The sequence below is a fragment of the Mustela nivalis genome, assembly GCF_964662115.1.
Source record: "Mustela nivalis genome assembly, chromosome: 3".
Classification (NCBI taxonomy): domain Eukaryota; kingdom Metazoa; phylum Chordata; class Mammalia; order Carnivora; family Mustelidae; genus Mustela; species Mustela nivalis.
Genome location: NC_139022.1, coordinates 40,452,028 through 40,596,206, shown reverse-complemented (window position 1 = coordinate 40,596,206; position 144,179 = coordinate 40,452,028). Strand labels below are relative to the sequence as shown.

The 144,179-nt window shown below is 38.8% G+C and overlaps 1 protein-coding gene and 1 long non-coding RNA gene across 2 annotated transcripts; both read right to left on the bottom strand.

The window, feature by feature from the left end:
* Positions 1 to 81,771: 81,771 nt before the first annotated feature.
* LOC309860915 (uncharacterized protein) lies at positions 81,772 to 104,113 on the bottom strand (the record flags this gene model as incomplete). The annotated part of the gene is made up of 6 exons (XM_082723355.1): positions 81,772 to 82,107; positions 83,260 to 84,279; positions 85,508 to 85,657; positions 90,601 to 90,723; positions 92,294 to 92,434; positions 104,014 to 104,113. 5 exons carry the CDS (start codon positions 104,111 to 104,113, stop codon positions 84,080 to 84,082), a joined length of 714 nt encoding a protein of 237 aa, XP_082579481.1. The 3' UTR covers positions 81,772 to 82,107; positions 83,260 to 84,079.
* Positions 104,114 to 105,957: 1,844 nt separating this feature from the next.
* Positions 105,958 to 130,725, bottom strand: LOC309860993. The gene is made up of 3 exons (XR_014309717.1): positions 130,575 to 130,725; positions 118,923 to 119,003; positions 105,958 to 106,055 (listed from the first exon to the last, which is right to left on the bottom strand). It is a non-coding gene; the product is annotated as an uncharacterized lncRNA (long non-coding RNA).
* Positions 130,726 to 144,179: the final 13,454 nt, after the last annotated feature.

Genomic DNA, 144,179 nt, shown 5'->3' with positions numbered 1-144,179 from the left:
GTATGGGGGTTTGGTCCCTGACCTGGCGTGGGTTGTTCCTGCAAGGAATCCCATCTGCCATAGGTCGTGAGACTATTGATGGGGCCCCTCGTAGGACTCGTCATCACGGGTGGCCAGTCTCTGGTATTGAACATGGACGTTCATGAGTTGAATGGCCTCCACTCTTTTTTGGACGAATTGGGCAATCTTATTGATAATACAGGGGCCAAAGGTCAGCAGGAGAAGTAGGGTTAGGATGGGCCCCAGGAGGGGGAGGAGAAAGGGAAGTAAGCCATTAAAGCTTGTCCAGAAGGGGGAGGTCATCAGGGCGTGGCGGCGCTTCTTTAGGTCCTCCTGTAGCTTCTTGATTTTGTCTCGTACAATACCCGACCGGTTGGCAAAGAAACAACATTCCTCCTGTAAAAACAAACATATGCCTCCCTTTTTGGCTGTTAATAGATCTGAGCCTCACCGGTTTTGGAGGACTACCGCAGCCAGCGAGTCCATCTATGTTTGGAGGTCAAGGATGGTCTCCGAGACTGCACCCAAGTCATTAATCATCTGTCGGGATAATGTGTTATAGTAGTGGAGAGAGGTACCTATCCCGGCAGAGCCGGTTGCAACTCCCGCAGGTATCCCTAATCCCAGCATGATGGGGATGGCCTGGATGGCTCTTTTGGATCGCCCTCCGAGATGATCGAAGGCAGGAATCGGAAGGCTCTGATTGTTGGGAATAATGTTGAGATCTGGCAGCCAGCGAGTCCATCTATGTTTGGAGGTCAAGGATGGTCTCCAAGACTGCCAATAAGGGGAGGCTCCTCAGAGGGCGGTAGGCCCTCTGGGTCAGAGTTAGCAATCTCCTTCGCCTCTGGGAGGTACTTAAGGTCCCTGGCAGGCACCCATATGGGCTTCTTTTCAGAGGGTGGGAACACACATCCAAATCCTCTGCCTGCTGTGAGGAGGGGGTTGGGCCCTCTCCATTGGCCTGTCAGGGGGTTTTTCCATCTAACCAGGACAGCGGGATGTGGGGCTGCAGTGGCCCAGTGTCTCTGGAATGCGGATAGGCCGTCTGATTTGGAAAAATTTAATATATTTAGGGTAAATAATGCCTACTTAAGCTGGTCGTGTGGGGGAAGTGATTCCCCCTTTTGTTTTTGTAAATGGTCCTTAAGGGTGCGGTTTTGTCTTTCTATGATTGCTTGGCCCCTGGGATTATAGGGGATTCCCGTGGAGTGGGAGATATTCCAGGTAGTAAGGAAATCCTTGAGGGCCTGACTAGTGAAGCAGGGGCCATTATCAGTCTTGATCTGTTCTGGGAGTCCTAGTGTGGCAAAACATTGTAGGAAGTGGCTAATGGCATGTTTAGTCTTTTCACTGGCGTGGGCCGTTGCCCAACACGCATGGGAGTGGGTGTCAGCAGACATGAAAACATACTTAAGTTTACCAAAGGAGGGGTAATGAGTTACGTCTGTTTGCCAGAGGTGATTAGGGCGTAGCCCTCTGGGGTTGCACCCGGGTCCCTGGAGTGGGGGGACCTGCAAAAAAGGCTGGCAGGATTTGCAGGTTCGAATGATCTTTTTAAGATCTTTGACGGGGACCAGGGGGAAACGGTGGTGGAGTCCCCTCCAATTGGCGTGGGTGAGTCTATGAAAATGAGTGGCCTCCTCAACGGAGTAACATTGGGGGGTAGATGCAAGTTGGTCTGCCAGGGAGTTTCCCTGTGAAAGGAATCCTGGAAGTCCCTGGTGTCCTCTAAGGTGTTGGACGTATATTGGGTTGGTTCTCTGTTTTAGAAGGGTACGGGTCTGGATCATGAGTGGGGTAATAGGGTTAGAATCAAGTCTAATGTGGGCATCAATCAGATTGGGCAGGAGATTGACCACATAAAGGCTGTCTGAAAACAGGTTGAGGGGACCTTCAACTCTGGAGAGAGCTAGGACCACGGCATATAGCTCTTTGAATTGTGCTGATCCCTGTACCTCATGGGTGAGGGATTCTTGAGGTGTAAGGCTTCCCTTGTCGCTAGGATGAGGCGGGAAAATTACTGCTGAGGCTCCTATCTTGCCTCCATCTGTGAAGGCCGTGTGATAGGAAGGGTCTGCCCGGGGGACAAACAATGTGGGGAACTTCCATGGTAATTTACCGAAGGAGTTCATCCATTTATAGGGCCCATAATGACAGTCTATGTCGCCAGTGAACCCTTCTAAAGCTATGGCTACCCTTGCATTATTGCGCTGGAGCCAGGCAAAGTCCTGAATTCTATAGGGAGTAATAATAGCACTTGGGTCCTGTCCAAAAAGACGAAGTGAGTTGGTCCTCCCCTTTGTGATGCAGTCAGCGAGTTGGTCCGTTGTTGCATACCCGTGGGGTGCCCCCCACCGAGAGGTGGATCCATTGGATGGGTTCCCCCTGTTGGGCAAGCAACGCAGTCATCAGGGATTCCCCTGGGAAGATGTACAAAACCAGAGGCACAGAGGGGGTGAACCGCTTTAAGGTGGACTTGTCAATGGCCTGTTGAACCTCAGTAAGCGCTTGGAGGTGATCAGCGTTCAGAATGATGGCGGACGAGAGGGAGGAGCCCTTGAGCAGGTCAAATAGGGGGGTGAGTCTCTCGGTAGAGATTGAGATCCATGGCCTCATCCAGTTTATTTTGCCCAGGAGTTTTTGTAATTGAGGCAGGGTATATGAGGACTGGATCTGTAATTGAGGTCTAATGGGGGATACTGTGTCCAGGGAGAGCAGGGACCCAAGGATTTTAAAAGGGGGGACCCTTTGAATCTTTTCAGGGGCAAACTTAAAACCATGGCGGGCCAAGATGGAGAGACATTTAGAAGTGAGGAGATCAAGTTGAGATGGGTCAGGGGCCCCCAGGATAATATCATCCATGTAGATATAGAAAAGGATGTCTGGGTCCCTAAGAAATGATGCAAAGACTCGAGCCAATATATTTTGGCAGATTGAGGGGCTAAGAGATGGGCGGATATGCCCAAGGTCAAGCTGTTGTACCAGAAGGTGGAGTTGCTGCAATTTGTGAGAAGGGAGAGGCCACTGCTCTACCCGAATGGGAGGACCCTCTTTCCAATTAATTTTGGGGACCTGAGGCAGGGCAGTGGCCTTTAGGATTGGGGGGACTGGTGTCTTTGCCTTATACTCTCCAGGTAGGGGTCATCTCGGTAGTTGGAGTGGGCACTCCTTCCCTCCCGGAATTGTTGCTGGTATTCCTCCTCATCAAAAAAGGCCTTATAATCAGTAGTAATGAAGGCCTCTGTGGCTCCTAGAATGTCTTGACCAAGGAGGTTGGCGGTGAGCCCAGAGGCTACCAAGGGACGAATTTGTCCTCTGTTGCCGTCTGGATCGACCCAGCACATTAAGTTGGCAGTCTCATGGGAGCCAGCTTGGCCTCCAACCCCCACTAAGGGGGGGCCAGGAACAAGTTTCCATGAAGGGGGGACCTCCTCCTGTCAGAGGACGGTACATTCAGCTCCGGTGTCAATGAGGCACTTAAAAGATTTGTCTCCGATTGTGAGGCGCATCTTGGGGCGGAGGCCCGGGACCAGCGGGACGGTCCAATGCGCTCGAACAGGTGCCTTCCTCTTATTTAACGGGGCTGGGGATTGCCCCGACTGGAGTTTAAAGGCTTGCACTGGATATCGAATCTGGATTTGCAGTCCTTTGCCCAGTGGAACCCCTTTTTACATTTAGGGCATGGGGTCCGTGGCAGGACAGAAGATTGAGTCTGGACGGGCTTACGGCCCTGTGGGCAGTTTCTCTTGAAATGCCCCTCTTGTCCACACCAAAGCATAAACGAGGTGAGTCCGTGGGGCGGGACTGCAGGGATGTTTGCTGAATGGCGCAAACGAGGGTCTCAAGGCTCTCCTGCTGGTGCTCCTTGAGGGCAGCGGCCATAGCTCTCGCTTGATGCGATGTAGAGCCAATGTCTTTGGTTGCAATAACCCAGCAGTCCATGGACCTTTCTCTTAAGCCCGCACAGGCCATTCTATGGTCACGGGTCATACCTTCCCACACTGCCATTTTTAGAAAATGGTCCCTAAGGTCCCCCGGGGGGGAGTTTCTTTTTGATGGATTTTTCCACCCGGTCGATAAACGAGGGAAGGTCCTCATTAGCCTTTTGATGTAGCCCCGCGATGGGCGACTCAGAAGGCCCTTCTTCGAGTTTATTCCAGGCGGCGAGACCCGCGGCTCGCACCTGATCTTGGTACGGGGGAGGAATGGCAGCCTGCTGAATACCAGAGGCATATTGGCCATCATTCCAGTAAGCATTCCCATGGTGATCGGGATGGCAGGATTGGCACGGGCATTCCTTTCTGCAATTTGTTGACATTCCTCCTTGTATAGGGCAGTCCACTTTATATACAGGGCGCCCGGAAGTACGGCCCTGGCCAGCGAGCGCCAGTCTGCCGCCGTACAGGGAGAATATGCAAGTCCGCGGAGGATGGTTTCAGTCCAGGGGGCATTAGGCCCATCCTCCAGAACTGCCTTCTTAAGTTCCTTGAGGTCCCCGGGTTCCCATGGGTACCAGGGGGCAGGTCGATTGCCCCCGAGGTTCACATTAACAGGGTAAAGAGAGCAACCCGGGGGTTCGGGGGTGTGGTGTTCCGAAGGAGGAGGGCAGTATGGAGGCGGAGGGGTAGGCGCTGACGGTTGGATAAAGGGGTTAGTAGGGGGGGCACGCAGGGGGGCCCTCAGCCAGAGATCCGGGTTTGAGGTCCGGGGGCCAAGGAGCCACGTCAAAGGGGTCTAGCGAGGGGTAGAACCTCTTTGGTTCAACAGGGGGGTCGTTTTTAGAAGAAGACTGCCCCATAACTTATGGGGGTACACTCACCCGAAGACCGATTGGCCCGTCAGCGGAAGAGACTCCTCACACGGGGCACCAGTTGTGGGGCGCGTCGCCGGGCCGGCCAGAGACCCCCACTAGGGGCTGAGCGGGATGGCGAGTGTCGCAAACCCGGAACGCGCAGAGGAACGACACCAGGCTCGGGAGGTCTGTCGAAGCAGGATCTCGCTTTATTGAGCAGGGCAGCGACTTATATGGGGTGAGGGAAGGGAAGTGAGGTCAGCAAAGTGGGGGCCAATGGGGATGTGCCCTGTCGGCGGGAGTTGGGAGAGACACGCCCTGCAGGGGGTGGAGGCTCACGGGAAACGGAACTGATGGGAAACCGAAACCGCCACTTTGGCGCCTTTGTGGTCGGCCATGTGGGTTCCCGATCCGGAAGAGAAGGCCACCCGGCGCCATCTTAGCCTCTTGGGGCCCAATATATACAATGGAGTATTGTGCCTCCATCAGAAAGGATGAATACCCAACTTTTTATCAACATGGACGGGACTGGAGGAGATTCTGCTGAGTGAAATAAGTCAAGCAGAGAGAGTCAATCATCATATGGTTTCACTTACTTGTGGAACATAAGGAATAACATGGAGGACACTGGGAAATGGAGAGGAGAAGTGAGATGGGGAAAATTGGAGGGGGAGACAAACCAGGAGAGACTGTGGACTCTGAGAAACAAACTGAGTGTTTCACAGAAGAGGCGGGTGAAGGGATGTGTTAGCCTGGTGGTGGGTATTAAGGAAAGCATGTATTACATGGAGCATAGGTTTGGTCCATAAACAATGAATTCTGGAACACTGAAAAATTAAAATAAAATAAAATGAAAAAAATAATCGTAGAATAATAGCAATAAGTAACATTTTATTACTGCCAAAAAGAGAGAGAGAGAGAAAGAGAAGAGAAGAAAAGAAAAGAAAAGAAAATAGAAAAATTGCAGTTTAAAGGGCAGAATCCAATGGCTTTAAAGTTTTAAAAAATCAGTAGGCAATAGTGATATTAAGAACAGGTATTAGTTGTATAGTGTTTAATTTCTGCTAAGACCTCTTCAGAAGGCTTTAGAAACATTAGCTCATTATAATATCAATAAATATTCTATGCAGTTGGTACTACTGTTTCCTCTATTTTAGAGGTAAAGAAGCTGAAGCACAGAGGAGAAATATACTTTGCCCAGTGTGAAACAATTATTGAATGTGTGAGATTATATGAGTCCAGGATCTGTAGTTTTAGCCAGAGAGAAGACATACAACACTGTCGTTCAACCGCACATACGAATATTACACCAACGTCATGAGATCCTATTTAGGTATCCAGCATTATTCATTCCTTCAGCTTAAAGTTTTAATGTCTTTATTCAAATAAAAATATATACATTACCATAATGAACACATTATTGTAAATTAATCTGTGTAAGAACTATTATAACCATTCTGAATTAATGCAGTATTGATATTTTATTAATGGATAGATAGAGTGGAAAAATATATAAAACAGCACTAAGAACAAGAGGAACTCTGGCACGATCCATGAACACTGAAGTTCTAGTAATTCAGGTGGAAGATCAGAAAAAAAAAAGGACAAACTAGAAATTGTACTCATTTGCATTATTCATGTAGGCATAGCAGATTATATTTTTTTAGCTGGCCATCCTCAGCTCTGCAAATGTGAATCACATATTCAGGAACAAGGCATTGGGAACAAAATTAAAATAATATGATTGTTCATATATTCAGGTTTATGACACTGTCAGAACCCTAAAAGGTAATCCGACAATGCATCTGAACAAATAACTCATACGAGAATATACTAACATATATTCTCCTTCATATAAATGCAAACATTAATATGCATTATATGAAATATTCAACCTCCTACTAATCATAGAAGTGCAAATTAAAACAATGTACTACAACTTAATACATACTTGTAAAAACTTAAAACTAACGAGAGTAAATGCTTGGCCTTCCAGCATTAATTATGTTAGAATGAACATACATGCTTTTTTTTACTATCCCTACTAGGATCTCTCTAAACTTCCTGAAAACAACAACAACAACAACAACAAATATAAAACCAGAAAAATCGAAAACAGAGAGAGACCACTAGTGAAAAACAATATTCAAAGCCTATTTTGACAAGGTACATAGCTCTTGGAGGACTGTTATGGTCTTAGTTTGCAGGAGAAATTGGTGATTCAAGATTTTATAGAGGATTTTGACATGGAGGAGAGGTGGAGGAATGGTGGCTTTGAACACTGAATAGTGTTCAGAGATTTGGAAGAGGGTGAGTCAGAGAAGGATGGTCAGAACATCTCAGCACAGAGATGACCCTTCTTCTCCTGTCTAGAATATCAGCACATCTACCTTTAAAGAGTAAAATTCACTGGTATTCATTTGCTCTAGATTGTCCCATGAGTGAACTGATTTAATCCTCAAAGCAAAATGAGGTAGGTACTAATTTTATCTCTGGATGAGGGAACATGAGGAGGCAAACAAACTCTCCCCCAAATCCCAGATAATGAGAGACCGAACAGGAATTTGAACCCATGTAGCCACAACAATGGTCTCTGCTCTATGCCTCCAGGCTACAATTGCTGCCTTTCTTTCAAGGCAGAAGAAAACTGAAATTTACCTTCTGGAGAAACTTGTAAAAATGAGATTCCAGGGTGCCTGGGTGGCTCAGTAGATTGAGCCTCTGCCATCGGCTCAGGTCATGATCTCGGGATCCTGGGATTGAGCCCAGCATCGGGTTTTCTGCTCAGCAGGGATTCTGCTTCCCCCCTCTGCCTCTCTGCCTACTTGTGATCTCTCTCTCTCTCTCTGACCAATAAATAAATAAAATCTTTAAAAATATATAAAAATGAGATTCTGCACACAGTGTGTACAAGTGTCTGGGGAAGGGATGGTAGGAAGCAGAGGATGACATTTAACTTACTACAAATGGAAGAGCCCACCAGCCCCCTTGCTGGGGAGAAGTTGGAGACTTGGACAAGAGGGAAGGGAAGGACTTCATGAGACATGAGTTGGGAATTACACACATCTTAGGAGCTGTGGGGTAGGAGAAACCCAGAAGCCAATTTGAAGGTTTGGATGACTGAGGCTCCTCATGCCTTTGGAGCAGTGGCAGGACCCATATATATACTGAGCTTCTGCTTTAAGACAGAGGTTGATACCTGACATCACACCCAAAAGATGTTTGAATTGCAATTAAATAGATGCAGAGACACTCGGTTGTTGAAACTTTCTACAAAATGGGAAAAATGATGATGATAAAAATAAAACCTTACTGAATATGTTAGCTGGGACCACAGAACAATAATGTACCTAGAAAGTATAAAAATACTACAAGAAAAGATATTTCAAATCTGAATAGAATAAGACAATTGGGGGATAACGATGTTCCCCTATGGCGAACCGCCAAATCCAAAAGACAGAAAACAGCAACAACCAGGGCACCTGGGTGGCTCAGTCTTTTAAGCTCCGACTCTTGATTTCAGCTCAGGTCATGATGTCAGGGTCCTGAGCTCAAGCCCCACATCAGTTCCCACACTGACATGGAGCCTGGTTAAGATTCTCTCTCTGCTATCCCTTGCCCAGTCCCTTTCTAAAAAAAAAAAAAAATCAAGAGCAACAGCAACAACAATAAATATAAACAAAGACACCCAGTAATTCTGATTTTACACCACAGGACATTTTCAAAAATGACAGGTGATGTTTGTTTTGCTTCTAGAAAGAGTTGCCTTGTCCAGTGAGCAGCTTCGGTCATCTACCAGGGATAAATCTGTAATGCCAATAAAATCATTTGACCTCTTTCAGGATAATGTAATATGAGAATATTATTCCCTCCAAAATACTATCACAGTAAGACAATTTATGAACAGTGGCTGACAGGGGTGCCTGGGTGGCTCAGTGGGTTAAGCTTCTGCCTTCAGCTCAGGTCATGATCTCGGGGTCCAGGGATCAAGCCCTGCATCAGGCTCTCTGCTCAGCAAGGATCCTGCTTCCTACTCTCTCTCTCTGCCTGCCTCTCTGCCTACTTGTTATCTCTCTCTCTGTCAAACAAATAAATAAAACCTTTAAAAAAAAGTGGCTGACAGAAAATCTGGAATATAGTGAGCGCAGTGTGAACACTCCTCCCATCCCCTTTACTACATATTCTTGATACCAAATGCAGGTGCTCCAACATTTGTGATGTTTTTCGTGATCTCTCAGAAGTCCAAATCCTCTCTCTTTTTTCTAATAACTTAAACTTCGATTGGAATCAATTACACACGAGAAGACTTAGGATCATTTAAGGTGAATTTAAAGCAAATTTTGTACAAACTTCAATCACAGTTGAAACCCATTATGGAATTATATTCTGAGACTGGAGAAAAAAATTACATGGTATAGAAAAAATATATATATATACACATATATACAATATATGCATATATACTATAAATAATTATCAATGTGGCATAGGAATATCAATTTAAGGAAAAATTGATAATCTGTGGTAAAAAAAAAAAAAGCTGTTTTATTGGAGCATGTGAGCCAATGTGCTTATATGGACTCTTAATTTCTCACAGCATTCGAAATATTAGGAAACTAACTTCTCAGATCTAATATTTTGAGGGTAGAAAGTTTAATAAGAGAGGCTCTCTATGTAATCAGATTCACCTGTTCCTGTAGTTTTGGTCAGTACTTGCACTGTTCAGCTTGACTTTGTGACTTCTTTGAAGCATCAGAGTTCACTTTCTCAAGATTAAACACAGAATCTTGTTTTGTTTATGTGTTTCTGTAAGTTTTAATACACTAAAGAAATCTCACCTTTATTCATAGTACTTAGGAGAAATGAGGACTTCCTCAAAAGGTACAATTAAAAACTCAATTATTCTTGATTGATTCTCTCTGTTCCTTGGTACCCCAGCTTCTGCATTAAGAAGGTAGTAATCCAAATGCTTTTATTGAAAGGCCATTAGACAGTTTCTACTCCCATATGGGATAGACACTGTGTGACCGGATGAAGCCAACATTTTATGACTTATAAAATAAGGGGATTCTACTATACCACTCACCAAACTTGCAGCTTTAGAATGGGATTTTAGATTATCAGCTACTATCTAAATACGATGTTGCCATGGCATCTCTTCCATTCCGTTGGTGTGACTATATATTGCTACAACACTTTAGAAATCGATTTGGCATTGCCTCATAAAGTTGAAGACACACATGCACTATGACTCAGCAATCTGATGTCTAGAAAAACTCCTCTAAATGGGAATCTGGAGACTCCTACCAGAATGCTCAGATCAGTGACATGTTACAACCCGAAGCTAAAAGCAACCCAGTTCTCCCTAAGGAGTGTAACAGATCAAGAGTTTTCATAAAGGACTGAAAGCTAATGAGTCACACTTGGATACATCAACATGACCCAACTGCAAAACATAATATGTAAAGAAGTGGGCACCTGGGTGGCTCAGTCGTTAAGCGTCTGCCTTCGGCTCAGGTCATGATCCCAGGGTCCTGGGATCAAGCCCCACATCGGGCTCCCTGCTAGGTAGGAAGTCTGCTTCTCCCTCTCCCACTTACCCTGCTTGTGTTCCCTCTATCGCTGTTTCTCTATCAAATAAATAAATAAAATCTTAAAAAAAAAATGGGGGGGGGGAGAGACAAGTCAGGTAACAGCCTGATCCTATGTCAATAAAGACAGAAAAATGAGTATTATTTGGGCGCATACATATGTGATAAACCATAACCAAAACCAAAGAATATACTAACATAATTTTTTAAAAAATGTAATTCTGGGTGGAGAGAAGGGGATGTGAATGATGATGAATACGCACTTCTAACTTTTAATTCTTAAGCTGGCTAGCAAGTACAGAGGCCACCATTATATTATTCATTAAATCATACCTAAATGTCATATACACACTCTTGTATATAATTATGAATGCATTATTTTTTAAAGCTTAAGAAATATCTCTAAGATGGCTAAATCATTGCTGTTGTTTATGCTGAAGGTAGAAAACACGCGACTAAGAGGCACCTGGGTGGCGCAGTGGGTTAAGTATCTGCCTTCAGCTCAGGTCATGATCTCAGGGACCTGGGATCGAGTCCCATGCATGTTGGGCCCCCTGCTCAGTAGGGAGTCTGATTCTCCCTTTCCCTCCGTCCCTCCCCACTACTCATTCTCTCTCTCTCTCTCTAATAAATAAGTTAATCTTAAAAAAAAGAAAAGAAAACATATGACTGGTATTTGCAGAATCATCTTTATCCCGTAAATAATGAGGACAGTCACCTCCTATGTTCATTCTGTCCAGGTGGCCATAGATCCACAATCCTTTACCGTGACTTAATTTTTGCCTTTGGCCCTGGTGGCCATCAGACGGACAATCCATCTCCTCACCACTGGTTTCAAGGGCTTTTAAGTCCACATTCCTAATCATCACCCTTGTTTGTTTACCTAAAGTGCTTACCTGCCGGTGACAGCAAAGTAATTCTCATTTCAGCAGTTCAACCACCGAGAGGCCCAGCCACTGGCCTGCTCTGCTACCCAGCCGGCCTCTCTCTGCCGGTGGCCACGTGAGCAGGTCAGTCAGGCTCTCAGTTTCCCTTCTTAATCCATACCCGGTGTCACTGAAAAATCCCTGTTCTAACTCTCAAACAATGTTCATCTGGAAGATAATTTTGAAAGTCGTACTGCAGGGCAGCGAGAGGCTAGAAATGGTGACAAAGGCCTTCATTCTGAGTGACATTTGAACATCCCCTTTGCTCCATATCTCGCTGCTCTGGTGAGGTGCCCCAGGCAATTAGTGATAGCCCGAGAACAGATCATGGGAGGAAGCTTGTAACAAGAAATCTGAGCTAACAATTCATTATGAGTTCGAGAAAAGCCCTGCAAGCTAAGAAACCTTTTTTCCCTCCACAGATACCATGTCAGACTTAATACTGTGTCAGAACTGTTGTCCTTAAGGACTGAACAAATCTTGCTCTCACACAAAGGAGGTTACCATTAGCAACACTGTTATGAAGGGTAGTTAAAAGAAATATTAAGACACAAGCACAAAAAGATCAGGAGTAGGTAGAAAGTGTGAGTTAGCTCTTATATTCAAACCGTAATAAAAATCTTAAAATATATGAATTACATTTTTACACCAATAGGGATTTTGCTTTTCAGGAAGGCAAAGTTTTGATGCTTTCTATGATTGGGGAAAATACAAATATTACAACGAATCTAGAGCAGGGTCATTCAAAAAGGCTTATGTGAGCAGTGATCAGGCAACACGGAGTCTCTTGCTTCAATGAGATATGAGGCCAGACAGATGGGTCAGAATGAGGCGGCAGAAATTCACAAGGGTCACAGAAACAATGAATTCCAGGAAATAGCAGAAAAAATGAGGAAATCTACCATTAGATAGGTCTCTAATTTCCTTTTACTTTAATTTGTGAAGACTGGTTTCAGCCAGACAAATACTCTCCTTGAGAAAGATGATTAAAGGAGAATCCATGTGGAATATTTTCTGCCTGTTCTGCCATTTATCAACGTTCACAGTGTTTTAAGAGACAAAAAGGGCAAATGGGATTCCATTCAGGCTAATGCAGTAGAGGGGACACTCATTAATGAAGAAGGTTTGAAAGAAAAGGAAGGGAGCCTGGGTTTCACAGAGGCAGGTCAACAAGACAGTCCTCCAGGAGTCTGACGGAGTCGTGAGAAAGGAGGGGAAGGGGCTTAGCAGGGAAAAGGCAGGGTTGGAGGAGATTTCAGAATTGTAGCTGCTTCCCGGGACCACAGGGCTCAGATCAAGTTCAGCAATGCCCATGGTGACAACAAAATAATGTTGAAGATTGCTGAATCCTCATTCTGAAGGGAGAGCTACAACCTAGCAAGCCCATGGTTTGTTCTGCACCGTAAATATGTAAAACGTGCTCCGTGCTTCTGCTCCTCTTCACCGGGTCACATCCTGTCTTGATGCCTGTGACCGGACCTCTCTCAGGGGCCCGAGTCACACGAGTGCTGCTCCTGAAGTTTGCCTCCCAGAAGCCAAAAACGCACTGGCAGAGCCAACCCAGCCCTCGACTGACACGTGCTGTGGATCAGAATACGTGTGCTGCTGGGAGTCATTAAGGTGCACAGGCGGGTTAGAACCATAAAAGCAAGCCAAGGGAAGACAGCGCTTCAGCTCTCATCCTAGCAGCTTGTGCCTAGTGGCCTGAATATTGCCTGGATCCCACAGGGGATCCAGGGGTCTACACGCGCAGGGTCCCCAGAGCATGACCCGCCTAAATAAGCCCTTCTGGCAGCTCTCTTCAGGCAGGGTTTTCCCTAAGCAATCGAGCCGCATGTCTTTTGCAGAATATTCTTCAAATTGATATGCTTACTGTTTTATTGATCCATCTTGGAAACAGAACAGAGAGGTTAAGGGCTGAAATGGCTTAGCTGACTTCTCTCAACATAACTGTATCTTGAAGAAGGCCATTCACTTTTTTTTTTTTTTAACTATGTGAAAGCAACTGTATTATCTTTTTAAGATTTTATTCACTTATTTGACAGAGAGGGAGTATAAGTGGGGGGAGGAGGGGCAGAGGGAGAGGGAGATGCAGATTCCCCACTGAGCAGGGAGCCTGATGTGGGGATGGATCTCAGGACACTGAGATGATGACTGAACCCAAGGCACACACCTAACTGACCCAGGTGCCCCAAGAAGGCCTTCACTAATTAGAAAAGAGTGAATATGTGGGCAAGCAGGTGTTCAAACAAAGGAAAATTTACTGTGAGTGGACATTCAGATTATTCATTTGAGTCAAATACATCCAATCTGTGCAGGTTAAATCCATTTGCCAAGAAAATTGTTAAAAAATAAAATAAAAAAGTAAAACATAGTGCTGATTTAAAAGTGAGCATTATAGTAAAAGAAAGAGTAACAGTAATATTCTTCTGGTCTCGTTTTAAGAAATATCGACAATCACAATCATCAAGCAAAAATCCTTCATTTCAGGTTAGGCTGTAATTACGCCACTGTATTTTTCAGTGCATGCAAGTTTAAAAGAAGAAAGTCTTTTTATCCTCAAATTCCTTAGTCTCTGAGACCCAAGGTAACCAAGGTACACATCTCATGTGTTCACGACATGCGTTCCCCTTTGTGGATGTCTTCAGTCTCACATCAGAAAGAATTCTTATTTTCTTCCTGATTGTTCTACATGGGTTACCTTTCCTGTTATTAGCACAGTTTAGCTTCCAACTGATCGATTCATTCTTCTGACACACTCACAGAGATTCTATCAATCTAGAAAGCTTAGTCCTAAAAAGAACAAGTCAATGACTCGAATCACACTGAAACTTCCACCATCCATGATCAAGTTCTTCATGATTTCCTGGATATATTTTTTTTTTTCTCCCCAGAGAGGTGTCAGGTAGATGGCGGCCAAAAGTCGGCAAAGCACAAAGGACTTTGAGTTACCCATTCAAATATGACCTAATTATTCTTGACATTGTCAGAAAATTTCTTTCATGATGCTCTTAAACAGTGCAGCTTATGTTAAAATACATGTAAGGCAAATAAATCACTTTCCACTATGTATTATTATATAAATCTTATCATGACTGTGAAAATATTTGACAAAATGCCATTGAGCAGTGCTTCGCATTTTAAATTTTCTTAGTGTGCTCCTGAATAAGGCTGCAGGTCCAATGCCCTTTCTCAATGCCAGATCTTTAAATTTTGTGATTTAATTTTAAATCCCTGTCTTTAGATTATTTTTTATACAGTATGATAATTCCAACTGACAAATTCCTCTGAAGCACAGAAATGCAGAAGAAAGTTAAAAATCACAAAATGTAATCCTTTGCAATAATTTATAACATTGTAACTTTTTATTTTGAAATGATTCTCAACTTACAGAAAATTGTAAACACGTTACCAAAAAAAAAAAAAAAAAATCCCATGGATCCCTTACCCTGATGCCTGAAAGGGCAACATTTTATCACATTACCACACTTGTTTTGTTTTGTTTTGTTTTATATTTACTTATTTCCTTTTAGAGAGAGAAAAAGACAGAGACCACAATGGGGAGGGACAGAGGGGGAGAGAGAGAGGGAAGCAGACTCCCTGCTTAGTGTGGAGCTCAAGGCTGGGGTGGGGGATCCCATGACTCCTTGATCATGACCTGAGCCAAACCAACAAGAGTCAGACACTTGAACTTTGTTACCCTTGGGGCCCTCCACATTTGCTTTCTCATTTTCTTTCCCATCTATTTCCTTCTTTCCCTCTTTCTTTCCTTCTTCTTTCCTTCCCTCCTTCCTTTCTTCCTCTCTCTGTCCCTCATAATCATTCCTGAAATTAATTAGCAATTTTCGTTAATCTTTTCAAAGGAACTAAAGCTTTGGCACTATTATGGCTCTGTAATGTTTCTTTGATTTCTTTTTCATCGATTATCTTTCCTCTGCCTTTGGCTTTATTGGATTCTTCATTTTCTAATTTCCTTTTTTTTTTTTTAAGATTTTATTTATTTATTTGACAGAGATCACAGGTAGGCAGAGAGGCAGGCAGAGAGAGAGGGGGAAGCAGGCTCCCTGCTGAGCAGAGAGCCCAATGCGGGGTTGGATCCCAGGACCCTGGGATCATGACCTGAGCTGAAGGCAGAGGCTTTAACCCACTGAGCCACCCAGGTACCCCCATTTTCTAATCTCTTAACCTGTCTGCTTAGCTAACAAGATTTCACCCTCTATTTTATGTTATTATGAGCAATTAAGGTCATAAATTTCTATTTTTTGACAATTCCAGAAAATTTTTGATATTACATCTTTAATGTTTATTTAGTTTCACTTAATTATTTCCATTATTCTTATTTGATTCATAGGTCATAGAATCATGTGGTTTTGGTTTTCCAAGGCCCTTCCCTATTGTACTGTGACTTAACTACATTTCGTTTGAAGATGGTACCAAAAGTGATACTTAATCTGTGAAATTTACTGTTACTCTAGTACTTGTATTTAATTGATTTTGTGGATGATTGCTCAATTTTTAAAATATATATTATCTAGTTGTTGGGTGCAGTAATCAAAAATATCAATCGTGTAGTTCAAACTGGCAATACAAATACCAAATATTCATATCTGCTTTATATATTTAGTATTAAGAGGCATTGTGAAATACAATTATGATGGTGAATGATAGAATTCAATTCCCTTAAAATGTTATCAATTTCTTCTTTGTCTATTTTGAAATTACTAGGTAAAAGTTATGACTTTGTTATATTTCTTGAAAATTGATTTTTTAAAAGTATATTACCTCGGGACACAGGAGTGGCTCAGCCAGTTGTGTCTACCTTTGGCTCAGGTCATGATCTCAGGGTCCTAGGATCAAACCCACATCAGACTCTCTGTTCAGTGGGAAGCCTTCTTTTCCCATTCACCTGCTCTCCATGCTTCCCCCCCCCCCCCAAATAAATAAAATCTTTTTTAAAAAAGGTATATTGCCTTTATCACTGAGAATCATGTACAAACGTAACTAATACTGTACCCAGCATTTGCCATCATGCTATAATACGTCGGGATTCTTTGCCTTTAGTCTTCAGACCAGATATGACATACCCCTAGCATAGGAGACAACATTTTAATAGATATATGTTCACTTAGTATATTTTCATTGTATTTTCATAATTGAGATGTGCCTAAATTTATCCGTCTGTCTAATTTTAGTATAACTTTAAAAATGACCTAATAAAATTATTTAAAATGTCTCTTCCCTTTTGCTTTGCTCTAAAATAGTCTGGGTAATAGAGAACAATATACCATTTCTTTGAAATTTAAACTTTGGGGGTGCCTGGGTGGCTCAGTGGGTTAAGCCTCTGCCTTCGGCTCAGGTCATGATCCCAGGGTCCTGGGATCGAGCCCCGCACTGGGCTCTCTGCTCAGCAGGAAGCCTGCTTCCCCCTCTCTCTCTGCCTGCCTCTCTACCTACTTGTGATCTCTGTTTGTCAAATAAATAAATAATAAAAAAAAGAAATTTAAACTTTGACTATAGAGAGAGTCTTGGTGTTGTCTGATACAAAAAGCCTTGGATGTCTACATGTAGATTTATCACCACCCATACCTTCTACCTTCCCAATTCTAGAAGGGTTTATTAAAAAAAAAAAAATGAGATGATCCATGTCACTATTCCTTGTGTGTTTATGTGTTTTCTGAAATCAATAATTTTTTCCAGTTACTTACACAATTTAAGTTCTTAGGTTGCAATTATTGTGTCTGATTTCAACTTTCTCCTGCATCATTTTCTTTGAAAACACATTTTTTTGGTAGAATCAATAATTATTTGCATTAACTCAATGCATTTTGAGGAACTGACTACAATTTTTTCCCCATGATTTCTGTTTGCATCTCTTTGTCATCTTGTTACAATACAAGGTCAAATGACTATTTGAGAAAAATGCATGGAGGATGAACTGCCTGTCTTTATATATCTGAAAATATATAAGTTCTGCCATTTAACTCAAGAATGGTTTAGAAACTCCTTTCTCTGTTCTCGGAAGCTCACTGCCATAGTGAAAGCATGAGTCCTGTGGCCAAGCTAAATGGTCGGATCCCAGCTCTAATCGTCTCTGGTGGTGGGGTCTTGTATTACTCAAATGACATCTCTGGGCCTCACTTTTTTTGTCTCCAACATGGCAATATCCGTTGAACCTAATTCGTATTAGTTGGGAGGAGTATGGATATCCCTTTGAGCTCATGTACAATGAGTCATCATTTAGCTTACTGAACTCCTCATTTCATCTCTTATATATCTTATATATATATTATATTATATATATTATTATATATTATATATTATATATAATTATAATTATATATATTATATACTATATATATTTCATCTCTTATATATCTTATATATATATCTCTTATATATTGTGAACTTGGGCAATTATCCAGATTTTGCTTGCTTCTGGGAATACTCAGTGAAAAGAGACCCAGAATTAAGAAGTGATAATCCAAATGCATGGAAACTAAAGGCACGAGCTTCAGAATTATATAGTAATAGTATAACTGAGGTTTAGTTGATTGTCCAGTGATGATAAAATATCAAGTTCCAAGTAGTTATTTTGAGTCATATTCTTGCTATTGTAAAGTATCATGTAATATTTTTTGATACAGTATGATATAAGGATTTCACTGAGTCCTGACAATGTTTTCTACCACCATTTTTCTAGATTCCCTATATATAATATTTAACTGAGAAAGATGGATAACCAATATTACATGGTCAATGAAAGAGATCTCTCCTTTTTAAAAAACAAGACAAAATACAAAATACAAAACAAAACAAAAACGCTTCCCACAGATTGCATGGATTATCAACATACTCATTAGTTACTCTGTGTATCAGTGCTTCCCCTGACCAGCTTACAGTTAGTTTAAGACCCCAGTTTAAGGAAATGCCCTGAACACCAGCATTCATTCAAGGTCTGCTGCTTTTGCCATTAAACTTCAACAAACGCAAATAAGGTGGCATTACCTATTTAAAAGACTTATTTTCCTAGCTGGATAAAGTGCAGTTAGAAAATATATAAACTAGTTTATTTCAACAACTTTTAATAGCGTGACATTGTGAAAGGGAATGAGTTAGAGCCTAGAAGTAGAGGGTGGAAAAAAAAAAAAAAAAAACCCAGAGGCTTCTAGAAAGACTGGTGCTAGGTAAATTAAATCACTAATAAAATTACTCTGTTGATTCAATTTGCCTCTCACATTATGTACAGATGGCTTTCCAATTTTATTAATGAGAAGAATATTTAGATTGTACCTAACAATGTGTCCCAAATGATTTGCCATTTGATATACGTTAGGAAATACAGCGAAACTGATGAACAAGACAACGTGATAGAAAAGAATATGTTAACTGTGCTGGTATTCATTTCCTTTCTGCCGTGCGTGGGAAGGAAAAAGAAAAAACAGAAAGGGTCTGTTTGTTTAGCCCTTAAGTGCATTTATTTCCATACAAAGGGGATATCCTAAGTGAGGACTCCATACTTCAAGATTACATTCTTCTATGCATTTAGAAGTTGGCACACACAGAATCACTGCATTATATAGCTTATGCCTTTATTATAATCAGTTGCATTCAGTTTAAAATTCCTAAACCAATGTGGAAAAATGTGACTCGAAGGGGAAGTGATTCACGTCTCACTCTTTCTGGGGGCCATAAATCAGTACAGTTGGAAGACCGATTTTCTCATCTGGGTTTTGCAAAACCTTGCAAAGAAATATAATATGTAATATGTCAAGAATTTAAGTGGCTATTTCCTCATTTCTTAAATATACTGAGACAGAAGAATTTCAATTAATCTTATTTCTCCTTGGCCACTAACCCCCATGATAGGCTGAATATTTGCTGTATATGTTATGCCCTAAGCATACCTAGTTTTAGAGCTGCTCTGCCACAGTTAAAACAGTGCTATGATTTGTCTGTGGAGGAACTGGGTCTACCACTTAATAATTATCTTTTCTCCATTAAATCAGGTCCAATACCTTGCTCAAAGATGCCTGAATTTTTATCAATTTTGTTGATTTCTTTAGTTTGAGCTTTTGTCCTAGGGTGACATGTTAGGATATGAAAAGCTACACCATATTCAGGATGTAAATACAGTCACATTCCTCATTTGTCTAAAGTAAGATAAAAGGAACTCAAGCACTCCCTAGGCCAGATTAGCAGGGAGTCCAGCATATTAGTCCTCCCCCTGCTGCCACTACATCCCACTGATGATCAAAGCGTCTCCACACCTTTAGGAACTGGACTCCAAAGCCCACATCCATTACTCTCCCTCCCAAGAGGAGCTCATTCCTATCCTTCATCATCCTGCTATCACTACTGTTTCTCCTGCTATGGTACAGTACCGCTGTTGAACACTGCATCCACTGGCACCTGTAGCAACCTCCCAAGACTAGATTCGCCAGACATATGGGCAGCAAACATGTGCAACCTGGGCTATCTGTATTGGTTTCTAGTTTCAAGCCACTTCCCACCTTCATCTTAAATCCAAAAGGCTCTTTCTAAAAACAAACAAGCAAGCAACAACAACAAAAAAACCAAAAAGCTCTTCCTTCTTTTGCTGGAAAACCGGTCTTGACTATCCCCTACTAGTGCTTTGCCTTTGAAACACAATTGGTCCCCTTACCCCTTTTTCTCCAGGAACGCTTTCTGCTCCTGGGTGATAATGATTCTCATAAAGGTTGCTAAATAGACTTTGCATTTTCATCCCTCCCAGTAGAAGATAAACAACCCCTCTAGACACAAACATAAGCATAAACTTCAATAGGACATGCAACTACAGAGAACAGGAGCAGTGGAAAAATTTGACACATTAAAATAAACCTATTTGAGCAAATGAATTAATGTATCATTTTCCTTCAAGACTGAAAATCATGCATGTGGAGACCTTATTACTTATATGAGTACTATGGTGGAAAACTTCACTCTTTCTAACAAAACACCAATGACCAGTCAGTTCACCGAATTAAAACAAAAACAAAAATGAATACAAAAAGATGATAGGAATATTTAACTGCAGGGTAGTTAACATAAGTGTTATATTACTTTCAGGTATACAGTGACCTAGTCAGAGAAAGACAAATACTGTAAGATTTCACTATTATTCTTATTATGAAAAATAACTATGGCCACAACCCACAGACTTTTCTATACTATTTGTGTATTCCCTTATTATCCAGTGGATTCCTATTCCTGTAGTCAAATACTTACCTCAACCTTGATTATGCAGTTTAAGTTATTACTGTAATTCTAATTGAATTTTAATTTACATAAACCTCTGAAATGTGATTGGGAAAAGTAAAACGTTGTTCACATCAAAGAAAATAAAATGCTTTGAAAGACCTTATAAGAGTCTTAGAAAATAAAACTAAAGTATTTGCTGAACTGTCAACGTCATCATATAAATTTTACAAAACTTTACATGAGTTTCATAAAAATATAAAATGAACATAAACCACTGTGTTATTTAGCACATTAATGAGGCACACAAAAGAATAAAGTTGTTTTCAAGAGCACTAAAAATAAGTTTTGTATTACAAAGATAAGACAAAATTGCTAGGTTAGTCATAAAACTAAGTCAATATCTTAAAGGACATCAAAACCATAACCTGTAGTCTAAAATTTCCCTGGTACATGGTCAGACTGTATGAATGCTATAGATGACACTTGCGTTAATAAAACACAATTTTTAAAATTTGTCCACTGATTCATGTTTTGGCTCCTGAGATCTATCTTATACCTTTACTATACAAAAAGTTTTCAATGCCTTATGAGAGGCAAAATACCAGCATGATGCCACCTCCTTTTGGTACACAACCATCTTATACACAGGTGTGTTATATAAGTTCATATTCAACATTGGAAATTAAAGCTAAAAGAAACGTTAACCATCACTTAGATCCGCTCTTCCCTTGAGAGAGGAAGACACTGACATCCTAAAAAATAAAATGTGAAACCACAAGCACCAGAGGTAAAGAATGCAGATTTCTTTTCTCTCTTCTAAGTGCTTTCATTTACCTGTTCCTGTCTTGTGCAAGACATTTAAATGAAACGTGGTTGATATCCAGATGAAATAGATGGAAATAGCCCTCAAATCCCTACAGGAATTCAGAGGACACTTCCAGCTTGCAGTTAACTAAAATTTCTAAGTCTTGTTTTTCACATTTATCAGATTTATTCCAACTCCTGAATTTTATTTTTAAAATCTGAATGTGAGACTTCATACTTACTCATCTTAAATTATACCTTTTAGTTGTTAATCATCATTTTTGCTTCACGAAGTATGTTTAAATTAGATTTCTGTCTCCCATCATAATTTATCACTCGTTTTCTAAAACTAGATCAGCATGTTTTGTGTTTTAATCAAGCCCAGGTCAAAGATTTAACCTTCAAGGACACCACTAAAATACTTTTACAGGAGGTTTCAATGATACAGGAATGAGATAAATTACACATTCAAATAGAAGGCTAACAAAACAAAGCATAGTCGAGGACATATATTAAAAGCAAGCAGACTTGGGATGCCTGAGTAGTGTAGTTGGTTAAGGATCTAACTCTTGGTTTTGGCTCAGGTCGTGATCTCCGGATCCTGAAATAGAGCCCCACGTCCCACACCATGTTCAGCAAGGAGTCTGCTTGAGAATCTTTCTCCATCTCCCTCTACCCCTCCTGATCATGCTCTCTCTCGCTCTCTAAAATAAATAAATCATCATCAATTAATTAATTAATTAATTATGAAGGAAGCTTCACTAATAAATTCTGTATTATATCTATCTGGAAACATTCCAGAATAAGAAAGACTTGACACAGATAAAAATCAAAACACACACTGGACAAAATTACTACAACAGAAAACTGATGAAGTTTATGAGACTGGCACACTACTGATTGTGCTAACGAGGCATTTTAAGGAATCAAAGAATGATATTTAGTATTGTCTGTGGAGCTGTTTGGAAAATTACAACATTTAAACTAAGAGCCATAAGAATATTACAAATATATATGTAAGTATACAGACCTTATTTCTAGTTTATATTCCACAGAGTTATCTCAAACCTTGAATTTCCTATTCAACTGTCAGTGGTCACTGGCCTAAGTTAAGGAAAAGAGAGTGAAGTATAAACAATATTCAAATAAACCTTTAAAAAAATTTTGACATATGTCCTTTCATTTCATTTTAAAAATATAAGCCCCTCTCCTCCCTGTTCTAAGGTAGAAAATATAATTTCAAATTTCTATCAATTTACATTATTGTTATATTCGACAATTCCTTATGTCTTTCCTTTCTCCCCCTTCTCTCAACCTCCAACTTTACTTGTGTTGTCTTGTTTTATCTAATAAAATATTACAGTAACAGAATATTTCAGTGCATTAGACATTTTACTGAAGAAATCAATTCGTATCAGTAGATGTCGTATTTGTCTTTTATTTAGTAGTAATGACTTCGTTATTTAAGTGGCCCTTTTGAAGAGCCAGAAATGGGCCCCTTTAAAATCTTTGTGAATTCCTTGGTGTTTTGTGTCTGGATTCTCTCCTAAAGATACAAGGCACTGAAATAGTAAAGTATATTGAAGTAGCTTACAAAAGAAATCACGGTAAACCCAAAATCAAACGTCACCTTCTTGGGTTTAAAGTCCAGTGCTGAGCCTTCCATAGTACAATAGATATTAAGGAGAGCCAAGAAATGAACTGCTCTCTATGAAAATGGAGTTTGTAGATAAGCAACTGTCTACTTCCCAGGGGAAAGGCACTATATATGCCAGACAAGTCCTGCATTCGTTTTGTTGCCTATGCATCTCCTGGGAGCTAACACACAAACTACCACATTTCAAATACGTTTTCTCTGACCCAGACCTTTCTTGTTTACAGAATTTTTTTTTTTTCAGTCTGTCAACCTAAGAGCAAACCAACTAGAATCTGAGATAGCCAAGGCTAATTTGTATTTTTTCCTTTGGTAAGAATTGAATGCTCAATTTCTCTTTCCCCTCCACATCACCTTTAAAAAGGCAAGCATTTCAGGGCACAGTCTCCACCTTAATAGCAGTTTGTTGCAAATAGTGTTCAAATATATGGGTATGTTCCATAATCTTTTCATTTCTCACCTTGATTATTCCAATATCCCCAATCTGCAAACTGATAGCGCAATCCATTCCATAAAATAGAATACAACACTTGGGGGACGTCTGTGGCTCAGTTGGTTACAGCATCCTAGGATCAAGCCCTGCATCAGGCTCCCTGCTCAGTGGGGGGGTCTACTTCTCTTTCTCCCTCTGCCCCTCCTCTCAGCTTGTTTTCTCGCATGCAGTCTATCTCTCTCTCTCTAATAAATGAATAAAATATCGAAAAAAAAATGCAACGCTTATCATACCATGGTCCTGTCAAATGCTTCCCTTGGTCTCCTCTATGCAATTTAAGCTAGGTCTCTTGCACTGTAAGCAGACTTGTCTAATCTTTTCCCATTCTTCACCTCACAATTTACTCTATGGTAATGGCATGCAAACACACACACACACACACACACACCACATTCTTAGACACTCATGGCTTGTTTGCTTATCTTTGAGAGGGTTTTCTATACAGGGAGCTTACCTCCATGTCTATCTTTGATTTACAATTTATATTTAACCATATATTCAAAAAATCACTCCTGTTGTCTAGGTAAGTTAATAAAAATGGAGTGATTTGAAAGGTGAAAGCTACTCATATTGTCACAACCTCATGAGAACATAATAAAATACACACTAGTGTGCAGAGTATTCAGTGAGAAGTGCCCTTGTGGTCAACAGCTGTGGAATGAAGGGGGAGGCAGAAGGAGTGGACAGAGAGGACCCGAGCTTCAGTTAAGGCTCAAGGACGACTCTGAAATACAGAGAACTCTGGAGCTAGAATGGGCTTTCAGACGTGACCCAGTGAAGCTGAGATGGCCAAGCCGTTGTCCTACAGCATCAGTAACTGTGTGTGGCTTCCAGTGGACAGATAAGAAACTGGGGGAGGTAGCTTTCCGCAGCTGAGACCATATCTCAAGAAGTAACAGCCAAAAGCTGTCCCAGGATCCTTACAACAAAGAAGTTCTTCACTGAGCACTACCTTCTTGCATCACAATGTCAACTACACTGTGGTGACTAAGGAAGGAAGGAAGGAAGGTGAATTTGAACAGAATATGGGATAAATTTGACCTGAAAATAAATATATATTCAAATAAATATATATATTCAAATCATATATACATCAGTAGTTGTGCTACATGTAAAGGGAATAATATGCCAATTAAAATTCAAAAATCAATGGATTGGATTTAAGAATGCAACTACAGATCTCTTGAGAGAGACTCACTTAAATGTGAATAGAAATTGTAATGTTAGGGGGCGCCTGGGTGGCTCAGTGGTTTAAGCCGCTGCCTTTGGCTCAGGTCATGATCTCAGGGTCCTGGGATCGGGTCCCACGTCAGGCTCTCTGCTCGGCAGAGAGCCTGCTTCCCTCTCTCTCTCTCTGCCTGCCTCTCCAACTACTTGTGATTTCTCTCTGTCAAATAAATAAATAAAATCTTTAAAAAAAAAAAAAAAGAAATTGTAATGTTAGTAGTTGGGAAAATAAATACCAAAAAGTGTTAGAGAAAATACCACAGTTAGATTTTAAGGAAAAATATTTTTATGATTTAAAAAATACCAGGTCCTCAGGAAGATATAAAAATTATTAATTTCCAGTCACCAAACAGCAGCATCAAAATACATAGAGGTAAAATTGGCATAACAGAAGAGAGAAATAAACAAATCCATATTTATAGAAGCAGATTTTCATATACTTGTCATAGTAACCAATAGGCTATTCAGGTAAAATATCACATCATCTTTTTTTTTTTTTTAATTTATTTCTACTCCCCCTGTGGGGCTTGAATTCATGACTTCAAGATCAAAAGCTACATACTCTACCAACTCAGCCAGCCAGACACACTATAGGTAAAATACCAATTCATAAAGATGTATCTGATACATATGTAGAACACTCACCATATAACAGCAAAATACACATTGTAGGCCATGAAGTAAGTTTTAACATACTTCAAAGAATTGAAAATACACAGAACTATCTTTGATCATACTATATTTCAGCTAAGAATGTTTAAGAAATAACTAGAAAATATTCCTATATTTGTAAATCAAGCAATATACTTCTAAATATATTTGAATAATCATTAAAAGTGGAAATTCATTTGTTTGTTCAATTTTATTAAAATACAATATTCAAAATATGTGGGAGATATTAAAAGCAATATTTATGGGAAAATTTATAGTACTAAATATATGTTTTAGAAAAGAAGAGTATCAGTAGTTCATATCGGTGGACAGAGTTCAAGGAGGTAAAAAACAAAACTATTCTCAGTGATGGTTAAAACATAGAAAGAATAAAGATAAAAGTAAAAATTTGTGGGTGCCTGTGTGGCTCAGTGGGTTAAAGCCTCTGCCTTCAGCTCAGGTCATGATTCCAGGGTCCTGGGATTGAGCCCCACATCAGGCTCTCTGCTCAGCGGGGAGCCTGTTTCCTTCTCTCTCTCTCTCTGCCTCTCTGCCTACTTGTGATCTCTCTCTCTCTGTAAATAAATAAATATTTTAAAAATCTTTAAAAAAAAGTGAAAATTTGTAATATAGAAAAACCCCCACAAAACCAATGTTACTTCTTGGAAAAGCTACTAAAATTGGTAATTCCCTACCAAGAATGATCAAAATAAAAAGTCAAAAGGTAAAGACAAACACTATGAGGAATGAAAAAGGAACATCAGGACAGATCTTTCCAATACAGAAGAGATAGACTACATTATGAACAACTGTAGGCCAATAAATTTGAAAATGTAGCTTCAAGAGTTGAATGCCTTGAGTAACACAAGTTATGAAAAATTACACAAAATTTGAAATCAAAACATTTCTCTGTCTAATAAATAAACAGAATCTCTGATTAATTGCTCTCCAACAGGTTTAACCCCAAAACTGGATGACTTCCTCTGTGTATTTTTCTCTCATACTTCAGAAACACAATGCCAGTATTATACACAATCTTTTAATCTTAGAGAGATACAGAGATGGGAAGTTTTTCATTTTTATTTTACTAAGTTACTGTAACCATGATACTGAAGCATGACAAGTGCATTAATGGGATAATTTTATATCAATATGTCATAGAGATACAAAATCTTAAATTAAGTATTATCAAAACAAATCTAACACAGCATACCATGACCAAGTTTGTTTCAAGTATGTAAGTTTAGTATTTCCAAAATCAATGTAATTTACCATATTAAGAAACTAAATAGTAAAAATAATGTAATCATACCAATAAATAATTTTAAAAAACCTCTAAAAGAATTTAATATATATAATGAAAAAATGAAACAAAAAAATAGCACATGAGGAATAGGAGTGAAATTCCTTACACTCATGAAGTTATCTTGACAAAAAAAACAAACAACCTTAAAACTATATGATATAACTTAATTAATGAGAAAATATTGTAAGCTTTTTCCTGGCTTGAGAATGAGAAAAAAGTGTCTTACGTTCAAAACTGCACTGGATCTATCCAGGGCTATAAGATTAATAAGTCAAAATTATGCTTAACAAAAATAAAAGGGAAAAAATCTAATATGCACAGCTGGACAAATGTATATATTAAAATACAGAAAAGAGTACTGCAGAGAAACTGTTAGAATCCACAATTTTGGAGCTGCTGAGTCCATAATCAATATATAAACATCAATTTTATTTCTAGGTATCAGTCACATGAAGTTGTAAAATGTTATTTTGAAAAATTTTTTCATTTGTTATCATTAGAAACCATCAAAAATTAAGCATAAGCTCTGGGAACAAACTGACGGTTTTAGAGGGGAGAGGAGGGAGGGGATGGGTGAGCCTGGTGATGGGTAGTGAGGAGGGCATGGATTGCATGGAGCACTGGGTGTTACACACAGACAATGACTCATGGAACACTACATCCAAAACTGATGATGTACTGTATAGTAATTAAAAACACAACAAAAGAAAAAAAACTAGGCATAAATTTTATAAAATCTACCTACTATTACTACAGAAAAACTGTAAAACTTTCTTAGAAAAACTTAAAAAGACCTAAAGAAACAAAGAGAGAGACCATTTCCACGTAGTGGAAGATTTTCAAGAAGACAGTTCTCTCCAAATTAGGCTGCCAATCCACTGTAGTGACACTACAAATTCCAGCAGAAGTTGTTTTTTTTTTGGGGGGGGGGGAATGGGGAAGTTTATTATCTGATTCTAAAATGTAGAATAAAATTAAAAGGCCAGGAATAGCCCAGATAATAGTGAAAACAAAGAATAAATATATACTTTCACTATCATATACAAGGGTTATTATAAAACTACAGTAGTTAAGGTGGTATGATACTGATGCCAAAAAATGCAAACAAAACACAAAAGAAGAGACACTGTGGTTCAAGCCTCATCAAAATGGAGAAACTCTGGGAAATACCTCAGACACTCAATCAAGAGAAAAAGAAATATAATGCCCTAGAAGCAAGAGACCGTCTTTAGCAAGACCACAAAACAGAAATAGACTCATTCAAAACAGTCTTGGAAATCAGATGTACCAATGGCAAGTCAATTATCTACCAGAAAATTTTTTTTAACCAACTTTAGGTAAAGGTCACATGATCTACAGCCTCTCTAACATATTCCCAGAAATGACAGGTACTCAATAAATAATATAAATAGTAGGACTTGTAATAATAGTAATAGTAATACTAATAATAATATCATCTAGACATGGAAGGAAGAAAAAAGTGACTAACAATCAAGAGGTTAAGATAATAAATATAAACAGATTCATCCAGAACACACACTTTAAAGGTAGCCCTCAAAGTCTTCAAAATAACCATGTAGTTTAAGAAATTAAATAAAAGAATATGCAGACACCTGTTGGGAAAACTGCAATCCACCTCAAATCTTTCGCCGATTTGGACACAGAAATGAAACCGATACATTCGTTGAGGAAAACAATTTTACAGCGGAAAAAGAAATCGAAAAAGTCCTGCATCTACTACAGATGTTGAATTCATAATTTAAAACCTTCCCAGAAAGAAAGCTTCAGGCACAAATAGTCTGGTGCAGGCTGGACTAATGAATTCTTCCAAACATTCATGGGTGAAAAAAACATTACCATTCTTAAGCAAATACAAGAGAAGTCAGACACAGAAAAGTGCACACGATACTATTTATTTACAAGGAGTTCAGGAACAAACAGCTGTTCCGTGGTGGTGTAACTGAGTTATCGGCAGGTATACGTGTGCTAAAAATGCAGGCGATCTTCATATGCCATAAAGCACATGCAAAACCTGCGCAAGGGCTGCAGACTAAGGGATTGGAGAGTGGCCCGATGTAACGTGTAGGGCAGACGTCCTTTTTAGGACTCGCTGTCACTGGAGACCAGAGATTCTCAGACAGCGGCACAAATCCACAGGAACATGCAGCCTTCCCGGGCAGTGCTGGGCAGCCCAGACACAGGAGGTGTAAGACTAATGGTTGGACCGATGCACAGCTGGGAAGGTAAAGGTGGGGGCTCTGGAAGCCGAATGGCTAAGAAGGAGGGTTATGAAAGCAGTGGGACGAGGCTGGAGAGGCAAAAAAGGAAAGTCTTTAGGAAGGAGCTAATGAGAGATGGGGACGACAGAGCTCTCAAAGGACCAAGTCCATGCACAGGAATGAGGGCCTATGCTGTTTTGATGTGTGCATCCCACCTTCCGCCCCACCAGGGCCCCAACTGGCACCCCAATGTCAATCCCGCTAAATGACTAGCTTGTCCAGCGTGGCAGGCCTCTCGGTCTCTGTTGTGTCCCCACGGCTCTCTCTTCATTTCAAACAGCAATCCCCTTCTCCAGCTAGACTGGTTTTCCCTCCCATTCATTTGAGTCTTCCCATGCTGAGAATAGGTGGGACAGAGCAGAGCTCTCTGTGGACCGGTGGTGGCTGGACCAGTAGAGTATGAATGAATACCAGCGTGCCGGCTGGTTTTCTTGGCTCCTTTTTCCTCTCCATCTCCATCTCCTCCTCCTCTGCCTCCTTCGCCCTTCCTTCTTTTTTCTTTTCTTTCTCCTCGTTTGAAGTGTGGGTAGTTTTTATTTCAGGTAACACACTAAATGGTTCAACTAAATTTCTCATTTAGTGTCTATTTATGAAATAAAAACATGGGGCTCTGAGCAAAAGTGGAATAAACAGATTCCCAAAGCAATTGGGCTCTTGAAAACACGTCTCCATTTTTTAATTTTTTAAAATTTTTTTTATAAACATATAACATATTATTAGCCCCAGGGATACAGGTCTGTGAATTGCCAGGTTTACACACTTCGCAGCACATACCCTCCCCAATGTCCATAACCCAACCCCCTCCTCCCAACCCCCCTCCCCCAGCAATCCTCAGTTTGTTTTGTGAGATTAAGAGTCACTTATGGTTTGTCTCCCTCCCGATCCCATCTTGCTTCATTTATTCTTTTCCTACCCCCCAAACCCCTCACATTATATCTCCACTTCCTCATATCAGGGAGATCATATGATAGTTGTCTTTTTCTGATTGACTTATCTCGCTAAGCATAATACCCTCTAGTTCCATCCACGTCATCACAAATGTCAAGACGTTGTTTCTTTTGATGGCTGCATAGTATTCCATTGTGTATATATACCATCTCTTCTTTATCCATTCATCTGTTGATGGACATCTAGGTTCTTTCCATAGTTTGGCTATTGTTAACATTGCTGCTATAAACATTCGGGTGTACGTGACCCTTCAGATCACTATGTTTGTATCTTTAGGGTAAATACCCAGTAGTGCAATTGCTGGGTCGTACGGTAGCTCTATTTTCAACTTTTTGAGGAAGCTCCATGCTGTTTTCCAGAGTGGTTGCACCAGCTTGCATAGCCAACAACAGTGTAGGAGGTTTCCCCTTTCTCCACATCCTCGCCAGCATCGGTCATTTCCTGACTTGTTAATTTTAGCCATTCTGACATGTCTCCATTTTAATTAGAGCTCACGTAGAAGGTGAACTGGTATAGCATGGGATGTTGTAGTCACTGCTCTCATTCAAAAAGGAAGTTCCTAATTGCATGAGTTTATATTCTGAACATCAGCAAAAAAACAAAGCATTCTCATCTATGACTATATAACCTGAAAGGGCATATGACGCACGTGTACATTCATGTGTCTGTGCCCATTTTTCAGTCTGCTCACCCCTTGGAACAGCTTTTCCCACCCTATATGCTAAACTAAAGCCCTATTGATAAGGTCAAGTTTAGCCTAAATATCTAAAAAGTCATAAATTTCCCTGACCTTCCCCTGACACCCATATTTAAATGCTAATCACCTTTGTTCATTTTAAATTGTACAGATGTGCTTAAATAACTAGCAACAACAGTATCTAATATGGAACTGAGGAGGACAGTAGCCGAACAGTAATTTTTGTCATTTTAGACTATAATTAAAGTCAAATTTTATAAATGAACTGTAATTCACAGTATGAATGACTGTGATTAATCTGTATAATAATATCAATAATGAGTACTTTACAATACCCTAGGTACGATATGTGTGGTTTTCATAAGAACCATTCAATTTACATTTTATTTATATCTCCATTCAGAAATGATAAAACTGACTTTGAGAGACAATGAATCATTGGCCACGGTTCTGCAGCTGTCAAATGACAGTTCTGGGGTCTGAACCTGCCGTAAATGATAGCAAAGCCCACATTCTTTTCACCATTCCTTACTGCTACTCTAGACGTCAAACGTGTCTTTGTCATACATCTGCACATACGTGTTTCTGATACTGAAATTTCAGTTAGCACCTGTGGTAGGTTGATGTAATGACCCACCAAAGATGCCCATGTCCTCATCACAGCATCCCGTTCATTTAAAAGAGGGAAAAGGGAGTTTTCCACTGTGATTATGATAAGGATCTTGAGATGGGACAATTATCCTAGATTATTACAGGAAGATGTTATAAATGGGATGGTAAAAGTAGCTAATAGCGAGGGACACCTAGGTGGCTCAATCGTGAATTATCTGCCTTAGGCTCAGGTCATGATCCCAGGGTCCTGAGAGCCCCACATCAGACTCTCTCTCACACTCTCCCTGCTTCTTCTCTTGTGTTCCCTCTCTTGCTGTGTCTTTCTCTGCCAAATACATAAATAAAATATTTTTTAAAAAATAAAAGTAGCCATGGGACCCCTGGGTGGCTCAGTTGGTTAAGCAGCTGCCTTCGGCTCAGGTCATGATCCCGGCGTCCTGGGATCGAGTCCCACATCAGGCTCCTTGCTCAGCAGGGAGCCTGCTTCTCCCTCTGCCTCTGTCTGCCATTCTGTCTGCCTGTGCTCGCTCTCTCCCTCTCTCTCTCTGAAAATAAATAAAATATTTAAAAAAAAATAAAATAAAAATAAAAGTAGCCAGAATGCCTGGGTGGCTCAGTGGGTTAAGCCGCTGCCTTTGGCTTAGGTCATGATCGCAGGGTCCTGGGATCTAGTCCCACATCGGGCTTCTTGCTTGGTGGGGATCCTGCCTCTCTCTCTGCCTCTCTGTCTACCTCTGCCTTCCTCTCTGCCTACTTTTGTGCTTTCTCTCTCTCTTTCTGACAAATAAAATCTTCTAATAAATAAATAAATAAATAAATAAATAAAAGTAGCTAATAGCTAAAAAGTGCAGGTGACCTCTAAAAGCTGAAAAGTGGGAAAGACCAAAGAACTGATGCCCCCTAGAGCATTATAAGGAACTCAGATGATATCTTGGTTTTAGCCCTAGGAAGCCTCTTTCAGACTCCTGACTTCTAGAACAGTAAATAATAATATGTGTTGCTTTAAGCCACTGCATTTGTAGTAAACTACTATGATTATAGTAGTTTTATGTGTTTATAGTAGTTTATAGTTTATAGGAGTTACAGTAATAACAGAAATCTACTACACATCCTTTGGAGCAAAGAAGTCCTGGAAGGACTTTTGTTTTTGTAAAAAATACGTAAAGTAATTCTGCTCCCCTCAGCATCCTTATTTGCACACAAAGTTTTCTTTCTCTGCTCCCAGAGCTAGGCTTTGTGTGACTTAAAGTTCTCAGCCCTTCAGAGCTATAGTTGGCAATCACATAATGAGACGTGAGAAAGAAAGCACACTTTCTTTCAAACTGTGCTTATCTCATTAAAGATGCTTCTAGTAGTCAATAAAATTTTCAGAACATAATTTTAGGGAAGCATAGCATAGCAAAGAATATAAAAGACAGTAGTTCCAATGCCATATCTATAAAATGCTACATAGAAATTATTGTCTGAGATGTTGTCAAAGAAATACTTAATTTTAAATTAAAGATGACAATGTGTCTTCTTAGTACATGTATTTTCTGCTTTCTTCAAAGATGATTTAATTTCACGTTACTTGGGTTAAATAATCATAAAACTAAAGGTCAGTTACATTGCTTTCACTTTTTAAAGTAAAGTGTTTTCATTATTTTATTTTTATAGAAAGTTGAACCAATTTAAGAATTGAATTAGCCCAAGGGGCTTTATTTTCAATTGCTCACTTATAAAAATATCAGTAAATGAAAAATTTCGGTAAAATTTTAACCTAATAGCATTGTTACAGATTTCATAAAAGAGTCAGAAATTTATTGAGTCTGCTTCACTATTTCTCATGTTTTGGATGCCTGTAATTAAGTTGATTTTTTTGCAATTTGGGCAGAATTTGAAATTATAATTGTAGCAGAATAAAAACTTGATTTCTTTTTTCAAAAAATTCTCTTCTGCAACTACATAAATGAGCTGCTTAGATTTGATAATTTATACTGTATTAGGGTTAGTGGCATCTTTAAGTAGTTACTCAGTCTTGGAAACTTCCATGTCTGAAAACTCAGGGTTGCTAAATAATTTTAGTGTGAGTGTAAATATATATCCGGAACACACACGGAGCTACTAAGAGGAGCTGGAGAATGTCAACAGATTTCCTCAGAAAACCAGATGACCACAAGTAAACACCCCCTCTGAAGCCTTCAGGTGAGCTCACCACCTGTGTCAGTTTTCCAGGGGAAGAATCAAAACTCAAGGATGAAAGTTGGTCAAGGTCTCAAAGTTAACACATGGAAGAGTCAAGATTCAAATCCAGATCTGTCTGATTTCAAAGTCTGGGTCTGGACCCTTTTATTATTCTAGATAGTGTCTACATGAGACAGAACTTCCAAAATCCTGGGATCTAAGTAAGGAAGACTGTAAGTTCAGATGACTATAAATTCAAAAGATGCAGTTTGACTGAAAACTTCAGCACATACCATGACTGGTGGTTTTTCCGAGATACACTGCCCCTGAGATTATCTTGAACAACTGACATCATGTTATTCCCTCAGACACAAAATTGGTTCATATGTATCTAGCTTTCCTTCCTGGAAGGATTCCCTCTTAATCACAGGGTCTGTTTCTAGAGATTCTACCCAATGCACGTGTGCCAAGGGCCCAAAGTTTACAAACACTTGTTGAGTGAATGCCAGTGACAGCTTAACAAGCATAGAGTATGGCTTGTCCAGTGTTATAATCTGATGTACAGTGTACACATTAACCTGTCGGTAGATTAAGGAATTGGGGTGTGATTTATCACAGACTCTGTTTTGTTATCACCAAACCAAGCATATAAATTTATCGTGGTGTTAGCCCTCTTGTGGTTGTTGGAAAGTTGTCCCCACAGGTGGATTTTCTTTCCCAGGCTCAGCAAAACTGTACCCAGGTAAGGGTGGCCCAAGGAGCTTGAGGGACAGAGAGATACTCAGTCTGGCAGGAGTCCAGAGAATTTTGGGAAGTGAAGCAAAAGTGAAGGAGTGGTGAATTGGGTTCAATACTGCTGAAAGGCGGGGAACAGGGAGGATCCTGGAGATCATAAAACACTAGCGAGAGCAGTTTCCAAAACTGCTGACTAGAACAAGATCACTAAATTTAAGGGCAATTAAGAGAGAATCAATGAGGAGATGAAAATAGCAAATACAAAATATATTTTGGATAATCCTGATGTAAAGAAACAAAGAGGTTGGGGCACCTGGGTGGCTCAGTGGGTTAAAGCCTCTGCCTTTGTCTCAAATCATGGTCCCAGGGTCCTGGGATCGAGCCCTGCTTTGGGCTCTCTGCTCAGCAGGGACCCTGCCTCCTCTCTCTCTGCCTCTCTGCCTACTTGTGACCTCTGTCGGTTAAATAAAAATAAATAAAATCTTAAAAAAAAAAAAAAAGAAACAAAGGTTAGCGGAACAGGGATGAGAGTTTACATTGAGGGTTTTTTGTTTGTTTGTTTGTTTTTAATTGGAAAAGCCTCAAGTGAATTTAAAAGTAATGGGAAAACTTAGTATTTAGGAAGCAGAAAATTGATCATTTAAGGGCTTCAAGAAGGTGGGGGATAATAAAACTATTAGGTATAGATGAGAAAAAGAACAGAGATTTTTATAGGAAATATTAATATGTATACTGGGTTTTTTTGTTTGTTTGTTTGGTACCATGACAGTGATAGAACTATTAATAAATGCTTTCTCTTTTCTCTGTGAAATAGGTAAATAAGTCAGAAATAAAGAGTTGGTGGGCGTTGTGGTGAATTGAACACTCAAAGACAATCTGAAATTTGGAGGTGGAAACAGTTGATATATATGCATGGAAGCACAACTGACCAGTAGCTAGAGGTTACTAGACCTTGTGGGGTCCAAAGTTGATGAGCATGAACTAATTATGGATCCAGTCTGATCTTTTCCTGTGGTTTTTCCACCACCCATGCTCAATGCTTAGCTTCAGGCATACACAAAGCAGGATTCTGGTCAAAAGATAATGATCCACCTACGGGGTTCAAGGGGAAAAGAATGATGCATGGGAAGACATTAGAATCTACAGAGATGTGTGCTGCTGAGATGTTATCTGTGAGGGAGAAAAACAGTCCCGGGTGACCTCAAGATATTTCTTACTGGGCTAAGGGACAAAGAGTAAAGGTGGAAGTAGCTGTTACATTAGAGGAAAGATAATGAGGTCTCCATTGCAGACGCTGATTTTAATCTCCTTATGAGAAGGTAGGATGGCAATACTTAGAATGTTTGGTGAAAGCAATCTGAAGGATGGAAGGATCTTCTCATCTGATGACACCTTTTGTCAAACCTTCTCTTGGATGAAGTCTTTGACTGAAAACATAGGTAACAGGTGAGATTTTCCAGGAATCTGAGTGATAAAATAAGGCTACCAAGGAAAAAATCTGACTGCAATCTGTTCTGCCAGATAAATTGAGATAAAAGATATGAGAGCTTCAGAGTCTCAAGTAAATTTGTCTTAAAATGGCATTTAGTTGCTGGAAAAGAAACCAAAATATAAATATCTTTTTCTTCAGCCAAAAAATGTATTTATGGAAAATATTTAAACAGAACTTTGAAAGATGCCTTATAAACACATTACAATAGGATAATAACATACAGAGACATTTTCTAAATGTGCAAAGCTGGAAAACTACACATTTGGAAGTACTGTGGATGACACAGGGACTTCTCGTGGACATTGAAAGCACCCTTTTAAAAATAAATAAATAAATAAATAAATAAATAAATAAAGCTACCCTTATCTACTGTAGATCAAAATCAAAGTCCTATTAAGATTCTAATTCTTGGAGCGCCTGGGTGGCTCAGTGGGTTGAGGCCTCTGTCTTTAGCTCAGGTCATGATCTCAGGGTCCTGGGATCGAGCCCCGCATCGGGCTCTCTGCTCAGCAGGGAGCCTGCTTCCCCCTCTCTCTCTGCCTGCCTCTCTGCCTACTTGTGATCTCTGCCTGTCAAATAAATAAATAAAATCTTTTAAAAAAATCTAATTCTTCTAATGAATTAAGTGCTTTGTTTTCTCTGATTTAAATTGGTGACATAAAATTCCTTTATGATGAAAGGTATCTCTAACAAAGAGCTAATTAGCTTGTTTATTATCTGGTATGTTTCTAGTAAAGTATGATTTTTGTGAATAAGTTATTATAGAATGCTACATGGACATTCAGGATTCCTACACTTAAAAGTTGTTTTTTGGGATGCGTGGGTGGCTCAGTTGGTTAAGCAGCTGCCTTCGGCTCAGGTCATGATCCCAGAGTCCTGGGATCGAGTCCCACATCGGGCTCCTTGCTCCGCAGGGAGCCTGCTTCTCCCTGACTCTGCCTTCCACTCTGTCTGCCTGTGCTCGCTCTCGCTCTCTGACAAATAAATAAATTAAAAAAAAAAAAGTTGTTTTTTAACAATTTAGGGTTCAAATGACTTTCATTTCTAAAAGACTGATCTCTTTGAAATCACACTAGTGGGGGCGCCTGGGTGGCTCAGTGGGTTAAAGCCTCTACCTTCGGCTCAGGTCATGGTCCCAGGGTCCTAGGATCGAGCCCCACATCAGGCTGTCTGCTCAGCAGGGAACCTGCTTCCTCCTCCTCCTCTCTCTCTCTCTCTCTCTCTCTCTGCCTACCTGCGATCTCTATCTGTCAAACAAATAAATTAAAAAATCTTAAAAAAAAAAAAAAAAGATATCACACTAGTGGTAACAGTCAATACTTCTCCAGACCAGGCCGAATGCTCCTGCCTTCTCAGTTGTGACACTTAATATTCAGTGATAACAATATACATCTATCATATTTTGCCAAATTTTACTTCTATTCATAATAATGGGGGGTGAACTTTTAACTTGTTTATTTCCCAGTTCATATTTTATTTGTTTATTTAAGGATTTTATTTACTTGACAGACATTCACACAGAGGCAGAGAGGCAGGCAGGGGGTGGGGGGGAGCAGGCTCCCCACTGAGCAGAGAGCCCCCAATGGGGCTCGATCCCAGGACCCCGGAATCACGACCCGAGTCAAAGGCAGAGGCTTTATCCCACTGAGCCACCCAGGTGTCCCTCCCAGTTCATATCTTAATATTAAAACTTAAAATTCAAGAACTGAACCACTAAAATATACTACATTCTCTTTTCAAACTCAATGCACGTAGTACTTTTGCTGAAGTTCTCTTCTTAAATATTCTCACTTCAGGGCTAGGTGAGAATTATTAGATGGAGATTTGGAGTGAATTTTGAAGAAAAACTTTTCATTACAAGAGAAGACACACACACACACACACACACACACACACACACACACACTCAAACAAATCCAAAATACCTTATTGTGTGTTTTATTTTATCAAGATTACTAATAACTTCTTTTGGAGTTATTTGGAGATAATGGAAATTTGGAAATTTGGAGATAATGGTTAATCTGTACTTCCTAACAACACAGAACTAGAATGTGCCATTTACTATCTTGTAATACACAGAAAAAGAAAAAAAGAAAAGAAAAAAAATTTAACATCTACATGTTTAAATTTCAAAAACCCTATCTCTATGTGCCAAAAAGCCATTTCCTCAAACCTGTTACAACTTTCAACAGTTTCAGAGTACGTATCACTGGTCTGTTTACTCAATCCAAAAGATTTAATCCTGATAAAGAATCACAGAAATACCTGAAAATTTTGGTTGGTCTACCAACTAACCCTTAAGGAAGAAAACTTAGTCTTGCACCCTCAAGCTTCTATCTAGGCATTACAGCAATACTTGGAGCAAAAGGGGGGAGGGAAGCACTTCCTCAGCAGCTCCAGGGAGGCAGTCTTCTGCTCCCAACACTCTCTGCTGGGGCCCGAAGTCAGGTGTGGCCCAAGGAAGATGGGGGTATTCCACAAATATGCTGCTATCTCTGGAAGAGTATTTGTACTCTTAATTTTCTTTCAGGTCTGTTTACCCTGTGCCCTGAATCAGCCTAAATACACTAATCCTCAGTGTAGGAACTGGAGGAAGGGGCAGTCCCTTCACTGTCTGAATATGGCCCCGAGAAATCCTTACCCCTCACGTGAAAAGGGTGGTACACTACTGCTGCCCCAGGCCCCAAATAAATGACTCAAGCCTGGGACAGGTCTTGGCTATTTTTTTTTTTTTTCTTACCTTTAGACACCTTTTCCAAAAACAAAATATTTTTTGTTTTCTTCTTTGACCTTGTTAGGGTTGATTCCAAGTTAAAACATGTTAAACCCCTAGGGCCTGCCTGGGCCTACTTAGCCATAGTGACTCCATGTTGCCTAGGTAGACATTTTGTTGTTTAATAAATGCCTCAACAGTTATTGATATCAGTTCCAGGTAACCATTACTAAAACACACAGGTAGGAGACATCCAATCAGCCAAAGCCACATATGTAGATGTCTGTGATTGTGCCCTATAAAAACTAGCCTGTAAGACCAAGGGGCGTCGCTCTCTTCGGAGGCGGCCCTGGCCAGTCAGTCTGACTTCTAATGCTTGGCATAGAATAAAGCTTTACATAACTTTCACTTTGTCTCAGCCTCATTTCCCTGGCTGGTCAGTCTAACTTCTAATGCTTGGCATAGAATAAAGCTTTGCGTAATTTTGTCTCAGTCTCGTTCCTTTGATAACGGACCCAACAACCTAAGTTTCATCTTTGAATATTAATAGTATATTTGCTGGAAGTTGGGCCTGAGGGTACAAGTTAATGAAACACTGTTTTGACTTTCTTGGGATTCAAGTCACCAAAGTCACAAGAGACCTTAAAGACAAATACGGGAGGTTACGTAGCTGGGAACAGGACTTTGCTCTTTTAATATTGAGAAGGCTGGATTTTTCTAAGTAACTGAAGACCCAAGAAAGCCAACATAAAACACAGTACTTTATTTTGCTACTGGTATCCAGGCACAGTACTTAAAAGTTATAGAAAAACATTTGTTGGCAATTTCATATGAAGAGGAGATCAACAACCTAAGAAAAATTTGTCCTTTTAACATAAACTAAACCAAATTCTCAGTGTATGCCAGTGTATTTTCGATGTTAACTTGGCTTTTTTTATAAAAAACTTAATTAAATCCATGAGAGCCATTCAATCTCTGCTTGACCTCATTAATTCCTGGTTGAAAATTCAGAAGCAAGCAATTGTGAACCATTTCTTTTATATCAGCATCCTGTGTGTGGGCAAATGTATAAATACATTTTGTAACCTCGAGAAGTCTATTATTCCGCATACTAAATTTTCCAATGTGGCACAACATGGGTGTACTAATAAACCCTAATAGTTTTAATTCCTCCGTGGCATGGCCTCCTAGGTCTCACTGTGGGAATCTAGGGTCTCTCACACCCTGGTTTCCCACCCAGGAAGGTAAGGACAAAGTAATGAGAAGAACTCAGAACGCAAAATCAGAGAGAAGCTTACCAGAGATCCAGGAGAGGCACCCAAGACGCAGCCAACCAACAGGACTACCTGGTGTATCTGCCTGCCTGGAGAAGCCAGCTCCAAAATCCTCACCAGCTGTCTCCAGGTCCTCTCTGCTTGAGAAAACCATCAAATGACAAAACCAAAACAACGTAACGAGTTTGAGGTCCTTTATTCAAGGGAAAACAACCCAGGGATGGGGGGTAGGGGGTGGGGATGGGGGAAAAGTCCAGTGTCTCACCAGCAATGACACACTCTTCTTGAAAGATTTTGGATAAGAGCAAATTCTATAGGAGGTTTAGATGAGATAATGCAGAAACAGAACACTGGCTAGGGTGTTGGGATTTCCCCATAAGGCTAGCGAGGTACTGCTTCCTAGAGGAAAGTAAACTAGTCATTGGTGCACTAGTGGATGGTGATCAGTGTGCTTTAGTATTAACAGGTGTTTCCCTGTAAGTGCAGACATTTATGTTGAGCTTTGGAATGTAGACTGGGCCATTGCAGTGGCCTGCCACCTGGGGGCATGATCCACAAATTAGCTTTTTCTGGCCCCATGGGGTAGGATCTTTGATGATTTCCAGGGCTCCTTTAATCTCTAGCACCTTCTTATTTACCTTAAGAAAAGAAGGGCCAGGGCCATCTGTACCCCAATGTTTATAGCAGCAATGACCACGGTCACCAAACTGTGGAAAGAACCAAGATGCCCTTCAACGGACGAATGGATAAGGAAGATGTGGTCCATATACACTATGGGGTATTATGCCTCTATCAGAAAGGATGAATACCCAACTTTTGTAGCAACATGGACGGGCCTGGAAGAGATTATGCTGAGTGAAATAAGTCAAGCAGAGAGAGTCAATTATCATATGGTTTCACTTATTTGTGGAGCATAACAAATAGCATAGAGGACATGGGGAGTTAGAGAGGAGAAGGGAGTTGGGGGAAATTGGAAGGGGAGGTGAACCATGAGAGACTATGGACTCTGAAAAACAATCTGAGGGTTTTGAAGTGGCGGTGGGGGGTGGGAGGTTGGGGGGACCAGGTGGTGGGTATTAGAGAGGGCACGGATTGCATGGAGCACTGGGTGTAGTGCAAAAATAATGAATACTGTTATGCAGAAAATAAATTTTTAAAAAAAGTGTTGCAGGGGTTAGAGTATATATAACTTGTAACAGATACGTGACTTTCATAACAAAGAGAAATTTATAGAAAGCTATTGCATTCACCTTTGGGGCAAAGTAGTGTGTTGAAACCACAACAGGAAAGAGGCTCAGAATTTTCAGGAAGTGTTTCCTCCAAAACACACACCAGATGTCAAATTTTTACTGAACCAGAGTAATTATATACTTCGAGATAGTCATACATCAAGGGCACAAGTTGAAACTAGCCTTTCAAGGATTTAGAATCACATTTATTAATGTAATTGAAATTGTGCTTCTGAGCTTTCCTATATTTTGAGTACCTGCCCATGTGAGGGAATGGGTGGACACATTGTTAAACATTTCTGCATTTGGGTGAGAGTGTCAGATCTTGCTTGCCTTTCTGACAAGGCTCATACTGTGCAAAGCAATTCCAATATCAAGGCTGATCATCTGTCCAGAGACAGCCAGCCATTAAACTCCCAGACCAAATCCAAAGACACAATGTTAAATATTTCTGCATTTGTTAAGAGCACCAAAAGATACTGCTTGCTTTTCTGGGACAAGCCTCATACCATGCAGAGCAATTCCAATATCAAGGGTGATCATCTGTCCAGAGACAGCCATTAAACTCACAGACCAGATCTGAAAAACATTTGTAACTATTTAGCCACTCCTGAATAGCTTTCACAGCTAGCTAAATCATCTTCTCCAACTGGTAATTGTTTCAATGTCCCAAGACATTAAAAGCTATTAAAGTCTAATGACCCAAGTCTTGTTTTTCCTAGAAGGTGGAAACTTTTTTTGATGTTCTAGCTTTTTTTTTTTTTTTCCAATAGTGTTTAACTGGCTATCAGTTTAGAAAAATACAGTATTACATCTATGCATAAAGTGCAAATCAAGTACTTCAGTGAAATTGTAGGTCTGGAAAAGGTGTATTTTGGGTTCAGTACTGACTGCAACTGTTATACATACAAATAGCCATTTTTGTGTTCAAATGAAAGAGGGAAGGGTATCACTAAGAGATATGAAAATCCTCATGGAGCAGTCCTATTTTTGTGGTTTATTTTATTAATATTTGCAGTTTATACTATACCACAGATTTTTTGGCCTTTACCTGGTAAAACCTTTTGTCATAATCAAGAAAAAGTAGTATCCATTGGATATTATTTTATGATTTTCAGGTAATTATCTCTCTTATAAGAGTCCAAATATAGTACAGACTTGTTTATTTGCAATTTTTTCCCTCTATGAGACACTTCATTGCTCAGTCTGTCAAAAGATACTACAAATGGGGGACCTTTGGGTGGCTCAGTCAGTTAATCAACTGCCTTCTGCTTAGGTCATGATCCCAGACTTCCAGGATAGAGTCCCATATTGGGCTCCCTGCTCAGTGAGGAGCCTGCTTTTCCCTCTGACCCTCCCCCCATCATGCTTTCTCACTCACTCTCTATCTCAAATAAGTAAAATCTTTTTTAAAAAAAGACTTTACAAATGGTACTGAGCTAATCAAAATTTAAAAGAAAACGTGACAGAAGAATGCATGAATGAGAAAAGCATAATTCCTGGTAATTACACTGGAAATCCACTTGAATGATCTTGTTGCCATGGTTAATTTTAGATATTTTAACCTTTCTTGTATTGTTAAATCAAATGTTATCCCAAAGAAAGAGAAGAGCCCCTAGAGAAATAGAAATAAAATCAACCTATTATTAACCGAAACAGTGAAAATGACAAAGCGGAAAAGTCCAAGTTCAAAGTACATTCTACATGTCTTCATTTGTTCTGGAGAAAATAATCAGTAAAAAAATATATATGGATATTTATTCATTTTTATGAGTCAATCATTTAAATTTTCATTAATAAAATTATCAAGTTAAGACTAATTATATCCATTTTTTTTTTAGCACCAGTAGAAAACAAACACCAAATCTAATGTTTAACTTGAATTATAAAGTATATTAATGAAAAATACAGGTATACCTAAATGTGTAGGGCATTTTCTAAATCTTACAGGACTGCTTCATTTAAATGCTTATTCCACTGTCTCAGCTTTGTATAGTATTTTGTCTTATTCATTTTTTTTGATGTTTTGAGAAAAGGAACACAAAGAATATTATTTTTAACTACATTCATTAATTTTTTCAGTCATTTATCATCATTTGTTCACCAAATATCTTACTTTTTTACTATGTGGCAGTTATCACATTAAGTTGATAAACTGAAAGAAAATGCTGTTGTTTAAAATTAATGACACATTTATCAAAGTAATAAAGTGAAATAATTTTAATATAATACAAATACTTCAATAATTCTAAACTAAATTCTCAGTGATCAAAAAATACTAGTTCATCTGAAAGAAAAAAACACAAACATGGAGGTAATGCAATTTTACACTGGCATTTGAGGAACCAGGATTGAGACTTTGTGTGCAAGTTTGCATTTTTTAAAAATAACTGGTTCAAGTTGTCATAATTAGAAACAACTATTGTTAAAAGGGGAAACTCCAATTTTTAAAAGGGTGTCTTGAAGAGTTAGATTTCATTCCAATACCACATTCTTTATAGCAACATGAAAATTTCTAACATGTGGTACAATTCCCAAACTTGTTTAGGTTAATGTTGAAAATTAATCCTAGCAACTGCCATTTTCAGTGTATGAAAATCTCTCAGCAGGATCTGACAAAACGATATAAAATGGAGGCATTCTGAAGAGGGATGTTTCCTGAGTCACAATGTAGGGTAACCTGATCGAGCAGATAGCCACAGAGTTCATGAGTCTTCATATTCTGGTCCAACAGAAACAAATCACAAACATTTCAGTGAAAATCCCCACTACATCTTCATTGGACCGTGGTTCTACTGGAATTTCTGAGCTATATGGACATAAATTAAAACTGAGGGAATAATTGGTTTGAAATGGTGTGGATATCCCCATATAGTTAAGCATTTAGTTATCGTTCTTTCCTTAAGCTTATGTTCTCTCCATATACACATGTCCAATGGAATATCCTCCAATAATCAAAAATGTAATTGCTCAATTTTCCCATTACCATTAGACAGTAAAGTAGCAACATACTCTTATAAATACCATAGAAGAAAATCTCTATTTGCTGTTGCTACTAATGAGAAAACATAGTTGGTGGCTCATTGTTTTGTATGTATAAATACATACACACCAATATAAATATATATTTATAAATATATTTTATTAAAAATATAAATATAATAGAAATAGAAATATTTATAAATATACATATATTAATATATTTATACATATATATATAAATGTAAATGTATATGTGTGTGTATTTGTGCGTGCGTGCATGTGTGTGAATCCAGAAATGCATCTACAGAGCAGGAAAAGAAGAAATGTATTTCAAAAGTGGAATTCATGACCACTTCTCAGATGTGTAACTTACCCCTACAATCTTTCTGGACCTCCATAATTAGAGTAACTTAAAAGGTATTTTTTTTTTGTAGGTTTTATTTTCTTTTTAGTGTCTCAACTCTAGCTACAGCCCTGACCAATGTATTTCTATAAACAAAAACTGGATATACTAATGTGTACTTCTTGGGCTGGCCAATGCTGGAGTGTTAAAATTTATTGTTTTTTTGTTTTTTTTTTTTTTTTCTCCAACAGACCAAAGAGAGTAAATTTTTAAGAGAATTTTTCTAACTGAATTTGAAAGTTAGATGAGATCTAATAAAAATCAGTGTCTATGTCTATTTATGAAATTTTCCTCATGTTAACTGAATAAAAGTAAAGAAAACGTGCAAAAAAATAAAAATAAAAAATAAAAAAAAAACACTGTCCTCTAAACTGAAACAGGGAACACCTCCAGCCTCAGAGCAGAAATACACAAGTCAAAATCTACTTTGATGGGGGTGATGGACATTAAGGAACGCATGTAATGAAATGAGCAGTGGGTGTTAGAAGCAACTAATGAATCATTGAACACTACATCAAAAATTAATGATATACTATATACTGGATAATTGAATTCAAATTTAAAAAGAGATAAAAAAAATTAAAAAAAAATGAAATTGACTTTGGAATGAATTGAAGAGAACAGCAAAAATGATACAGAACCCCTTTACCCAAAGGCATGGGAAAATTTGTGAGAAGAAAATCTCAAAATGGAAACCAGAATTGGGGATTTGGGTGTGTTGTACAGAAGGCATAGAAAGATATTGTTTTCAGTCTATTTCATCAGGGCATGTCAATACAGGACAAAAGGAAAGACTGCCAGGCTACCCACCACCAGTTCTGCCCATCTACCTGGGCCCTAAATATGAAAGATGAGATTGAAAGGCAAGGGTGGAAAGTAAGCAACTGTGTAAACACCTTATATTATCAAAATCATGGTGCTAAACAGTAAGAAAAGCTTTGGATCGAGAGCATATGACCCACATTTTAATTCAATTCTCAATGTCATGTCACCCCAAAGTGAGACAAGGCACACCCACCACTGTCCCTTTGTGGATTGGATAAATTGGAGATATTTGACTAATTTTGGTAGAGGAACTCAAAGAACAATTTCAGACTGCCAGTAACCATATGCATAGGTTCGTTCCTCCCGTCCTAGGTATCTGAATGACATTCTTCAGTAAGGTGTTAGGCACATTCAAACAGGACCTAAGTACACAGGCAGAATGCAGAACATTCAATGTGCATGATTTTCAGACACACAGTTGTCAAGATATTTGTTATTTCTGATAAAATTGAATAACAAAGTAAACGGGAACCATGGAATCATATTCCAAAAAAAGAAGAAAAGGGAGAAGGAAAAGGGGAAGAAAAAAAAGAAGCAAAAAATTGTGCAAAGGCTAAATCGTAAACATGAAGAGGAGTTCATCTAGCAAGTAGAAGAGAATTTTAGACAACCTGTATTATTCCACCACTGCCATCCCCACATTTCATTTAAAGAAAGTGTGAAAACTATAATATTAGAGAATGGGAAAACTGAATGTAAAAGAGACAGATAATGAAGAAAACTTTAAACGAGAAAGAACAGTACCACTGTAGTCATTAAACATAAATGGCAGAATATAATCAATACTGAGAATATATTAAAAAAAAAAAGAAAAAATACTGGGAATATAAAAAGCAGTGAAACAAAGGGCAGACTTAAGAAAATGTGGCTAAAAAGAAAAAAAGAAAAAGAAAAAAGAAAATGTGGACAGTGGATAGTCCAACATTGAGACATTTCACTGTGGAAGGAGTTCATGTGGGTTCCTATGCTTATCTGTGTGTGTGTGTGTGTGTGTGTGATGACTATGTAATTAGTTCAGGAAGTGTGCTTAAATGGATTAAAACTTTTTTTTTAAGATTTTATTTATTTATTTAACAGACAGAGATCACAAGTAGGCAGAGAGGCGGGGGGGGGGGGGGTAGCTGGCTCCCTGCTGAGCAGAGAGTCTGATGCAGGGCTTGATCCCAGGACCCTGGGATCATGAACTGAGCCAAAGGCAGAGGCTTAACCCACTGAGCCACCCAGGTGCCCCAAAACTTTTTTTTTAACTATAAGATTTCAATATTATAGCACATAATTTTTAATATTTCTGATATGTATGAAGTTCAGGTATATAATGAACTTACTAATATCTCCATGAAAACTGCAAATGGAATGTAGCTTAGGCAATGTCTTACATACAAAATGCATGGATCAAAGAGATGGTAATGACTGACAGAACATAGATGGAGAAAACAAAACCAAACATAAAAGCCAGCAGACCTAAATATAGAGTCAGTGTCTTTGTAAGAGATGCCAGAGAACAAACTTTTCCTCTCCTCCCTCCCTCCCTCTCTCTCTTTCCCATTTTCCTTCTTCCTGTTCCCCGCTCCCTTGTCCCTTCCCCCACTCTCTTCCTCCCTCCCTGCCCCTCCTTCCTTCTCTCTCTCTCTCTCTCTGTGCCCATCCACTGGGAAAGACCATGAGAGGACTTGGGGAGAAGGTAGCCATCTACAAGCCAGGAACACAGCTTGCCTCAGAAATGGAATTTGCAGACACCTCGATCATGGTCTTCCTGTTTCCAGACTGTGAAAAAATAATTTCTGTTGTTTAAGTGGCTCAGCCTGTGGGATTTTGTTATGGCAGCCCAAGCTGACTAATTCACTAGTACATCATCAATTTTACAACTGCTCATTGCTTTTTACTACTTTAAACATAGCTTTTTATTTCCAAAATGTTATTTCATTGCAATATGCATTCCAACTTTCCAGCAGTATCTTTTCTAATAACTTGGAGACACATATTCCTTGATAAGCATTTTGTTTTTGTTTGTTTTTTGCTTCTTTGTTTGGTTTGGTTGGTTGTTTTTAGAGAGAGCTAGGGGAAGAGAATCCCAGGCAAGCTCCATGCCCAGCATGGAGCCTAATGTAGGGTTCAATCTCACAACCCTGAGATTGTGACATGAGCTGAAATGAAGAGTTGGATGCTTAACTGACAGGGCCACCCAGATGCCCCCAATTAGGTTTTTAATAATAGTAAGTAGTCATTGTCCTTTTTCAGAAAATCACTGGGATTTTAACTACTCTTCAAAGAGACCCAAAATGCCTCTAGTCACTCCCCAGACATTCCATGTAGTATTTTTCTGTGGAGCCATATATATATATATACACACATTAGATGGTCACATAATATATATTTATATAAATGTAAATACATATTTAAATACTTTAAAACAATATATGTGGCAATATTTATATACAAGCATATATCTATATATATTTAGGAAGAAATAAATGTTTCTTTCCCAGAATTTAAACTCATACCCTATATACACACCAGTACAGATTTATAGAGACAAACAAAATAACAACACCTCAATCTTAACAGTTCCTTGGAAGAATGAATCAGATCTTCAGGCTATTCTCTTGCCATAAAGAATAAGCTGAAGAATCCTAAATTCAAATTTGCAGGTTTGTGTTTTGTGTAGTATTCAAGATATTAGTATGGTACTCATTTACATAGGAGATGTCAATACTAAAAACAAAAAAATTGCAAATAACAAATATTTCAAAACAGGTTTTCAATAAAGCAGTATAAAAATGATAAATCATAGTGAATATGCTAAAAGAAGACCCTATAAGAAACTGCATTAGTATACATGAGGGGTGGCAAATGGCTACACAGAAGAGACAGACAGGGGTGCCTGGGGGGCTCAGTTGGTTAAGCCACTGCCTTTGGCTCAGGTCATGATCCTAGAGTCCTGGAACGGAGTCTTGCATCGGGCGCCCAGCGCCATGGGGAGTCTGCTTCTTCCTCTGACCTTCTTCCCTCTCATGCTCTCTCTCACTCTCTCAAATAAATAAATCTTAAAAAGAAGAAGGAAGAGGAGGAGGAGGAGGAGAAGGAAGAGGAGGAAGAGGAGGAGGAGGAGCGGGGTGGGAGACAGGCAGAATTACAGAGCAGAAAGGAACTTGGAGCTGTACAGGATTAAAAGCTTCAATCTCCAGGTGTATTAATCATTCCTCATTTGTCCCCTCCCACCCCTTTCTAATCATCTTTATCATGTGCTGGGCCTGAGGACAAGCACCAGATATTTTTGCAACTTCTAGCTTGGTTATGTCTGAACATTGGGCTCCTGGTCACATAGCAAATGGTGGGAGGGGAGAACCGTTGGGGTGCTTACTCCCCAGCTCACTTCCTGCCAAGAGCAGGGGTTCTTCTGCCAAAGGCCACTAATCCCGCCCAGCCACCTGACAACTCTCCTCTCCAGCCCCTTCAAGTCTGTGGAGAGAAACACCTCACTACTGCGAGCCCCGGAATTATTCACCCCTCCCTGTTCGTTTCCATTAACATTTTTTAAATCCCTTATTAAACTCATGCCAATTACTCCTTTTTCATGTACTATGTTCCCTCAACATGAACTAAGATGAAAGATGAAATATCCAAGTCATAAAGAGATAAAAGGGTAAGGGCTAATTTATCTCAGTCACATTATCACTTGCCTGTGGTCTTAGAGAAGCAAGGAGCTTTATGGTAACTATTATAAATGCTGCCCTCAAAGTACTGGATTAAAAGTAAAATTCACAGTTCCTAGTGTATGATAAAATGAAGAGTGCTCCTATTCACTCCAGATGATTAAAAACACTAAGCAAGAAGAAAGAAAAAAAAGAACAAAGAAAACACAAGAAGTATGTCCATTACTAAGTCTATTCTTCAGACAAGAGTCTAGAAGGCTCAGATATTGCTTTTTGTTGTGTACCCCATTTAGGTGCCAAAGGTTTAAGGGACCTGCCCACCATGACACAGGTTAGTGGTAGAGTCTAAGTCCGAACTAAGCCCTTGCCCCAGTTGTGCTGTGCAACGGGATCCGACCACAGGTAAACACTGAAGTCACACTCACTGTTTCTGAGAAACTAAATCATGTGCCCACATCACATAGATGCATGGGATAGATAGGAGGGAAACTTGGAACTCAGACATGAAGAGGATGGTAAGTGGAGTGGAGAGTTCAAAAGCACCCCAGAGCCCTTGGTCATCATAGAATTGGGGGGTTCTATCCCTCTTGTTGAATCATATCTCAAGTAGGCCAAAACAAGCAAAGACTGCAATCGTCTGATTCCTGGTCAAGAGTGGGAGTCTGGGAAATTATGCAGTATGAACAGTTCTGGTGAAACCACAATGGCCAGGAGCCGGTTTCCTGTGTTCGTGGAGAAAAAGCAAGAACGCATTGGCTGCTTTAATTTCCCTACACCGCTGCCAAAAGCCACAACTTTACTCCGTGTGCAGCGATCTGACCCCTCTTTTGAAGGGCTCCTGTTCACTAGGTTTCAGCGAACAAGGTTCCAACCACTTGTTCCCAGAAAGGTTCAGAATCAACCCAATTTCTGAAAACAAACATCATTTATAAATGATGTCTCACCATTATCAGGGTAGAACCTTCCTGTTTTCACCAACTCAGATTGTTTCCATTACGACAAACAGATGACATGCAATAACCACAATCACCAACAATATTTGTTAACTGATAGATTACTTGGCAAAACAAATCGAAAAACCCTATTATTTATTTTGTCTTCCTTAAGATATGATTCCTCTTATCCTCTTTGAGAGCTTCATATTTCTTTATGAAATTGTTTATATCCTGCTCCTTTTCAATGCCTACTACAAGGAAGAACTGTGACATTGAGAGTCTTGACCATGACATTTGGGTAACTATGCAATAGTAATTTAAGTAAATCGGGAACAAGGAGACTTTTCAGTGGAAAGAAGAATAAAGACTGCTAAAATGTTAGGGGAAGTTGGTTACTTGTCTTTCCTCTCCATAGATGTAGAATTCAGAGAAGACTGATTTCTGTTAAGCAAGGGTGAGGCCAGGGACCTAGAGCTGTTTAATCCACACCAAATGTGAGTAATAACAGAGAAAAAGGAGTTTTAAATCATGCACTATCAGAATGAAAAGGAGGGGTGCCTGGATGGCTCAGTGATTAAAGCCTCTGCCTTCAGCTCAGGTCATGATCCCAGGGTCCTGGGATCAAGTCCCGCATCGGGCTCTCTGCTCATCAGGGAGCCTGCTTCCCTCTTTCTCTGCCTGCCTCTCTGCCAACTTGTGATCTCTATCAAATAAATAAATAAAATCTTAAAAGAAAAAAAGAAAAAGAATGAAAAGGAAATGGAAATTCCGGGAGCACCAGGGTGGCTCAGTCGGTTAAGTGCCTGACTGGTGATTTCAGCTCAGGTCATATCTCATGGGTTGTGGGATCCAGCCCATGTGTGGGGCTTCATGCTCAGCAGGCAGTCCATTTGATATTCTCATCTTCTCCCTGTGCCCCTCCCCTCCCTCTCTTTCTCTAATATTTTAAAGAAAAAGGAAATGGATTTTTAATGCTGTTTCAAAAGAAAAAGTAATATGTAAAATCATACAAGGAAACTTCAATTTTTTTAAAAGATTTTATTTATTTAAGATAGACACAGAGATCATAAATAGGAAGAGAGGCAGGCAGAGGGGGAGGGGGGAAGCAGGCTCCCCGCTGAGCAGAAAACCCCACTCTGGCCTAGATCCCAGGACCCTGAGATCATGACCGGAACCAAAGGCAGAGGCTTTAACTCACTAAGCCACCCAGGCACCCCAGGAAACTTCAATTTTATTTTATTTTATTTTATTTATTTATTTATTTTTAAGATTTTATTTGTTTATTTGGCAGACGGAGATCAGAAGTAGGCAGAGAGGCAGGCAGAGAGAGAGGAGGAAGCAGGCTCCCTGCTGAGCAGAGAGCCTGATGTGGGGCTCGATCCCAGGACCCTGAGATCATGACCTGAGCTGAAGGCAGAGGCTTTAACCCACTGAGCCACCCAGGAGCCCTGGAAACTTCAATTTTAGCATAGGGACAATCATCATGCTTTGTTATATATGAGAAACCCAAAGAGTTAATTTTTATAAGGTTAGAACAGAGGAGTAGATACCTAAGAAAATAAATAAATTTCAAATTATCACAGACTGTTTTACTTGCATTAGTCACAGGTGTTTAAATTTTTGACAGTTGTTTTTGTTTTGGGTTTTTTTTTTTTTTGATTGTTAGATATTTACAATTCCCAGGGTTCTAGACTATAATGTCATTTGTCTCATTCTTTTTCCGTTGGAAGGAAAAGCTCCACAAAATGTTAGTATCCAATTTTTTTTTTCCAGATAAACTTTTACATTAGGTATATTTCTTCAATTTCAATGCCTTCATCTAACTCCAACTGAGCTTAAAATCTCCAGATAAACTTTCCTATTTTCTTTACTTGTATTGATTTAGTCAAAATGATGTGGAGAGAAATGGAAGAAGAAATGATCTTCCAGAGAGTCATAAAAAGACTAAGTTCATCTCTACTGAAATGCATTTATCTCTTATTTTCATGCTATTTGCCTTTAATGTTCACACTGTTGTCCTTGTTGTCTTCCATAGACAGCCAAGGCACTGCAATTGATGACACTTCCGTTATGCTCTCCTCTTGACTGTGAACAGCTTCTCTGTTTTTTGTTGGGCATGAGTCCATTTTGCCTGCTTTATTCTTAAAATATGAAACAAACCAATTCCTCTGCAGGCCACGTAAATATGAAAAAGCACAGAATGGTCATTCCCAGTTTAAATAAAACAGTAATCTGACTTATGTGCAGACATGTATGCCCATAGTTATTTATTTATAAATTTGTAACATCAAAATAAACTTCTAACACTGGACAGCTAGTGAAATATATCATACTTCTTTATACTATATGCAGGACAGAAGTTTAAAACATGGTATATATTTATTAACATTGGGCAATATTTTCCTGTATTGTGAACTAACTGTATTATAGGAAAATAGGATGAACAGATGAAATTGCTCTACAGAAATATGCCCGTGGATAGGTATGTGAAAAATATTTTTTTGTGATGATTTCTCTCCTGTGCTTCATTTGCTAATCTCTTTCATTGAACATATGTTAATTTTATATATAAAATTAAGCAACTTAAAAATTGAGACTACAGTTGTTATCATAATAGGGACTGCACATTCTTGTTACCACAACATGAGCTATGAGTGCTGTAAGTCCAAAGTAATAAGGAGAGACACTTTGAAGAAAATCTTCACAGAGCATAAGTCTTTCATGCTTCCTGGTGGAGAAGAAAGGACACATGAGAATTTTGGCAGATACATCACTAACATCCTTTGAAGACAGTATACTGTGCCTTCCAGATACTGTGTGAAGGAAGTATTTGTCCCAGCACCAGGGAGGCAGCAGTTAACATCATATGTCAGCCCTTTGGAGGCTGCCTCAGCTACAGAGGGTGGCAGCATCCATGGGCATGTCCCATTTGGGGAGTTTAAACCAATAACCAACTCACTGAGAGTGTTAAGGCCATTACTACACAAGTCAAGACAACTCTGAAGAGCCCCTCAAACTCCAGAACTCTGTGGTGTGGACTGAGGCAATTGTTGCACCCGTATCACACTGACCATCTCCTTCTGTCTATGCTGCTTCATTCCACCATCTTCCTCAAGTGTTGATCTTGAGGGTGTCAAATAAATAACTTGCAAGCTAAACTCTGGCTCAGAATCTGTGTTTTTGGGAACTCAAACTAAGGCAAACAAAATAAAAGGAAAAAGATTTGGATCCAGAGCAAACACCAACCTATTTTTTTTTTCAGTATTATAGTATGTTTTGATCTGGAAGACAACATGCATCTACGGTCTTGGTCATATTCTCCAACATAAAATTAAGAATTAGCATGTTGATGTCCATTAAAGACTTTTACTATACTGCATATTTGTTTTGAAGCTATACAGTAAATCAGGAAGGCATTATATTTAATCCTCCCAGTAAGTAATACCATAATTATCTTCATCTATTCAGATCTTTCCTTGTGTGCCTCAGTGAAGATTTTAGTTAATTCCTCATAGGAACAGGGACTGCACATTTCTTGTTAAGACTCTTATACAATCTCTTATTGCCTTTACTCAACTGTGAATGGAATCTGAGTTCCTTTTGGATGTTCTGATGTACAAGAAATTCTCTTATATTAATATGAATATTCCCACAATTAATCACCTACATTTTCCTATGGTATGGTCTTAAAATCTTTTGACTCATTTGTTTTTGGTATGTTTCCTTTAAAAAGTACAGAGTGACATATTTGTCAAGTGTTTTCTCCTTACTGAGATGAGAACCTCTGACATTTAAGGATTTCACCCATTCTCACTTCCCGTGATCAGTAATTTGTGGTTCTATTTGTTATTTACTATTTGTCATTTGTTATTTACTTTCTATTCTACTTTCTTCCAGGTGTTTTATCTTTTTTTTAAGTCTTCTTTTTTCCTTGTGCAATGATTATTTTATATTACACAACAATTTACATAGTCTACCACAAAGAAGGTACTTGTACTTGTTTTTCTCTTGATTGTTTGTGTCCTTTATATTTGTGTAATGATTTAGTGTTATATCTTTTGGTACCCCTTTTAAAATCTATTCAGTTTTTTTTTTTCTCTGATTCTGATAATACCAATAAACACTTTTTTAATGTTTCTATTTATTCTCAGATTTCTGAATATATTTTCCGGACGTGCCAGAATGTCACTTTTATTATGTCAGATGATGTTTTCTATTACTCCTTTTTGGCCAGTAGAAGCCCTTTTGGTATGCCTTTCTTAAGCTTTAGTATATTTTCCTCTGTTGGTTCTTGGTTATTTTATTGCATTTATTCTTTCTATTCTCTTCTTTTGTACTTTGTACTGAAGAAATTCTAGTGGCCTCTTCAATGCATTTCCCTGGATCCATCTTTCAGCTCAAAAATTTCTCTAATTTATTTAATTTTACCATTTAATTCCTTAATCCTTCTATTAAAGTTAACTTCAGTGCATGTTTTTATTTTTGCAACCAAATTCAAATTTTTCAAGATTTCATTTTTTTCCTTATTAGTAGCCTCTCTTTGTTTTATGGATATTACATATTTTTATCTTTATGAGATTACCAATTACACTTGTTTCAAATGTTATTTCTATTACATTTTGTCTTATTATAGAATTAATTTTTCATTTGCTGCTTCTCTCTTATAATTTAATATCTCTGGTAAATTTGGTAACAAGATTCCTTTTGACTTACTGCTTATCATTTTTTAGTATTACATTAGGGAGTACTTGTTAATCTCCTGGAGAGTAAATGTTGCTATGAGATAAGACTGTATTCAATTATTTTGATTGAAAAAAATATTTAAATATTTAATATATACACACACATATATCCATTCTAAATTTTAAATTCATTACATTAATCCTGAGGTACCCAAAACAAAGCTTCCATTAAAATAGTCCTTTTTCTTGATGGGAAATTATTCACATTGGTCACTAGCAGACCCAATTTTTCAAAGACCATTATTTTATCTACTGATTTTTTTATAGAGTGTTAGCATAAATATTAATCTAATGAAGTTGAGATTATATTTACATTTTTGATAAGCATATTATTGTTATTCTTGGTATTTACAGAGTGATAATTCTTATGTTGCCAACTTCTTGACTTATATCTAATAATTTATATCCAAAAGAAGCTAGAGTTTGTTTGAATATCACAGTTTTTGAACTAGAAGGTAAGTTTCAGTGTGTAATGTGTTTTGATGCTTCACCTCATTTCTTTAGAGTATTTAAGATATTCTGAGATATATATATAAAATTTAAAAGCCTGGACTGTGAGACAACTTCATTTCAAACACTCTGTATGCCTTTAAAAAATAATAGGATAAGAAAGCATTCTTTGTAAATGTCAGAACTAGTTGAATCCATTTTCCTGTAACATATTCAATAGATATTAGGTACAATTTCTTCTTTCTGCATCCCCAGTCTTATTTCCTCCCTTTCCCACTTACATATCCAGAGGCTCTTCTGGCTTCTCACTCCAGAGCTTTGGCCAACCTTGACTGCAATGTAAACTGGCCACTCTCTTCTCAAGTGTAGACGCATCCTCCTCTGTTATTTGTGTACAGAAGACATGCTGTAATCACAATTGCTAGAGAAACCTCATAATAAATGGGAGATAGCAGTAGGAAAGAAAAGCAGAGAAAGGCTTAGACCCATGGTGGGGAAATTATTCCCACCCACCCCCACCCCCACACACAGCTTTTCTTCCCTTTAGAAGTCCCTGGCAGGAACCATCTCTAGTGATTTCATGTCCTGTGAACATCTGTCTCCTAGACCCTCAGCATGTAGACAGTGCTGGCATCCCAACTGTAAAGATGCATTGCAGCCTGTAGCAGTTAAAATTGCCCAACTCTAAAGGTGGACTATGATGCAAACTGGTTTTTGAGAAATATTCTGAAACTAAAGACATATAACTGCACCGATGAGAAGAAAAATCCAAGCCCAAACATATGGCATATAAAACAAACTGCTGTTCATATAGTAACGCAGGATTATAAGAGAATCTGTATATTTTAAAACATTCTGCTTTTATAATTGTCAAAACTTGGAAGCAACTGAGATGTCCTTCAGTAGAAGAATGGATCAATATGAATGGTGCATCCAGACAATGGAATATTAGCACTAAAAAGAAATGAGCTATTAAGCCATGAGGAGACACGGAAGAAACTTAAATGCATATTACCAAGTGAAAGAAGCCAATCTGAAAAGGCTACATCCAGTATGATTCCCACTCTAGGACATTCCGAAGAAGACAAAATCACGGAGATAATGAAAAAGATCAGTGGCTGCTGGGGAGCCAGTGGGAGGGGGGAGAATTGTGAAGTGAGAATATGCAGAGTACAAAGATTTTTAGGGCGGTGAAATAGTCTGTGTCAGAATGGATATATGTCATTATACATTTGTCCAAATCCATAGAATGTACTGTAGCGGACTGGTTAACCAGAGGAACTTAGTTGCAAACCCTGGATATAGGGGTGGACCAGGCCGGATGGAGACATCCAATCAGTGGGGCGGGCATATATTTACTGTGGTGAGTTGAAATCCCACTGGCTACCTGTGTGTGGGCGGGGCTCAACCACCTTTATAAATGTTAGTCTGTGAGGCTGGGGTGGGGGGGGGAGCTAATAGGAGGAGTCAGAATAGCGGTTGGAGTAGTAGGAGGAGTTAGAATAGCCATTAGAATAGCTGTTAGGATAGCTGTTAGAAGAGCCATTGGAATAGCCTTTAGGGTAGTCTTCAGGAGAGTTGGAGTGTCATGGTCATTCATCATGGTCGCCCAGAGCGTTGTGTTCATCCTGGTCATCCTAGTCGTAGGCAGCGGCACCACGGTGAACAGCCTCGCTGCCAGCAGCCTCACCACAGCAAGCAGCCTCCTCACTACCAAGCCGCAGACCCACTATGAGCGGCCTCACCACCCCGGGCTTAAGCCCCACTGCGAGCAGCCTCTCGGCCAGGGCCCGGCACTGCCACTGCAAGCAGCCTCACCAGAGCAGGATCATTCTGGGGAGCGGCCCTGTCCAAGGAGCGACCTTGTCAGCAGCGGCCTCGTCCTGGGAGCGGCCTCATCCAGAGTGGCCTCTTCTTGGGAACGGCCCTGTCTGGGGAGCAACCTCATCAGCAATGGCCTCATCCTTGGAGCGGCCTCGTCCAGAGTGGCCTTGTCTGTGGAGCGGCCTCATGCAGAGCGGCCTCATCTGGAGCACCCTTCTTGGGAGTGACCTTGTCGGGGTCATTGTCACCATCTCTTCATAAGAGATGGCCCCTACCAGTCAGTTTGATTTTTGATGCTTGGCGCAAAATAAAGCCTTGTTTGATTTTTGCTTTGTGTCAGTCTTATTCCTTTGATCACAGACCCTAACATGTACAGCACCAAAAGTGAATCCTAAGGTAAACTATGGACTTTGGGTGATTATCATGTTCCACTGTATGTTCACCCTTGGTAAAAGATCTACCACTCTGGTGGGGGATGCTGATAATGGGTAAGACTATGTGTGTGGGGGTGGGAAAGGGAGTATATTGAAAATCTCTGTACTTTCCACTCAATTTTGTGGTAAGTCTAAAAATTAAAGTCTTTTAAATTGTTTTAGGGGTGCCTGGGTGTGATCTCTGTCAAATAAATAAATAGAATCTTAAAAATAAAGTTTAAATAAAAAATGTTTTAAAATGTGTTTAAAATAGGTTTTAAAGATTATTTATTTGAGAAAAAGAGAGCATGAGCAGGGGGAAGGGCAGAGGGACAAGGAGAGAGAATCCTAGGGCAAACTCCCCCACTGAGTACAGAGCCCCATGCAAGGCTTGATCCCAGGACCCCCCAAGATCATGAACTGAGCCAAAATCAAGAATCACCCGCTCAACCAACAGAGCCATCCAGGTGCCCTCCAAATGAAATTTTTTTTTAAAAAACATTTTATTTATTTATTTGACAGAGATCACAAGTAGGCAGAGAGGCAGGCAGAGAGAAAGAGAGGGAAGCAGGCTCCCTGCTGAGCAGAGATCCCCGATGCGGGGCTCAATCCCAGAACCCTGGGATCATGACCTGAGCTGAAGGCAGAGGCTTTAACCCACTGAGCCACCCAGGTGCCCCAAAATAACATCTTTTTAAAAAAGGTACTGCTGAGACTGTCAGAAATTAAAGATGTAACTTGAGGTAATTTGACTTAAGACCTTGAGGTGATTTGTTATTGAAACTGTTTTCACTGTTTAATGAAAATAAAAGTCATCTACTGGGATTCCTTTCCAACCTTTAGAAAAAAGATGTAAGCATGTGAAGAATTACCCAACACAGGGTCGGGTAGGGGCGGTTCACTACACTCTTGGACACTGATCAGCTGAGGAGAAATCAACTTAACTACATCTGGTGTTGAAGAAATTCGTGCAGATATATTGGAAGAGCTAAGGGAAGGAACTCAACTAAAAGTTAAGACATTATTCTTGCAAAGCCGCCAGCAGCCTTGGCGAGCCACAGCCCCTCCCTGAACAGCCTCGCCGCCCCCGGCAGCCTTGACGCCCCAGCCACAAGTGGCCTCGCCACCCCGAGCTGCGAGCGGCCTTGCTGCCCCGATCCTTGCCACCCCCCCCCCCCCCAGTGGCCTCGCCGCCCGGAACTGCAGCCCTGCGGTGAGGGGCCTCGCCAGAGCGGCGGCCGCATGCAGCCTCCTCATCCAGCGGCCTCATCTGGGGAGCAGCCTCGTTGGTGAGTGGCCACCTACAGCGCGGTGGCCTCCTCTGGGGAGCAGCCTTGTCAGAGTGGCATCATGGGGAGCGGAGGCTGTGTCATCAGGGTTGTTGTCCTCCTTGTCATTGTCGCTGTCGTCATTGCCTCTTCGTCATCGGGAGCGGCCTCCTCCGGGGAGTGGCCTCGTCCAGAGTGGCCTCTTCTTGGGAGCGGCTCCGACCAGGGAGTGGCCTCATCTGCCAAGCAGCCTCCTCCGGAGTGGCCTTGTCTGCGGAGCAGCCTCATCCAGAGCAGCCTCGTCCAGAGTAGCCTCATCCAGAGCGGCCTTCTTGAGAGTGACCTTGTCGGGGTCGTCGTCATCATCTCTTCGTAATAAATGACCCCTACTAGTCAGTTTGATTTTTGATGCTTGGCGCGAAATAAAGCCTTGTTTGATTTTTGCTTTGTGTCAGTCTCTTTCCTTTGATCATGGACCCTAACACCTTGAGATCATGACCTGAGCAGAAAGCAGTCATTTAGCTGACTGAGCCACCCAGGCGCCCTTGTATTACACTATTTTTGATCATGGTAACTGGAGCAGTGAGGGAAAGGGAACACTACTTTCAAGTACTGGTTACAGGCTAGAGACACAAACATTCTAGAGTGGACAAAACAGCTCCCCACTGCCCACCCCAACAAAAAATTATTTGGTCCAAAATATTCAAAGTGCCAAAATTGAAAAACATCTTCTATAGAGGAATAAAACTTCATTAGAGTTTAGCAGATGCACATGGCCGTATACCAAGGTCAAAGGCAGAATCATGCTTCAAGTCAGAACCTGAGGTGTAATTCACATTAACAGAGGATATGGTGGAGAAAAACGTACTTAGGCAGTGGAAGTCAAGAACCAAGGTGTGAGCTCATTGTGGCACAAATAAAGGTAAGAGATATAAGGACACTGCATATGTTACAAGGTTTTTTTGAACCCAGTTGTTCACCAAAGATTAACTCCGGTTTCTTGAGAAAGGCTCAAGTGGAAATCAAATTCCCATCACAAAACCAAAAGCTAAACAGATAAACTATATAACTAATGGTATTAAAATGACCAATCCCTAAATTTACCTGGAGACAGGAAGTAAAAGAAGGTACACTGAGGTATCATTGAGCATTTTCTTTCTCCTTCTACCTTCTCCAAAACTATTGTTTTATTATCTTTTTCTGAGTAAAAAAAAAAAAAAACAAAAACGGATTTTTCCCTTACTTTACAAGTGTGAATCATGAATCATGATCTCTGTTAGCCAGTATATATCATCAAAGAATTAATTTTCAACAGAGAAAAAGAATGTGACAGATTATTAATGGGGGGGTTCAGAAGTTTTGTCATAAGCAAAATGATTTTTCTTGTAAAAGTCAAAAGACAGACATCACACCATCTGCTCTTTTTAAAAAGTTATAAATCTTTGTTATTTGGGGAAGTATCTGTCTATGGAGTCTTTATGAATTTTTGAGTAGATGAAGAAACTCAAGATGTCATGAGAGGGAAATCAAAAGGCAATGGTGAACCATTATGGGAATGACAGCACAGGAAAATGATTATAATGGAGCAAAATAAGCAAGTAGAGAGATCACAGTACCTGTATGTTGTATTTAAACTTTAACAAACCATTATATCCCATATTTTGATCCACTGCCTCTCTGGTGATTTCAACTAAGGAATGAGCAGAAGACTGTTATTTTGGGAAAGCAGTGATTTACTGTGTCTGAAATCACACCAAGAAGCTATCTTGTACTAATGCAGAAAGTCCATGCTATGCTCACAAGGGGATTATAGAAATGGCACAAATACTTCCAGATCACTAATGGCACTGCATTCTTTCTACTGTTCTTGACCATCAGGAAGATTTGCTTCACTACTTTCAACTCTAAGTCCTAAGGCACAAAATAATAGGAAAGTTTTCACCCTGATGTAGGACTCCACCAGTAGTACTGATCTCTCATCCCTGGCTGAGAGTCCATTTCAAATCAAGAATTTGCACAAGAAAGAATCATTTTGGCAGCGAGGAAGGCATTGTGCACACATTGGTGCTGATCAACATGATTGTCCTCAACTCCACTAATTTTTTAACACATTAAGGACCAAGCCTTTCTCTACCCTAGATAATGAAAAGATTTAAGATAATTTTTGAAACTAAGTGGTGAATGTACAGATAGTAAGGAAAAAAACTAGTCTTTTGGTAAGCTGTTGAAGCTGAAGATTTACTGTGAAATGTTGGAACTCATGAAATGTTTGGTTATATCAGACATGCTAAAAGTGTGATTTATAAAACACAATGTGGAGCAATGAGATGATGTACAAATCTTTCATGTAAGTCTGGGTCAAATACTGACCTCCCAAATGATACTGGTAAAGAATATAACAAATATTCAAGATAAATGTAAGCGTTTAGAAAGGAGATAATACAGTAAGACAGATAAATTTGAAAATTTAAAAATAGTGAAGTAATAGTGAAATAATGAAGAGTGAAGTAATATAAAATAGTGAAATAATAACTGCTTAAAATAGTTTGTTAAACTCTACACTTAACTAATTTTACTGTCTTAAGACAAAGTACTATCTACCTTACTGGTGCTAGATTTAAGACACAGATATTTCACATTGTGCAAATTATCAGAAGAATCTATTCCCAAACACCTGGGAGAAAAATAAATTATCAACAAAGAATGTGGCCACAGATAAATAGGCACCAATTTTAAGCCTAAATAAAATATCCAAGCAGAATTAAATTACAAAACTGTAAACTCAATCCTCTGCAAAATAATAATAATAAAAATAATAATTATTACTATTTGTGAAATAGTAAGACCTTAATTTAATAGATATTGAAGTTTAAAAGGAATCAGAATGAACTACACTGGTACCAGTATTTTTGGCTATCAAAAATATACTATCAAACTCATATATACAAATAACCCCTATTTTAATCACATCTGAGCACAAAAGCTTAAAAGGTAAGTATTAATATATAGTTGTAGAATCTCACTTATGCTTCAAAGAACATAAAGACATATATACATGTATATGTATGTGTGTATGTGTGTGTGTGTATACATATATATGTCATGACTTGGTTTTACAATTTCATGTTATAGGGACAGTATTTTTGAAAAGACCATTGGGGACACCTGGATGGCTCAGTTGGTTAAGCGTCTGCCTTCTACTCAGGTCATGATTGCAGGGTCCTGGGATCCAGTCCTGTATCAGGTTGCCTGCTCAGCAGGGAGTCTGCTTTTCTCTCTCCCTTTGCTACTCCTGCTGCTTGTGCTCTGTCTCTCAAATAAATAAGAAAAACCTTAAAAAAAAAAAAACCATTAATGCTACAACAAATGGATAGTATAACTTTTTTTACCGCATTAAAAAAAATATCAAAAGCTATGGAATTTCTGAGTTTTGCATCACTTGAAAGCCAGAAAGTTAGCTGCCAGATTCGCTTTCTTTTTTAAATTTTATTATTATTTTTTAAATTTTTAATTTGACAGAGGAGGGAGCATGCAAGAGTAAGGGGAGGGGGAAAAGGAGAGCGAGAAGCAGAAATGTCACTGAGCAGGAAGCCCAATGCAGGGCTGAATCCCAGGACCCCCAGGGATCATGACCAGAGCCAAAGGCAGACCCTTAACACCACCGAGCCACCCAGGCACCACTAGCCAGTTTCATGAATGATGGCAGAAGATACAAGACCTGGGGGATAGCAACAAAGGATTTTATTACCTACAAGCAGAGAAGACAACAGGGTTCTGATATTCACATTTGGCCCCCTGGCTCCTTATGTGCTGCATGGCTGAGGCACAGCTGTTCAGCTGGATGCTGTGATGGCTAAAAGTTTGCTTTAGGTTAAGTCAACCTGGAATCCCAAATTCAATTACTAGTCACACAAGTTTATCCATAATGATAAGGAAAAGGCTGATGATCTGTTGATGATAAGCAGCCCAGTGAAAGCCCACTGTGGACCAGGCTCTGCTCTAAATGTTCATCATTTATCATCTAAAGAAATTTTCACAATCACACCAAGATTTATGATCTATTGAGCTATTCCCAGACTGGATGGCACAAGTTTAGCAGTAGGTTTAATTAGCTTACGTTTATAGAAAACGAATCCTAGAAGCCTGGTGCCAGAGCTCAGACTTGTGATCACTCCACTAAGGTCCCTTTTTGCATGAAGAAGTGACCTCTGGTTTGGAATCTGAAACTCTGAGAGACAACTGGTTAAATTTCCCTTTCAAAGACTTAAACCTACCCCAACAGGTAATGGTCCCTCATTGGAACACATGGGATGGACAAATTTTGCTACTGTATTTTAATAACATATACTGAGAAACACATGCAAAAGAAATTTTACATTTGCAGGGAAAGAATAGGTAACATTTGCAAGTTTTGTGTAGAGCTGCTTTTCTCTGAGTGCAGTCCTTCCACCAGCAACATCAACAGGATGCAAGTTTCAGGTCCCATTACTACTGAATCACAAACTCTGGAAATGTGTCCCTGCTAACTATGTTGTGCACTTGGGGTGTTTGTGATACATGCTAATATTTAAGAACCACTGTTGGAGAACACCCTAGAGCTGGCTTCAAAAATAGGAAAACCAAAAACAGGAGGAATAGGGAGGGAAACATACATTATGAAAATGGGGAAATTGATTGAACTACTTCAGACAGAATTGTTCTTTCTTCTCTTTCAATAATTTGGCTTCAGGAATATTCTGGTAAGTACACATTTTCCCAAGCTGGAAATTTTAAGGTTGTTTGTTTTTTTTTTCCCCACCCCTGTCGAGAAGTGAAATGACACCAAAGGCAATCCCTACAGATGTGAAATTAAAAATGGCCAGTACTCTCTCATTTACCCCACGGTCAAGCCATGAGCTAGCAAGTCCTGCCTAGAGTCATAGCAGTTCTAGCCAACCTTCTATGCTTTGCTCTAAAACATTTGAAAAGCCAAACCCTGAGTGAAGCACAAGTAATAAAGGCATTTGCAGACTTTGAAGTTCTCCAAACACTCTCTTTCTTAGAAAATTCCTGGAAGTTTTACTCCACTAAAGCAATAGAATAGACCCAAAGACAGACAGACCAGGGATTCATCAAGCCTAACTTCCACTAAGAGCACTGAAAAGATATCCCATGAGTATATTCATGCAGATATGGCAAAAACTATTCCAGATTGTTTCTCAGAAAGAAAGGACTGTAGTTGGAATGCCTCAAAGGAAAACATGAGGCTGTTCATCTGATGTTTCAGAATATGTGAAGAGTGGCATTCAGAGAGATTTTTAGTTCTGTTGAATAGTCACACAAGAATTCCTGAACTAGAAATGGAAAAAAATGCTCAAAAAAAGAAGTTGTAAACAGAAGACATGTAATTGTAATAATTGTAATAATTACATGTCTTCTTAGGGAAGAAAAATTACAGAGCTGTAATAAATAATCCTGATTTAGTCAAATCAAACCTTCAAAGCAAAAGATTAGAGAATTTAAGTTTGCAAAAATGGAACTAAAAGAAATCTGGGAATTTTGTGCATGCATATGTACACATATAAAGTTTAAGCAAATATTATAAATAATGGATGATCAAACATGGATGAGTTAATTATCTATTAATGTAAAATTTTATAAAGATCTGCAAAAGCATATTATCCCAACATATGGCAGCAAGTACCCAAAAAAAGCTAAAAAGATTGAAAACAATTGCTTTTTTAGAATAAAATATTATTACTTTCATAATTTTATATAAGATAATTGTTTATTTTTTTAAAGAGCGGGACTGGGAGGAACATAGAGGAAAGGTGGCAGAGGACTAGGGGACTGAAATGACATCAGGTTGCAGGAGTTCAGCTAGATAGTTATCAAACCACTCTGAACACGTACAAACTCAACAGGAGATAGAAGAGAAGAAGAGCAGCAATTCTAGAAACAGAAAATTGACCACTTTCTGAAAGGTAGGACATGTGGAGAAGTGAATCCGAAGGGATGGGAAGACAGACTGTGGGGGGAGGGGCCAGCTCCCAGCAAGCAGTGAAGCAGTGGAGCACAAAATGGGAACTTTTACAAGTCTGCTCTGCTGAGGTACATTATTCCAGAGGCTCAGTGGGGGTGGTACCCTCACGGGGACAGTGTGATCTCAGGACCTGTAAGTCACAGAAAGACCAGGGGTGTCTGAGTGTGGCAGAGCTCCCAGGTATTGGAGTAGGGAAGCCGACTGCAGAGGCGGAGCCAAGGAGGGGGCTCTCAGCTTGGGGTTACCTTAAACCATGATCTGAGCCACAGTTGGGTCACTGTTATTTGAGCAGGAACCCCACAAGTGGCAAAGTGGCAGATCCAGGGAGACTCACCTTCCTCTAGAGGTGCAGCATGGCAGGGATCAACTTGGTTTGGAGACTGCAAAGGGGGCCGTGCACCAGAAAGAAATGCTCGGACATAGGCTGGTAAACCCAGAGTGGGGCCGGAGACCAGGGAGATGGAATGGATTGACTGCTTTTTTCTAAGGGCGTACTGAGAAGTGGGGTCCTGAGCTCTCAGCTCCTCCAGGCCAGAGATTGGGAGGCTGCCACTTTCATTCCTGTCCTACAAAGCTGTAAGGAAAGTGTTCAGGGAGCAAAAGCTCCTGAGAGTGAACTCTAGTAGATTACTCAGCCCGGCCCCTGGGAAGGGCGGCACAATTCTGCCTCCAGCAAAGACATTAGAGAATCAAGGCAACAGGCCCCTCCTGCAGAAGATCAGCAAGGACAACCAGCCAAGACCAAGTTCACACATTAACGAGAACTGCGGAACTTCAGAGCTAGGGAAAAGCAATGCATGGAATTAATGGCTTTCTCCCCATGATCCTTTAATCTTGCGAAGTTACATTAATTTTTTTAATTTTATTTTTTTCTTATTCTAAACTTTTCCTCTTCCCTCTTTTAATGTTTCTTAACTAGTTTATCTTAACAATACCTTTATTAAAATTTTTTAAACCATTATCATAAACATATTTTATCTTTCATTATATTTAACCTTATCTTTTTTATACACACAGGGTCTTTTTTTCCTAAAAAATTGGGATACCACTACTTCTAATAGATCAAAATATGCCCTAAATCTAGCACAGGGCATATTTCTAGTCTCCAGCCTGAGCACATTCTTTTTTTTTTTTTTTCTCTTTCTTTTTCCAACCAACTTATCAATTCCTTTTTCAGAATTTTTAAAAATTTTTCATCTTTACCATCATATTTCTTCCCTTCATCATGTTTATCCTTATTTTTGTGTATTTTTTTTTCTTTCTTTAAAATTTTTCTATGTAGTTTCTTCTAAGAGACCAAATACACACAAAATCAAATGATCAAATGGGTGGCTCTGTTCTATTCACCAGTCATATATATATATATATATATTTTTTTTTTTTAGATTATTTTTTAGTTTATTTATTTATTTATTTATTCATTTATTATTTTATTATTTAGTTTATTCTTTCCCCCCCAGTTTGGAGTCTCTCCTGATTTGGTTAGCATACATTTTTCTGGGGTCTTTCCCACACTTTTTGTATTTTATTCTCTCATTCATATATTCTTATCTGGATAAAATGACAAGGTAGAAAAACTCACCATAAAAAAAAAAAAAAAGAACAAGAGGCAATACCAAAGGCTAGGGACCTAATCAATACGGACATTGGTAATGCAATCCATATCAAAATACCATCAATTTTTTTCAAAGCAATAGAATGTATAATCCTAAAAATTTTTTTAAAGATTTTTTGTTTATTTATTTAACAGAGAGAGATCACAAGTAGACAGAGAGGCAGGCAGAGAGAGAGGGGAAAGCAAGCTACCCGCCGAGCAGAGAGCCTGATGCGGGACTCGATCCCAGGACCCCGAGATCATGACCTGAGCTGAAGGCAGCGGTTTAACCCACTGAGCCACCCAGGTGCCCCTATAATCCTAAAATTTATATAGAAAGATAAAAGACCCCAAATAGCCAGAGGAATGGTGAAAAAAAAAAAAAAGCCAAAGTTAGTGGCATCACACTTCCCGTCTTCAAGCTCTATCACAAGGCTATAATCATCAGGACAGTATGGTACTGGCAAAAAACAGACATATAGATCAATGAAACAGAATAAAGAGCCTGGAAATGGACTCTCAACTCTATGGTCAACTGATCTTTGAATTAGCAAGAAAGAATGTCCAATGGAAAAAGAGACAGTCTCTTCAACAAATGGTGTTGGGAAAACTGGACAGCCACATGCAGAAGAATGAAACTGGACCATTTCCTTATACCACACACCAAAATAGATGAAAGACCTCAATGTGAGACAGGAATCCATCAAAATCCTTGAGAAGAACACAGGCAACAACCTCTTTGACCTCATCCACAGCAACTTCTTCCTAGATACATTGCCAAAGGCAAGGGAAGCAAGGGCAAAAGTGAACTATTGGGACTTCATTGAGATCAAAAGCTTTTGCACAGTAAAGGAAAGTTAGTTAAGAAAACTGAAAGACAACTGACAGAACGGGAGAAGATATTTGCAAATGACATATCAGATAAAGGGCTAGTATCCAAAATCTATAAAGAACTTATCAAACTCAACACCCAAGGAACAAATAATCCAGTCAAGAAATGGGCAGAGAACATGAACAGACATTTCTGCAAAGACATCCAGGTGGCCAGCCAGACACATGAAAAAGTGCTCTACATGACTTGGCATCAGGGAAATACAAATCAAAACCACAATGAGATATCACCTCACACCAGTTAGAATGGCTAAAATTAAGTCCGAAAATGACAGATGTTGGAGAAGATGAGGAGAAAGGTTCCTCAAAAAGCTGAAAATAGAGCTACCCTGTGACCCAGCAATTGCACAATTTACTCTAAAGATATAAATGTAGTGATCCAAAGGGGCATGTAAACCCGAAAGTTTGTAGCAGCAATGTCTACAATAGCCAAGTTATGGAAAGAAACTAGATGTCCAAAAGCAGAAGATAGGATAAAAAAGAGTGGTATATATATACAATGGAATACTATGCAACTATCCAAAGAAATGAAATCTTGCCATTTGCAACAATGTGGATGGAATTAGATGGTATTATGCTGAGTTAAATAAGTCAATCAGAGAAAGACAATTATCAACTGATCTCTCTGATATGAGGAATTTAAGAGTTAGAGTGGGGGTTTCTGGGGTATGAAAAAACAATTGAAACAAGATGGGATCAGAAGTGAGGTAAACTATAAGAGACTCTTAATCTTACCAAACAAACTGAGGGTTGCTGGGTGGTGGGGTGTAGGGAGAGGGTCATTGGGTTTTGGATATTGGGGAATCTATGTGACAAGGTGTGTGCTGTAAAGTGTGTAAGCCTGATGATTCACAGACCTGTAGTCCTAGAGCAAAGAATACATTATGTGTTAATAAAAATAATTTTTAAAAAGGGGGGGAGAGGGATAGGGAAAAAATCTTAAGCAGGCTTTATGCCCATCGCAGAAACCCACTTGGGGCTGGATCTCACAGCCCTTAGATCAAACCCCGTGGCAGAGCCCAACTGTGGAGCTTGATCTCATAGCCCTGAGATCAGGAAGTGATCGAAATCTCGAGCTGGACGCTTAGCTGACTGAGCCACCCAGGCAACTCTTTTCTTTTCTTTTTTTTAAGAAAGTTATTTTAAATTACTATGGTTTACTTTGATAAAAATAAAATTTACAGTTAAAGTAAGGATTAAAGCAGCCAGATCTCTCATTAAAACAATCATCAAGGGGCAAAATATTGAACAGGGCTTAAAATATCAGGCAGTGTGAATCAGAGATACTTGAAAGGAAATTAATTAAGGAAACCCTAAAACTGCTCCAGCCTACATTCTAGAGGAAATTTCAAGGGCAAGGCAATGGGAGGGAAACTCTAGGGAGAGTCTTCTGGAGTCCCTGAAGTTGAGGCAGGGTTGGGAGTGAAAGGAATCCAGTGAACCAAGAGTTTGTAAAATATAAGAACAAGAGAAGAGAGCTTCACAGAGAGGGGAGTCTGAATTTATTCAGAAAGTCCCATTCAAATACTGAGCTGAGTACAAATAAGGGAATATATGTGATGAACTTAATCAAGATTAGCAAAAAGAAAAAAAAATGCTCTGAAAGTATTAGACGGAGGAAAGTTTGTAGTTGACACAGTGTTGCAAACAATTCCTATACCTAAAAGCTATAGTGGAATATTCATCAATATATGGGCAATGATTGGAGTATAAACTTGTCTTTCCTTAATAGTAGGAAGGGGATAATTTAACCCTACAACCTTACAACAAATGTAGCTTTGGTTCCACCTAACAAAGTTTAAAGGCTAGGCCAAACAGATCAAAGTGTTTCCAGGTAATCTAATCTTATCCTAAGAAAACATTCTACAATATGTATAATATTGGTTTAAATATTCAACAATGTATAACATTTACAATGCCTGATCTTCAAACAAAAATTATCAGGCATGCTGTGATGCAAGAAAATAAAACACATATTAATCAACTGAACTAATCTACTGAAGGTAGATTAGTAGATAAGGACATTAAAATAATTATACTAGTAATATTCCATATGTTCAAGAAACTAAACAAAATATTGAATAAAGTAGAGACAGAAGATATTAAAGAGACTCAAAAATCACACATGTTGAGATAAAATCTAAAAAAAAATACACTGGATGGGATTTACAGCAGTTAGACATAGCAGAGTTCTTTGAACTTTAACTTTTTAAAAAATTTTTAAAGGTTTTATTTATTTATTTTACAAAGAGAGAGAGAGAGAGATCACAAGTAGGCAGAGACGCAGGCAGAGAGAGAGTTAGAAGCAGGCTCCCCACTGAGTGGAGTGCTGGATGTGGGACTAACTTCCAGGACCCTGAGATCATGACCTGAGCCAAAGGTAGAGGCTTAACCCACAGAGCTACCCAGGCACCCTGGATTTTTAATTTTAAAGATAAAAATAAAGCAAACTCTTCCTAAGTCATGCTATCAGCAATGGCAAACATTTTTAAAAATCCATGCCACATAAAGAAAAGTTACATGGTGTAAAAAATAGTGTGGACTTAAAATGAAGGTATAATACTATAATACAAATAAGTGTTTTATAAGTGGACACAATTTTCACCATGCAGGAAAACTAAAGAGCTCTCCCTATTACACCAAACAGAAATTTTCCATACTTAAGTCACTCTGTGGTAGCCATTGTAGAAAGTAGTAGACTTAAAAAAAAAATTATTTTGTTCTGTACTTAACATTAAGTATACTGGAAGTGAGGGGGAAAATAAAGATAAGCATGAGGACTTTTAATTTCAGAACCCAATATAAGTACACTTTTATAGGCAAACGGGAAAAAATCAAGTTGATATAATCTAAATACATATTAGAATTATTAGTCATTGTAAAGGAAACAAGAATAAATATCAGATGTCAAAAATGGACTTGGGAGCATATAAGAATTTTTTTTTCTTTGCCCATTTAACAAAATCTACTATGGAATTCTAATATTTATGACTTTGCAGAATGCATGCTATGTTCCAGTTGCTAAAGAAATATGCCAGTTGGTTGCAAAGATCAGATTGATAAAAATGGTATATTTTTAAACAGCTAAGAATCCTTTAAAATCCACTATTTCCATATGATTTAGCTTCAAATAAGCTGTACTAAAAATTGAAAATGAATGAAAAATATTTTGAATATCTTGTGCCAAGTCCCTAACCCGAGTGGTGCATGTCCCTCAAGAGGGAATAGAGGGAGCATAGCAAAAGCTTTGAAAACTGAACTGACATTGAAACCATCACCCACATATAATGATACAAAACTTGCACTCTGAACTTAGCATTTGCACACAAAAATATAAAATACATTTGCCAGAGAACTTTAATAGCCCTGAGAATCTTTCTCTGTAATACTAAAAATATATCAGATACATCCTAAATTACCCAATAAACAAAGACCAGAGAATATGATCAACTCTCAAGAGAATGGGTAACCAACAGATGCCCATCTAAGGATGACAGTGATGCTGGAATTTTCAGAAAAAGACTTTACTCCATCTACTATTAACTGTGGTTAGTGAGGTAAAGATTAACTTGGAAGGAGTGGAAAATGACAGTACTAAAAAGACTGACAAGCAATAAGAGCTAACTGGAAATTTTAGAACTGAAAATTACCATATCCTAAATTATAAAAATTATGAATGGAGCCAAAGAGCAGGATGGTAATGACAAAGGAAAGAGTCAATGAATGTGAGGGCAGATAAACAGAAATTTAATCTGAAAAAAGGAAAGAACAAAATGTTAAAAGAGTGAACAGAGCCTCTGACAACTGTCAAATAATGTCAATAGCTCTAATATTCAGGCCATTGGTGTCCCAGAAGGAAAGAAGAGATTAGTGCAGTAAATATCTCAAGAAATAAGGGCTAAAGATTTTTCAAATTGTGTAAAAGACAAATTTACCAATTCAAGAAGCTTGTGCATGAAACATTTAAAACATACACAGGATCTGTATAATGAAAAGTACAAGTGCTGATTAAAAAAAAAAAAAAAAAGAAAAACAAAAAACCTCAAGGGAGGATTCAAGATGGCAGAGTAGTAGCAGACTGATATGAGATCAGGTTGAAAGATAGGGGTCAGTCCTCGGCAAGCGGAGGAGGAACGGAGCACAAAATTCTAACTTTTAAAAGTCTGCACCACTGAGGAAAAGTCTGCTCCAGAGGCCTAGTGGGGGTGGAGCCCTTGTGGGGACATTGTGGTCTCAGGTCCCATGGGGTCACAGAAAGATTAGGGTTGTCTGAGTGTGGCAGAGCTGGCAGGTATCAGAGGAAGGAAGCCGGCTACAGAGACAGAGCTGAGGAGTGAGCTTTCAACTCAGGGTTACCTTAAACTGTGATTGGTACAATCAGGCCACTGCTCTTTGAGCAGGGAAACCACAAGTGGCAGATCCAGGGGAGACTTACCTTCCTTCTCTGAAGGCAGGAATCTGCTGGGTTTGGAGACTTCAAATGGGGCTGTGTGCCACAGATGGAGATACTCAATCGTAGGCTGGGTGTGCTTGGAGCATGACCAGAGACCAGGGAGACAGGAGTGATTGAGGATTGAGCGCTTTTCCTGAGGGTGCATGCACTGAAGAGTGTCATCCGGGGCTCTTGGCTATTCCAGGCCAGAGATTAAGAGGATGCCATTTTCATTTCCCTTCTCCAGAGCTCTATGTAAAGCATTCAGGGAACAAAAGCTCCCGAGAGCTAACTCGAGCACATAACGTAGCCCGGCCCCTGGCAGGGGTGGCACAATTCTGCCTCAGGCAAAGACATTTGAGAATTACTACAACAGGCCCCTTCCCAGAAGATCCTCAAGAACATTCAGCTAAGACCAAGCTCACTGATCAAGGAGAGCAGAAGGTATTCCAGAGGAGAGGAAAACAAAGCATGGAATTCATGGGTTTCTCCCCAAGAACCTTTAGTCTTGCAAAGTTAATATATTTATTTTTATTTTTTTCTTATTCTAATTTATTAAACTTTCCTCTTTCCTCTTTTAATGTTTACCTAGTTTAACTTAATAATACACTCTAAAAATATATTTTTAAACCTTCACTATTATAGTCATTTTTATCCTTCATTGTATATAACTTTATTTTTCATATACATATAGGGTTTTTCCTTTTAAAAAAAATTGGGATACAATTTCTCCTAATAGACCAAAATATAGCCTAAATCTAGCACAAGGTGTTGTTCTAGTTTCCAGGCTGAGCAAATTCTCTCCACCTTTTTTTTTCTTTTTTGAACCAACTTATCTTATCAATTCCTTTATTAGATTTTTTAAATTTTTTTATTTTCATCTTTACAGTCATATTCCATCCCTTCATCGTGTTTATTCTTTTTTTTGGTATACATTTAAATTTTTCTTTCTTTAAAATTTTGGTATGTAGTTTCTTCTAGGAGACCAAAATACACCCAAAATCAAGTGAGTGACTCTGTTCTATTCACCAATCTAATATATACCTAAACACAGTTAATTTAAAAAAAATTTTTTTTTAGACTTCTTTGTACCCCCTTTCTTCTACCCCCAGTTTGGCGACTCTTCTGATTTGCTTAGGGTACCATTTTCTGTGGTCTTTGCCACCCTTTTAATATTTTACTCTCTCGTTTATATATTCTTATCTGGATACAATGACAAGGTGGAAAAACTCACCACAAAAAATTAAAAAAAAAATAAAAAGAACAAGAGGCAGTACTGAAGTCTAGGGAGCTAATCAATATGGACATTGGTAACATGTTAGATCTAGGGTTCAGAATGATGATTCTCAAGGTGGTAACTGGGCTCAAAAAAGACATGGGAGATATTAGAGGAACCTGTCTGGAGAAATAAAATCCCTTTCTGGAGAAATAAAAGAACTAAAATCTAACCAAGCTGGAATCAAAAAAGGTATTAATGAGGTGCAATAAAAAATGGAGGCTCTTACTGCTAGGATAAATGAGGCAGAAGAGAATTAGTGATATAGAAGAACAAATAACAGGGAATAAAAAAGCTTAGCAAAAGAGAGACAACTACTGGACCACAAGGGGAGAATTTGAAAGATAAGTGATAGTATAAGAGGAAACAATAAAAGAATAATTGAGATCCCAGAAGAAGAGGGAACAGCACAGAAGGTATATTGGAGGAATTATAGTAGAGAATTTCCCTAATATAACAAAGACAACAACCATCAAAATCTAGGAAGTCCAAAGAACCCCTCCCCAAAATCAACAAAAATAGGCCCACACCCTGTCATCTAATAGTAAAACTTATGTCTTAGCGAAAAAGAGAAAATCCTGAAAGCAGATCAGGACAAGAGGTCTGTAACATACAATGGTAAAAATATTAGTTGGCATCAGACTTAGCCACAGAGATCTGGCAGGCCAGAAAGAACTGGCATGATATATTCAGAGCATTAAACAAGAAAAACATGCAGCCAAGAATACTATATACAGCTAGGCTATCATTGAAAATAGAAGAAGATATAAAAACCTTCCAGAACGTACCAAAAAAAAAAAAAAAAAAAAGAATTTGTAAACACCAAACCAGCCCTACAGGAAGTATTGAAAGGGATCCTCTAAGCAAAGAGAGAGCCTAAAAGTAGTAGACCAGAAAGGAACATAAACAATATGCAGTAATAGTCACCTTAAAGACAATACAATGTCACTAAATTCATATCTTTCAATAGTTACCCTAAATGAAATGGATTAAAACAATAACAACAACAACACAACAACAGAACATCAATATGCTCTCTACGAGAAATTCATTTTAGACCCCAAGTCACCTCCAGATTTAAAATAAGGGGGTGGATAACAATTTACCACACTAATGGACATCAAAAGAAAGCTGGGGTGGCCAGCCTTATATCAAATAAATTGGATTTAAGCTGAAGACTATAATAAGAGACAAGGAAGGACACGATATCATACTCAAAATATCAATTGAACAAAAAGATCTAGCAATTTTAAATATCTATGCCCCTAACATGGGAGCAGTCAATTATATAAACCAATTAATAACAAAATCAAAGAAATACATCAAAAATAAAATGATAATAGTAGGGGATTTTAATACTCCTCTCACTGAAATGGACAGATTATCCAAGCAAAAGATCAACAAGGAAAGAAAGGACTTAAATAGCACACTGGACTAGATGGACATCACAGATATATTCAGTTCATTCCATCCCAAAGCAACAGAATACACATTCTCTCTAGTGCACATGGTATATTGTCCAGAATAGATAACATCCTGGGTCACAAATCAGGTCCTAAGCAGTAAGATCTTCATATTTTGGACCACAATACTCTGAAGCGAGAACTCAATTACAAGAGGAAAATTGGAAACAACCCAAATACACGCAGGCTAAAGAGCATCCTACTAAAGAGTGAGTGGGTCAACCAGGAAATTAAGGAAGAATTGAAAAAATTCATGGAAACAAATGATAATGAAAACACAATGGTTCAAAATCTGTGGGACACAGCAAAGGCAGTCCTGAGAGGAAAATACATAGCGATACAAGCCTTTCTCAAGAAACAAGAATGGTTTCAAGTACACAACCTAACCCTATACCTAAAGAGGCTGGAGAAAGAACAGCCAAAAAAGCCTAAACCCAGTAGGAGAAGAGAAGTAATAAACATCAGGGCAGAGATCAATGAAATAGAAACAAACAAACAACAACAAAACAGTAGAACAAATCAATGAAACTAGGAGCCAGTTCTTTGAAAGAATTAATAAGATTGATAAACCCCTGGCCAGACTTATCAAAAAGAAAAGAGAAAGGACCCAAATAAAATCATGAATGAAAGAAGAGAGATCACAACCAACACCAAAGAAACACAAACAATTATAAGAACATACTATGAGCAACTCTACACCAGCAAATCTGACAATCTGGAAGAAATGGATGCATCCCTGGATACGTATAAACTACCAAAATTGAACCAGAGAGAAATAGAAAACCTGAACAAACCCATAACCAGTAAGGAGATTGAAGCAGTCATCAAAAATCTCCCAACAAACAGAGCCCAGGGCCAGAAGGCTTCCCAGGGGAATTCTACCAAACATTTAAAGAAGAACTAATTCCTATTCTCCTGAAACTGTTCCAAAAAATAGAAATGGAAGGAAAACTTCCAAACTCATTTTATGAGGCCAGCATCACCTTGATCCTAAAACCAGACAAAGACCCCATCAAAAAAGAGAATTATAGACCCATATCCTTGATGAACATGACATGAAAATTCTCACCAAAATACTAACCAATAGGATCCAACAGTACACTAAAAGGATTATTCACCACAACCAAGCGGGATTTATCCCAGAACTGCAAGGTTGGTTCAACATCTGCAAATCAATCAATGTGATACAATACAAAAATCAAAGAAAGAACAAGAACCATATGATACTCTCAATAGATGCTGTAAAAGCATTTGATAAAGTACAGCATCCTTTCTTGATCAAAACTCTCCACAGTGTAGGGATAGAGGGTACATACCTCAATATCATCAAAGCCATCTCTGAGCAACCCATAGCGAATATCATTCTCAATGGAAAGAAACTGAGAGCTTTTCTGCTAAGGTCAATAACACGGCAGGGATGTCCATTATCACCACTGCTATTCAGCATAGTACTAGAAGTCCTAGCCTCAGCATTCAGACAACAAAAAGAAATTAAGGGCATCCAAATCAGCAAAGAAGTAGTCAAACGATCACTCTTTGCAGGTGATATGATACTTTATGTGGAAAACCAAATGACTCCACTCCAAAACTGCTAGAACTCATACAGGAATTTAGTAAAGTGTCAGGACATAGAATCAATGGACAGTAATCAGTTGCAATTCTATACAGCAACGGCAAGACAGAAGAAAGAGAAATTAAGAAGTCGATCCCATTTACAATTGTACCCAAAACCATAAGATACCTAGGAATAAACCTAACCAAAGAGGCAAAGAATCTGTATGCAGTAAATTATAAAGTATTCCTGAAAGGAATTGAAGACACAAAGAAATGGAAAAATGGTCCACGCTCATGGATTGGAAGAACAATTATTGTGAAAATGTCTATGCTACCTAAAGCACCCTACACATTTAAAGCAATCTGTATCAAAATACCATCAATTTTTTCAATGAAATGGAACATATGATCCTAAAATTTATATGGAACCAGAAAGGACCTGAAATAGTCAGAGGAATGTTGAAAAAGAAAGCCAAAGTTGGTGGCACCACAATTCCAGACTTTAAGCTCTATTACAAAGCTGTCGTCATCAAGATAGCATGGCACTGGCACAAAAACAGATATATATCAATGGAACAGAATAGAGAGCCTGGAAATGGACCCTAAACTCTATGGTCAACTAATCTTTGACAAAGCAGGAAAGAATGTCCATTGGAAAAAAGACAGTCTCTTCAAGAAATGATGTTGGGAAAATTGGACAGCCACTTGTAGAAGAATGAAACTGTACCATTTCCTTACACCACACATGAAAATAGACTCAAAATGGATGAAAAGAGCTCAGTGTGAGAAAAGAATCCATCAAAATCCTTGAGGACAACACAGGCAGCAACCTCTTTGATGTCAGACGCAGCAACTTCTTCCTAGAAACACTGCCAAAGGCAATGCAAGCAAGGGCAAAAAGGAGCTATTGGGACTTCCTCAAGATCAAAAGCTTTTGCACAGCAAAGGAAACAGTCAAGAAAATTAAAAGACAACTGAGAGCATGGGAGAAGATGTTTGCAAACACCATATCAGATAAAGGGCTAGTATCCAAAATCTATAAAGAACTTATCAAACTCAACACCCAAGGAACAAAAAATCCAATCAAGAAATGGGCAGAGGACATGAACAGACATTTCTGCAAAGACATCCAGATGGCCAGCCAGACACATGAAAAAGTGTTCCACATCACTTGGCATCAGGGAAATACAAATCAAAACCACAATAAGAAACCACTTCACACCAGTCAGATGGCTAAAATTAGCAAGTCAGGAAACGACAGATGCTAGTGAGGATGCAGAGAAAGGGGAAGCCTCCTAAACTCTTTTTGGGAAAGCAAGCTGGTGCAACCACTCTGGAAAACAGCGTGGAGGTTTCTCAAAAAGTTGAAAATAGAGCTACCCTAAGACCCAGCAATTGCACTGGGTATTTACCCTAAAGATTCGAATGTAGTGATCCAAAGGAGGACGTGCACCTGAATGTTTATAGCAGCAATATCCACAATAGACAAATTATGGGAAAAAACCTAGATGTCCATCAACGGTGAATGGATAAACAGTAGTATATATATAGAATGGAATACTATGTAGCCATTAAAATAAATGAAATCTTGCCATTTGTAATGACATGGATGGAACTAGAGGGTATTATGCTGAGTGAAATCAGTCAATCAGAGAAAGACAATTATCATATGATTTCCCTGATATGAGGAATTTGAGAGCAAAGTGGGGGTCTGGAGGGTAGTGAAAGGAAGAAATGAACAAGATGGGATTGGGAGGGAGACAAACTATAAGAGACTCTTAATCTCACAAAACAAACTGAGGGTTTCTGGGGGAGGTGGGAAGGGAGAGGGGCATTGGTTATGGACATTGGAGAGGGTATGTGCTATGGTGAGTGCTGGGAAGTGTGTAAGCCTCACGATTCACAGACCTGTACCCTTGGGGTTACTGATACATTATATATTAATAAGTGGGGGGAAAAGGTAATTTTTTTAAAAAAGCTCAAAGGAGACCAAAATATAATAAGTATAAATGGAGACACATATAATATTCATGGTTTGGAATGCCTAGCATATTAAAGATGTCAGTTCTTTGATCTACAGATTCAATATAAACCCAAGATTTTTGTGTATACATGTACTGGCTTATGTTAAAATTTACGTGGAAACACAAAAGGACTTAGAATAGCTAAAACAGTTTCAGAAAGAAACATCAAACTGGAAGAACCATATTGTCCATTTTTTTTTAAGATTTTATTTATTTATTTGAGAGAGATTTATTGAGAGAGATCACAAGCAGGCAGAGAGGCAGGCCGAGAGAGAGGAGGAAGCAGGCTCCCTGCTGAGCAGAGAGCCCAATGCGGGGCTCGATCCCAGGACCCTGAGATCATGACCTGAGTTGAAGGCAGAGGCTTTAACCCACTGAGCCACCCAGGCGCCCCATACTGTCCATTTTTAAGACTTATTCAATATCTATATCAATCAATACAATAGCAAATCAATATCTAGACACACAGATCAATGGAACCTGGAATAGGGAACATAGAAAAAGATCCACACAAATGTGATTAGATCATTTGAGGGCAATATTACAAAATCAATTCTGTGTTGGAATAATATCCCTTTTTTAAAAAAAATTAAATATTTTATTTGAGAGAAAGCAAGCATAAGCAGGGGGAGGGGGAGGGCAAAGTGAGAAGCAGGTTCCCTGCTGAGCAGGGGGCAGGATGTGGGGCTGGATCTGAACCTTGGCATCATGACTTGAGATGAAGGCAGGCACTTAAACCAAACGAGACACCCATGTGCCCCAAGGAAAAGCTCTTTTTATAAAACAGTATGGGAAAAAATGGACATCAGGGACCATAAATTATCCATCTAAACCTCATACCTTATATAAGAATGAACTCAAATAGATCATAAATATACATGAAAAATGGAAAGGCCTAAAAATTTTGCAAGAAACACAGAAAATCTTTGGGACTTAGATTTAGTTAAGTTTTCAGACATGACACCAAAAGTGTTATCCATAATAAAAAATAGTTGATATATTTGGCTTCCTAAAAATTGGAATTTTTGCTAGGCCCAAGACCCTGTTAAGAGGACAAAAAGACAAGTCACCAGAAGAGAGAGATTTGCAAACCACATAACCCACAGGTAACTGATACCTAAAACATACAAATCACTCTCCAAATAATAAAGCAACCTAATTTAAAAAGAAGTAAAAGACCTACACACACAGTTCACAAAAGGGAATTTGCAAATGTCAATTACATGAAGAGAGATAGTCAACATCCTTAGTCACAAGAAAACACGAATTCAAACAACCACAAATAACTACTGCATATCTCTTAAAATGGCTTAAAAATACTTATATCTATACTTATATTAATATATTATACTAATACTTGTAATGTATAATACATTATACTAATATTTATACTGTAACACCTTTAGGCATTACACTAAGAGGAAGCAACCTGATATCCACATAAAAACCTTTGCACGAATGTCACAGCAGCTTTTTAATCATGAATGGCCAAGGACCTTAGAACATAGGATGTGTTGCAATGCTCTACAGAGTTAAATGGAATACTCCTCAGCAATAAAGTAATGAAGTATCAGTGTATTCAAACAATTTGGCTGGATCTTAAGAAAATTATGCTTAGTGGAAAATGCCAGTCTCAGAAGTTGACATATAGTATGATTACATTTCCATAAAATCTGTGAAATGAAAACACTACAGAGATGGAGAACAGAAGTGGCGGTCAGGAGTTGGGGCAAGGGACAATTGGGAGGTGGGGGGATGGTGTCCATAAAGACAAGCCTCAGAGAAGTGCTTTGTGATGACAGAACATTTCTGTATTGTGACTGCAGTGATATGTATATAATTCTATACAGGGCATAAGATGGCATGGAATTATAAAAACAGACAAAATATGAGCACACACAAAAACAGTAACATCTGAGTAAGGTCTGCAATGTGCTTAGTTGTTTTGTTCCAGTCAATTTCCTTTGTTTGGTAATGAACTATATGTTGAAGAAAAGGGGGTGATGGGTATACATGGGACTTCTCTGATGAGTTTTATCAAAATTAAAAACTTTTTTAAAAAGCTCAGCATATCTCAAATAATATTTTTAAAAAATCCTACCCAGACACATCTTACTCAAACTACTGATAATCAAAGGTAAAGCAAATACCAAAAATGAATGAATCTTTTGAGTAGCTAAGCAATGTGTTTTTACTTGCATCTCATTATCCTTCCCACTAGTATTACTTTAGTATTACGAAATCCATTTTTAAGACAGAACATTGACTAAGAAAGTCTGTGAATTTGCTAAGTGGCAGTAAGAGATAAAATCCAGTTTGACTGTTTTGAAGTCTGATCTTTTGCTTATACACCCAAACATTTTTCCTGCACCTTCCTAATTAATCAAGGATATAGTATACCTACTGAGTTTAAGTATATCCCTTACTGTTTCAGTATAAAGTCAGAGGAATATAATATTATTTCTTTCTAGGCCATACTGTTTCAATAAATAAAACGGAAGAAATGATCATATTGAAGCTAAATTAAGGGATCCAAATTAAGGGACATTAGGTTTCAAACAACAGTAAATGACTCAGGTTAATGGAAACAAAACAAAAATTTATTAAAGGGTTGGTGGGGATGCTTAGTATATTAAAGTACTAACTGAAATGGCCAGATTATCCAAAAAAGAGGAACTGAAGCAGTGCAGTGCAGGCTCACAGACTTTAATTTGGGTTGCGGACAAAAGATCACTCACCAGGAAACTGCCCAGTCTCTAGCTCCTGTTTCAATTGTCTAAGCTATCAGTACAGACTGTTCCAACACAGGTTCTACACCTAGGTAAACTATGTAAGCCAAGTGTTGAAGGACTTCACTTGGCTAGTCTAACTTGCTTGCCCATAGATTTGGCCAGAAAGTGAAGACACTATCACAGGAAGAAGATTAAAGAACTAGGCAGATGAAAGCAAAAACAATTATAATTCTTCTCTTGGCTTCAATGGCACACAAGTGCACATAAACTTCTTATATGTCCATATCCATGGGGACAGCCTCACTATATCTGAGATATATATAGAGAGATAAGGAAATACATGTATAGGCATAGGTATATACAGGTTTGTATATATATATATATATATATATATATATATATATATATATATATATATATATACATATATAAACTGTTATACAAACCTGTATATACCTATGTAAATATGTATGTCCCAAACGCCATATAGCAGTCATGAACTTCTGAAACATGCACTTCTGAAAGTGCAAAGCTAAAAGTTACAAATGATCCCATTTCAAAGTTGAACTATTTTAATTTTCCTTATATTATTTGCAAACTATAAAGAACACTTGAAAATTTCCGTTTCTGACCTTCTGATTATGGAAGAGTGACAAAAGAAAAATTAAAAATTTATCTTTGAAAATGCACAATTGAAGTGTAAGAGACTTGCAAATAATTGAACATGTAAATTATATTTTTCAAAACTTGGTGTCTTTTATGCTTCTAAAATTAAGTTTAAGGCTGCATTATAACTTCTGTGACACCCTTGTGTACACATATTTGATCATCCATGATGATTTATTACATGTTCCATCCTCTCTCCTGTGACTGTATAAGAAGTATTTGCACACCTATGTGTGCACAAGCTCAGAGAAGCCAAGTGGGGGGTTTTCTTTGCTTTTGTTTCATTTGTGAAATAGCTTTTTCTCTCTCAATAATAAGAATGTCTATCTGTCAGCCAGATAACTGTGCAAGTGAGTATATTAGAAAAAGATAAGGAGAAAGGTGTATGTTCATATAAAGAAAAGGATATAGAAAAATAAGTATAGGTTAACAGAGACTACAGTGGAGCAAATGTTTGGGTGCAAGTGGAGGGGAGGAAGAATATGGATTACAATCTGGACCATTGATATTTGGAGTGTTCAGGCACATATTCATAGAGAGAAGATGTGGAGGAGTGAAGAGTAAGGGTGGGGCTGGAGAGTAAGACTATAAGCCAGGTCTTCAAACCTACAGTAAATCGAGGGACTTGAGAAGCAACAAGTAGAAGTCAAATGGAGGAAAGAGATCAGAATATCCTTTTAGATCCTCTGTCAAGTTAACAGTCTCCTCCCTTGAGTTCTGCCAAGCTGTCATCAATCTTCTTATTCCACCAGCCAAAGCTCTAGGAAGGTGTGATGGCCTGATCACAGAACTAACATCTACCTATACTGCCCTCTTCCCAACAAGGCAATCTTGCAGGGATTTTCAATGGTGCCTGCCTCCTGGCAGGGTGGGGAGGGTCAGCAGGAGTTATTCCATGGGGCTCCTGAGTGCCCAGTAATTCCCAGCATTCCTTGTACTTCTCATGGCTCTAGGCGGATATTTTCTCTAGAGCTGGGCACCACATTTTACCAGGTCAACTGGGAGCAGCTGCAGAGCATCAGGTATATCTATCTTCAGCCAGCCATCCCTAGATGCTAGGCGGGCTTAGGAGAACTTCTGTGCTCCCATCAGACTGCAGGGTGTGCTGGACACCATCATTTGAAATCTTTGGGCCAGTGGGTCTGTGTTGCTACAAGAACACCAAAACAGGAAAGGAGATTGTTTCAATGAGGAAGGCAGCTTTTCTTATTTTACTGATATACATTCATTCACTCTATGTGATTCAAAAAATTTAGGGCAATTCCCAGATTCCATTATGACTCTTGGACCCTAGAAGAAGAGCCCTTCTTTTTAAGATATACTCTCATTCATTGTGGTACAAAGCTGGTTTTGCTAGTCTTTGCAGTCTCATCTATGTTTAACCCCCCTACTCATCCCTTAGAACAAGCACTTGATGCTATAACAAAACTAAATAAGAACATGCAGGAATCATGAACTTTCATAAAAGAACATGGGGATCCTCAAGAAAGCAACACATTCAAAGTTGCCTGAAACTGGGGTGCCTGGGTGACTCAGTTGGTTAAGCATCCAACTCTTGATTTCAGCTCAGGTCATTATCTCAGGGTCATGAGATTGAGCCCTGAGTCAGGCTCTGCAATGGGTGGGGAGCCTGTTGAAGAATTTTCTCTCCCTCTACTCTCTTCATCTATTTGCTCTTGCTCTTAAAAAAAAAAAAAAAAAAAAAAAAAAGTTGCCAGAAATGGTCCATGACAGAAGGGTAACCTCTATCCCTATTTCTTTCCAGTTGCTTCTGACAATTTAAAGGAAGCAGCCAGAATTACTGGCTCCTAGTACATATCAAGGGGGGAAGAAAAGGAATCCTCTGATTATAACTCTTCAGCATGTCTTCTAGGTATGAAACTTAGAACATGACATCTGAGATCTCACTCTCACCCAGGAAAAGGGCAGGACTACATCTAGCCTGCATACCAACCCTTCCTCCAACAGACAAAGTTTGTCTCTGCTTTGCCCTGCACCCCTTGGAAAGGGAGGCAGGCCAAGGGATGTGACTCCCATGACATTTGGTTAATCTAGGAATGGTGGGCCCAGGCTTCTCAGCCCTGCTTAACTGCTAGTCAGGTCTTTACTCCTGTCTCCTGAAAGGGCATAGAAAGGAAGCAATCTCCTTAATCTGTCATCAAGCAAGCATTCTACTTCCAAGTATGTATTCCTCTGAAGGAAATTATTCAACACAGTTATCCTGGAACCTTGGGAGGCATCTCCAGCAGAAACCTGAGTCTCAAGAACACTTGAGATGTTTTCTTACTCCTAGGGCCCTCACCTCTTCTACAATCCGGCCCCCAGCAGTTTTCCCTTCAGTCAGTCTCCTTTTTTCAGGTAGAGATGATATGTGAGTGGTCATTGCTCTTTAGTTTGTATGAGACCATCTTGCAGTTCTGCATGGTGTGAACTGCCTTCTTCTCCCTCCTTCTTGGGAGAGCAGTGGAGATAGTTGAAAGGGGTTGTCTGCTCCTGGTGGTGGTGGGCTGGCAGTGGAGGTGGTGTTGGATGTGCATAAACAAAAATGGGTCCTAGGGCTTCTTAGAGAAGATGAAGCCCCTCTCAGTAGAGTCTGGCCTACTCTACTGCTTCTCCTGGAGGGGCTAGAAAGAGTTCTGTTTATTTGTATGAAGACAACTTCAGGCCAAAATTTTTCGCTTTCTGGCATCTATATGCCAGTATTCTTAGTATTCTTTGTGTGCCTACTCTTTTCCTTCTCTACCCTTTTCTTTCTCTCCAGCAAAGTCAAGGTCAGATGGAAAGTATGGCAGCTGAAGCCCTCACGGACTCCATGCTTCACGTGTTCCTGGAGGACCTCCAAGCTGGGAAAGACCCAGCAGCAGGCCATGCACCTGAAGCCACTATCCAGGGCCACGAGCCATTCAGGCATCTTGGCCCTGGGATATTCCTCGGCAGCTGGAGGCACTGGTGGACTGTCAGCCTCCTTCCCTTTCTCCTGCTCTTCTATTGTCTGCCTGGATACACTGCAAGTTGGTGGCTCCTTAGTAGCGCAAGAGGGAGTGACTGCTCCCTGGAGATCAGAAAAGGTCTTTTTTTCTTTTTTTGTTTTTTTGGTGGGACGCTCCAGGCTTTCTTGCTCATCATTGAGGACAGCCACACCCCTTTTTTTTTCTTACATTCATATAGTAGACATTCATGAATGTTTCCTCTTCTGTGTTTGCAGAGGACACAGAAGGCTTAGGATCATTACCCAGTTGCAAAGTAAAGGAGCTATACAGAAAGTGTGAGGAAGTCTCACGTTTCTTGGAACAAGAAACAAGCTGGTCTGTTTGAGGAGCTCCTAGGAAAGAAAATTTCAAGTGTAAGACAAATAGAATAAGTCCGCGGTAACCGGAGGAGGCGAGATGCCCATGAGACTATTCCTATGCAGACATGTGGAGCCTAAGTATATACACATTTGATATTTCAGAATTCTCTGAGTGCTATGCTTTGAGGTGTGTACATGGTCTAGCTATGTGGGAATGAGGGTGTGGTGTGTCTTGTGGAGTTGCAAGTGTGTTTTTGGACACAGCTGGTGAGTGGTGGGTTTTTTCTTTTTCTTCAGTGTTTTGTTTATTTGAGAGAGACAGAAGGGGTGGAGGGAGAGGGACAAGCAGACTCTCTGCTGAGCATGGAGCCTGACTCAGGGCTTGATCACATGACGCCGAGATCATGACCTGAGCCAAAACCAAGTGTTGGCTGCCCAAATGACTGAGCCACCCAGGAGACCCTGATGAGTGTTTCTGATGATGGTGCAAGGTAATGGCAGATGAGTGTGTGCATGCGTATTCCACAGTGTGGCAGAGCATATGAACAAGTGCAGGACTGGGGCCGTTTCTTGTCATGAGACAACAGGACTTAGAGTGTTACCAGAAGTGACCTGAGTTCCCCGAACATGCAGCTCTGTGAAGTGCCAATGTCTTCGTGCATGAAGTGACACATGGATGAGTAAGGCTCTATATGAAGGTGCACCCCTCTCAGGGTGTACCAATTTTCCACAATTTGGCTTAGTGTGAGGTAGTTAAACCAGGTGATTGGTGTGAGGGGATGTAAATTCCGTATGGCATTAGTGTGTAAATGGGTGAGTCTGATTGTGTGAAGGAGTGAGGGTATGAGGGCATAGCTGCACCCTCACATACAAGAGAATGGGAAGATTGATGAAGAATGAAGGCATGTCTAAAAGCAAAGGGAAGGAGAAATGGGACCATAACTGGTAGGAAGGCAGACAGATGCAGGAGTGTGTGTGTGAGGAGTCTATGCTCACCTGAGGGGGAAGACTATGATGAAAGGCCCACACCAGCACAGTGCTCTTCCCGGCCCCCAGCTGTCCCAGCACTCTCACGAGTAACTGGGTCCTAACCCTGGAGGCACATTCCCATTTGTCCCTCTGCAGAGCCTTCAGTCTTAGTGCCTCTGCCCTGAAGCCCTCTTCAGATTTTTAAGTGGAGACTTAAATAAGAGGGCTTGGGCTGAGCAGCTCAGTTGTACCTCCCATCCATGCTCAGACCCCACCTGTGTATTTCCCTTACCATCCTCATTAGCCCTAATCATTTGAGATAAGGAGGAGAAACAGGTGTAGTAGGATGAGGCAGAGGATTCTTGTTCTGCAGCCTCACCACCAGGAGGGACCACGGCAGAGGACTTAGGATGGGCTGCATCCTCCTGGGTGGTCTTGAATTCTGGTGAACCGAATAAAAATAAAACAATATATTGAGATGCGGCATCTTCTGGAGTCTGTATCCTTACAGAAGAGCCACACTGAGTAAACACTCTATGTTAGACAACATTACCACACATGACACTTGCTCTCACAGAAATTAAGTGATTTTCTCAGTAGAAAACTCTAATATTAAGGTGAGTTGACCTCTTAAAACTTCACTTACTCCAAAAGAGAAGTAAATAACAATGATCAAAATTATGTTTATGGTGGATGCCCATAATACTGAGTACCTTCCATGTAGGATTTCTAGAGATGTGTAAAGAACACTGAAGATGTAGAAAGAACCATGTCTCTGAAACAGTATGGAGTCACTAACATTGGGTATTTTCAGCTTGATTTTCCTCATGAGAAACTGTGTAATTAGGGAGGATGGGGTACAAGTTTTATGAAGAATTCTGTAAGTGTATCTATCTACTTCTATGTTGGTGTCTATCTATACACACATATATATGTAGAGAGAGGATAGATAGATATGATATTATATAGACAAAATAAATTTTCAGGTCTTCCTGGGAATCCTGGTGCTGGAGATGTTCAAATTAAGACTTCACTAACTTTCCCCAAACTCCTCTTCCAGAATTGTATTTCTACATTTCTCTTAGATTTTTAATCTTCCTATTCAGATCCTTTAAGAGCATCTTCCAAAGAAGACCAGGATCCTGACATGGTACATCTCTGCCTATTATTTAAGAACAGAGACCTTGGGCAGTCCTTGAGCAAAGGGGCCATTTATGGCCATAGCTGAGCACGGGCACTTAATTCTAATTTTGAGTTAACATGCTGCCTCACCTCCCTGCCTGATTCCCCCTCAGCCCTACTTCTCCCCCACCACAAACTACGGTGAAAAAGCTTGTCTGCAGACACACAAGAGTATTGTGAGATTGCATCTGCTGCCATCTGGCCATGGCCTTGGCCAACCCAGAGGGTCCAGATAAAATATCTTCAGATGTGTTTAAAATTTCTGAGAAAGAGAAGGGAGAGCAGATAGGTGACTTTTTCTTAATTTTTTTTTTGCTTTCACTAAACATTCAAGAAATAGCATGTATGATATACCACACGGCACTTGTCCCCATTAAAATTATAGTCCAGCTTCTGTTTGAAGTTCTAAAATCTAGGTATCTAAAAACATTTTCTGGAATGAAATGTCTGGTTACCTCTGAAAGCCTTATGTTGTTTTTTGCCATGGATCAGAGGCTCAAATTCTTGCCTAGTACATGGTAATAAGATGCCTGCCCTCTGACTATTCTATTTACCACAAGAATAAATTCGGAGCATGTCAGTAAAGGTCTTTGGTCTGCCAGCTGTGGTTTATGATATGAAAGTCCTGTTGCTTCCTGGGAGGGTTCGAATTTACAGGAAGGAACTGACAGACTTCCACTACTGCTCCTTGGCCTCCTCTTTCAGGTACCTGGATCGGACCTTACCTGAGGGCTCTGCTGCACAGCTCTGCGGGACCAGGAGACTCTAGTAGGTTCCCAAGGCTGACTCTAGGCCACATATCCCCACATTGGGCACAGCTCCCCTCCTAGGAGGTACTGACTGCCAAATGGCTCAGCTGTCACTTGGCCCAGTTGGTGGTGTCACCCTCCTCACATTCCCACACACTGTTCTGATTAATTTTTGCATCTACACTCACCGTACACATAAGCCTACCTCTAAACCTTACCAATGAACAGCGAAATTCTAGGCTGTTGGTTATTTCCCTGGTAAAATATGTGTATTTCTAGGATCATCTCGAACTCTGCCATGAATTCAAACATATCACAAAAATCACCGGTTAGTTTTTCTTCCTCCTAATCTACATTTCTAAACTCAATGTTCAGGAAATAGGTCCATTTTTGTTCCTTAGAAATTAACTCAAACATATTACATCTCCTCCTTGGTTTAAAAACTTCAGGGAAGCTTATAACTCAATTTTTACTTCACAAAATGCAACTACTTTTTCTCTTAGGTCACTGGAGTGTGTCTGATAGGTCATGTTGGTTTAGAAATGAGACAATTCAGTGGGGGTGGTGTATTTTCTAGGGACTTAGTATGTGTGCCATGTTTGTGAACACAGTCTGCTGTAGGTGTCTGTCACGTTTCCTCAACAATTTTATGCAAAGACTGTAGAGGTGACATGGCCATTGCATGTGAAGGTAGCATGAGTGTCATGGGTGACACTGCAGCATCCTTCTAGAGACGTACAGCAGTATGTCTTCCCTTTATTAAAAGTGATCTGTGTGTCACATTATTTATAATTTCTATAACATTATTTTTCACTTCTAAAACTTTAGGTTTTTTAAATATTTTTTTCTTTGTAGTGTTTTATGACTTTACATCTTTATTAACTGTAAACATTCTTATTTACCATCCCTATACCACTGTTCAATTAAATGATCTTCTTTGATGTTAAACCTTAATATTCACTATGTTTGCAGAACCTTTCTTAGATTGTGTGCTTTGTAGTTTTAGACTGAGTTCACGTTCAGGAAGTCATTAGCATAGGACCCTTAATGTGGATGACTATCAATTTGGAGCTTTTACGTACTCTGCAGTTTGATATTTCTAGAGTACTACAAGCTATGGTTTCATTTTACATTTATTCTTCCCTTTTAGGTTTAACTGACACTACACAAATTGTGAATACTGTGCCTATGAATTCCACTTCTTCCCTCAATAAGTGATATCTTCCCCACAATGTAGGCACACAGTTCCTCTCTACCCGCTAAAAGTGAAGTGCTTGTAATGAGTTCCTATTGAGGGTACAGAAACAGGAGACTCATATTCCCAAATCAGGGCAGAGAATAAGATTATAACTGGGCCTCATGTGCACCTTTCTCCCTCTGGCTTTGGAGAGATGCTGAGCAGGATGTCTATAGGTCTATTCAGACCCCCTCTTCCCTCATCTGCCTAGACTTGAAATGCCCTTCCTTTCTTCTTAAGAGAATGAGGAGTAACAGGTGAAGTATTCTGATACAGGTGATTCACTTTTGGCCTCATGGTCTGGAAGACTGTCTTCCAAAGATTGGCCAGGTTGGGGATAATGTATGTGTAACTTGATGGTCCTAAAATACTGAATAAGTCATAAAAACTGCTGGTCCCAATCTGTTCCCCTCTTACACTCTTGTCCCTATTCTACTTTCTCCACTCTCCCCACCCCCCATGCAAATACTTATTTTGCCCTAAATAGTTATCTTTAGTTTGGGCAAAGAATTGGCCTATTGCACTATCCTGTCTTTCTGTCTGGATGCTGCTACCATGGCTCCTGATAGTCATTCACTGTGGTTAGGATTTTCAGTACCATTTGCCTTCCTTCCCATTTGTTACACTTTTACCCTCTGCGTTCTGAACTCCGAGAGATTTATAACCTCAAATGAGACAAACAAGTTTTATTTTTGAAGAACTTATTCCTCATTGTTATGTCAGTGTTTCTGTTGCCATGGTAACCAAGCTCACTGCTCACTAGTTAACTGTTTAATAATACCATCATTTCCTGTGGGTGTGTCTGATACGTGTACTGGGCACCTGTTGTATCATAATGGTGTGATGGATGTAAGGTGCTTTGTGTGTGAAAGTTCCTAACACGTTGGTTCAAACAGGGCCAGGGCCTAATGTGTAACTGCATTGGTGTTTGTGATTCTGAATATGGGGTGAATTTTGTGTGACTGAGAATGGTATGCATGCTTTATGTGTTTTAGTTTTGCACATATCCACATATGTAGATTCCACAACCTGAGACAACAGATTTAGGGGTGTATATGTTGTTGCAGGATTTAGATGTACCAGATAATTATTAGGAATACTGTCTTTGAGAGTAGAATTGGTGTATTTGTGTAATCTAAGGGAACAATGAAAGAACATTAGAGGACGTAAAAGTCAAAAGTTGTAAGAGAAAGAATATATGAGCTTTGAGACTGTGTAAAGATCTAAAGGAAATGGAGGTATAGAGAAGACTGTGTAAGAAAATATAAATGTATGTGCATATATATAATATTAAATTTCACAGATTTAATGATGAAAGGAACTAGACACAAACTATACATTGTATGCATCTATAAAATTTAAAAACAGGGGTAACTTATCTAGAGTTTCAGAAGTCAGAGAAATCATCCCTGTTTTTATGGTAGGGACAACCACATGGCATAGAGAATTCAGAAGCATGTGGAAGATTACAAGGAATTGAATAATGAGGATGAGGAGTGCAGAGGGTTTGTAAAGGGATGAATGTCAGAACACAGGCTACCAAAGCACATGAAAGGGATGGGTCTCGGACTGGATGTCTCTTACTCCACCCTAAGTCCAACTCTTGAGAATCTGACCACTTCTGGCCTACTTAAAGTTGTTGGTACTTTCATGCCTTCCTGATAACATAAATGCTTTGGTGGTTCACACTGACATACCCTTCCATGTTTCTCTGCTAACATTCTCATACCCAGACCCTATCCCAGCATTTCTTCAAGAAAAAGCACTGCTCTCTGCTGATCTTTCTGGGATTACTCCAGTCCTAGTAAGGACTTTTCCCTGGCAACTGATGGTTTCTGTTGATCATGGAAGAAGACCAGGCAGCCTTGTATCAGGCAGCCTTGTATCAAGTGATGGGCAGATCAACACCCACAATGCCTTGATTGCTCTGTTCACTTCTGATGGCCACACATCCACCCAGCCCAGCACCCAGGTCCCAGCAACAACCCCCAGCAAGGTGACAGGCCAACCCCCTCTGCTCCCACTACCGCAGCACTCAACACGCCTCAAACCCTGATGGAGTGCCTCATGCCCACCCTGTCTGCATCGGGGTCTGCTGTGCTTTATAGAAGTCTTGTGTAGAAATTTGACATGGTTGGTGTTTTTACTGAAAGTCGAATAAAAGAAGGTAATTTGGCTGTGCAGTAAGTCACAATTTATTCAACACACTCTCCTTACCAGCACCAGTGAGCTTGTTTTCCAAAGAGTTGATGGAGAAATACTCTGAGGAAGAAGATGAAGCCTTCTTTGTCATCTGGACTGAATTTGAGGCCGCTGCCTTTTGTTGATTCTCCAGATCTTCTTGTAAATTCAATTACATAAAAATAAGAGATGTGGTCCACATTAAGTGTTTGTGTGCTTATCCACCCATAAAGCAAACAAGAAGAGTCCACAACGTGAGATGTTTAGTGAATACACATGGCCTCCATTTTCCTGGCCTGATATGGTTCATTTATTGTGTTTATATCAGGAGTAGCTGGCTTTGTATAAGCCGTGCTCTTTGTAAATAGAACAGTAAGTGCAAGCTATCTCCTTTCTACCTGGACATACTACTAGATTGCATTTATTGACAACTCTTGTAGCAATTCTGACCACGTGGTTAAGTTTTCTGAACTGAACAATGAGTGGAATTGACATGTGCCACTTCCAGACAGAATCATAAACACCTCCTCTATGTCCCTCCACACGTTTCACTTTCCCAGCTAAGATGTGGATCACCCAGCATCTATTTGAAAGCTCCTGTTAATGAAAACAAAGTCTCCATCAGCCCAGGAGACTTGCCCTACTATACTCTGAATTGTTACATAAGCAAGAAATAGATTTATTTGTGCATTCGCTTCAAAGACCAGATCTACTCTAGCTAATGAAGCGGGGATATAATGTGTTTTTGAGAGGCAAATAATTGGACCTGGTACAGAGTAAATGGACAATTGTGTTTGATAATAATTACCTTTTCCTGGGGCATTAATGTTCTATATGTGTATCTATGTGAACACATGGTTGTGAGTGCATGTTTACTTTACACTCAGGAACAACTCTCAACATGCATGAACTTTACTGAAGGTGAATTGCAGATAACCTCACTTCCCAGAAACCCCAAACATTATTGGAAATACCAAGTTATCCACCTGGAGTAGGAGACACCACTTGGAACGTTGGGGTTAGCTCTGATCTGTCCCCCTCCCACCACTGAACAATGTTTCTGACTCACAGCAGTTACCTGTTTACTTTTAATCTCCATAGTAACCAGAACTCTTTCAGTTTTCCATTTCTTCAGAAAGAAACAAACTACTTCCTCAATTTAACTTATCATTAAACAGCAGTGTGCGTGTGCTCTGCCTGTTCCTTACAATTCACATAGGAGCCCCACACTCACTTTCTCATCCTCTGAGACAAAACAATTTTCTTGCTTCTGAGTAAATAAATTCTCACTTTATACTCTCATCCCTGTACAACCAGTTTTAAGTGCTTTTTAAAAGTTATTCCTCACCTCCATGAGTCACATTTTCTTCATTAACAGGAGAATGTACTACTAGAAAACTTTTAATAACATCATATACTTAACCGATGCCCTTAGGCAGAAATAACATAAAGGAAAACAATTTTCAATAAAACTTGTACTAATCAACCACCATATGATGCAGTAGCCCAGGGAGACATGTATAGATAGCACAGGTCCTCAGCTACAGAGACAAGGATTTGAACTTTCTCTACTCTGAGACCACCTGAGTCCTCAGAAAGACCAGCATAAACACATCCCTCCCTCACTTCCCTCTTCCTCTCCCTTTCTGCAGCTACGAATCCTCTCTCCCTCTTTCTTTAGAGGCAATCCCTTCTTACCTTATTCTCAGGGAATATGCTTAACACATACCTCTTGACTTTTTGGCATTTTGGGGGGGGACGATGGGCTTTCCAGATGTTTCCTTTTTTGTTTCTTCTTCATGATTCACCTCTTCAGAGAGGGACTCCAGACAGTAACTTTCTCTCTGAAATTCTACTTTCAAAAACTCAACTGATGATAACAAAGAATCAAACCAGTACGATCAAGAACAACAAATCACTTGAGAAACTACTTTCTCACTAGACCACTGTCCTGACCAGCACTCAATATACCATCAAGGGCTATTATGATGTAAGTCAGCATCACTATTCTATGACCTAGAGATTACATCATTGCATCCCAGGGGCCCAGCCGGTACTCACAGGACTGAAGGACTGCCACAACCAACAGACTAGAGCAATTGTGTCATCCAGTGGAAACTATCCTCAACTTGAATTTGTATAACTTGCACTTGATATCCAAACAAGAGAATAGATGACTTGGATTAAACAAAGAACATTCCTTTGTGTTTACAGTGACCACATTACTAAGACTCCCCACAGAGAAGATAAGGTGGTACCTGAGAGAACTAGGCTTAGAACCATGCCTGAATGATAGAAAAGTTAGTGTTAGATGTTATTAGTAATACTATGTAACTTATGTGAAACAGTTACAGCTGAAGTATATATTGTAGGCCTGAATTTGAGGACGTAATTCTATAGAACCCTAAAAATACACTGAATTTCCCCCACTACTGGGAATAGTCTCATATATTTTTACAATAAGCCACTCTTTTGCTACTCTTTTACTAATTATTTTCCCAGAGGTTTGGGGAAAGAGAAAGTCCCTGAATACATTCCCTGGCCCTCATAATGAGTCCTGTTCTTGTCAAACCTGAAGGTGTCACTCTCCAGGCTTCTGTCCCAGGTCCCAGTCTGTGTCGTCTGGAAACAGCTGGGCTCTGTGCAGGGTCTGAACATGGTATAAGTCTGGGTTCCATCCCACCTCCCATCCACCATTGCATACACCCCCTCCCTTAGGGACAATCTGCATTTACTGCCACCTTATCAGCTGTACTAGGACCAGGCCAAGATCTATAGTCTCCTTCAGTCTCCATTGGCCATAGTAGGAGCCGCCTCTATACATACCCCTCACTAACTAGGGACTCAGCCTTTTAGAGCTACTGAATGGCAGGCACAATCACCCAGAAACATTCAGCCTTGTTAGCTATCAGAAAAAAATGAAAATAAAAATTAGATACTATTTTACATGGACACACCGGTAAAAATTAGGTCAAACTATACAAAGGATTATAAGGATACAGGTTAAAAAAAAAAAGAATCTTCATGATCTAAAATGTCTTATGCAGCCATGTGGAACAGTCAACTATTACAAAATTAAATAAGCATCTAACCCATGACCTATAATCTCATTCCATAAAGGGATTGTTACAGAGTTATACCTATACCATTATCTATACTAGCAAAGAACTGTAATTTTAGTTTAGTTTAGTTTCTAACTCAAGAAGAATGGGCAAACAGAGTATGGTAGGTACATATGACAGAATTCATTCCTAAAGAGAGAAGTCATGCCCCTTAAAACACATGTCCACAGAGCAGGGCATCAGGAAGGGATTGACAGACAGAGATAAAAAGAATATATAATCAATGAATAATCACAACTGCTTCCTTGACCAGGCTAGTGGCTAAGGAGAATTATGAACTTAATAGTCAATACTCTTAGGAAGGGGAAAAAAAAGAATAATTTCACCCACCAGTAAAATGGTTCAGATGATGTCCAGATCTAAGAGAAAGAATTGTCCTAAGAATCCTTTACTGTATCCATGTCCTATTTCTGCTATAGTAAAGTGGAACAAATTTAGTGGCTTCAAATACAAATTTATTCTTACAGTACTGGAGGTCAGAAGTCCCATCTGGATCTCAGAGCCTGAAATCAAGGTGTTAGGAAGATCGGTTCAGTCTAGAGACTCTAGAGGAGAATCGGTTCTCTTTTCCTTTCCAGGCTTTAGAGGCCGCCTGCATTCCTTGGCTCTAGTTCCCTCCCCTCGTCTATAAAACACATCATTTCAACATCTGCTTCCATTGTATCTGCTTCCACTGCTTCTCTGGTGGATCACTCTCCTACCCCCCTCTTCTAAGGATTCTTTCAATTATACCAGTGCCACACAGGTAATCCAGAAATAATCTGGATCTTATCTTCAAAATCCTTAACTTGCTCCCTTCCTGAAGGCTCTTTTGACACTTAAAGTAACATATCCAAAGGCTCTAGGGACTGGGGAGTGGATATCTTCTTCCAGGGCCAGGGTGAGTGAATATTTCAGCTACCACAGCAAGACAAAGACAAAGGATGTCTGAGGAAATTCCCACCTATAGTAAAATATGATGAGGTAAGAATATAAATCCCAAATGAAACAAGAGTGATAGGTGCAGAAAAAAGGCACAGTATAAACACACTGAGTAAAACAGAAACAGGACAAAATAACACAACCACCCCCAGTTTGAAATTGAACACAACCCAAGGAATAGAGAATAATTACATGAGAAGTCCTCATGCTACAGAATTTAAGCAACTAGATTCAACAAAACAAGAGCTCCGGGACAAGATGACAAGTCAATGCAAAGATATAAAAGTGGGGAATTTAAAGATGAGGGGAAAATAAAGATTCTAAACAAGGTCAAAACAGGGTAAGTAAACAATTAGAACCAGAAAGAAAGGTTTCAAAATGAAAAAACAAAAACAAAAACAAAAAACACCTGGCATATTGTTTTAACAGGAGTGTAAAGGGAAGAGATAAATATATAATTAATTAGAAGACAATGAATTTTTAAAAAGGCCAGATGATGATACTTAACAATAAAGAGGTTAACAAATAAACCAGACAATTATCCAAGATATAATCCAGCAAAATATTCCCAGAGTACAGAAAGAACTGAAACCACAAATGAAAGGGTACACATTTTTATTTTTAGGAAAAAAAACGAGAGATGACAACTTAGAGAAATTCATAACCCCAAATACACGCACGCGTGCACGCACACATGCGCACGCACACACACACACACACACACACACTGATAAATCTTAAAGGATATAACAGACAAAATTCTTCGGTATTCTAAGAGAAGAAGCAAGTCACTTGTAAGGGCTTAACATTAAGCTGTCTTCACCATTCCATAAAGCAAAATCTATTGCTTGAAAATAGTAGAGTAGATATTGAAAGAAAGAAAGTGTGAAACTGATATTATTTGTAGCCAAGTTGTTCTCCAGTGCAAAAGCAACTGGCAGACGTTGTCAAATGTGTGTCAATTTTTTTTTTAAGGGAATATGTGTGTTATCAGACCCATTCTTGAAAAAGTCAACTCTGTGATAGAGCCAACTTAAAAATGCCGTGAAAAAAGGACAAATGTAATACTCCGTGCCAAAAGGCAGTTGAATTTCGACAGCATACAACTCAGGGTGGGGTAGGAGCGGGGCTGGAATTGATGGACACAGTTTTGTGATACACCTGCTTATGAAGAAAGTTTGGGTTTCAGGGCCTTTAGGGGCTGGTCTATACCTCCTGCCCCTGACTTTCAGCCATCCTTCTGGGTCTTACCATGTACTCCCGACACTGTCGAAATTCTGATGATACTTCTGCATGACTAGTTCTCATCTCTGTGCTTCTGTCCAAACACTTCTTCCCTTTTTGAAAATCCATACAACATCCGGGACATAAATTTTACTGTATTTAGTATAGTATATGGTCAACTGTTCAACTTTAAAGTTTCCCAGGTCAGGAATTTCAAAGTGTACATCTTCTGTACACTCAGTCTAACACAGTAATGAGTGCTCAGTATCCTCTTACAAATAAAAAAAAAGCTACAAATAAATAATTATAAAATTTTAAGAGCAAGCAGAAATCCCAACACTGTATCACCTGTGAGTCTTAACTGAAAAGGCATTAAAAAAAATTCTTATGACAATGAAATCCAGCCAAACTGGAGATGGTGTTTTAAAAGTCCCTCAAATATTATGAATGTGACTGGGGAAGGGTAGTGGATCCATTAAATACAAAATACAAAAATAAAACAAGTACAGAGATTACGGTTACGAAGTAAATGCAGATTTTAAATATGTTTACAAGACAGAAATAGCTACAAAATCTAAGAGGAAAGAGGTGAGTACAGATGTGTTACTTTCATCTTTAATGGCAGGATTAAATTGATACTATCTAAGAATGAAACTTAAAATTATACCGATCTCAGTATTTTTTAACTCTTTGCCTTTAATTATAAAGAGTTTTTAAAAAATGAATAAATTTGTGTTTATGAAACACATTTAAAGTTCAGCACTGCTAGCTTCATTCCCATTTCATTTTTTGGTAAGTTCAAGTATAGTTAAGTTAAATATTTTAATTAATTGTAGTGTAATTCAATTTCTACAAAATAGCTTCTACTCCTCTTTCCATCCATCCATTTACCTGCCCACTTGTACACAGACACAGATGAACATATTCAACTAGCTTGATATTCCAGAGATGTTGAAAATGGTTACAATTTAGTAATATGGATTAATTTTTAAACTTACAATTTTCAAGAACTTTTGAATTCCCAGTTTAGTACGTAGTACTTATGCAAAAACACTAACTTCATCCTAAAAGTTAAAAAAAAAATCATGTAAATCTAGGGAAAACAGTTTGCAAACCTTGGATAATTATGATTCCTTCCTCTTTTTGAAGTACTTTTGCTTAAGAATAAGTAATCACATCTTTCCAAGTTTCCAGGTTTTAAAGAAGTATAAAAGCCTTGATAAAGTTCTATGTGACTGCTTTCTTATAAATACAAGATGGAATTTATGTGATAATGGATTAGGTTGTACTTACATGAAGTATCAACTAAAAGTAATCCATGAAAGCACAGCAACACATTCAATAATGTTACTTACGTACTTAATCTGGTACAGGATCTAATGATCGTGAAATGCATATGAACCTAATCATGTAACTGAATCCCTCTGAGGTACCCTGATCTGAAGACATTCTCACATGTCAACACAGGTTATTTATTTATTTTTACCCAGACCCTCTAACACTGATAGTAATTCACAAATTCTTCTGAATGGACAGCTATAATTATACAGAGTTGGGCGGGTCAATGATAAATTGCTTCCTACTGAATTTTTAATAGGAAAAAAATATCCTCCAGAACTAACATGTCCATCCAAATGTAAACCCTATAGAAGCTGGATCTATGATCAACCTTGTTAACTACTCTAATTCTAGTATCAGCAACAGTAGTAGACATTTGAGATTTACAGAACAAAAATATATATAAATCCATAAATGAGTAAAGATGAATTCAGATAAGCAGAAGTGTGTTGAACTTTACTCTGGCTTTAATTAACACAGCATGTGAAGAAACTATGTTTCCAGGGACGCCTGGGTAGCTCAGGCGTTAAGCTTCTGCCTTCTGCTCCAGTCGTGATCCCAGGGTCCTGGAACTGAGCCCCGCATCAGGCTCCCTGCTCAGCAAGAAGACTGCATCTTCCTCTTCCACTCCCCCTGTATGTGTTCACTGTGTCTCTGTCAAATAAGTAAATAAAATCTCTTGAAATTAAGAGAAATGTTTCTCATAATCAAACATATCTATTCTGACAAAGAATAGTTTAACTTTAAAACTCATTTACGTGCATAATTTCTTCTCAGAAAAGAAAGGATCTTAGTTATAATTTATCAACAGTGAAGGTTAAGAAAGCCTCTGACAGTTAAGCAATCTGGTCATATGACTATTGAGTGTGCAAAGTCTTTCTGCTAAATTAACAAGAAATTAAATTGGTTTCTTCTTGAACCAGGAGAAGCTGTGGTATGTTTTGAATGCTGCTTTAAATACAGTGTAAGCTTACTAGAGCCACTACTTAGCAGGTTAATGCATGAGTGGAAATTTTGACTTAAGGAACCGGCTATGGGAATTTTTAACAATGCTTATCTTCTTTTTTTTTTTTTTTTTTAAGATTTTATTTATTTATTTGACAGAGAACACAAGTAGGCAGAGAGACAGGCAGAGAGACAGGAGGAAGCAGGTTCCCTGCCAAGCAGAGAGCCCAATGTGGGGCTCCATCCCAGGACACCGAAATTATGACCCGGGCTGAAGGCAGAGGCTTTAACCCACTGAGCCACCCAGGCGCCGCAACAATGCTTATCTTTTTAACACTCCCCAAAAGCAGATTTTATAGGTCAAAAATATAGAGTAGAATGGCACTTTCCTGATGCCAGCTCTCAAGGGAAAATTTAAATAATAAATGTCACACCCTCCTGTTAACAAATCTCCCTACTGCTGCAAAGCTAACCAAGGAGAAGTACAGGGAGAGTACAAGGAAAAAAGAAAGCAAAAAAAAAAAGGAAAAGGGACAAGTGAGGTTAATTTCTGTAATGATCTTTCCTAAAATTTCCAGATTTATGACTGTGAGGCAGGGCAGTTTAAGAGCACAGGCTTGAGGTTGAGCTCACAGTATGAATCCCAAATCTGTCACTTAGTACTTGTTGGAGGTTGGGTAAGCGAGTTGTACCTTCAGTGCCTCAATTTCTTCCTCTTAATATGGTGGCCATCTTATGGAGTTGAAGATTAAGTAATAAAAATCTTAATACACTTCCTGGATGATTGTTAACACTTGATAAATACGCATCAATAGCTGACTGTATGCTGAGTGTTTTTGTACAAGATGGGTATAAAAAATTACAAGTCTAAGTCAAAATGTCAAAATTTAGCACTGAGAGTTGGGCAAGTGCAAACTGAAGACATTTGAAATAGCTAACTTAGTTGCAGCACTTACTCTGTGTAAATATTTTCACATCCTACTTAATTTTAATGATGCTAGTCATTTAAGTCAATTTCCTTTCTCTGTTCTCCTTTATAAGTCCAAAAGGGCAATTCTCACTTGCCTTTGATAATCTGATGAAAGCACTGCTTTTGTAAAATTCTCCTGAAAACTGGCATTGGGCTGCTTTGATGAATATGTTTCCATTTTTATTTAAATGTACTTTAAAATGGGTGCTCTGACTGATTAGATGCAAAAGTTACATGTTTTCTGGCAATGGCTGTCTTTTACTACCTGTGGTGATAAAACCATTTCTTCCTATGGTGATAAAAGGATATTTAACATTTCATTTGTCAAATTACCTGTAGTTAAGTTTCTTTATGGGAGTTTGCATAAAAGGAAAAAGTAATGTTCTACAAGTTTTTAATAAACTAACCCAATCACTCCAAGAGAAAGTAGTTACTCACTGACAGATGGTTTGCAAACATAAATCTTTTCACAGAGGCATCAGTGCTAAATGCCTGGTGCCAACATCTGAGATTTCTTGAGGGATTTATTTTATTTATTTTATTTTTTAAACTACATTTAAAAATAATTTTTATTGGTATAATTTATTACCTGTATACCCATAATAAAAGTTTTTTTTTTCCATAATAAAAGTTTATCTTAGTTTGGCTAACAGGCATAACTTAACAAAGGTAATCTATTTTCTATTTTTTTTAAATATTTTGTTTACTTGAGAGAGACAGAGAGAGAACAAGCAGTGGGGAGAGGCAAAGGGAGGAGAGAGAGAGGCGGACTCCCCGCTGAGCAGGGAGCCCAGTAAGAGGCTCCATCCCAGGACCCTGGGATCATGACCTAAGTTGAAGGTAGATGCTTAACCTAATGAACTACCCAGAGGCCCCAAAGTTGATCTGTTTTCAATTGCTATAATTTCCTCCAAATAATTTTCTATTATTACTTTAAATTTATCTTGACATTTATTTTCAAGGCAAAAACACTGGAGTTGAACCAGTGAAATGATACGCACAAATGAAAAATAGGAGACAATTATAAATCCAAAATCATTTCATAGAGCAAACATTCTGGAACACATTACTGAAAATGAGTTTAAATATATACTTGGTTTGTGAAAGGCTTACATAAACGTAACTTGAACACACTTAAAAAAGAAAAACAGAGACAAAAACAAACTTATTTCCAGGACTACTCCAAAGAGGCTGACTCAAATACATGTTTAAATAATAGGCTAGATCAAAAGAAATGAAATCTCTCCATTTGCAATAATCTCCCTGATGAGAAGAACTTGAGAGGCAATGTGGGGGGCGTTGGGGGGTAGGGAAGAAAAAAATGAAACAAGATGGGTTCAGGAGGGAGACAAACCATAAGAGACTCAATCTCACAAAACAAACCGAGGGTTGCTGGGGGGAAGGGGAATAGGGAGTGGGTGGCTGGGTTATGGACACTGGGGAGGGTATGTGCTATGGTGAGTGCTATGAAATGTGTAAGCCTGATGATTCACAGACCTGTACCCCTGGGACTAATAATACCTTATATGTTAATAAAAAATAAATTAAATAATAGGCTAGTTAAAAAAAAAAAAGAAAAAAATTTTAGATGGAAATGTACACAGAGAATTCACTAATCACTCATCAAATGTGCATTCTACCCCTAAAACAACAATTTTAATTTCTTATTTAAAAGAACAGCAACTCTTGCTTGTTTCCCATAAACCATGAGGGAGTAGCTGCAATTGTTTCTTTTTAAAGAAACAGATTCTTTTTTTTTTTTTTAAGATTTTTATTTATTTATTTGACATACAGAGATCACAAGTAGGCAGAAAGGCAGGCAGATAAAGAGGAGGAAGCAGGCTCTCTGCTGGGCAGAGAGCCCTATATAGGGCTCTATCCCAGGATCCTGGGATCATGACCTGAGTTGAAGGCAGAGGCTTGAACCCACTGAGCCACCCAGGTGCCCCTAAAGAGAGAGAGTCTTGATCTCAAGTTTATTTTGAGGACAAACTGCCATTTTGCTATTCAGAGTCAGTTTTTCCCCATAAATTCTTTCCAGAGTTCTTGGATCCTGAGAAAGAACTGGAAAGCATGGATTCAGACTTCCTGTTGTCAATCCTTGAACAGTTTTTGCCATTTTCTCTAACTCCATAGGCTTCAAGGATGTCTTTTTAAGGTAGTGCTTTTTGGGGCTTCTCTGTTCCATAACTGAAAAATGGCAACCACTTTCCCTCTTTCAATATGAACAATAATTTTTCCCAATGAAGAAGCCCTCACCACTGTCAAACCACTATCCTCAGACAGGGAAGATGGTAAAACTTTTCTTCTTCATATCTTTCTTCCCCATCACTCCTACTGCTAATAGGGCTTTCAGACTTTTTCTTTCTTTCTCTCTCTCTCTCTCTCTCTTTTTTTTTTTTTTTTTTGTTCATTTAATGTTTTTATGTTGAGGTCAGCTGGTGTCTTCTAGAGTTCAGGGGGAACTACAAAGTCTTTTTCAGAAGGCAGTGATGGAAAATTTGAAATGGACACTCATTTGGGCCCAAGTTCCATCTTGGCTTTTTTTTTTTTTTCTTTTAAATGATTTATTGGTTTGTCAATATTTTGGCTTCTTTTCATGTTTGCTCACTTTCAGATAATTACTTCACACCATCATTTACTTGTGTCATAATTATAACATTACTTGTCCTTAGAATAATTTTCTTTCAAAGCTTTCTTTAAGGATTTGACTTCAATAACATTCTGTATTGCTTCTTTGAAAGCTCTGACAGCAGCCTTTTCATTTTTTATGAAAGCCAGTGAATCCTGCTGAAGACAAAACAGAACTTGGATTTTTAGATTTTTAGACAGATAATACCTTGAAGAAGAAAGAACTCGGGCAATAAAGCAAACCTAAAGTTTATTTGGGGTCTTTAGGAATTTGAATTGGTGAGTCAGGGATTCAGAAGGAAAATGAAATGTGCTCCAAGGAGTGAGGAGAAAGAGTTTATAAAGGCAAATCCAAATGCTTGTATAAGTTGTTTTGAAAAAATTATGATGGACATAGGTAAAAATAATTAACACTGATCTAGATAGGCCAGGTTACTATGCAAACTGCAAGGCTGGAGTATGGCAAAATAAATCTCATTCAGAGAATTCCAATAGGATATGCTATTTGTGGTTGGCAGTCTAAAAAGTTCATGTTCTATCCAAGTACAACTGAGTATAAGCCTAACCTGCTCAGGGCCCCCTGGCTCTAATATATGGCCTCTTAACATGTTTTACTTCATTTTAGATGCTTCTGTTCACAATATCAATTCTACTCCCTTTATTTAACAGTCAAATACATAAAATTACTTTTAGTGTCAAAGTGGTAACTATTGTTAAAGTAGGAGAAGATTCCAAATATCTTCATTTTCAATGCTCCTTCCACTGTATCATAACTGCTGCTTAAGGATTCCTTTATATTGTCTAATTATTCATGGAGTTAATCATTAAAAAAAAAATAAAGAAAAGAAAGGAGGAGGTAGGGGAGGAGGAGGAAGAGCAGGAAGAGGAAAGATTTCTTACTTTATTGCTTTCCCTCTGTATTTGACCCTTGAAAAACATGAGTTTGAACTCCAAAGGTCTACTTTCACACAGATTTTTTTAATTAAAAGAGTACAGTATGTAAATGTGTTTTCTCTTCCTTTTAACTTTAATAACATTTACTTTTCTCTACCTCACTTTACTGTAAGAATACATCTAACATACAAAATCTGTGTTAACCAACTGTTCATGTTATTGGTAGGGCTTCTAGTCAACAGTGGGCAACTCGTAGGTAAGTTTTGGGGGAGTCAAGTTGTACATGTATTTTCCACTATGAAGAAGGGGTTGGTGTGCCAACGCTTGTGTTGTCTGAACATCACCAGTACTAGGATTTCTTGATTTTTTCTCAAATGCCTGAAGGTTCTAACCCCAAGTCTATTCTCTCTTTCCGAACTCTTTTGAAAATTCTTTGACTTCATTACTTCAAGCTGCCGGTTGTCACCTCCCACCTCCATGAAGAGAGGTCTCCAGTGTGTATCTGCAGCCCTTTTCTGGCTTTAGCTACTCTTCAGATATCACTTTGGGTGAACAAGCAACACCGTAGATGTCAGACAGCAAAAAAAAAAAAAAAAAAAAAAAAAGAGTTACAAAGTATCAAAAAAACACATTGAAGTCCAGACATCAGGAAGGAAAATGTTATGGGGGTGGGGAGACCACTGCAATTAGAGAATGCACTGGCCATCTGATCCCTAAGTGTCTTAAAGGTCAGACAGAAAGGACATTTTTATGGAGGAATAAACAAGACCACAAACAACCAGGTGTGGGGGAATGAACAGGTGGCATTATCAGACAGTCAAGCAAAGGAATGTTTTTATGTGTGTCTGTAAGCTTTCTCTTTGGTCCTCATTCTTGGGAGGGGCCATAAAAGAAGAGCTGTTTTATGTTCCACTGCCTTGGAGAACCTCAGGAGCAAGCCAGAGATCGGAGGGGAGGAGAAGAGTCCAACTAAATTTTACTGAAGTCACATGCCTGGGCATTTTGTTCAGGTCCATCAGTGAGAACAAATAGGGCAGTTAATCCTTCCTGAGACAAAGAATGGGGATTTAGAATTGCTGTGTCTAGACTTGTCAAGGGTAATCAAGGGGAACACTGCAAAACTTACATCATACAGAGAAGGGTGGTTCTTTGCATCAAGCTGTTTCCCAGAATGCAAAAAGGTAGGGGGATTTCTTAATCATTGCTGTTTTCCAGGAGTACAGAGATCAGCAAACTTGAACACTGCCATAACAAAACCAGACTTTCCTTTTACCTCATCAGGTATTATTTTACCTCATGACAATGTTTCCCCATCATAACTTTCCTCTTCTCTTCAGTACGATTACTGAGAGCTCAGCAGCTCTGTGACCAGAGTCCACTCAGAGCATTTCTTAAAGTGATTGCCCTTGAGCACATAGTACTCCACACTGATGCAGGTAAGGCTGCCATACGTGCTTAGGTAAGTGATGGGCATTTCCTCCTTCTCCACCTTCTTCTTGACCATCATACTGTATCTAGAATAACCCTCAACTTGAGAAGGCTATTCCACATCTCCAGGAGAGGATTATATCCATAAGAGTCTTCTCTTAGAAACCTCACCTTAGAAACCATCAGAAATCTCTCTACTGTACACCATTCATCAAATCCTCATACTGGTCCCTATTTGACTTTTTTCTGGCCCAAATTCCTTATTTCCTAAAATCCCTTTCACTGTGTCTTCAGGACTGCCCCACCGACACCAACTCCCTATGCTACTCCAACTTCCTCTCAGGGCATTCCCTGTCCATCACCTTGATGACACTACTCTCCCATGGCCTATCAAGTGGACAGTTTTCTCCCCTGTCCAGTGTCCCTTTAGCTTCAATCATGCCAGATGAGGTGGGTGAGGAATGAGAGAATTCTGTTGGTATTTATCAGGTTGATATTACATTTATAAATAAATTTATGGATAACTGATGTCTTTTTGGTGTTAAATCCTACATATCTCAAAATATTGAAAGAAGGGGCACTGGGGTGGCTCAGTGGGTTAAAACCTCTCTCTGCCTTCAGCTCAGGTCATGATCCCAGGGTCCTGGGATCGAGCCCCGCATCAGGCTATCTGCTCAGCAGGGAGCCTGCTTTCTCCTCTCTCTGTCTCTGCCTGCCTCTCTGCCTACTTGTGATCTGTCAAATAAATCAATAAAATATTTTAAAAAAAATATTGAAAGCATTTTCATTTTTTCAAGTCTCCTTTAGATTTTTGGTTCCTTCAGAAACACTTTAATTTTTCACATTTAGCTTACTGCTACTTAAGAGTATTTAAAGGTATTTCATGAGGTGCCTGGGTGGCCCAATTGGTTAAGCATCCAACTCTTGGTTTCAGTTCAGATCTGATCTCAGAATCACGAGACTGAGCTCCAAGTTGGGCTCCACACTCAGCAAAAAGTCCACTTGAGATTCTCTCTCCCTTTTTTTCTGCCCCTTCGCACCATGTGCAAGCTTTCTCTCTCTCCAAAACAAATAAATCTTTAAAAATAAAAACTAAATAATAATTTATTATTATAATAAATAAAATGATAACAATAAATAATAATAAATAAAATAATAATTAATAATTTTATTTTACTTTGCTGTTTTAAAGGGGATATACTCCTCAATACATTGTGTAGCAAAATGCTTTAACATGTGAAGATTATTGATTTATACATTAATTTTGTTTATCTTAACCCACAATTCTGTTCTAATTAACTTGGCTAGCTGTGGTCACTAATACTTCAAATAGTAATAGTAGTAATGGTAATAGGACCCCAGCACCGAGACCTGAGCCAAAGGCAGACGCTTAATGACTGAGCCACCCAGGTGCCCCAGAGGAAGAGGTCTTTAAGTATGATCTGGTCTTCCCATCACTGCGTTTTGTGAGTCAGTGCCACGATATTTGTTTCCTAAAGCAGAAAATAAAAACAACCAAAAAAAAAAAAAATCTAGCACTGGGCTAACCAGGACTGGTGAGGTAACATCAGAATTATTCTCAGATGCCCCAGTTGAAGATGGGAGTAAGTAACAACATAACACAAGGGATAGTGATTTACCCATGGAAAAAGAATTGTCAGTGGTCTTTGCCCTGAGTAGCAATGCCATTTCTATCCTTCAAACCTGGAGGCTGGGACTTGCAACTTGATCTCTGTACATGGATTCAAATTACTAGGCTAAGGAGCCAGTTTTCCCAGGAAAATATGAAATCAGAGAGAAAACATTAAAGGCTGTTTTTCACAGAGCAACCATTAGTGAAAAAAGCACAATAAAACAGACCATTTGGGGGGCACCTGGGTGGCTCAGTTGCTTAAGTGTCTTCATTTGTCTCAGGTCATGAACTCAGGGTCCTAGGATTGAATTGGGCTCGCTGCTCAGTGGGGTGTCTGGCTCTCCCTCTCCCTCTGCCTGCTGCTCTCCCTCCTTGTACTCTCTCTCTGTAAAATAAATGAACAAAATGTTTTTTAAAATGTACCATTTTAACAGGTGAAAGTAAATTTATAGGAAGAGGCAGAATAAATACAGGGGATGATAACAGAAACATTAAGCAAGAAAAATAAGACATTAGAAATTGTCACTGGAAATACTGCGTCTGAAAAATAATTGATGAAATAGTCGATGAAAAAAAACCAACTCAAGAAATAAGTTGAATTGCAGAATGGACACAACCCAGGAAGAAATATGTCAACTAAGAAAAAAGGCAAAGTAACTCTCCCAAAACACAGACAGTACATCATGACCAGGGTGGAATTTATTCCAAGAACTTGGTATTTGATATTAAGAAGTATAGTAGTAATATTCATTATATGCCTAAAGATAAGTCCCCTATGATAAATCTCCATAGATGAGGAAAAAGCATCTCATAATTTAACATCTGTTCTTGATTTTCAGATGATTAGTTGTTACTATTTACCTTACATGGCAAAAATATTTATTGTGACTGAAAAATCCAACAACTTAGGGGGGGGAAATGGCATATTCCTTCTATAATAAAAAAAAAGTATATCCAGGAGCCTGGGTGGCTCAGTGGGTTAAAGCTTCTGCCTTCAGCTCAGGTCATGATCTTAGGGTCCTGGGATCGAGCCCCACATCAGGCTCCCTGCTGGGCAGAAAACCTGCTTCTCCCTCTCCCATTCCCCCTGCTCGTGTACCCTCTCTTGTTGCATCTCTTTCTGTTAAAGAAATAAATAAAATCTTTTAAACAAATAAAATAAAAACCTCTTCCTCACTCATATTCAAATATGCAATATTTTTCTATATCCCATTCTTGGATTCTACCCATCCACTTATATTTCTCACCCTTAGTGTTTCTTATTTTTTATCATAGTTTAACAAACCCATCAGCCTCCTTAAGCCTTTGGTACCATGTCCACAACAGTGATTGTACAAGGAAAAATGAAGGTCCATGCTAGTTCACCATATTTGGAGGAAATAGAAGCTTCAATGCATTTCTACTCAGAATTTTTTTTTTTTTTTAAGTCATTAGAGTGATGCAAAGTAGTTCAGGGCTGAAAAGTGATTGAGGTAACTTGATAATACTCCTAGCAATTGACTTTAAGCACCACTAGTATATCTGAAGTAAAAGAGTGACTTATTTTAGTTTAATATTTTACCAGGTTTGAGAAGATACCAAGGCCAAGACTGTCCAATCCCAAAATGCTTAGCCACACTCAGTTAAGAGCTATAACTGAACTCAGTTCCCCAAGACGTGTCCCAATGACTATCTTTCCCAAGAAACTAAGTGAAGTGTCTATGAGATTTGTTCATATTGGTCTGGTACAGCTGCTGAAATTCTCTGATGAAAGTAATTTTCCTCTCCAAACAGAAGCATCCACTTCCTTGGTGACTTAGAGGTTTTTAGAACATTACCTCCCACTTCCTGGTTTGTTTGTTTGTTTGTTTGTTTGTTTTTAAGATTTTGTTTATTTATTTGACAAAGAGAGATCACAAGTAGGCAGAAAGGCAGGCAGAGAGAGGCGGGGGAAGCAGGCTCCCACTGAGCAGAGAGCCAGATGTGGGGCCAGACCCCAGGACCCTGAGATCATGACCTGAGCCAAAAGCAGAGGCTTAATCCACTGAGCCACCCAGGTGCCCCCAACTTCCTCCTGTTTTGGAGTTGTTCTGCATTCCCTGTTGAGAATTTGTAACCCTATAGACTCTTAATTTGACTAGAAACAGACTGCTTCCTTCACCACCCTATCAATGGAAGAACATTAAAACTTATATCATTCACAATTTATAAATCTATATGTCAGTATACAGGTCCATTCATTTAAGGGGAGAAATATCCATGTTTAGTTTCACCACTACCATCATCTAATTTATAGTCAGACTAGGGGAAATTCACTGGGAATCTGTGTTTCCCTATGAGCTGGAGTATGATAACTGGGTATTACCAACAAATCTCAGCTATAGCCAAATACTGGAAAACTGTGGGTTCTGCTCTCTTCACTGAAATTTAAATATCCTGTACTGGGTTCTTCCTACAACACTGGTCGTGGGATATGAGACTGTATTTCCTTCTGCTAAGTCAGAGTAGATCTCTTATGATAAATCTCCCATCCAAGAAAATCATCTAATTATTCATGTTCCTCTGTTACCCTCTTCCAGCACCAGCAATTTCTAGGTCAAAGAGAAACCCAAGGAATGATAACTCAACAATAATAATACACAGGTGACTTTTCATACTTCACTTGAGCTTCACTGCGCCTGTCTTCTCTGGCTGCATGTTTGGGTGGGCTCATTCCTCCTCCCTGCAGTGGTTGTTCTTGGTTGCCCACTGTACTCTCCGGGGCACTTTTACAAATGCTGGTACCTTGTCCCACCCCACTCTCTATGCCCTTAACCTCTAATTCATTAGTCTGGAACATGATTTGGGCATTAGGATTTTAAAAAGTCCCCCAGATTATTCTAGTACGTGGTCAGAGTGGCTAGTGTCTCATTTAGAAGTTTTCTTCCAGACTGTATCTAATCCCTTTTGTGAGACCCAGATGTGGGTTTTCTCCCACAGATCAGGACTGGCTAAATAAATTGGGCTGCACAGTGTAAAAAGAAAATGCAGACCCCTTTATCCAAGAATTATTAAAAATTTCAAGTCTATGACAGAAGAATATTAAACCCAGCTTGGGATCTGTCTGAACTATGCACAGGCATCTTGTCCATTAAGCTAGCCCTGCCTGAGACCCAATGGTAATAGCTAACTGATTTTCTTCTTGTGTGTATTTTTTTTCTTCCGTTATTTTTCTGTCTCCCTACTCAGTCTCCTTAGCCCATTCACTTATTCTTCAGATGGCATTTTCTTTTTTCTCACACCTTCCCCAGCTTTTGTAGTAAAGGTGGTATTACTAAGAGCAACCTGAGTCATGGGAGAATCTCCTATCTCCCCTCCTTGGCCAGTCTTTTTTGAAGTAGGCCCTGTCCTCCTTTTCTTATTTGGTTGTTGCTGGGACATTTTAGTGGCTTTCTTTTTTAAAGATTATTTATTTATTTGACAGAGAGAGAGAGATCACAAGTAGGCAGAGAGAGGTAGAGAGAGAAGGGGAAGCAGGCTCTAGCAGAGAGCCTGATGCGGGTCTCGATCCCAGGACCCTGGGATCATGACCTGAGCCAAAGGCAGAGGCTTTAACCCACTGAGACACCCAGGTGCCCCAGGAGTTGGTATTCTTAAAACAAATCTCCTTTCATGGGTTAAAGAAAAATGAATAACACAACTTCAGAATACTTAGAAAATATATGTAATTTTGCATAACTTTCTGTACTTGTTTTCCTCTTGCCACACCTGCCCATTTCAATTTCAGCTTCTCTCTCCTAGCATTTCCAAAAACTTTAAGAAGGAACAGTACAAGATACATGCCTAGGAAGAGATTTAAGGATATAGTCTATGATAATCATCACATCCTTCAAGATGAAAACCTTTTTCACTCTTAGGCCAGGACTGCAACAGAATTTGAGGACCCAGATCTCCCCTTCCCTCAGAAAGATGGAGAGCTGTCAGCACCTTTGACAGGAATCTGCATCTAATACCCAGCTGACCTTGCGGTGTGAAGAGGATTTACCATACACAGGGAGTGGGGAAGGAGTTAGCGATACCGTGACGGAATGCTATGTCAAATAAACTGGGAGAAATGCTGCTCAGTCAGGATCTCAGGGAGACTTTAATCCTCACTAGACCAGAGCTGACGTTTATATGACAAGCAGATATGAAATCTCTTCTGGGGATTCAGCTGCCAGGGGCAATGGAAAAGGAAAATAAAGGCCCACTAATATGAGAGAGGTGATAATAAAGCTAACAGGTTAACGGAATTCCACCTGGCAACCGATACACTAGAATTTGCTGAAATATTTCCTTCCTCTCTTTTTAGCCATGTTCTTCCAATTCTTTAAAGTCTGGCTCAAGTCCAGATGCCTAAATAAAGTTTTCCTTGATGGCATCAATTCTATTCTTTTCTTTGCTGAATTTCCCCTTATTGTCAATCCACAATTTAAAAATATATATATATATTTTTTACTCTATTCTGTTTTGCTGGTAAGTCAACATTTTGTAGATTAGAAAACCAATGTAAAATGCTTATGGATGATGGGTGGTTTAATATATACGCATGTTTTGTCACAGGAACTAGAATGACTGATCCTGTGGGCAGCATCATCAGACAAGCCCTGTCTGGGATCTTTGGTCCTAATGATGCTGAATGTGATGCTAGAAACCTATTGTACAACTCTCAGTAAAACGGTATTATTGCATATGTTGAAAGGCAGATATAATTCTGAATGAAGCATTATTTAGGCAAATGTAATCCTTGTGACAAAAGAAAAAAACTTAGTACACATAATTTTTTTCTTTTCTTCTCTGCTCTTTCTTTCTCCTTTCTTTCTTTTTCTTTCTTTCTTCCTTGCATGAGATTTGAAGGTTTGCTTAGCTATACAAAATGTGTGAAAGGAAAAGGGAAAGAAGGATACAGAAGTCAGGAACACAGAGCAGCCTGTTACTATGTGAAGTAAATGCAAACACTTTCCTGTACTGTGTTCAAATCTCACAAGCTAGTTTTTCTTCTAAGGCAGTTGACATATGTTTTAAATGTTGATTCAAACAAACATACATCCCATAGGACAGTTTCCTTGGAAAAAAAAAACAAACAACAAAATGCGTATCTTGTGGTGGGAATTTAATATGGATCAAACAAACTGAATAATAAAAATACCTTTACCAACTACAAATCCATTTTCTGGTAAAACTTTGCTCCCTGGGGGAGAATTCAAAATAAGAGAGTAATCTAATTATTTCTAATTTTGACACAATAATAAATTTAGGGGCCCGAGTTCAAATTTTTAAAAGAAAGAATACACCAACTTGGGTCAAAGAAACCATGAGTAAATTCCATTTTTTTTCTAGAATAATTAGTGTATGTTTTTAATTAGTTCTACCCCTTTCATGGATTTAAATATAAGATGAACACTGGGGCCTGGGTAGCTCAGTAAGTTGAAAGTCAAACTCTTGGCTTTGGCTCAGGTCATGATCTCAGGGTAGTAAGATCGAGCCCCCTATAGGGCTCCATGTTCAGCGTGGAGTCAGCTTGAGCTCCTCTCTCTTGCTCTGGCCCTCCCCACCCCCTATGCATGCTCTCTCTCTCTCAAATAAATAAATCTTTAAAAAATTATAGAACATGAATATCACCAGTTAACTTTTCCTACTTTTGTGATTTTATGCAGGTTATAATGGTCTTTTCCTCTAATTCATTCCAAGGTTCTGGCTTCCAAATACCCCCAGAAGCAAGCATTTATGAATGATTACTTTTCCAAGGAAATATATCTTGTGTAATCCCTCCTCTCTTTTGCACCTCCATCCTTAACTTCACGCTCAAGCTCAATCCAACAAGCCAGTTCTCCTCCACATGCAAGCAAAGGCCTTACTATTTATTACTATTTCTTTACCTAAAAACTACTATTAATTTCTAATGTAATATTGGGAAATTATCCCAGTTCAATTTCTTCACACTTTATCAATTTGTTGAATTTTCATAGTGAAATTTAGTTTTAGCTGCCCTGAACTCCATAGGGCAGATGTAGATGTAGGCATATGTAGGGCAGATGTAGAGTATTAAGAGCAAAGGATGCCAGAGCCATTGAAAGAAGAGTAGAGTAACAAATGAAGGACAACTGCCATCAGCAATTTTAAAAAAATTTAGAATCTGTGCCTATATAATTAAACTGAGATGGGCCACAGGATTCTGGCATAGAGACCAATGGAAATCACAGTCTCTCAGCTATTGACCTCCTTAGAGTACACATTCTTAGAACACATAAAATTTTCTATGACTAAACTCAGGATACATTTATATTCTCAGACTTTATGTGCCCAGAGTCTTTTAGGATGCAAAGTGTACCAAATCCTAAGTTCCTATAAGACACTTAGATTCACTCCTATAGTTACTATGATTGCTTTGTTTTGTTTGAATGATTTTCTATTACCCGACTCATCTCTTCTATTACATTAATAGATCCTTGGAAATGAGAAACATATTCTAAAAACTAATATACACTTACATACTTTAGAAATTGCAAATAAAAACTTATTATCTAGTCTGTGCCTAGAAAATAAAATAGTGGAAATTATTAATTACTTGTTATAATATAAATATAATATAAATAACTATTAATAAGTGGAAAAATGAAAGTCTCAGTCTATCATTTGATCATTTTAAAGGTTAACAACACTAAATAGTAATTGTCAGTGATATCTTCCACTCAAGGAAATGAACTACTTCAACTAAATTGACTGGTTACTTTGGTAATTTGGTAGGAAACTAAATTAAAAATTGTCTTAAAATGATATTAGAAAAAAATTATAAATTTGATTTAAAAGCATAATGTTAAAAAATTAAAGAAATAATATAATATGATACTACAGGGTTAATAAGGAAATGGAGGGGCGCCTGGGTGGCTCAGTGGGTTAAAGCCGCTGCCTTCAGCTCAGGTCATGATCCTGTGGTCCTGGGATCGAGCCCCGCATCAGGCTCTCTGCTCAGCAGGGAGCCTGCTTCCTCCTCTCTCTCTCTCTGCCTGCCTCTCTGCCTACTTGTGATCTCTGTCAAATAAATAAATAAATAAATAAAATCTTTAAAAAAAAAATAAGGAAATGGAGTGCTTTGACAATTTTAACAAATTTAAGAAAGTCATCTTTAAAACATGTCTTCTTAAGAGATAGTTAAACTATTGAAAATGCACAGAAAATTAGGAAAATAAAAATGTAAGATAATCAGTGCTCATGTAATTCATAAATTTCAAGGTGTGTAGATCCAAGTATTTTACAAGTGTTTAAAACCAAAATAAAGAATAAAATAATGATTCCTCACTGAGTATTTCCAATGAAAAAATAAAATAATCACCATTTGGCTTCTTATTTTCATAACTACTTTCTTAACCTAAAATATGAAATGCTCAGAAGTAAAACAATTCTTTCAGAGTAGTCAATTCTGAATATTAGATAAACTCATGAAAAGAGTATTAAATGTATTCCAAATACCTTTTAGAATAATATGAATTAATAAAGGAAAATGTTATAAAATTTAACATTGACATTCTAGAATTATCTTCAACCAAAAAGTAATCTTTCTTTAAATGTCAATTTTAAAATATGTCACTATTATATAGATTTAAGGGCATTTAATAAAAATTATTTTTATCAGCACTCTACTCATTCTGAGTATAAAACTGTAATAATTTGGGTTCTGACCCTTTAAGCTGAGCCTGTGGTATAAACCCAAGACTCAAAATTCTAAGCTAAGAAGATATACACTCAACAGGCATGTTATACACACAACTGTATAAATAAAAAAGTAATTTTATTTAAGAAAAAAATGGCTTCAGGGCACCTGGGTGGCTCAGTGGGTTAAAGCCTCTACCTTCTGCTCAGGTCATGATCCCGGGGTCCTGGGATTGAGCCCCGCATGAGGCTCTCTGCTTGGCACGGAGCCTGCTTCCTCCTCTCTCTCTCTCTGCCTGCCTCTCTGCCTACTTGCGATCTTTGTCAAATAAATAAATAAAATCTTAAAAAAAAAAAAAGAAAAAAAAGGGCTTCAATAACTTCAATGGCTTCATATCAAAATGATTATCAAAAAATATTTGTTGCATATGTTTTGATTTAAAATGTTCTTCCAGGTGCGGCTGGATGGTTCAGTAGGTTAAACATCTGCCTGTGGCTCAGGTCATGAACCCAGGGTCCTGGGATCTATCCCCATCAGGTGTGACATGCCCTGAGTTCAGTGGGAAGCTCATTTCTCCCCCACCCACTCCCCCTACTTGTGTTCTGTCAGATAAGTAAAATAAAGTCTTTAAAAATTTTTTTTCTTCTGGAATTTACTTCGCTTCTTCCCCAGTGAGTTGTCCTTAAGGTTACCTATATAATGTGTTTACTTATACTGGCTTACCAGAAGGAGTGGGGGGAAGGTAAGAATTTACAACATGTTTCATGACCCAAATCTCCAAAAGTCTTTGAAATGCTGCTCCAGGGAGACATAACCATTTTTGTTTTTGTGGTAAAATGGAAGCATGTGCTGATTTCCTTCACACAGAGCAAATGAATCCATGCTCTTTATTTTCTTTTCCTAAGATATTAAAATTGACTCTCAAAAACTCTCCACCAGTTACTTGTAACACACAAAGTAATTCCACAGCTGTCTTAGGATCAACTCATAATTTCATTATCTGTTAGGATTAAGGATCTGTTATTTAGAATGTTAATTTAAAAGTATGCACAGCAAAGAACCTATGGAGGTTCTAACAAAAAGTCGCATAAATAAATAAGGTGAAAAGCTGAAAGCAACCTAAGCGTCCACTGATGGATGAATGGAAAACAAAATGTGGTATACACAACTATGAATACTAAATTTCAAAAAGGAAGGAAATTCTGACATATGCTGTAAGATGGATGACCCTTGAAGACATTACGCTAAGTGAAATAAACCAGTTTAAAGAAGACAAATACTGTTATGATTCTATTTATATGACATTTATATATACATTTATATATATTTATATATTCCATTTATATTTATGTATTTATATATACGAGAGTAGTTGAAACCAGAGACAGAGAGTAGGGTGATAGTTGCCAGGGGCTGGAGGAAGGGAAGATGAGGAGTTACTGTTTAATGGGTAGAGTTTCAGTTTTGCAAGATGTAAGGACTTTTATGGATGGATGATGGCGATAGCAGCCTAACAATGTTAACGTACTTAATGGCACTGAAGTATACACTTAACAGTGGTTAAGATGGTACATTTTATGTGGTATGTATTTCACTAATTTTTTTTTCATTCAAGGAGCACCAAAAACAAAGACATAATAATGGTATTTAGATCATGAATGGATTTAAGACTGATCTTTGGAATCAAATAGGGTTGAGTTTGAATGTTTTATTACTTACTGACTATATCCTTGGCCTCTCTAGCCTTCAGTGGGAAGGAAGTGTGTGTGTGTGTGTGTGTGTGTGTGTGTACTCATTCATTCATTACTGGGTTGTTCTGATATATACATGAGAAAACATTCAACCATTTCTCTTGCCAGGTAAATATGTACAAGGGTAAACTCATTGTAATGTGGCCTACTAGGTGACAAGGGAACAAGATTCACCATATGCAGACCATTCTTGCTTTGAGTCAATTCAGATCAACCATTTCCAGCCAAGATGAATAACTGTGGCTGCAACACAGATGCTGTGCTTAAGTGGTTTTCACTTTATTTAACTCAACAATGGACTATGTACCTATCTCTGTCTATTTATCTATCAATTTATCTATCTATCTATGTCTACATCTTTGAATTAAGTAAGAAACCTGTGCTTACCTCCTAAGGATGAAAAGAGAGAGTCCCATTATTCTTGAGCTAAAGCTTGATTAAATCAATGCCAGATTTGCTCAGTGATATGTAAGTTTTATACCTATATATATATATATAATTATAAAAATATGTTTGTTATTGAAATCTGTGCAAGAGGGAGAAATAAAGCCTTTATTATAGTGAGTCATGAACTCTAGGACTCTTAAGAAATCTTTTCACAGGAAAATAATACATATATTGTGATATTTTAGGAATACAATAAGTAAATACATGAGATTATCAGATGGACAAAATCTAACAAGGTGCTTCCCCAGCAGAAAGCTCAATAAATGTTTCTTTCCTTCCACCCTTTCTCTTCAGTGTACACAGTATATTAAACAGAAAGAAGAATAAAACTCAGAAAAGGAAATAAGAATATGAAATTGATGAGGCACCTGAATAAAAACAGGGAATATAGAACATCACAGAGAGCCTGGCTAAAACTCTGTAACTCAATATGTTAAGATCAGGAGACTCGGGGTGCCTGGGTGGCTCAGTGGGTTAAGCCTCTGCCTTTGGCTCAGGTCATGATCTCAGGGTCCTGGGATCGAGCCCCGCATCAGGCTCTCTGCTCCCCCGCAACCCCTGCCTGCCTCTCTCTGCCTACTGGTGATCTCTGCCTGTCAAATAAATAAACAAACTCTTAAAAAAAAAAAAAAAAAAAGAAAAGATCAAGAGACTCTTCCCATGGTGAGATCCTTCTGAGGAAACCATTGGTTATTTGCTAATCTATGTACATATCCAGAAGAATATTATCTGAACTATACATTATATCTCATCTACTTAATTCTCACAATTTGAATATTTTAGTTGCAAGACATTCTGACTAAAATATTATCAATACTACATGATATTATTGCCACATGTCTCTTCTCTGGAGCTAAAACTGCCTTGCATTCAGAAACTTCCTGTCATTCTCTCCATACACTGTCAGAGAAGAGATCAACGGCCAAAGGAAGGGCCAAGAACGTGGTGGGTGAGAGACTCCCAAGCTACAAAATCCAACGAGGTGGTTCCTCTGGGAATTCTGGCAAGTCCAACTCTTCTTGATTTGTGTGTCTGAGGTGCCTCACTCTAATTCCAGCCATGAAAAAGGTGTGGAGAGAAAAGCGTGTCCATAGAGGTGACACCAAAAAGAGGAACCAAGATATGAAAATATAACACCTCTACTTCAATTGAGTGCTTTAACATTTAACAGGCCGCCTGCCAAACATCTACTCACCCACTCAACTGTAAATCAAGATGGTTTCCAGGAAATCCAACTCACCTGAGATTTTGGTCCTAGAGATTTTAACCTATCTAGCCTACTGAGTTAAAGAAATTAAAACTAAATTAGGAAGTTATAATTGGAAATACCAACTTTCTAATCTCATGAAACTAGCTATGAATGAAATATCACAAACACTCACTGGAAGTGTCTGAATTCTGACCCTGGGACTTTTGTTTTCATACAACTGCATGGTTTCAACTTGTGATCGTATGTGACCATGTCTAATGGTGGATGACACTGAGAGCAGAGCCCAGGGATAAAAGAGACCAGAATACTAATGGTGAATCTGGCAATATACTGTGTGTAACCTTTAGTAAAATCTCATATTCTCTGGGAATCAGCTTGTTCTCTAAATAAAGGGCTGAGAAAATAATTTCTGAGGTTTATTCTGACTTGAAAGTTCTTTGAAATCTTGGTCATTCCATGTGATTTCAGTCATGTGACTGACACAATCACTTTTCCTCAAATTCTTCAGGGGAATCACTATTTTTCCTGTCCTTACCCAAGATGTAACGGTTAGGGTTACCTATAGGCCTTCCCAAGGCACGGCCAGATAATACTTCAGAGCCCTAATAATTTAAATTCAAATATGCATCATTCCTACAATAATCTTTAGAAAAGCAAGCCATCAGCATTCTAGTACTTCATCCTGTTTTATGAAACCTGTCTCCATATGATAAAACTTGCAAAGAAAAAGATAGTTTGCATTGATTATTAAATACTTTTCCTGCTCTTCATTTATAATATCTGACTGGAAATAATTGGAATCAACAGCAAAGACTGTTAAATGCATAAAGCAAAGTCCTATCTCTTTCATAAGAGCTTTCCCAAACATGAAGCCTCATTTTAAAAATGTGTCATTTCAGCACCATTTTAAGCTCTGTCCCTACAGCAATCATAAATTCTCCTTAAATTGGGAAGATGGCTTACTACAAGTGAAAAACAAATACCTAGTTAGCCAACTTTTCACATTAGGCCACCTCAATTCTGTGGTTTTAGCTGATTCACTGACCCATTAAGAAGCATTTATTACAGCCAATAAAACAAACTGTCCTCATGTAGAAATGTCCTTAAGCTTCATGGTCTTCAGTAAAGTATCAAATTCTCAGGAGATTTTAAGAGTTTTTAAGAGGGCAAAATATGGCAAAACAGAGATACCATATCTACCTAAAATGAACATCTGACATTAAATAATCTTTCTGGATACAGAATGCTAAGAGATAAGATTAGGTACAGACACACTAACTGTTCCAAAGTCTTATGAAGGTTCATTTACATCTAGATAATGGCTCAGACACTCAGCTCAATAAATGACATGACTCCTTTATGGCCCACTGTTGTAGATAACCTAGTTTAGAGTTTTCAATAAAGTATGTAGAAGGTTCTAACACAAGGGTAGGCAAACTCTGGTCTTTAGACCAAACCCAGCCCAGTGCCTATTCTTGTAAATAAAGTTTTATTGGAACATGCCCATTTGTTTGCTGTTACCTGTGGCTCCTTTCCTATGGCTATGGCAGGACTCAGTAGTTGCAACAGAGACTACATAGCCTGAAAAGTTGAAAATATGTACTATCTGGCCCTTTACAAAAAGTTTGCCAACCTGATATAAACATTAATTCATGCTACCATAGTTGTAGTCCCTGTAAATTGCAGAAGAGTTATTTGAACTGTTACAGTTTTGTAAAGGTCCCCCCTAAGCCAATAGAAATACTGTGTTTCTCTTCTCTCATTCACTTACTTTGCTTTTAAAATTTGAATCCTGTGCATTTCAACTATACATGTGATGACTATGAACTTAATAGAAACAGAAAGGATCCTTTAAATAAGTAACATATATAAGTAACATATATATGTTAAATAAGTAACATATAAATGCTTTCATTTGTTGCTAGGTACCCAACTAAGTAAACAGTGAGAGATTTAAAAACCTAAACCTACAGGAACTTGAATTTACGTTTTTAGATCACGCTCGGGTACACTTTCTCTTCAGAATGTCAATAAATCCTCTCTTTAGAAGACTACAGATAGATAGGTTTCAAAGACTTACAAACCTAACACAATGATGAAATTGTAGCATTAGAATCACGTACACTGTTTCTTAATCAACAGTTTATCCCTTTAACATTTCCTGTTGGTGACTTTAAGTTATGTGCTTTCAATTACCTGTACATTCTCAGAGACATTTCTCTTCATCAAACTTCCCTCATGACAAAAGTCCTCCCAACCTGAGTGTCCTTGAGTGACCTGTGGGGAAATGAAGAATGCTCTTTTTAACTACACCAATGTTATTCTCTGTTAGCACACATGAAGATAAGCACTGCTTTAGTGATACTTTCTAGACTTACTCTACTCAACTAGAAAGACTGAAAACAAACTCTAAATCTAGAGGGAAAGTACCATTTCTTTTTCCTCTAGCCAGGTAAGGATAGGCTGACACAGTGAAGCATGTATGTTGGCTGGAAAATTTAGGGGTATGCCAAAAAGTCTGACAAACAATATATAAATGTTGGAGGTGGTATTTTTAAAAAACAAAATGAATGCAAAAATACATGGGAAACAAAATATAACAATTCTCAACCAAGGCAAGCTCACTCACGGTGCCTTATAGAGCCATACTAGACTCTGAGCCAAAAGAAAAATCAGTAATCTCAATCCCACTTTGAATTAATTTGTGTGTGTGTGTGTGTGTGTGTGTGTGTCCTTTTAAATTTTGTACCCAGAACCACGTGACCCCCTCACCTCATTCCAGTCTCATCCCTGCTCTTTATCTGGTTAACTAGAGTTCATCAAATGGTAAGTAAGTTGAAAAGCCCCTTTGTGAGCAGCTGACTTGCAACAGAGGGAGAACACCTGGAAGTTTGCCAACAACAGCACCCAGAGCTGATACTAATAATACCAACCCTAGAAAACATTCCCTCTGTTGTGGTTTTTTTTCCCCCTTTTCCTACTTTTGTCCTCTCTTTTTATATTCCCTTGAGCCTGTTTCCACTCAAAACACAGGTATACAATGTGGTTTTGCCCCTTATATTCAAAGATAAATAGAGAGTGGACCTCTGCTTTTATTTCTGGGTGCTTAGTCCTAACCTATTATTTTATTTACACACACACACACACACACACACACACATATATGAAATGGATAATTGGCCTAAGGACAACAAAATCCTTAGAGACACAAAGAATTTATTATTAAACAAAGATTCCACTTCTATCCCCCTGTGGCTAACAAGCAGCAACATAATCTGAAAATACTAATCTAAACGTTACATTAGTGCATTGTGCAGCACTTTCTGGGTCCTCCAGGACATAATTTGGCTAATACATGAATATTCTTTGCAAGCTTTACCATGACTAAATAAAAAAACAAAGGACTTGTGGCATTTTTTTTTTTTTTTTTTTTTAGAGTACATAAAGCAATGATGACCCATAGGCTGGCTGGTCAGGATGGCCTTAAACTTCTTCTCAATTTGACTAAACTTCAGATGGATTTCTTCCTGACAAGAGTCCCTGACCTCCCTTTTCTTAGATCATTTACTTTGGAAAACTGGCAATTGTAAATTCTTTCTCTACCTCTTCAGAATATAAATCTTCTCCCAGTCGCTCACCATATTTACGACCCAGAAATGTCTTTCCCAAGGACTTGGGAACCGTCTCTTTGAAATGTAATCATCAAGGAACACGGTGCCTGCTATGGACTGAATTGCATGTACCCAAATTTATATGTTCAATCTCTAAGCCCTCATTTGACAATCATGGAAACAGGGACTTTAAGAAGGAGATTAAAGTTAAATGACATCACAAGAGTGAAACCCTGATCCAACAGAACTTGTGTCCTTACAGAAGAGAAAGGCACACCATTCCTTCTCTTTCTCTTTCTCTCGGTTTGCTTTGTGAGCATACAGCAAGAAGGCCATCATCTATAAGCTAGGATGAGAGTCTTCACTAGAATGTGACCCTGCTGCCACCTTGATCTTGGGCTTCTCAGCATCCAGAAGTGAGAGAGAATAAATCTCAGTAGTTAAAGCCACCCAGCCTATGGTATTCTGTTTCAGTGGCTCAAGCAGACTAAGACAGTTCCCCTATCTCCTAGTCTCTGTGCAAGAGTAGGATCCTATCTTAAAGAAGTGCAAGGGCCTACCCACACTGACCAATTCCCCACCTAACTTCTCCACCACTGTTCCACTACCCTGTTGTTTGAACTATGGTGAAGTTACTCCCTCTCCCTTATTGTAATGGTCCTGAATAAACGCTTCCTTGTCTATTAACTCAGTTCAGTTCATTTTTCTTTGACAAGATTAACTACACACTGGTAATCCATTTATTATCTGCAATCTGCATGCCATGTTCCTCTTCCTTTAACCAAATGCATGATTGTTTTAAAAATATATGAAATTTTGTTAGTAAATATTAAGCCAATACAATGTCTTTTGCCTGTAATTCTTTGTAGAATTTCTATGAAGAGAATTCTCTTCCAACGAATTTTCTGAATTCACCTTATGTACACTTTCTCTTTCTTTAAACTTCTGACTGCTTTGTTCTACATGATGACTAGAGGCAAACATATTCATTTAAGTATTCACTGAAACAAAGGTTTCTGTTTTCCAGCAAAATATTTTTTTTTTTTTTTAAGATTTTATTTATTTATTTGTCAGAGAGAGAGTGAGCACATGCAGACAGAGTGGCAGGAAGAGACAGAGAGAGAAGCAGGCTCCCTGCTGAGCAAGGAGCCCGATGTGGGACTCGATCCCTGGGATCATGACCTGAGCTGAAGGCAGCCGCCTAACCAACTGAGCCACCCATGCATCCCAGCAGCAAAATATTTTTCAAGTAAAAAAGTCATTTTTCCCAAAAAAGTTTATAGTACCTGGATCAAAAGACTTAGTTTTCCTTCAATTATCTCTGTTTTAGAAATCAAATTTTCCAATTTGGCAAGAAGATTCAGTTCTAGACAAGATGATTTAATAGATGCCTCTTCTTCTTTGGGTCCATCAGATCATAAGAAACAAAGTCACTGCAAATGATCAGCAGGTTCTCTATTGGACTGATGAAGAGCAATAGACAAGGAGAGTAAAGGGGAGAGAGAGAAAAAATAAAGAGGAAGAAAAGAGAATAAAGACAATGATAGAGCATTTCCCTACACATATTACCACATGAGAGAAAACTGATTCTTAACTGATTCATTTGCAATTAAGTAAATTTACACAGCCATTGAGTCCGTTTTTACACACATACAAAAATGGCTACACCTGAATATATTTTCAAGCCTATTCATTCCTCAGTAAACCCAAAGATATACTAGTGTTAGGTAAGGGATACCAATGTATTTTAGCACAAAGATAAATGACTCAAAGCAAAAGTGACTCAGCTTATTCACTCTGCACAAAAGAAAAATTAAGTTCAAGTTTAATGGTGGAACCAACCACTGAACAATCCTGCAAAAGTGAAAAGTGTTTGAGTTACTGCTTCTGTGACTACTCCTAACATTTTTATTAACTTCCAAATACATAATAATGACATTTTGGGAAAATTACCAAACTTAGAGACAGATTTTAAGAGAGAAATTATTCCCTAAGCCCAGCTCCATGGCTATCATGATAATAAAAGTTTCCTGTCCATGGCAGCATTTAGCTGGCTCAATATTCTCACCCCTTCAACTTGACAGACCCAAGGACACAGACATACACACAGTAAAACTTGAAATTCCTTGGCTGTGTTCCAATAAAAGTGTGTTTTCAGTTTATATGTTTTCTTCTATATATAAGAGGAAAGGAGTATAAAGGCACAATTTTATTTATATATCACATAGTTTTCTCCTTTAGAATTCTATCCAATTCATTCTATCTACTGAGGCCAACTTTTTCAGATGTATGGGTTAGAAAGTATTTAATACAATTTATTCAGGTGGATATTACTCCTTGGGGAAGGTCATTATTTGCTTAATCATATAAATACTACTTTATACAGAGCTTACTCAACTTGAGATTATATGTACTTTTCCAATCTTATGTTTTGAACAGATTAGCATTAAGCAATGACAACAGCCTCACATTTATATGCTTTCCTCTGAGAAATTTATAAAAGCAATGGATAGTACTGTCAAACATTAAATATACAGAACTATTTTCCCTCTTCCTGTGTCACCAAGGGCAAACATCCAGGTGTCCTATTATCTGGCTTACTTACCTTCCTACTCCATGCATATCAGAAACACCTGGAAGGGCTGCTGAACATGCAGATATCCTCCTGGCCCAACCTCCGGAAACTCAACTCAATAAAACCCAGGTAGCCTTGTTGATTCGAAACAAGGTCTGGAAAACTTTATAAATGGTATAAAATAACATCTTTCTAATTAGAAAAAGGTAAAACAAATTCTATGAAGAAAAGCCTTCTGGATATGAACAGCACAAAGGGAATCATACCACTCATCCTTTTACTAGAGAGGTCTCTTTGTTGCACCTAAAGTCTTTCCTGGAGTCTCAACAGGCCTCTGACTTCAAAATGTGAAAATTATCTGTATCAGAAGATGAGGGGACAAAGCAAAGACTCCCTGTCTTGTGACAACTATATGGTCCCCAATAACTTATGGAAATCACACGTAGCAAGTAACAGCAGCTCCTGAGGACCATTTAGGTGTTGGGCCCTGTGCTGAGCAGTGGGATAAAAAAGTAAACAAGGTCTATGAGGAGTGTGAAATTCTGAGAAAGCCAATGTTTTGTTTTGTTTGTTGTTGCTCTACTACAAATTTTTTTTAAATTAACATATATTATTTGTTTCGGGGCACAGATCTGTGAATCATTAGTCTTTCTTTATAAAGATTATTTTTTATTTATTATTATTTTTGACAGAGAGATCACAAATAGGCAGAGAGGCAGGCAGAGAGAGAGGAGGAAGCAGACTCCCTGCTGAGTAGAGAGCCCAATGCCGGGCTCGAACCGAGGACCCTAAGATCATGACCTGAGCCAAAGGCAGAGGCTTCACCCACTGAGCCACCCAGGCATCCCTGTGAATCATTAGTCTTACAGAATTCATCGGGGAAGGGAGTGAAAAATGAAACAAGATGGGACAGGGGAGGGAAATAAAACATAAGAAACTCCTAATCTCAGGAAACAAACTGAGTGTTCCTGGAAGGGAATAGGGTAGGAGGAATGGGGATGGGGTGGCTGGGTGATGGACATTAAGAAAGCCAATGTTACGATTTCTGCATTTCCACACACCGCTCCAAGCACACACTGCTCAAAAACTCCCTTTCAGGCTACCTTTTTATGCACGTAATTTTTTTGGATTTATACAGTTATTTATTTATTTATTTATTTATTTATTTTACTGGAAGAAGAAATAGGAAGCTGGCATAAGGACTTAAAGAATTTTCCACACTCCACCTCACTCCACCAGTGAAGAGACATATCAGCATGACCCTAGGAAAGATGCTGCCTTTACTGGTGAGAACTGTTGATATAGAAAGGAACATTTTTATTTTCTTCAGGAATGATCCTTCCTCACTCTGGAATTCCCCCATTTTAGCATGTGACCTCTATTTGCATCTGAATTAAAGAGATTTAAGCAACCCTACAAGTTAGAGAAAGAAAAACTATGGATGAATATACATGAAATTTATTATATGAGGACGTAAGTTGTATTAGTCATGTCTTTTTTCTGCTTTCTAGAACCTTCTAACTTTCAATTTCTGTGAGGCCACCTGGTTAGATTTGTAATGTTAGTGGAAAATAACCTCTTCTTCAAGGAAAACAAAACAAAACAAAACAAAAAAATAAATAAAGTGCTCCTTCACAAGAGTGAAAGTCACAGAAAGAAACTGACTGTAATAAAGCTGGAAGTTGCAAAACTCTAAAAAACAAAAGTGAATACAAATGAAATAGATAGGATTTACTCACATCACTTCTCTGGAACCACATGACAGAAGCAAATACTCAAGATACTGATAATTAGATGACATGTCCTAGATTCCACTGGTGTGGGTTAAAAATTCCAAAATAGAAGGGGTGCCCAATCAGTTAAGTGTCTGCCTTCAGCTCAGGTCATGATCTCAGGGTCTTGGGATCCAGAGCTTCTTGCTCAAAAAAAAAATTCCAAAACGGAAAATCATTTTATAATTATTCAGTCTTTTTGCATTTTATTGAAAAGTTTAATTTATACGAACACTTACTTGCAAAACCTTAAAGAAAAAGTAGGACTGCAGGATTCTCATTTTTATTTTGACCATAGAGTAGGAGGCATTTTTTCTCTCACTTTAAAGAGTTAAAGGCATCATCAAGAGAACTGTTGTCATGACCAAAATGAAAATTCTTAACTTACAAATTTAAACATTTTGATGATAAAAACATTTTTATAAAAAACCTTTCCAAATGTGCCAGTCTCTTATTTAATATACAGGATCTAATTAGACACCTCATAGATATTAATGAAAATGAGTAGGTTTTCTGATACTTATTAATTTCTATTCTAACACTTTTAGTGACATTCCTCATAGAATTTATACAATTCATTATGCTTAAAATTAAGCATACGGGTGCCTGACCAGATCAGTTGGTAGAGCATGTGACTCTTGCTTGCAGGGTCATGAGTCCAAGACACATGTTGGGCACAGAGCTTACTTAAAAAAGTAATAATAGGGCGCCTGGGTGGCTCAGTGGGTTAAAGCCTCTGCCTTCGGCTCAGGTCATGATCCCAGGGTCGTGGGATCGAGCCCCATATCGGGCTCTCTGCTCAGCAGAGAGCCTGCTTCCTCCTCTCTCTCTCTCTGCCTGCCTCTCTGCCTACTTGTGATCTCTGTCTGTCAAATAAATAAATAAAATCTTAAAAAAAAAAAAGTAATAATAATAAATTAAATAAAAAATATGCAATAATGAAACCTCCCAAATGAGTATTATTGCCTATGGAAAAGAGCTACACTCTGGTAAATTCATTTTAAGTAAAACTGAAACCCTCCCTCATATCCTCAGCCCTTAACTTTCATCCTACCATTGAAAATATCTTTCTTGAAGATTTCTGAAAGGAAAAAAATATATATAGATATGGATATATAAATCTTAAGGTAAAGAAATCATTTTTGCTATATTAACAAGGGATAGAATTCTGAGAGAGCAAAAAATGCTAAAATATTATCTTCTCTGTAATATATCTTCTTTGTACTTCTAATTATTGGACAAATCTAAAGAGAAAAGTCTTTGATGTTTTAAGAAGGATTCTCATTTTCTCCAGCTATCATTTACAATTTCTGATAGTAACAGTTTGTTATTTGGTAAGCTCTATTTTACTATGCTTTGACGGTGTCTTAACAAAAAGAGGTGAAACTAAAGAATCAATACCGAATAATGGAGAGTAAGACACATCTAAAAGAAAGAGTATGCTGTGTGGCTACTGCTGAGAAACCAAGCTGAATTACCAATGTAAGAGCTGAGTCAGGGGGGACAGTGTTGTGCCCTATTTACAATCAGTGTATGGGCCAATAAAACAAAAATAGAACAAACTGCAATAAAACAAGTGAAGAAACTGACTACAACAGCAGAGACAGAATCCTGAGTGCGTCAGGATCTGGAATAGTAAGAGTTCAGGCCTTGGCAGTACTGCTTAATTGAATCTCACTGTGACAGTAAGCAATTGCCATCACCATACGGCTGATGCTTGAACAGAGCACGGGTTAGGGCCGCCAATCCCCAATACAGTCAAAAAACCACATATGACTTTTGACTCCCTAAAAACATAAGTACTAATAGCCTACTTTTGACTAAAAGCCTTGCCAATAACCTAGTCAATGAACACAGATTTTACATTTTGTGTGTATTATATGCTGTATTTGTAAAATAAGTAAGCTAGAGGGAAAAAAATGTTAAGAATCATAAGGAAGAAAAAGAATATGTTAACAGTACTGCACATATATATACTGAAAACAGAAACTATGTAGAGGTGGGCCAGGTCACTCTTCTGGGACAGGATTAGAGTGGCAGGGCTAGCCCCAGGATGGTGACCTTCCAGGGACTGGTAACTTCTCAGCAGCAGCTATGGCCAGATTGGCCCACAGATGGCAATGAGGGCCTACAAGTGTGATCCAGCTTCCCCATCTGCCTGGAGGTGTACTACTAACCTCTGGCCATCAGCAGCAAGAGCCTGGTCTTGAGGCTGGGGTACCACTAAGAGAGGGATCTGAGGACCATTGCTATCCTGGGACATGAAGGACTACGGGGGCAGAGGGGCCAAGGGGCTCAGGGCTACCTGGGTAGTGCCATCCCCACCCTCTAGGAACATTCCCCCGCTGTAGCCCAATGGCCACCAACCTCAGGCATGCAACCAGACCATCCTGTGAGCAGAGAGGTGACCTACAGCTCTGCTTGGTCTGAGGGCCCCCCTGGGGCTGCTGCTGGCCTGGCAGATCTCCCTCAGTACTCACATACAAACTGTGTCAGTCGTCTTCCATTTGGCCCTCTGGAGCCTGTGCAGCCAATTGTAAATAAACAACTTGTGGCTTTTGCTTGCTGTTAACTCTTTAAAAAGCAAAAATGGGCCTAAATGAACCTGCTCACTTCAACCTAGGTTGATCAGGGATCAGCTGTATATGCCTAAGTCTCCTCCTCTGGGAAAAAAGGGGGTTGGATCAATGATCCCTAAGAAACTGTCTACCTCTAATGATTTCCCTATTCATCTGACAAAAGACAACTTCAACAGGGCCAGTGAACACAACAAGTTTTTGCTAACTGAGGATGATTAAATTCTTTGCAGTACTGCTAATGAGAAGCAAATATCAGAACTCAGTCCTAATACATCCAATAAAAAAGGGAGTCAGAAATATTCTCAATAAAGTGGTGACAGAATATGAGCAGTTTACATACATTTGGAGTGATTCAGTGGAACCTGTGCTAAAACACACAAACCAGGGGCGCCTGGGTGGCTCAGTGGGTTGGGCCCCTGCCTTCGGCTGGGGTCGTGATCTTAGGGTCCTGGGATCTAGCCCCGCATTGGGCTCTCTGCTCGATGGGGAGCCAGCTTCCCCCTCTCTCTCTGCCTGCTTGTGATCTCTCTCTCTCTATCAAATAAAATCTTAAACACACACACACACACACACACACACCCCAATGGAAGCCTATTTATATCACTACGACGTAAAATATTTATTCTAGAATGATTTCAGAGACCAGCTATCTAAACCTATCAACTAATAGAATGGGAAACTGAGGACTGGTAAGGTAGAGAAATGGCTGAGGGCAGAGTTAATGCCACAACTCATACACTGGCCTTTTGATGTCCTAAAATTATCCTGTTTTTCCCTCCCTCTATTGTGATAAATCACTTTCTTCTAAATAAGAAACATGGGAAATTAAGTGGCCAAAATCTTCTACTGGCCTAAATATCTTAATTAAAAATTATTAGATATCAGGTACACTAAAATGAGTTCATTAAAGATGCAAAATAAGAACCTTTAAAGAGTGTTATCATTTTATTTATTTTTTTTAATTGTTTTTTAAAGATTTTATTTACTTATTTGAGAGAGAGAGAGACTACGAGAAAGAGGGAACAGAAGCTGGGGAAGTGGGAAAGGGAGAAGCAGGCTTCCTGCTGAACAGGGAGCCCAGTGCAGGGCCTGATCCCAGGACCCTGGGATCATGACCTGAGCAGAAGGCAGACGCTTAATGACTGAGCCAGCCAGGTGCCCCAGTGTTACCGTTTTAAATGAATGAACTGAACAATGCGTTTTTCTCTATTTGGTCCTGAAATTACACTAGAGATTTAAGGGTGAAAAAAAGGGATAAACAAAAAGGACTAGGAATGAGAAAGATAATCACAAACTGAAATGTGAAATCCACAAGACAGATATATTGGTAGTGCATGACACAGACTTAGGAAAGACAGATTCTAAAGTCTCTACAGAAGAATTACAGGGAAAACTATGTCAAAGAATCACAGAAACACCAGGGAGTATTAGGGAACGGAGCTCTCCAAAGCTGGGTTACCGATCTCTACCCCTACTCCAGAAGTAAGGAAACAATTTTATCCCTGTCAGGATAAAGCCAGAATTTTCCTCTCTGGAGATATTGAGCCAGGGAAAGAGGTAGTGGGAAACATATGGCACCCACCGAGGAGCTGGAACCATACTGAAGGAGAAAATTCTTCCAAGAAAGACAGAAGGACGGAGAAGAGAGAGAGAGAGAAAGGAAGGTAGGATAGATGGAAGGAAGAATGGAAGGTAAGGGAAGGGGAAAAGAAGGGAAGGAAGGAAGGAAGGAAGGAAGGAAGAGAAAGAAAGAGAGATTGATTATTCCTCTCAAGGGATGAGATGTTCTATCCTCCCTCTATCTGGCCTAGAACACTGGCAGCCTCTCAGGTACTAGGTGCCTTACCGGCCCCAGAGAAAAATTCAAAGACACTAAGAGTTGGGTATCTGACAATAGAAAAAGTTCTAGAGCTAATATTCTACAATGAAGCCTTGTAATCCATAAGCAAACAACATGCATGATAACTTCCAATCAGCTATTTTAGGGCCCCCTGTATTGTTCTGAGGAAAAAAAAAAAAGGAAGTTGAAGACTCGTGGAAAGCAATGAACAGAACAAAAGCGTCAAAATGGCTTCTGAACTTCGGAAAGAATAAGGAAAATATAACATCCATAAAATTAAGTGGTATAGATAGGTAAAAGAAACAAAACCCTGGGTTATGGAAAAGAACATGTTCAAGTGAAAAAGCTGATAGTGAAAAAGTACATTTAAATGAAATATTTGGAAAATAAAGTTGAAAAGACCTGGAACTCCTCTATCTTTTTTGTTCACTTAACACTATTTAAGGAACTCTTATTCTGTATCTGGTGCAGGAGATAAAGCAGTAGAAAGACGAAGTTTCTTGAAGGGTTTCTTTCTAGTGGGAAAGACATAATCAAGGTAAAGAAGTCAAAAAGTGGGGCGCCTGGGTGGCTCAGTTGCTTGGACGACTGCATTCAGTTCAGGTCATGATCCTGGAGTCCCGGGATCAAGTCCCACATCGGGCTTCCTGCTCCATGGGGAGTCTGCTTTTCTCTCTGACCTTCTCCTCACTCATGCTCTCTCTCACTGTCTCTCTCTCAAATAAATAAATAAAATCTTAAAAAAAAAAAAGAAGTCAAAAAGTGCAGAGGCAGTGTTAATAACTAAGGAGAAAAAACAGGAAGGAGATTATGAAATTTTGGAAGAAGACTAAAGTTGTAGAGTGGGTAGAAGGCTTCACCATGACTTTTGAGAAAAAGACCAGAAGCAAGTAAGTGAGACAGCAAGGGGTGTTGACATGTGAGAGGAAAACATTCCAGCGAAAGAGAACAGCCAAGTCTCTCAAGAGCATGCCTGGTAGGTGCCAAGAACACCAAGGAGCAGCATCCTGGAACTGAGAAAATCAGGGGAAGGGAGGAGGAAACTATGTCAATGGAGATCAAGGAAAGCAAGACTGTGTAAGATCTTATAAATCAAGATAAAGTGGGCTTGGAGCAGAGAGATGATCCAAGACTGCCAGAAGTTAGATATAAAAAGACACATATCTCGGGGAATTGAAAACAGTATTGGGCAACACATACAAGAAACAGTCATTGTGCAAACATTATTTCAAAAGCAACCAAAAAGAAACATAATTAAACAACAAAAGGATTAGAGACAGAAGAAGCAGTCCTACATGGTAGCATGGAAAGACCTTTACTTCATCTTCTTGCTTGGACACACCAACTGTACTGTTACCTGTCAAATAACTCCTTCTGAAATAGACTTGAAAACCAGCTAAAAAGCTCCTCCACAACAAAGGATAAAAGGGCCACATTAAGATAGGGACGAGAGGAAGAGATGCAGTCTCACCAAAAATGCTGCTCCCAGGGCTGTAGGGATCTCAGGAATATGGACAGAGCTTCTCCCTGAGGAGAAAGGGGTTTGTGTCCCACATAAGGCATGCCAACCCTTGCAACCTGAACCAGAGAGATGCAAGTCCAAAACACCGTTTGAAACCAGCTGTCTTATATCTCAGAGACAGAAAGGGCTGCAGGGAGCTGAGATTCTGATTTCCAAGGGCTGTGGCACCCTAGAACCAAGCACAAAAGCAGCACTTTGAAAAGTGTTTAGACAATTCATTGGTTAATCTTTAACGTACCTGCCTGAGAGACAGGGCCTCTTGGAATTCTATCCAGGACACAGGCACTGGCAAGCAGCATTTCTGCACTCCTTTTCCACCTGGCTAGTGCCAGAAGATTCACACAGTGACAGATGTTGCCCCACTAAAGCTGGCAGGCATGCCCCACCCCAGAGCTCTACCACTCCCTCATCAAAGCCAGTGGATGTGTCTTGACCCTGTACTCTCCTCCGGCCTTTCTGGGTCTGCACTCAACTTGCCTTGCAAAGGCTGGCAGACCCACATGGTACACACAGGGGACTCCCTGACTCCCTGGCTCTGGTGGCCAGGGGTGCTTGCCTCTCTGGGCCTCACAGGCCTAAAACAACTGAGCAGACAGCTTTTGGCAGGCTATCACCGCCAGACACTGCAAAGACAGCCGAACGAAATGTATCTCGAGCCTTCATATGAAAAAAAAATCTGTTTACTTATCTTAGAGGTTCAGCCTAAAGGGCAGGCTTTTGGTTTGGCACATATGAAGAGGCTACAGAGGTGCTCTCAGGGAACGTAAGCCAGGGCAAGCCATCTTTGCACTTTCCCGAGGACTGGCTACAGCATGGCAGTACCTCTCAGAAAAGAGTTTACACACTTATCAGCTCATCGGGAGACCCAACTTTTGCGAATGTCAAACACCTCCTGATCTCCTGGACAGGAGGTCAGCAGGATTTACCTCTGTGGTCCCAGGGGACTGCATATATTTTCATACTTTAAAAGCCACTAAGGGTGTGGCTTCCAATCAGCCTGAAACTGGGTGCTAATTAAGATCCCTTCCATTGGAACAATGACAAATTTTGGCAAACCTTCAACAATTGGGACCGGATGGCTTCACTGTTGATTTCTACTAAAATTCAAAATTCAAAGAAGATTCAATATTGATCCTTCACAAACTCTTCAAAATATAATAATAATAACATAAAACAAAACAAACAAACAAAAAATTGAAGAACTTCCTCTTCTTTGAATAGAAAGGAATGCTGCCAAACTCATTCTACAAGGCTACCATGACTATCACCAAAACAAATGAACAAAAACCAAATGATCACACAAACAAAAAGCTTTAGGCCAATATCCTTGATGAACATAGATTCAAAAGTCCTCAACAAAACACTGGCAAGCCTAAATCAACAATATATTTAAAGGATCATATACCATAATCAAGGGGGTATTTATCCCAAGCATGGAAGGACGGCTCAAGAGCTGTAAGTCAATCAACCTGATATAGGACATTAACAAAATAAGAGAGACAAATAGTGAAGATGGTCTCCGAAAATGCAGAAAAAGTATGTGACAAAGTCTAACACCCATTTATGATACAAACCCTCAACAGGGCATGTACAGAGAGAATGCATCTCAGCCTAATAAAGGCTATATATGACAAGTCCACAGTAGACATGCTCAATGACGAAAAGCTAAAAGCTTTTCCTCTAGGATCTGGAACCAGAAAGAGATGCTCACTCTTGCCACTTCTATTCAGCAGTTTTGGAAATCCTAGCCAGGGAAATTATGCAAGAAAAATAAAAGGCATTCAAATAGGAAAGGAAGCAATAAAATCATCACTATTTGCAGAAGACATGATTTCATTTATAGAAAACCCTACAGACTATACCAAAAATCTTTTCTGATAAATAAACTCAGTAAAGGTGTAGGTTACAAAATCTATACACAAAAATCGATTGCATTTCTATATACTAACACTGAACTTTCAGAAAGACAAATTAAGAAAACAATCTCATTTACAAATGCATCAAAAAGAATGAAATGTCAAGGAATAAATTTGTCCAAGGAGGTGAAAGACCTGTACTCTGAAAACTCCAAGATATGGATGAAACAGACTGAAGATGACACAAACAAATGGAAAGATAAACTGTACTCATGGATTAGAAGGATTAATATTGTTAAAATGGCCATACTACCCAGAGAAAATTTACAATCTTTATCAAAGTTCAATCTTTATCAAAAGTCCAATGATAATTTTCACAGAAATAGAACAATATTAAAATTTGTGTTAAACCTCAAAAAACCCTGAATACCCAAAACAATCTTGAGAAAAAAAAAAAACAACAACAAACAAAGCTAGAGCCACCATGTTCCCTGATTTCAAATTATATTACAGGAGGAGGAGGTAAGATGGCGGAGAAGTAGAAGGCTGAGACAACATCAGGAAGCAGGAGATCAGCTAGATAGCTTATCTAACCATTGTAAACACCTACAAATCCAATGGGAAATCGAAGAGAAGAAGAGCAACAATTCTAGAAACAGAAAATCGATCACTTTCTGAAAGGCAGGACCTACGGGGAAGTGAATCCAAAGTGACGGGAAGATAGACTGTGGGGGGAGGGCCAGGTTCCCAGCAAGCGACAGAGCAACGGAGCACAAAATCAAGACTTTTAAAAAGTCTGCTCCATGGAGGGACATCGCTCCAGAGGCTAAACCGGGGGAAGCCCATGCGGGGTCAGCATAACCCCATGTCCCGCGGGGTCACAGAAGGACTGGAGGATGTCTGAGTGTCGCAGAGCTTGCTGGTATTAAGAGCGGGGATGCCGGCTACAGCGACAAAGCTGAGGAGTGAGCTCTTAGCTGGGGGCTTACTTGTACAGGGCGCAGGCTGGGTGAGCTCAGAGCCCAGCCAGAGGCCATGGAGATGGTAGGGACGGAACGCTTTTCTCCAAGTGTGACCAAATGAGCGCTTTCCTATAAGCACGACCAGAGGCCAGGGAGACGGGGACGGTTGGGAGCTCTTCTCTGAGGGCGCAATGAGGAGTGGAAACCGAGCTCTCGGCTCCTCTGGGCTAGAGACTGAGAGGTCGCCATCTTCATTCCTGTCCTCTGAAACTATGGAGAGCCCTCAGGGAACAAAAGCTCCCGAAAGCAAACCCGAGCAGATTACTTAGCTCAGTTCCTAGTGGAGGGTGGTGCAATTCCACCTGGGGCAAAGACACTTGAGAATCACTACAACAGGCTCCTCCCCCAGAAGATCAACAAGAAACCCAACTAAGACCAATTTCACTCACCAAGGAGAACAGTGCAATTCCAGAGGAGAAAGCAAATCTTATCTGGACAAAATGACAAGATGGAAAAACTCACCAAAGAATAAATAACAAGAGCCCACTACCGAAGGCTGGGGACCTAATCAATACAGACATTGCTAATACGACAGATCTAGAGTTCAGAATGACCATTCTCAAGGTTCTAGCCGGGCTCAAAAATGGCATAGAAGATATTAAAGAAACCCTATCGGGAGATATAAAAGCCCTTTCCGGGGAAATAAAAGAACTAAAATCTAACCAAGTTAAAATCAAAAAAGCTATTAACGAGGTGCAATAAAAAATGGAGGCTCTTACTGCTAGGATAAATGAAGCAGAAGAAAGAATTAGTGACAGAGAAGATGAAATGACAGAGAATAAAGCAGCTGAGCAAAAGAGAGACAAACAAATACTGGACCACAAGGAGAGAATTCGAGAGATAAGTGCCATCATAAGATGACACAACATTAGAATAATTGGGATTCCAGAAGAAGAAGAAAGAGAGAGGGGAGCAGAAGGTATATTGGAAAGAATTATTGTAGAGAATTTCCCTAATATGGCAAAGGGAACAAACATCAAAATCCAGGAGATACTAAGAACGTCCCTCAAAATCAATAAAAATAGGTCCACACCTCGTCACCTGATAGTAAAATTTACAAGTCTTAGCGACAAAGAGAAAATCGTGAAAGCAGCCCAGGAAAAGAAGTCTGTAACATACAAGGGTAAAAACATTAGATTGGCAGTGGACCTATCCACAGAGACCTAGCAGGCCAGAAAGAACTGGCAAGATATATTAAGAGCACTAAACCAGAAAAACATGCAGCCAAGAATACTATGTCCAGCTAGGCTATCATTGAAAATAGAGGAGAGATAAAAAGCTTCCAGGACAAACAAAAACTGAAAGAATTTGCAAACACCAAACCAGCTCTACAGGAAATATTGAAAGGGGACCTCTAAGTAAAGAGAGAGCCTAAAAGTAGTAGATCAGAAAGGAACAGATACAATATACAGTGACAGTCAACTTACAGGCAATACAATGGCACTAAATTCATATCTCTCAATAGTTACCCTGAATGTTAATGGGCTAAAAGCCCCTGTCAAAAGACACAGGGTATCAGAATGGATAAAAAAACAAAACCCATCAATATGCTACCTACAAGAAACTCATTTTAGACCCAAAGACACCTCCAAATTTAAAGTGAGGGGGTGGAAAAGAATTTACCATGCTAATGGACATCAGACAAAAGCTGGGATGGCAATCCTCATATCAGATCAATTGGATTTTAAGCCAAAGACTATAATAAGAGATGAGGAAGGACACTATATCATACTCAAAGGGTATGTCGAACAAGACCTAACAATTTTAAATATCTATGACCCTAACATGGGAGCAGCCAACTATATAAACCAATTAATAACAAAATCAAATAAATGCATTGACAATAATACAATAATAGTAGGGAACTTTAATACTCCCCTCACTGAAATGGACAGATCATCTAAGCAAAAGATCAACAAGGAAATAAAGGCCTTAAATGACACACTAAACCAAAGGGACATCACAGATATATTCAGAACATTTCATCCCAAAGCAACAGAATATATATTCTTCTCTAGTGCACATGAAACATTCTCCAGAATAGACCACATCCTGGGACCTAAATCAAGTCTCAACCAGTATCAAAAGATTGGGATCATTTCCTGCATATTTTCAGACCATGATGCTCTGAAGATAGAACTCAATCACAAGAGGTAATTTGGAAAGAACCCAAATACATGGAGACTAAACAGCAACCTTCTAAAGAATGAATGGGTCCACCAGGAAATTAAAGAAGAATTGAAAAAATTCATGGAAACAAAAGATAATGAAAACACAATGGTTCAAAATCTGTGGGACACAACAAAGGCAGTCCTGAGAGGAAGATATATAGCAGTACAAACCTTTCTCAAGAAACAAGAAAGGTCTCAAATACACAACCTAACCGTACACTTAAAGGAACTGGAGAAAGAACAACAAAGAAAGCCTAAACCCAGCAGGAGAAGAGAAATCACAAAGATCAGAGCAGAAATCAATGAAATAGAAAGTAAAAAAGCAATAGAACAAATCAACGAAACTAGGAGCTGGTTCTTTGAAAGAATTAATAAGATTGACAAACCCCTGGCAAAACTTATCAAAAAGAAAAGAGAAAGGACCCAAATAAATAAAATCATGAATGAAAGAGGAGAGATCACAACCAACACCAAAGAAATACAAACAATTATAAGAACATACTATGAGCAACTCTACGCCAACAAATTCGACAATCTGGAAGAAATGGATACATTTCTAGAGACATATAAACTACCACAACAGAACCAGGAAGAAATAGAAAACCTGAACAGACCCATAACCAGTAAGGAGATTGAAACAGTCAAACTCCAAAAATCTCCAAACAAACAAAAGTCCAGGGCCAGACGGTTTCCCAGGGCAATTCTACCAAACATTTAAAGAAGAATTAATTCCTATTCTCCTGAAACTGTTCCAAAAAATACAAATGAAATGAAAACTTCCAAACTCATTTTATGAGGCCAGCGTCACCTTGATTCCAAAACCAGACAAGTATCCCATCAAAAAAGAGAATTACAAACCCATATCCTTGATGAACACAGATGCAAAAATTCTCACCAAAATACTGTCCAATAGGATCCAACAGTACATTAAGAGGATTATTCACCACGAGAAAGTGGGATTTATTCAGGGCTGCAAGGTTGGTTCAACATCTGCAAATCAATCAGTGTGATACAATACATTAACAAAAGAAAGAATAAGAACCATATGATACTCTCAATATATGCTGAAAAAGCATTTGACAAAGTGCAGCACCCCTTCCTGATTAAAACTCTTCAAAGTGTAGGGATAGAGGGCACATACCTCACTATTATCAAAGCCATCTATGAAAAACCCACAGCAAATATCATTCTCAATGGAGAAAAACTGAAAGCTTTTCTGCTAAGGTCAGGAACATGGCAAGGATGTCCATTATCACCACTGCTGCATGCTTATGGATTGGAAGAACAAACATTGTGAAAATGTCTATTCTACCTAAAGCAATATAAACATTAAATGCAATCCCTATCAAAATGCCATCCATTTTTTTCAAAGAAATAGGATAAACAATCCTAAAATTTATATGGAACCAGAAAAGACCTCGAATAGCCAAAGGAATATTGAAAAAGAAAGCCAAAGTTGGTGGCATCACAATTCCAGAATTAAAGCTCTATTACAAAGCTGTCATCATCAAGACAGATTGGTACTAGCACAAAAACAGACACATAGATCAATGGAACAGAATAGAGAGCCCAGAAATAGACCCTCAAATCTATGGTCAACTCATCTTTGACAAAGCAGGAAAGAATGTCCAATGGAAAAAAGACAGCCTCTTCAATAAATGGTGCTGGGAAAATTGGACAGCCACATTCAGAAAAATGAAATTGGACCATTTCCTTACACCACACACAAAAATAGACTCAAAACGGATGAAGGACCTCAATGTGCGAAAGGAATCCATCAAAATCCTTGAAGAGAACACAGGCAGCAACCTCTTCGACCTCAGCCGCAGCAACATCTTCCTAGGAACAACGCCAAAGGCAAGGGAAACAAGGGTAAAAATGAACTATTGGGATTTCATCAAGATAAAAAGGTTTTGCACAGCAAAGGAAACAGTTAACAAAATCAAAAGACAACTGACAGAATGGGAGAAGATATTTGCAAACGACATATCAGATAAAGGACTAGTGTCCAGAATCTATAAAGAACTTAGCAAACTCAACACCCAAAGAACAAATAATCCAATCAAGAAATGGGCAAAGGACATGAACAGACATTTCTGCAAAGAAGACATCCAGATGGCCAACAGACACATGAAAAAGTGCTCCATATCCCTCGGCATCAGGGAAATACAAATCAAAACCACAATGAGATATCACCTCACACCAGTCAGAATGGCTAAAATCAACAAGTCAGGAAATGACAGATGCTGGCGAGGATGTGGAGAAAGGGGAACCCTCCTACACTGTTGGTGGGTATGCAAGCTGGTGCAGCCACTCTGGAAAACAGCATGGAGGTTCCTCAGAATGTTGAAAATAGAACTACCTATGACCCAGCAATTGCACTATTGGGTATTTACCCTAAAAATACAAACGTAGTGATCCGAAGGGGCACGTGCACCCGAATGTTTATAGCAGCAATGTCCACAATAGCCAAATTATGGAAAGAGCCTAGATGTCCATCAACAGATGAATGGATCAAGAAGATGTGTTATATATATAAAATGGAATACTATGCAGCCATCAAAAGAAATGAAATCTTGCCATTTGTGACAATGTGGGTGGAACTAAAGCGTATCATGCTTAGCGAAATAAGTCAGTCAGAGAAAGACAACTATCATATGATCTCCCTGATATGAGGAAGTGGTGATGCAACATGGGGGGTTGGGGGGTAGGAGAAGAATCAATGAAACAAGATGGGATTGGGAGGGAGACAAACCATAAGTGACTCTTAATCTCACAAAACAAACTGAGGGTTGCTGGGGGTAGGGGGGTTGAGAGAGGGGGGTGCGGTTATGGACATTGGGGTGGGTATGTGCTATGATGAGTGCTGTGAAATGTGTATACCTGGCAATTCACAGACCTGTACCACTGGGGATAAAAATACATTATAGGTTTACTTAAAAAATAAATAAATTTAATTAAAAATTATATTACAAATCCATAGTAATTAAAACAGTATGGTATTACCATAAAAACATACAAATATTAATAGAACAGAACAGAGAGCCCAGAAATAAACCTATCAATGTATGATCAATAAATTTAAAACAAAGAAGCCAAGAATATACAAGGGGGAAATTGCGATCTCTTCAGTAAATATAATGCTGGGAAAACTGGATAGTCACTTGCAAAAGAATAAAACTATCATTACTATCTTATGCCATATACAAAAATTAACTGGAAATGGGTTAAAATTTTGAAGGTAAGATCAGAAAATATAAAAATTCTTAGAGGAAAACAGTTAATCTACTATAATCAATAGAGTCAGGATTCAAATTAAATCATTTACAACTAAAAAATTAAAGGTGTATTAATATATTTAACAATTTCAAGGAAAGAATTATAGAAATATAATATTACTATATTATATCAGAAGGTAGAGAAAAGGAGAATAGAAGGGAAAACGAAATTGCTCATTTTAACATTTCTCATTGTATAGAAATAGTATTACAAATTTTGTGTGACAAGATATATCATTTTCACTAAAAGTGAAAAAAAGAGAGATTTAATATTACCCTCCACACCTAAAACACCCTGCATCATAACCTGAACATTGAGGGGAGGGTTGGCGGGCAGGAAATGGAATACTGTGTACTATCAAGTCTACCAAAACTACAGAGGAGGGCTTCCCAACCAATATTTCAGAGCACACTACTGTGGTGCTAGTGGTTATAACCACACCAAGATATCAACCTCATCTGCCTTGTGGATTCAAGAAGGGGATGGACCAGTCAGATTCCCCAAGGGGGATCCCAACCAACAGAAACTAGTCTCTTCCTTTTATTCTAGTATGTAGTAAAATATAATCATTTTCAATATAATACACTGTGAAGAAGGGCACTTAACACTATAGCTCTGCAGGCACACACAGAATTCTTACACTGTTCTTCATTTTGTCTAAGGATTTTATTTATTCATGAGAGACAGAGAGAGAGAGAGAAAGAGAGAGATAGGCAGAGGCAGAGGGAAAAGCAGGTTCCCAGAACAACAGGGAGCCTGACGAGGGACCTGAGCTGAAGGTAGATGTCTAACCGACTAAGCCACCCATGGCCCTCCACTGTCCTTTAGTCACTCACTCATCTATTATTTTGTTGTCTGGTAATTCAGTTTAAGAAAACCATAAAAAAGTCCTGGAGAGAATGAAAATGATACTCACCTAGGTAAAAGGAAATTTGGGGAGGAAAAAATTTGGTTGTAGAAATGGTTTAATTATACATTTTTTCAGACATGCTAGATTGCAAATAAGTTGACTATGATATGTTATGTAGTTATGCATGATGAGAAGTGATGGTGAAAAAAAAAGATGGTAGATAAATAAACTCACTGTTTCTGAGGTTTGTTCATTAGATAAAACTAATACTTAAATTTAGTTTAAATGTTGCCTTTATGTTGCCACCTGTGAAAGCTGGTATACAAATGGACTACTGGGGGGAAAAAAAGAGTAACACTAGATATTCAACAAAATAGTCAAATTCAGGATGTTTCTTCTTCAAGGGTAGTAGATTTAGCATTCTATATAGAATATTTACTTCCAGGACAATTAGACTCCATATCCTCTCCCTAAATTACCCAAATAATGTCATTACCACAGCCATATCCCCAAAAGTCTTAACTCCAAAAGTCACCACCAATTCATGAGTCTTAGACTGCAGAGAAGAATGCATCCCAAAGTCCAAGGAAGGATTTTTTTCAAAGTCTAAATGACACAAATGGGAGGACCAGATAACATAAGCTGTATTTAATGGGAATCTCTGAAAATTCAAGCTTGACATTTCTTAAAATATTTTCAAGAAAATAGTTATATTTCCAAAACATTTATTATCATGTTTGTATTTTTCAATAATGAATGAAAATTTTACATAGCTCTATTATCTTTTTAACATTCACATTCAATCTAAAAAGGTATTTATGAGAAGAGCAAACTTATTGTGTGTGTGTGTGTGTGTGTGTGTGTGTTTTAGAGTATGGGACATTACAGTAATGGAAAAAGTCTCAAAGAGGAGAGCTCATTATTTTAAAATATAGATTTCAGTTAAGTGCTAAATCTGTTTTCCCTTCTAAAAAATATGCATTAAAAATACTCTAATTTTCTCCAAGATGGGATTGGGAGGGGGACAAACCATAAGTGACTCTTAATCTCACAAAACAAACTGAGGGTTGCTGGGGGGAGGGGGTTTGGGAGAAGGGGGTGGGATTATGGATATTGGGGAGGGTATGTGCTTTGCTGAGTGCTGTGAAGTGTGTAAACCTGGTGATTCACAGACCTGTACCTCTGGGGATAAAAATATATGTTTATAAATTAAAAAAAAATACTCTAATTTTATGGTTATAAAATTTTAACACTTATCTCTTCTTAACAGTTTAGACACCCTGAAAACAATATTAACTATCATTTTATCTTAGCTTAAAGAATCATGTAGGAATATGATAGGTAACATGACAGAAACATTTTACTTGGAGTGGAGTACAGAGTAGGACTTAACAAATAAGAGCCAGATAATGAGTAGAAACTTAGAATTTCATTCTGTTTCATATGGCAGAATTCCAATATTAATAAAAGAAAAAGAAAGGGGAAACAAGGAAGAATGAAAGAAAAAAGACATAAAGAAGCAAAGAAATAATATTATTACACATAATCTGGAGAGGCATAAGTAAAGTTAAAAATGCCTACAATAAGAGACACACAGTCATCAGGAATCCTCTCCTCCATAATCCTTGCCCTTTAGCAGAACATAGAATGAGACTCATCTTAATTTTGGAAATTTGGTTCAACTACCAAAAAAAAAGTGGTGTACTCTATAACAAGGCCTTAGTTTTAAGGCCTTCCAGTTTTAAGAATGAGATGTCCAAACATCCTTTGAAGCTCGACTTTGTTACCCACTTTCACATAACATAAAATGAGGCTAGAGTTTTGTTAGAGATCATTTGTTTGGGAAGCTGGTCATATTTTTATAGTGGCTTAGGAGTATGTGGGAGAAGGCAGGTGAAAAACTGGAAACTGGACAATGTTATGGGCAGGAAAAGTAAACCAGCAAATTTATTGGAGACTAGTATAAAGTTGGAAGAGCGCCCAAATGCCCAGAACAAGCCAGTAGGAACTCACGACTCCTTAAACATCCCTGACTATGGAAAGGATACTTCAAGCATGCAGAGCGAGACCAAACGTATGGAGGGTACTAACACCTGCAGCTTCAAAATTACGGTAACATAGAGCAATATTACAGGCAGCTCCTTAAATTGGTTCTCTGAAGGTATGCTGAACCATGTTTTTCCCTTAACTCTTAGATGAACGGCATTCAACTCCTCAAAGAGCACACCACAGAACAAGGGTAAAATAGATTCTTTGGATGCCAAAATAACACATGTAGAAAACTCTTCCATCCCCAAAACCATAAGATACCTAGGAATAAACCTAACGAAAGAGGCACAGAATCTATACTCAGAAAACTATAAAGTACTCATGAAAGAAATTGAGGAAGACACAAAGAAATGGAAAAATGTTCCATGCTCCTGGATTGGAAGAACAAATATTGTGAAAATGTCTATGCCAACTAAAGCAATCTATACATTTAATGCAATTCCTATCAAAGTACCATCCATCTTTTTCAAAGATATGGAACAAATAATTCTAAAATTTATATGGAACCAGAAAAGACCTCGAATAGCCAAAGGGATATTGAAAAAGAAAGCCAACGTTGGTGGCATCACAATTCCGGACTTCAAGCTCTATTACAAAGCTGTCATCATCAAGACAGATTGGTACTAGCACAAAAACAGACACATAGATCAATGGAACAGAATAGAGAGCCCAGAAATAGACCCTCAAATCTATGGTCAACTCATCTTTGACAAAGCAGGAAAGAATGTCCAATGGAAAAAAGACAGCCTCTTCAATAAATGGTGCTGGGAAAATTGGACAGCCACATTCAGAAAAATGAAATTGGACCATTTCCTTACACCACACACAAAAATAGACTCAAAACGGATGAAGGACCTCAATGTGCGAAAGGAATCCATCAAAATCCTTGAAGAGAACACAGGCAGCAACCTCTTCGACCTCAGCCGCAGCAACATCTTCCTAGGAACAACGCCAAAGGCAAGGGAAACAAGGGTAAAAATGAACTATTGGGATTTCATCAAGATAAAAAGGTTTTGCACAGCAAAGGAAACAGTTAACAAAATCAAAAGACAACTGACAGAATGGGAGAAGATATTTGCAAACGACATATCAGATAAAGGACTAGTGTCCAGAATCTATAAAGAACTTAGCAAACTCAACACCCAAAGAACAAATAATCCAATCAAGAAATGGGCAAAGGACATGAACAGACATTTCTGCAAAGAAGACATCCAGATGGCCAACAGACACATGAAAAAGTGCTCCATATCCCTCGGCATCAGGGAAATACAAATCAAAACCACAATGAGATATCACCTCACACCAGTCAGAATGGCTAAAATCAACAAGTCAGGAAATGACAGATGCTGGCGAGGATGTGGAGAAAGGGGAACCCTCCTACACTGTTGGTGGGTATGCAAGCTGGTGCAGCCACTCTGGAAAACAGCATGGAGGTTCCTCAGAATGTTGAAAATAGAACTACCTATGACCCAGCAATTGCACTATTGGGTATTTACCCTAAAAATACAAACGTAGTGATCCGAAGGGGCACGTGCACCCGAATGTTTATAGCAGCAATGTCCACAATAGCCAAACTATGGAAAGAGCCTAGATGTCCATCAACAGATGAATGGATCAAGAAGATGTGTTATATATATAAAATGGAATACTATGCAGCCATCAAAAGAAATGAAATCTTGCCATTTGCGACAACATGGATGGAACTAGAGCGTATCATGCTTAGTGAAATAAGTCAAGCAGAGAAAGACAACTATCATATGATCTCCCTGATATGAGGAAGTGGTGATGCAACATGGGGGCTTAAGTGGGTAGGAGAAGAATCAATGAAACAAGATGGGATTGGGAGGGAGACAAACCATAAGTGACTCTTAATCTCACAAAACAAACTGAGGGTTGCTGGGGGGAGGGGTTTTGGGAAAAGGGGGTGGGATTATGGACATCGGGGAGGGTATGTGCTTTGGTGAGTGCTGTGAAGTGTGTAAACCTGGTGATTCACAGACCTGTACCCCTGGGGATAAAAATATATGTTTATAAAAAATTTAAAAAAATTAAAAAAAAAAAAAAGAAAACTCTTCCATATATTAAATACGTTGTTAATCAGCTGACTCAAACAACTGTCAGTGGAACAGGATAACCTGAATGTGCTTAACTTCACTAGCCATTGTTTCTCGGAGTTGTATTAATAGCAGACAACTTCGATTGAGCTTCTCAAGTATAATTCTGCTTTGGAAGCATGGTTCCCCACAGAAAACTTAACAATGAGTTTAATCGTGAAAATTATCATTGTCTTAGTTTGAATGTCTCTTCTGGAGCAGATACCAAGACAC